This window comes from Miscanthus floridulus, chromosome 3 (assembly GCF_019320115.1).
Source record: "Miscanthus floridulus cultivar M001 chromosome 3, ASM1932011v1, whole genome shotgun sequence".
Lineage (NCBI taxonomy): Eukaryota > Viridiplantae > Streptophyta > Magnoliopsida > Poales > Poaceae > Miscanthus > Miscanthus floridulus.
The window spans coordinates 151,060,022-151,201,097 of record NC_089582.1 but is presented as its reverse complement, the minus strand read 5'-3'; the positions used below and the strand labels follow the sequence as shown (position 1 = coordinate 151,201,097).

The window sequence follows — 141,076 nt, the reverse complement described above, 5'->3', positions numbered from 1 at the left end:
ATTTACGATAATGTCAATATATATTTACTATAGTTGGGTTACTATAACACATGGAGATATTTACCATAACGTTATATTAAAACCACTTAGTAAGGAGTTACTATAATCTCGTAAAATAACATAGTAATTATCGTAACTCAAAGTGGCTACAGAATAAGTTATTTTGTAGCCAGCTATAGAGTAGTTGTTCTCTATAGCTGGCTACAAAATAACTTATTCTGTAGCCACTTTGAGTTACGATAATTACTATGTTATTTTACGAGATTATAGTAACTCCTTACTAAGTGGTTTACTACAACGTTATGGTAAATATCTCCGTGTGTTATAGTAACCCAACTATCGTAAATATGTATTGACATTATGGTAAATTAGTATATAAAATTATAGTAAATGGAAGTGGCTACAGAATAACTTATTTTGTAGCCGGCTACTGAATAGCCTCTCCCATATATATATATATATATATATATATATATATATATATATATATATATATATATATATATATATATATGTATGTATGTATGTATAGGGAGAGGCTATTCAGTAGCCGGCTATAAAATAAGTTATTCTGTAGCCACCTCCATTTACTATAATTTTATATACTAATTTACCATAATATAAATACATGTTTACGATAGTTGGGTTACTATAACACACGGGGATATTTACCATAACGTTGTAGTAAACCACTTAGTAAGGAGTTACTATAATCTCGTAAAATAACATAGTAATTATCGTAACTCAAAGTGGCTACAGAATAAGTTACGATAATTACTATGTTAGATGATGCTACGAATTGAAGCTACATATAAAAGAAAGTGCACTAGTTAGATGATGCTACGAATTGAAGCTACTGTACCCTTGGATCAGAGACAAATTCGAGATGGTATCGATGACGAAATTTGGATAGAGCTGCTCCTAGTAGTTAACAACTAACCAAATATATAGAATTTGACAATATATTTAGTCATCAAGTCCAGCTTTATTTGAAACTGAAACATATAAGGATTCATATGCAAGGCTGGCTAAAAAAAAACCACCGCTTGCCCTAGCTAGCTACAAAATGTGTCACTGATATTAGTGTCTTTTTTTGACATATATGTAACAGAAACCGTGGTTGAAACGGGGATGAACTTAGTAAAGCTAGCATAATGGCGAGCGATTAAGTAGGTTTCGGGGGGATCGGAATAGGTTAGGACAAAACGAGTACTGGTCACTACTAACTGCTGTTTTTTAATGAAATTAGCAACCATCAACAGCAATTTGAAAGATATGCACGCCACAGCAAATCACCTGATGTAGAGTAGAACTTATCGGATATGCACGCATATGTGTACAGATTACGACCGTACTTATTTACTCGATCGTATATGCCATCTACCACTACCCCTTTGAACATCTGCTTCAGGTAGGGGAGATAAGCAGGCCAGCCCCATTGAAACTTCTTGCACTCTGCAGGCCATCCCTGTAATGCACAGATTTAGTCACAATGAACTCAAAAATCCAAATTTGATAGAAGTTAGATAGTGCAAAAGTACCTCCAACTCATTTTTCCACCATTCCGGCGTTGCATCAATTGTTCCATTAGACTTACGGCCTAACCCTGTGTTCTTCATCAGTTTGTCCCCAAAACACCACGCTGACTTCAAATGATTGATTCGGTTCTTCAATTGTTTTCTACTATGCCTCAGATTAGTTATCTTTTCATATTGGCTTTTAATTATATTCAGACCTCTAGTTGTCATTGTTCCCTGATTCTAGTTTTCAACGTTCATTTGCTCAACGTACAGTTCACACAAAGTGGTAATGTTTTGATCAGACCAATTGGCCTCGTCAATTTTATTCTAAAAAAGATGAAAAGAGGACATGACATATCAAAATAGCTTTCATCAATAGTACAAAAACATGCAAAAACTTAAGCTCATCACATATCCATGCTACAGATAGCCAACCAACTAAATTATAAACTCATGATGCTATTCTACACACTAATATTGTGATACAGAAGCTTAAGCTCAATAGATCTAGAAACATAAGCACAAAAACATACAACATGTAGTTTTCATGGAACAGATAACTTAAGCACAAAATGGTAAAAGGTTCATCACAAATCCATGCTAAATAATCATCTGGAGATCACCAAAACACAATCAAAAATAGGATTTTTACAAAAAAAAAGGGTATAGGGTTTGGATCTTATCGACGCAAGGTCAATCTCATCGGATCCTTCATTTTCATCGTCATCCTCTCCGTCCATATCCACAGTGTCAGAGTTGTTGGCGGCAGATGTGGATGCACGGGACAACGTCTGCCTCATCCGGACCCCGTGGCCACCATCGCCCATTCCGAAATGTGGCAAACCTTGAGGAGCGGATGCTGTTGGCTGTTTACTGGATGCCGCTCCGGTAAAAAGAGCTCCGTGGTGGCTACCTCCTGGGCGCACAGCATGGCTACCTCCACGGCCAGTTCTGGAACGTGATCCGGTATGCACCGGCCGTGGAGGATGGAACTGGCCATGAGTGGATCTGCTGCTAGGGCCAAGGGGAGGGAGCCCAACGCTGGCCCGAAATGCTTTCGACGGCAGCTGCTCCTGGTTAGGGAAGATGTCGAGGTTGGGGAACTCGGACTAGGAGTTCAGATCCAGGCTCTCCATCTGCGTCCGTGGAGCAGAGAGGCTGGGGGAGGCGTAGGGAGAAGGAGCTTGGGAGTACACGCCGAACTCGTCGTTGCCGGGGATCTGAGGGTAGGGCTCAGATCTGGTGGCAGGGAGGTGGCAGGGAAGGAAGAAGACCTGGCGAAGTAATCCTTGTAGTTGTTCCCGTAACCGTCCATGGCGGATGCGGTGTGGGAAGGAGGGAGAGCCGTGGCGGCGGCGGCGAGCGGACCGACTGAGGACGGTGAGGGCTCGTGGGAGGAGGGGGAGCGGCGGCGCCGGGGTCCGCACGACTGGAGCGAGCGGCGGCGGGGATGAGAGAGAGGGCGAGGGAGCGAGTGGCGCTGAGGGTTTTGGGATGGATGGATGAGGGTGCTGGGAGCAATGATTGAGGGGCAAGGGATGTCAATTTGGACCCTTTAGTCCCAATTAGCAGCCCTCCAAGTGACTGCTCCAATTTAGTCCCTAGTGTTTGGTTCTAAGAGACTAATTAGGATTAAAATTTAGCCTTTAGTCCCTTCTCCCGTGGAAAAGAACAGGCCCCCTTATGTACCGACGGCTAACATACATTTTCTTGTGTGATGGAACCTATACAGTATATATCGATCCAGCCATCACTTTGGAGATGTCGACTCTCGTGTTATTATTTTCTGCCGATCGATACCCTTAATTATGCTAGCTAGCTTTGAATGGTAGGTGTGTTGTGTTGCCCATCAGCCCATGTATGCGTGCACATCAAATTTTTGTCTGTATGCGGACTTAAGCTTGCGGAGGATGTGGACACCTTTGCAAGTTTGCATTGTCAAGGTATTGCATGTATTGTCTGTCTCCAAATCGTTCATTCGTAAGCGTAAGGTGGTATAGTACTTGACTTACTGAGTGAGTGAGTACAAATAAATTAAATGTGCGTGTACGTAAGCTTCCTTCGCTGTTCACTATTAAAGAACAGCTATAGTGAGGAATTCAAAATGCATCAAATGGCCGGGTTGTACACGCACGCAGGGGCCAGCTGGGATGGATGGATGCATGGTCTCGCCTGGATGGCATATCCCATATGGCTGCTGCTGAATGATGAGAATGCAATGCATGCATGATTCCACTACTCCTAGCTAGCTAGGATCGGAGGAGGCGTCGCTATTTGCAGCAGCACGGCCGTCGTAGCATCGATGGATCTGCTGCCTACTAGCTAGCTAGCTAGCTAGCGGTGGGGGATAGGTGTGTGTGCGCGTGCTGCTGCTGTGTGCATGCATGGCATGGGCAAGGAAGGAAGCTTCGGGGCAGCTTCCTGGATCCCTCTGCCTCCTCTCCAATCGACAGCTGACGCGGGCGTCTGCAGAGGAGAGGAGGCACGCCATGGCCCATATGCACAACACCAGCACCACGATGCCAGGCCGGATGGCACTCCCCCGGGTGGGCCTGCGCACCAGCAGGCAGCAGGCAGCATGCGGCTACCCCATCACAACTCGATCCATCCATGACCCTATAGCCGATGACCAACACCCATGCATGATCCATCCACACCTCCTTGCCTTTGCTTTTGTTTTGCATCATCAGGGTTTCAGAGAGGGAACGACTACTACGCCCGGCAAGGCGCGGCAGACTGCATATGCTTGCACCACGTGGCGCGTATATCAGTATATATGGTCGCCGTGCCCGCCTTCCGATCCCACCAACGCCAAACAGGCTTATGCCAATACGTGATGCTAAGATCACCTGACCAGGGTTCCTAGCAAAATCGACATAGACTTTTCTGATCTAAGAGGTGTAACACTTCAAGATCTGTGGCGATTCGTTCTTCGGATATGAATCCTAAGAGCATGAGGCCACTAAACTAAAAGCGACCCCATGCATGGTATCAATGTTAGGTAGAGGCTAGGCTAGATCTGGCAGTGACCCTCTAGGTCGAGGATAGACCCGTCCTATCATTGTCAATTGTAGAAACCGGCAATGGTAGGCGAGCTCGATCATTGTTGATTGCCTGATGCTGGGTCCTTTTTTTGGAGAGTGGTTATTAAGTCTGGACTTAACTTGACGGTGATCCATGGAGCTATACGAATGAGTGTGAAAAAACATCCAAAATCTTAGGAATCCTACTAGTGCTACTGCATGCTTCTATGTATGAATGATGCAAAGAGAAGAAGTAGGAAGCAACATTTGGCTGATTTGATTTCTTGAGGAGGTGGACAAAGTATGTAGCTTTTGGCGGATTATATGTGTTGGGGAGAGGTTGACAAAGTATTGATTTGTACTATGCACCAAGCAAGCACAGTTTGATGGTGTGGAACTGTGGATGAGGCGTGCGTGCGTGTGAAGTGGTGTACTAGATAGGGCTAGTGGGTTACAATATATATATTTGTGGATAACACGTCAAGAAGCACCGTCAATTATACTATATCAATATTTCTTGCTTGGGTGGTTCCACTACTCACATGCAGTGGGATCTTAATGGAGAGTCGGCTGCCGCATGCCGTTATTACAGGCCAGGAATTCATCTGATAATATTCTGATCTGAAGAGTAATTATGAAGTTAACGTGGCAAACTGAGGATCATGCATGCGTGAGTTTGGGGGAAAAAAGAAACAGAAGGATGAATGGTGATGGATGAGCAGGCAGGTAGAGGTAGGTAGTAATAGCAAGACACGGCGGCCGTCCAGCTCCATTTGCATTGCCAAGTGTGAATCGGCGCGTCAGGGTCCAAACAGCTCCGTCCTGCTCCTGAGTCGGAACTCGGAACGCTACGCTTGCGGCGGGTTCCGGATTCCGGAGGGAGGTTCCGGCTGGGAACGGAAGCACAACCACCCAGCCGCGTGTCCGCGTCCGTTTGCGCGTCAGCGGCTACTCAGCAGGTCTGGGCTGGACGTGTCTATAAAAGGCAGGCGAGCCCCCTTGGGTTGGCCAGCCGCCCACGCACACGCACACGCAAGCAGATCGACCCAACCACCGTCGTCTGTCCTCGCGTAATTAAGGAGCTGGCGGCGTCTTCTACTTCTAAGCTGGAGAGAGCTGGAGCTGGACCAGTGCGCGGCGCCACCGCCGGAGAGGGCGACGAGATAGGCATCGACCCGCCGGAGACTCCGGAGCAGCGCAACAAGTTCCTGGTCCTCCGCCTGTACGAGGCGCTCAACGCCCGGGACCACGCCGCCGTGCAGTCGCTGCTCGCGCCCGACCTCGAGTGGTGGTTCCATGGCCCGCCCAAGCACCAGCACATGATGCGCCTCCTCACCGGCGGCAGCGGCAGCGGCAGCGGCTTCCGCTTCGTCCCGCGCTCCGTGGACGCGCTCGGCGCCTCCACCAGCAGCAGCACCGTCATCGCCGAGGGGCAGGAGGGGCGCTGCTACTGGGTGCACGCCTGGACCGTGGGCCCCGATGGGGTGATCACCCAGCTCCGCGAGTACTTCAACACCGACCTCACCGTCACCCGCCTCGCCGCCGTCGCCGCCTCCGCATCCGCCAAGTGCGTGTGGCAGAGCCGCCGCCCCGACAGCGCCACCAACTCGCTGCCGGGCCTCCTCCTCGCCCTCTGACTCTGATCACCATCATCGATCGATTCCCATCCATTGGAATTGGATTGGATTGGATTAATCAGATCAGATCACATCACCCAAGTCGTCGTCGTCGTCGTATATTATATTGGATTTTTGCTCGCGCCTTTTCTTTCACTATCGTCGTCGTCATTGAGTACTACTCTAGTCGGGTGTGTATCCTGTACGTACCGTATACCTACGTATTGTACGGTGGGACCCACCCCAATTCGTCGCCGCCGCTGATCCATGGCGGCGTCGCGCTCCTCCTCGTGTCCTGCTGCTCCTGCTTTATTATTCGGCTTGTACTACTGCAACCCACTAGTATTATTGTACTCCAATAAAACACTAGTATCATTATTATTGTGTTCCGTATATTGCCTGCTTAATTATTCATTCATCGTAAACCTTCTACGATCCTCCGTTTAATTTTACATATCTATAAATTATTATTATTGCTACTAGTTATTTTATTAATTGATTCTAAATAGGATCACAGACTATTAATATATAATCTGTTATTACTTGCTACTGCTAAAGTAGGAGTATACCCTAGTTTATTTTTATTTAATTGACTAGATGGGTGCTCGTGCGTTGCAACGGGTGCAACATAAATTAAATGAGATGTTTGTTAGCCAAGTCAAAATCAAGAATATATCAATTCAATTTTTCACGTGTATTATACTATGATAATGTCTAGAAACACATTTATTATCGTAATGAATTTGAAATAAAAGCTAGGCTTGGAGTTTTTGTTTGAAAGTTACGACAAACATCAGTTGCCTCAAAGGCTAAAAATTTATTGCTAGACATCAAATTGAATTTATGCATGTTCTGCCTTACCAAAATATGTATACTCGGACTTACAATATCCTAGCTCACATGAGGCATGGCAATAATTCATTTTTTGGGGGGAAAGTATTTGTTGTCAACCAGCAACACGAAGAACGACGAACGAGATTTGGATCACTATCATGATCATTGTGTGGTGATATTCCAATAAATTCCTTTCTCTTCCCATAATTCTCTTTCCGTTTTATTCTATTTTATTTACTTGCCTTACAGTGTCTCCATGCGGTGATTATTTACGTACCGGTGATTCTGTGAGTTTTATTTTATTTTATTTACTTGCCTTCCGGTGTCTCCATGCGGTGATTATTTACCTGCTGGATATGGATCGCATGAGATACGATGATTATTTGTCTAACGAATATGGATCGTATGAGTGTTTTGGCGTGCCGGATAGATGTTGATTCTAAATAGGATCACATCACATGGACGATGCGACATCACTGTTATATATGTCCAGCCATGTAATTAATAATCCTTGACCTATGTATCTCAAACTTTGACCGCATGCATCAATTCAATTGGATTTGAGCAAGGTACTAGTAGTATGTGCCTGCCTGCCTGCCTGGATTTGAGCTTAAAGAAAAGAAAGCGGAAAAGGTCGCATGACTCGTCAAATCCTTTAGTTATGATCGAATCAATGACAGGTCTGCTCTGCTTTTAGTAATTCAACAACAACTTGGCCTTATCAACAAAACAACAACGACTTGGCCTTTCAAGTTACCCGGCGGAAAGCAAGCTTAACCTCTGGCCAAAGTTCACGCCGCCACCATTTTTAATTAATTTTCATAAAGTTAATTAATCTCTAAAGTAAATTAAAAGGGGCGACCACAAAAGTTGACGGCGAGCAGGCGACATGAGGATTTTAGCCGCCCTTCTATATCTCACATCAATCAACATTCAAAACAAATACTTTCTCTATCTCTCAACAAATTAATTTGTAGAGTTATCTTAAGTCAAGCTTCTTATGTTTCCTTGAATTTATAAAAAAATATTTATTACATCAAATGAACATATTATAAAAACATATTTTATGATGTCTTTTTTTTTGAACACACGGGGAGTCCCCCGGATACTCTTAAGAAGAAAGGTGAGGCGCCGCGCGGGAGCCGGCGCTCGAACCACGGGCGGACCGCCTGAGCCCCTGCTCAGCTGACCAACCGAGCCCCCGCTCGGTTCTCATGATGCATTTAATGATATTGATTTTGTGTTCTAAGTCTTGGGGCTCTCTTCTTTTTATAAAATTCGATCAAATTAAAGTACTAATTTAAGATAATCTTATAAATTTATCTATCAAGCAAACTCCACTCCACACACAGTCCACATAGATAGTAGATGGGCTATGGGCGACTCTGACTCTCAGTACTGTCACGGCATCCATCCTTCTTCGCCTCTTGCACCCGTATAGGTATAAACCTTCGATCCATTTCATCACTAGAAGCCACAAATGTTTCCTTATCTAACTAGCGTCTGCATCTGATTTTTTTTTTGTGTGAACAGCATCTGAATTCTTCAACCAGGCGACTTGTATAAAAGCGTCTTTTTCTTTCTCTTTCTTATATTACTGCCATCATGTAACTTGGCCCTCCTCCCCATCCTTGTGCAGACGGCAGACCGTTACAAGTTACAACTAAAGCCTTATTTTGGACAAGAAGTTCTTTACTCGGATATTTGGGTGAAAGTCTAGTTCTCGAATTGAGTGTTGTTGGTGTGTCTTGTCTTTTCAATTTTTTTAAAAGGTCCTTGTATCAACTCGCGATCTTGACTTTAATAAAGTTTTCTTTATCGAAAAAACCCATGCCTACACAGTTAACAGGGATTATAGTCCCTCCGTTCCATTTTATCTGGCGCAAATTAGAATGACACGGTCTTCTATATTACACTTTGATCATTCATTTACTTTATATTATATTATTTATGCTTATAAATTTATAATTATTGGGTAGTATAATTTCTTACAAATCTAATCATATAGTTTGTATTATAATAGGTAAAAATTATTAGTCTAATTATTGATCAAAGTTTTTAAAGTTCGAATCTTGATATACGTATGCGCCAGATAAAATGTAACAGATGTAGTATTACTATTAGCAGCAGGTTACACAGAGTCTTGCGCGCGTGATATGGTGTTGGTGTCGCATAGCATAATCCATATCCATTATTCTATTTTCCATTTTCTATTTCCATCCATATCCTTCTCCAAAGCTAGTGATTAAGGCCTCGTTCACTTTGTAAAAAAAAATGAACCCGATGAATAATACAACTTTCGTTTTATTTGGTAAATGTTGTCCAAGCGTGGACCAACTAGACTCAAAAGATTCATCTCGTGATTTCCAACTAAACTATGTAATTAGTTATTTTTTTACCTATATTTAATACTCCATACAAATGGCTAAAAATTAATATAATGAAGAGAAAGTAAAAAAACTTAGAATTTAGATGGCATCTAAACAAGGCCTAAGCAAGCTATCTCTTTTATTCATTCGCCTACCAGAGGCGACCAACCGAGATAACAAAGTGCACGTCTCTGATACAAAGTACGAGTACTACTAATAATTAACAAGAGTGAGTACGGACTAACGAGTGCTCCATCTATTCCAAAAATATCTGTCGTTTTTGCTTAGAAACAACTTTAACAAAAATATATATTAAAAAAATTAATATTTATGATACATAATTGGTATCATTGAAAAGATCTTTGAATCTAGATTTTAATAAGTTTATTTAGAGATATAAATGTTGTACGTATTTTCTATAAATTAAGTAAAACTTGTGGCATGGAAATCAAAAGCGATAGATAATTTGGAACTGAGGAAGTAACGCTGAGTAGTGAGTGACTACTGACTACGCATCGGCATCTATGCTATACACAGTATATGCTGCCGAATAGGAATATCTATTTATGTCTCCTCGTCGACGTTCATACTCTCAAGACTGAACGAATTAAGAGCACCACCAGGACAGCGGCATGCATTAGGTTCGATCGGAATCAGTGTTGGGAAAACCACGCATGTGTATCAGTTAGAACTAGAGACAACAGAGATTCGTTGATATCTAACACTTTACTTATCTATTCTCTTTTAATTTATACAAAATAATAAAAAACTTAGGGCACATTTAGATCTTATGGGCTAACAACTGGTTGCAAACTTTAGACCTTTAGGATAAAAAAAAGGGCTAATAGGTGGGTTAAAGTTTAGCGAAAGCCCCCAGCTAATTGTTAGTTCATTGGTTCTTCAAACCCACCTAGCAAGGACTAAAAGTGCTATAGGTATCAAAAGAGCCATCTCTATCCTCTATTCTCTCTCTAGCCGGCTGAGAGAAAAAGGGTAGGAGAAAGGTTTTTTTTATAGGAGCTAATTTTTAGCCGATGATCTAAACAGGCATAGACTAATTTTTTTTGTTCCTACGTTTCTCCTATATAAAATGAATTGATACAATTCAAATTCCTATATAATTCATGCGAAATTCATACGTCCCAAAGGGCCTTTAGGTTTTTTTACATAAAGAGTTCACCATCATCACGGAACAAATGCAATTATTAAGCCAGCTCTATCAGCGTGTGCCCCAAAAGGCAATTCATTGGTAAGTATTTTGTCAAGACAATGACATTATATGGTACATAGAGAACTGTTCAACTGAAGTGACGCGATGAATGGATTCTGATGTAAGGATTGTAGGCATTGTGTGTCCCTTAACTTATTGCCGACAGATCACCAGGCAGAATGTAGATAGCAAGGAAGCCTCGAAGCTCTCGCCCGTGAGGGACTCTGTTGGAACAAGGACATCGGTGGGTTGTCTTATGTAGGCCAACAAGTCTAGGGTGTCGTCCTCTGTCGCTATATTAAGAGATCAACAACATGGAGATGGAGTTGAAAGAGATTAGGGCAAGAGAGAGGTAAACATTATATTGATTTTGATTCGATTGTGTTGATACATCAATCCGTCGTGATCCACTTATATTTATAAGAAGGGAGTGGTCTTATGGGTCAAACTTATAATCAAATCACGTCAAAATACAACTCAATCTCGAACTGGCTTGCCAAGACTGGTTGAGCATGTTTCTGCCAAGCGAAATCTTCCCGAGAGCATGGTTTCTTCATCCACACTCCAAATCGGGTGTGTGTGTGTGTGTGTCTATATATATATATATATATATATAGTTTTGACTATGTCGACGAGAGAAACACAATGGTGAAGTTCAATCTTCAATTTAGAGAAGTTTACGAAATCGGGTTAACGGGTTTGGAAAGTCGATTAAGTCTATTTTCTGCTAGATGGTTTTTTCAAAGTTGCATTTTCTTCATCCAAACTCGAAATTGAACTATCTTTATATGTTTTCCAGTTGTCTCGACAAGAGGAAGGCAATGGTGAAGTCTGTTCTGCATTTTGATAAATTACCAAAACCGGCTAATAAGCTAGTTCTGTTGTAGTTCCTGGGACAATTAATAATCAGCCCTTTTGATAATTTTGGTCAACAGTAACCCTCTTTAATTTGTGAAAGAGAACTTTTAGCACCAGGTAGTTCATAGGAGCATGCACGTACGTATCAGTTAGATGGAGTGCAGGGACGGTATGGTGTTGGTGGCGCATAGCATAGCATAATCCATCCATTCCATTTCCGCGCATCCTTCAGCCTGTTCGGGAGGCCGTAAACGATCGTGGATTATTTACTGCTGGCTGGTTTGATGTGAGAAAAAAATACTATTCTCGACTGAAAATTTACGATCGTTTACGAGCAAGTGAACAGGCGAGCAAGCTAAGCTAAGCTACCTCTTTTATTCGCCTCGCCTAGGCTAGCAACCGAGATACCATATAACACAGTGGACATCTCTGATATTTACCTAAACAAGCCCGCGGTGGTTTCCCGAAGGAACCACCGTCCACGTCGCCCACATTTTTACCGTCCGTGCGATTGCGGCCTCAACGGTCATGATGCCGTTAGTCAGCTCTGCTTTTTACTTTACCTCTTCGCTTCCGGCTTCTGACCATGGTTTTCGTAAGAATCCGTTAGCTTCGGCTGTCCTCGGTATCCATGGCGAAGCGCATCGGTTTCTCCCCGATCGGCTTTCTTGGCCTCGCATTTGGGCTGCCTTCGACCGGCAGGGTCAGTCCTCGTCCTACTCGCCCCGACCGCTTTCCTCGCTCTTGTCCTCCTGCTTCGTCCTCCACGCCGCGCTCCTCTGTTGCCGGCGTTCTCGTCGGACCTCTTCGTCTTCCTCTTTGTTCTTCCCGTCGCGTTTCCTGTCTGCGCCGCCGGAGGTCTTTGGCGTCGGTTTGCTTCGTTCCAAGAGTTCGCGTCGCACCTCCTGTCTGCACCGGCCTTCCTGCTCGCGTTCTTCCTCCGGTTGCGCCGCGCCTGGCGGATTCGGGGGGGGGGGAGGAGGGGGGGGGGGGAGGGGGAGACGCGGTAAGAGGGGTTCAAAAGGGGGGAAAGAGTCCTGTCTGCGCCGCCGGAGCGCTTCTTCTTCGCCTTCTTCTTCGTCTTCGTTCTTTCCAAGATTTCGCTTCGCGCCTCCTGTCTGCGCCGCAATTCCTGCTCGCGTTCTTACTCCGGTTGCGCTGTGTCTGGCGGATTCAGGGGGGTGGGGGGGCGAGCGAGGTTTTGGACCGGAGGGGGAAGTAGAGGGGAAGAGGGGTTGGAAAGGGGGGAAAGATGGACGCACTCAGGGACAACGCCGCTGTTTGATCCTACCTCGCCTGCTTCGCTGAACTTCAGAAATTTCCTGCGTAAGTTTTCGCCTCTGTCGCACTCGATGCATTCTGCCCTAATGCGGCCTCTGTATATCTGTTCGGCTAGGTTTGCTTAGACATACATCGGGTGATTTGGCTGGTTCTGATGCCTTCTTCTCAAAACTCTTTCACGCAGGTTCGCATCGGTGTTGTTCAGAGGTGTCGTTGGCCGAACATTGCTGCCGTTGTTGTTCCTGGTGGTCAATTGGATAGCGGCCTAGCTGAGAATCGATCTTATTGGACTGTCTTCGCGTCCAGGTATTACATGCTTTGTTCAGTATATATGTTTCGTTGTTTTCTCATTGTTTGTGCTAGGTTATTAAACTGAAATTCGGAAAAAAGATAAAAGTATAGAGTACGTGGTTCCTTTCAAACCAAAATAGAAGAACAAGTTTTTAATGGTTATGAGAGAAACAGAGTTATTAAACTGAAATTCGAAAAAAAAAGTATAGAGTAGGTGGTTCCTTTCAAACAAAAATAGAAGAACAAGTTTTTGATGGTTATCAGAGAAATAGAGGAAACAAGTTTCAGGTATAATTGTTTGGGACAAAAAAACAGACGAAAAAAAAAGGGATTTCAAAAAAAAAAAGATCTGGAGATAAACAGATCTGGAGAGATAGCAGAGAGAAAAATCTTAACAAAGAGAGAGGGAGAGGAGGTGTGGTCTTGAGCCAGGAGACTCCAATAGGTGTTACGCTTGGAAAGAGTCTGAAAAGTAGTATAGGCGGAAGAATACATGGAAAAGAATTGTAGCAGCGATACATATCAGACTGTATTTGTTCATAGATAGCTAGGGGACTCTAGCCCACAACTAGCTAAAAAAAGAGACATAAGCGAGTCTTAAAAAAGAAGATACTATCATTAGGCGTAGTAGTTAGACATAGGACAAAGACTAGAAAACGAATCGTGCTTTGATGCTAGGTTAGTATATATGTTTCGTTGTCCAGGTGTTACATGCTTTGTTCAGTATATATGCTTCGTTGTTTTCTCATTGTTTGTGCTAGATTATTAAACTGAAATTCGAAAAACAGATTACAGTATAGAGTACGTGGTTCCTTTCAAACAAAAAAAGAAGAAAAAGTCTTTTATGGTTATCAGAAAAATAGAGGAAACAAGTTCCAGCTATAATTGTTGGACAAAAAAGAACAGAAGGAAAAAAAAGGTAGTGCACAAAAAAAGTTACTAAAAAAATGAAAGAAAAGAAGACTAAGATGATATGAAATCGGAATATAGGAGCAGACGGAAATAAACAGATCTGGAGAGATAGCAGAGACAAGAATCTGAAAAAAGAGAGAGGGAGAGGAGGTGTGGTCTTCAACCACAAGAGTCCAATAGGTGTTACGCTTCGAAAGAGTCTGAAAAGTAGTACAGCCGGAAGAATACATGGAGAACAATTGTAGCAGCGATACATATCAGACTTTATTTGTTCATAAATAGCTAGGGGGATCTAAGCCACAGCTAGCTAAAAAAAAAGACATAAGCGAGTCTTAGAAAAGAAGCAGTACGATAGTAATGATATCATTAAGCATAGTAGTTAGAAATAGGAAAAACACTACAAAACGAAGCGTGCTTTGATGCGCCCTCCTTTTAGTGTCGTTCCAGTATAACCCCCAGTTGTTGCCGATGTGGTTAGAAAAAGGGAACATCTCGTATATGTATTCAAATTGTTTACACAATTCACAGTATAGCAAGGTAAGAGATAAGTAGGAATTGGTTAAACCATGCTTCAATTTATGTATAGCTAGATTGTGTACAGGCTTGTGTACACTGGCAGCTATCAAGCTTGTGTACAAGCTTGGGTACGCTGTCAGGTATCACATGTGGGCGCTCCACGTAAACTTTCTGTCAACAAATATAGTCACCTAATTTTTCACTTGTCAAAAAATGCTTTCTAGAGCATACAGTTTAGTGTCCTTCAAGATGTAACAGAGCCAATGTAGAGGCTATGAAACTGAGATAGAAAAAAAAGATACAACTATAGATTAGGTGGTTCCTTCGAGACACAAAAAAAGAACAAGTTTTGAATGGTTATGAGAGAAATAGAAGAAACAAGTTACAACTATAGTTTTTTCAGACCAAAATAAACCAAAAAAAGGGAGTTCAAAACAAACAGAGCTAAAAAAAAGATAAAAGAAAAGAGAAATAAGATGGTATGAAATCGGAATATAGGAGCAGACTGAAATAAACAGATTTGGAGAGAAAACAGAGAGAAGAATCTGGAAAATGAGAGAGGGAGAGGAGGTGACGTCTTGAACCAGGAGACTCCAATAGGTATTACACTTAGAGAGAGTCTGAAAAGTAGTATAGGCGGGAGAATACATGGACAACAATTATAGCAGCGATACATATCATAGTCTATTTGTTCATAAATAGCTAGGGGACTCTAATCCACAGCTACCTACAAAAAGAGACATAAGCGAGTCTTACAAAAGAAAAAATAGGATAGTAATGGTATCATTAGGCGTGGTAGTTAGAAATAGGAAAAACACTAGAAAACGAGGCGTGCTTTGATGCCTCGTCCTTTAAGTGTCGTTCCAGTATAACCCGTGGTTATTGCCAATGTGGTTAGAAAAAGGGAAAATCTCGTATATGCATTCAGATTCTTTAGACAATTGAAATTATAAGAAGGTAATAAATAAATAGGGATTGGTGGAACCATGCTTTAATTTATCTATAGCTACATTGTGTGCAAGCTTGTGTACGCTGTCAACTATCAAGCTTGTGTACAAGCTTGGGTAACCTGTCAGCTATCACATGTGAGCGCTCCACGTAGGCTTTCGTTCAAAAAATATAGTTAGCTCATTTTTCGCTTCTCAAAAACTGGTTTCTAGACAATACAATTTGATGTCATTCAAGCTGTAACAGACCCAATGTACATTTCCCACCTGATACAAATCAAGCATTAATTGATGTTAATTTGTCAAGAAACAGCCACCTGCAGGGCCTCAAAATTCTAAGTGACAGCTTTAATCTAAAACATCAGGATGTTGTACCAGTTACACTCGATGCCATCTACCCTAATGCGGCCTGTGTATATCTATTCTGCTAGATTTGCTTATAGATAGATCGGTTGATTTGCCTGGTTCTGATGCCTTCGTCTCTAAACTTTTTGACGCAGGTTCGCAGCATTGTTCGCTCAGGGACAACGCCGCTGTTTGCTCCTACCTCGCCTGCTTCGCTGAACTCGACTGATTGCGTGCGTACGTTCTCCACTCCCTGCCACTTGATGCCTTCTACCCTAATGCGGCTTCTGTATATTTGTTCTGCTAGGTTTGCTTATCGATAGATCGGTTTATTTACGTGGTTCTCATGGCTTCGTCGCAAAACTCTTTGACGCAGGTTTGCATCGTTGTTGTTCGGAGCTGTCATTGGCCGAACATTGCTGCCATTGTTGTTCCTGGTGCTCAATTGGATATCGACCTACCTGAGATACTCTGTGCTTGGACTATCTTCGCGTCCAGGTATTATATGCATTGTTCAGTATATATGTTTCTTTGTTTTCTCAGTGTTTGTGCTATGTTATGAAACTGATATTCCCTTGCTCTTCTGCCACCTTTGCAAAATCGTTCAAAGGACGCGTACGGTTGTTGGAACTGTCCGAAGATCCATTGTTGTTTTTCGTTTGCAAAAAAAAAATTGCAAAGTGATTTTTAAATTAACTTCTGTTTTTAAAAGGCCCTACATATTTGTACCTGGCAGACAGAGGCCGCAACCCAAAAAGTGTGCTCACATTTAGACTGCTACTTTCGCTCCGTGTGTTAGATATGTTTTTTATCAAATTGTCCTACGTAGCTATGTTGCAAGAGGTTGCTCACCGGTGCTGCCTACCTTATGTATCCTATATACATGAAATGGTACAGGATGGTAAAGATATGTACGGTATAGAGGTTGATTTGGCCCCCGGTATGGTCCAGGGACCCTCAACAACACTCTTTTTCTGGGCTGAGCCTGCTGTGGATCCTGCCGTGGCCTACGAAGTTGCGGCATTGCAGGCTCTTATAGTTCTACAGGGGATTTATGGATTTGTTCTTCTTGATTATAGTGTCCATGCCCTTCAATTATATAGGGATTTAGCTCGCCATCTATTCTGCATTGCAAATAGAGGAGCTCAGCTTGCTAGATTGATCGTGGCAGCGCCCAGTCACGATGTTAGACCATTGTCGGCTGTTGCAGCGTTCGCACAGCAGTTGTTAGATGAACTCAGCGTGCTGTCGCCAGATTGAGTGTCAGCATGTTTGTAGACTTACAATTTCTTGTCAGCCTTGATGTATTCTTTCCTGCTTTCATTGTACGCATCGCACCATTAAGTATAAGAAGTCTAAATAAAGTCACTTCAGTTACACCTCATTCAGCGCCGATCTGTTTATACATCCATATTGTACCTCTCATCTCCATGTAATTCGTTTGGATTCCTTCAGCACTGTATGCTCCGGTCCCAGTTTGACTCTTTATAAACTCGTTTGTAATCTTATCGTTCTTCTACCACTCTTACTGCGTCAACAAAAACTTAACATACATCTATATTTGTGCCTGTCCCTGAACTTCCCTGTTTCATATACTAATGTTTTGCCTTCTCCATTACTCATGTCAAACATATTCGCTACATTACGCTCTTATAAAACCATGAATAGCAGCAACAAAATGCACATCAATGAATGGCCTGTTTGTGTACTCTTTCCCTGGATTCTCCAGTGCATATTAACAAAATCATGCGTATCATACTAGGTATATTAGACTGTTATAGAATCAAGTATAGCCCACAAAAAAGCTGCATCAAGTCATGAATTATACCAATTCCCTGGTACTATCAGATTGTTTGTGCGCTCTTATTCTGGGTTAACCAATGTATGCTGCAGACCCATAATCACCGCATAACCTTTTTTTCAAATGCTTCTTCCAAAAAAAAAAGGGTTCATTGTTTTAGATTCATGGTAAGACGCACAGCCTTCATCGTCTATGGAATATCAAACTGGTATGCCTGCTCAGCAAACACGTATGTAGACTGTGCTCTATTTTTATTACATATCTACACTTTCAGTGACCGCTGCTATATTCAGTGGGATCACTATTTCCCTGAACTATGCTAGCTAACAGTGGCTACCTATATTACTCAGTGGATGCTTCGGTGGATATACGCGCCTCTGCTGCTGGCGCAGCGAGGTTCCGCCGATCAACACCACGTATGTACCCTACTGTGTATAGCCTCATGTGACGCAAGAATGTTGTATAAATCTTCGTCTTACCTATTCTGTCCTTTGACCAGGAAATAACTCGTCATCTCCTATTCAAAGTACTGATCCAGCACAGTGTAGGCAGAAGAGGAGAAAGCTCCTAAAGCAGCATCGCCGTGTTTGGGGAGGTACTGCAGCAGGGCCTACAGCAGATAGTAGTTTCGTGACTTCGCCCTACAATATGGTTCACTCCTATACCCTGTTTACAGGTGCAGCCTCAGCATATAGTGCTACCTTACAGTGTGCTCAGTTCGATAATGATTTCGTAGAGGCTCTTAAAGGTAATGACCGTACCTTTGTATGATGCGTCTATCTTTTCCATCATCACCAGCCCTACCTACGGATGCTGACCTCATCTATGTCTAATTCTCTATTACATATGCATAAACCAGTTTCTTATCCTAGAAGATCATACCATGGACCACCTGCCCAGTAGTGTTCTAGCTGCAAAGCCATTTTCTGGAACGCTGAAAGTGTTGGTAAAGACACACGCACCTCTTCTGGATCACCTATTTACAACAAGTGCTGTAAAGGAGGCCGAATTGTTATTCCTCCGTTCCTTCCTAGGCCTGAACCCTTAGCATCTTTGGCAAGATTTGATGGAGGATCGGTCTCTAACAAGTTTATGAAGAATATAAGACGCTACAATTGTCTTTTTGCATTCTCCTCTATGGGAGCCAAGATAGATCGAACTATGAATGATGGCAGGGGGCCTCCGGTGTTTAAAATCTGTGGACAGATTCATCACCGCATCGGTTCTTTGATACCTCCACATGGTCGCCCTCCAAAATTTATTCAGCTATATGTGTATGATACATCCGCCGAGGTTGAGAACAGAATTGCCTCATTAGAAAGTGAAGACACAATAGCATCAGATCTAGATCCTGCTATTGTACAATCTTTAGTTAATATGTTGGATGAACATAATTTGTTTGCAAAGCAGTTTAGAATGGCCAGGGACAGATTTGCAGGCGATGACACTGAAGACTTTGTCATTCGCATTGTTGGTCCAAAAAACGGAGATCCGCCTCAGTACAGTTTACCAGCTATAGATCAATTGGCCATGCTTGTGGTTGGTGATTTTAGCTGTGAAGAATTTGAGCGGGACATTATTGTGCAGAAACAGACAGGAGATCTAGATCAAATCTCTGCTTTGCATCCTGCTTTCATGGCGCTTCAGTATCCTCTATTGTTTCCATATGCTGAACGTGGTTGGCAGACCGGTGTTTTATACACTGGTGCCACTCAATCAGCAAAGAATGCTCATGTCAAGCTAACCATGCAAGATTACTATTGCTATATGTTCCACTATCGAAGAAATGAGCCCAATCCTTATTTATGTTATGGACCATTATCAACTCAGGCCAAGGTTGATGCCCGGGCCTGCGTCGATGAAAACAGACTCAGATATATAATGGATCACCAGGCTGATATCAGAATGGAAAGTATTCAAGGAATCTGTGATGCTATTAGCAGAGGTTCCGAACAAGGAAGTGAGGTTGGTAAAATGACCGTATTACCGGCATCATATACAGGTGGTAGACGTTATATGATACAAAATTATCATGATGGTATAGCTATCTGCCGAGAATACGGTCCCCCTGATTTCTTCGTTACATTTACATGTAATCCTAAATGGTTAGAGATTTCTGAGGCTATCTTTGAGCCTGGACAGACACCAGCTGATAGGAATGATATAATTGTCCGAGTGTTCAACATCAAGTTAGAAGAACTTCTGCATGATATTAGATGTGGTCAACCCTTTGGACCTTCCAGCGCAGGTATAATCGTCTACGGACAGAAAAACCATTCTTTCTATCTACATCCATTTGTCAACAAGCGCTTCCAGATCCTAAATATGCCCTATTCAAATGCAGTGCTCCACACTGTAGAATTCCAGAAACGCGGACTTCCACATGCGCACATAATCCTTTAGACTTCAAGAGATACATCTGATCCGACCTCTGCAATGATAGACAAATATGTATCTGCAGAAGTGCCCGATCCAAAAAATGATCCACTAGGCTATGCTCTTGTTGCAGAGCACATGACACATGGACCCTGCGGTCAAACCAATCCTAGATGTCCATGCATGAAGAACAATAAGTGTTCCAAGCATTTTCCAAAACCATACCAGCCTGCAACTACAGTTAGTTCTATTGGCTTTGCTGTGTACAGGCGACCTGAGAACAATCTCTTTGTTTCCAAAGGACGCCTCCAAATGGATAACAGATGGGTTGTTCCATACAACATGTTCCTCCTTAAAAAATATCAGGCACACATCAATGTTGAGTGGTGCAATAAAACTACATTCATCAAGTACCTCTTCAAATATGTAACCAAAGGAGCTGATTGTAGCAAGGCCTATCTACAACGAGTCAAGAGAGCCCAGCAGGCGCCGTATGATGATGAAACGAAGACTATAAATGAGATAAAAGAATATCTTGACTGTAGATATATCTGTGAGCAGGATGCATGTTGGAGAATGTTTGGCTATGATATTCATAGACACTATCCAGCAGTAGAAAGGATGCCTGTACATCTTCCAAACGAGAATTTCATAACTTTTAGTGCTAGAGCAAAGATGGATAGATTAGTGTCTACCGAGTTTTTAAAAAGAACAATGTTAACTCAGTGGTTTGTCTGTAACGAGTTTTTTCCTGAAGCTAGAGCATTGACCTATCCTGAGTTTCCTTCCAAATGGATATGGGATCAAAGAGATAGAAGGTGGACAAAGCGGAAACAGCAGCATGGTAAGATAGGCCGTCTTCACTATGTACACCCATCAGCTGGGGATCGCTACTATCTTCGCATGTTGCTGCTAACAGTTAAGGGTGCAACAAGCTATGACCATCTCAGATTCCACAACCGAACATATCATCGTACATTCAAAGAGGCGTGCATGTCGCGCGGCCTTCTTGGTGATGATCAGGAATGGTACAACGCTTTCGATGAAGCAGCAGCTTGGGCTACTTCGCCACAGCTTCGTAGCTTATTTGTCACAATGATACTTTTCTGCGAAGTTGGTGATGAAAACACTTTCTTCGAAAAAATCTGGCACCATCTAGCCGATGATATCATCTACCAATACAGAGATATGATTGGTGATCCTAATTATGTGTTAGCTGATTCAGTAGCTAGGGATTACCTTCTAGATGAGCTTTCCACTCTTTTTTCTCAGAGTGGCAGGAACATAGCTGAGTTCAGCTTACCTCCAAAGACACATGCTGACTATCCTGCTCAAAACAATCGCCTTGTCGAAGAAGAGCTATCGTATCCTGCTGATCCATTGATTGACATGAACAGTCCAGCTGCTCTCCTTAATGAAGATCAAAGAAATGCCTTCTATAAAATAGTCCGCAGAGTGCAACAGAATGAGCCGGGCTTTTTTTTTGTATCAGGATATGGGGGAACTGGTAAAACATATTTATGGAATCGAATAGTAAACTATCTCAGAGGCCAAAAAAAAATTGTTCTGACTGTGGCATCGTCCGGAGTAGCGGCGCTGCTCTTGCCAGGGGGACGGACTGCTCATTCAAGATTCAGAATACCTTGTGAAGTAGAGGATGATATGATCTGTGATGTTAGCAGGGGCACCATGCTTTCAGAGCTTATTGAACTTACAAGCCTTATTATTTGGGACGAAGCCCTTATGGCTAATAGAAAATGTTTTGAAGCATTAGACCGCACACTACGTGACATAGAAAGAGTAAAAAAACCTGAGGCTGCAAATATTCCGTTTGGTGGTAAGGTGGTCGTGCTGGGAGGGGACCTCAGGCAGATCTTACCTGTAGTTGAAGGAGGTACAAAACAAGATGTCATCAATGCTGCTATAATCACCTCACGCTTGTGGGCTCATGTAGAGGTGCTCAGCTTAAATCAGAACATGCGATTGGTGTCTTCGCCAAATGATGCTCGCCAACAGCAGGAGGTCGCCCTGTTCAACAGATGGATATTAGATATTGGCGAAGGTAAAACACCCTCCTTTTCAAAGGATGGAGAAGATGAAACAAGCTGGATTACAATACCTGAAGAATTGCTCATAGTGCCTGGTGAGGATAGACTTGCAGCCATTGTGCAGTCAGTATATCCTAACTTTGAAACCAGGTACAGAGACCCTTTGTACCTTTCTCAAAGGGCCATACTAGCTCCAACAAATGAACTCGCATATACAATAAATCAGTACATGGTTCCCTTAATTCACGGCAGAGAAAAAGAATACCTCAGTTCGGATACTATCGCCAAAGCCACTGCTCAACATGAAGCATATGATCTTCTATATCCTATTGAGTTCCTTAACTCAATTAATGGTAATAACTTCCCACAGCATCGAATTGTACTCAAACGAGGAGTTCCTATAATGCTGTTGCGTAATCTCAATCAAAGAGCAGGCCTTTGCAATGGTACAAGGCTGACTGTAACCTCTATAGGAGAATGGACAATTGAGGCCAAAATTATGAATGGCCGCCATGCAAATCAAACATTTGCGATTCCATGAATTACTCTGTCTCTCAAAAGTAACAAGTGGCCATTTGTTCTACAGCGACGCCAATATCCTATAAGAGTTTGCTATGCCATGACAATCAATAAAAGTCAGGGACAAACATTATCAACTGTTGGCATCTACCTCAAAAAACCAGTCTTCACACATGGTCAGCTCTATGTAGCTGTTTCGCGAGTAACGACAAAACAAGGTCTCAGAATCTACATAGAAGATGATGATGGCAATCCTTCCAGTGAGACAAGAAACATTGTATACAAGGAAGTTCTTCAGCATCTGCCTTAGCTACTAAATGCACAGTCATTCTATACTTACTTCGTACCTGAAATGGCCTTCATAGCTACATCTCATCAGTATCCCCACATTTGGTCCTACTAATATTTACCGGTATAGTCTTATGTAGTACACAGATGAGGCTATAGACCACTGTACACGTATGTATTTGCTTTGGAAAACCATGGCTATGTGCTTTGGCTTAATCAGCACTGACCATATGCATAGGTGTGCAGTAGCACCATGCAGTTGTACCTTTCTATGTAAACACCAGCGGAAAAAAAAAACTTTTGGTGCTCATGATTTGCATCCCTGGCTCTACATCCTGCACCACTGTGCCTCAGTGCATCTGGTTTCTCCTCAAACTATATGTACGCATAAATAGCTTTATAAATTGCTGCTCTTTGTGTGTCAGATCCATCATGCAGGAACCAGTCTTTCTAGACAAGCTAGAAAAAGGACGCCATTCACATGGCATTGTTGTTCGAGTCGTTAGGAAGTGGATTCACTACGAAAACAATGGACAGGGTCCACCTCAATACATTGGGATGGTTATGGCGGACGCAAAGGTACTGATACTGATTCTTTACAAAATAAAGCAATGCTATCTTTGTGTTCAACATACGAATCACATAATTACAATCAACAGAAACAGTTGCTCCTACACATTCACATGCAATCTAATCAGTTTAGTACCTACAATGACAGGGAAATGCCATATATGCTGAAATTTCAGATGACCTCATCGATGGCAAAGCATGTCTTTTCAATGTTGGCAAAGTTTATGTTGTTAAGAAATTCGTCGTCCAGAATGCCAAAAAAAGCTACAGACCAGTTGACAAGAACCTCATGATAGATATTACAGACTACACAACAGTTGAGCTTGTTCGGAATCCTCCACACTCAATTCCAGAGTACATTTATAGAATCACTCCATTACGAGCCATTAGACCAGCGCGGGTCGTATTCAACCTGACAGGTGACCTATTTGATCAATTTCCGTTTCTAGATAGATTTCTCTTAGACATGCTGTATAAATCTGCTAGCTAATAAGATTGCATCACTCTTTTTACCAGATGTCCTTGGATATCTCATTAGGTATGAAGCAGCTCACACATTTGTTCCTAAGAACATGGAAAAGGCTAAAACACTCAGAGAAATCTACATTAAGGATTTAAGGTATATATCGCCTACCGTACAATAACTTAAATAACACTGCTTCTATCCTGGTACCTGATAGTCGACTTTGATGCAGCGAAAATATTATGAAGATTACCCTATGGGGTGAGCATGCCACAAATTTTAGTATCGACAACATATACGATGCTGCAGCTGGTAATCTTATTGTTTGCCTTGTCGTTGGTTGTATACCGCGTGAAGATTTCAAAAACAATGGTACAGCCTTCTTGTCAAGATTGGTCTCAACATTTCTGAATATATTTACATATACATTGAACACTAGCATAGCTTTTGAATACATGAACTACAAACCATTTTTTTCTTTGCTGCTGCAGATCAAACATGCCTAACTGGAAGCTCAGCTTGCACTTACTATTTCAACCCTACCATTCCAGATGCCTGTGCTTATCACTCCAGGTATAGCCACATGGACATCAGCCCAAATACAAAAAAAATAAAAATGCCTGAGCGCTTGTACTAATATGCTTTCTATCATTAGGTTCAAAGATACACCAGTCTACATCGAACAGCCTGCACCAGAAGAAGAGGCAGTTCCACTTTCGGTCCAAGACATTCAGCTACCAGAAAGAACTATAGCTGACCTGAACCATATTGATCCCTTTGATGACATGGTAAGTCAACAACAAAAGCCTATAGACTCATCCTCCTAAAAAGCACCCTGTTACAGATCTTCCAGCCAAATTTGGTGCCTCTTTCAGCAATGCCATATGAGCTTTTTGGTTCAAGTCTGTAAAAAAGAGAGAAAATATTAGAGTATAAAAACTCCTGAATTACTTGCTGCCGTGCAGGAAAGAGGACCGTACAAAGTTGCAGTAACAATTGTGTCTATCACAAACACTACTAACTGGTGGTACATGTCTTGCAAGCCATGCAAAAAAAGAGCTGATCAGCAGCTAGATGGTACCTACAGATGCCCAAAGTGTGGAGGCACAACAACAGTTCCTAGGTAACTTTTCAGTTTTTTTTCCATTTTCAGTCCGTAAATGAACCGAATATTTTCCAACCTATCTACACCTTTCGTTATCTATAACTTCTACAGGTACCTATTATCATTTATTGCAAAAGATAACACAGATGAAGCACGCTTCTTTGCATATGATGATGAAGCAACCAAAATAATTCAAAAAGAGTGCCAGGCATTGGTAAACCCATTGCATATAAAAGAAGGATTGCCTCAGGCAATGAACAACATACTTAACAAGACATATGTGTTATCAGTTGATCTTACTGACGAATCGTGCAAAAGTATGAAAAAAAGGCAATACCAGGTCAAAGCAGTTTTAGACAGGCCACCGAAACGCCCTCAGCTGCAAGTCATGGCAACATCTCAGTATCACCCGCCTCACACAACAAGCCCAATACCAATCATTGAGAGTCCAGAACATTCAGCAGATCTATTTCTGATTGAGGCCGCTGAACAATCGGTAAGCAAATTTTACAGCTTCTTTAGCAAAACCATTCCAGCTGATCTACCTGTACTCCACTAACCAACTTTTTCGTCTTACAGACTCCAGCACATGATAGCGAGCTACAACATGATGCCTCCAAACATGATATCGACAGGTACATAGTAGTCCACCATTCTACACTTAAACTCTGCAGTACATAGAGACATGTATACTGGTTACAAGCAATATACATAATCAGTAAACAATCCCAATTTATGTAAGGTCACCAACAACACGGACAGGCGCTCGCAAGAAGCTCTTCAGCGACACTGATTCGGCCGAAGCTACAGACACACAGCAAGATCAGCGTGCCAAACAACCACGTCCATCCTCTTCAGAATCAAAATCAAAGAGGTATGCTTTAAAGAAATTTAACGTACCATCTTTTTATGTCCGAACATCTGTACGTACAGACTCTAAACATAGATACCGAGTATAGTGCTAACTGGTTCTTTCCCAGGCAAAACAAAAAAGAAGACGATGCAGATAGCCACTCGCTGGAGTAAGCCAACATCTACTTCTATGTACTATTTCTCATGTCTGTGACAAAGGAGATGATTGTCAACATATAACAAGCTTTTGCGTCCCAAAAAAAAAAGGCTGTTCAAAGATAGCAATCCTATATGTAAATTATCACAGTACAGTTCATCGAACTCTGTACTGCATGCATCGGCCTATGATGCATCAGCTTCTATGTACTATTTGCCGTTTCTGTAATCTAGACATAGCTATGGGAACCACGTACTATGGATGTATCAGCTCAAACTGTCGCTGTGAAATCTTGATGTTCCAGTTGTATATGAAACTATATTAGCCTTTTGTAAATCCTAGATAAGTTATGCTAAAATGTTATCAGACAACTGTCGCAGCTCTATTTTCTTACCAGTACCATGATCCACAGAATCAAAACCTCACAAATTTTCTACAAATATATCTATGTTACAGAAGAAACCACGGAAACCAGTAGGTACCGACAGTAAAAAACGGTGTCCACAAATAAATTCAAAAGCAATTCCTACGGGCGCGCGAATGCGCGCGCCACCATACTAGTGTAATAACAAGGCTAGAAGAGTGTATATATATAAGCTAGGCATCGGCATCTATGCTCTATATATACTGTATATATGCTGCCGAATAGGAATATTATTTGTCTCCGATCCGCAGCTTGCTGTTGTGCTGGTCCTAGCGGGGTTGTTCGGCTGTTAGGTTACACAGTAAATTTTGGATAATTTAATAGTATTATGCGAAAGAAAATAAGCTGAAATAATTCGAAACATGAACATATCTTTCCCGAATGCAATGCCATTATTCAGGGATGATGCTACAACTATATAATTAATGCTTTATTTATTACTGGGAAACAAAAGATGCAAGCATGATCAATGCGTACCTGCAGGTGATGCACGGACACGCGAACCACAGCATACAAGTCCATTTATCATCGAATTAAGAGCCTGTTTAGTTTCCCACGACTAAAATTTAGCTATTAAAATCAATGACTAAATTTTAATCACATCTGATTCGTTGTAGTAACTAAAAGTGACTAAAGATTATTAAGGCAATTCAATAAAGACCAAACTACCCCTAATAAATGCACAAATCAAGGTGGAGGCCAGCAATAATGAGGGGCAGTCCCTGTCCACCGGACACTTTAATCCACTTTAGCTACTCCTAAGGTACTAATATGATTAAACTATTTTAGTCATTTTTTAAGTTAGTTTGTTTGACAGTTTAGTAGCTAAAGTGACTAAAGTTTAGCAGAAAATCAAACAAGACCTAACTAATTATAAATAAATATCTCAGTTAGAAGTAATTAGCCACCTCTATCTCTAGTTACCATACCAAAGGGGCTGGCTAGCTAATCCCAGACTGTCCTTGTCTTTGACTAAATTGTTCAATTGAAGAAGCATCCTTGGCTACTATTTTGAATCATCATCAGACTGTCATCAGCCTGTTCGTTTCGACTGAAACGATCGTAGATTATTATTGCTGGCTGGTTTGATGTGAGAAAAAATATTATTCTGGCTTATAATTCATGATCGTTTACGACCAAACGAACGGGCTGTTTGCTTTTAACAGCGACAAGATGGGATGTAGCTAGAGGCAGCCATTTGAAGGATGAATGGATTCTGAGGTAGGGATTACATGCATGCATTGTCTGTTCCATATTGCCGACAAACTCAGCCATGTTTAGTTGGGTTTTTCGCTGTGCCTTTTGCCCTCAAAAGCTAAAAGCTCATCCAAAGAATCAAAACACCACATCTGCTTTAGGTTAAAAACAGCTTTTGCTATAGTACTGAAAGCAGTTTTCTCACTGTTACGAAAATACCGGTTCGTTCTTATCCTATGTTTCAGTTCGACGCGAAGAAAGGAGAAGTAGCGGCGTTCGGCGACGCGGTCCAGCTCCGCTGCCCCTAACCGGCCGGCGCGAGGTCCCAGGTCCGGCCGGCGAGGCCCCATGGCCGGTGCGAGCTCCTTCCCCTGCCCCTCCCTTGGCCGGCACAAGCTCCTTCCCCTCCCATGGCCGGCGCGAGCTCCTTCCCCTCCGGATCCGGCGGTCGCGGGCGCGGACGCTGTTGCGGCCCCATCTCCGGCGGGGTTTGCTCCCTGCTCCGGATCCGGTGAGCCCCACCGTGGAGTCGCGACCCGCTCCTCCTCGCTATGGCCGCTCGGCTGCGAGCGCGCCCCCCCATGTGACAGCGGAGTGCGGGCCATCCCCAGCGGCGAGCACGGCCCCACGCGAGCTTCCTCGACGAGTGCGGCCTTCCTCGGCGACCTTCCCTAGCGATTCCCCGGTGACCTTCCCCGGCGAGCGCGGCAAGCTACGGCCGGCGGCGCGACCTTCCTCGGCGAGCACAGCCATCCCGGCCGGCGATCCCCCACGTGCCCAACTCTGGTACAGGATCTGTCGAGAGAAAGACGATGGATCTGGTGAGGCTGACAGGTGGGGCCCGATCGTAAGTGAGACATGCGGCCTGTTCGCTGGTTGGTTTCTGGGTTGGTTTGGGCTGGCTGGTGCTGGTTTTATGTGAGAGGAAAACACTGTTGGTTGGCTGATTTGGGCTGGTTGAAACCAGCAAGCGAACATGGTGATGATGACAGCTGCTTCTTCCAAAAGCCGCAACTAATCGACCAAACGGGCTTTCAACCATCTGGCAGCAACTTTCTCATAGCAACTTTTATAAAAATCACAACTCACAGCAACTTTTGCAAAAGCCACCGTCTATCCAACACATGGCCTTAGATAGCACGATTGAAGGGAAGAGCAGTCAAGAAGGTACTGCTGCTGACCTGGGTCCATCCTCAGAATACGATGGATGGCTTGTGAAAATATCCTCCTCTTCTATGAGCGTTGTTGGCTTGAAATATTTCAGCAGTATTTTTCTACGAAAGAACAATATTTTTCTCTCACAACAAATCAGCATAAGTAAAATTTTAGCGAAACGAAAATAAGGAACTTAATTAATTATGGGATATCTCGCCCTAGCTTATCTAGCTCTCTAGTTGAATGGAAAGAGATGGTGCGTGTTGTGTTGTATGCACTCGATCGGGGTCCGCTCCGGTCCGATCAGCCTACTCACTACACATACAGTCTCATCAAACAAAACGATACGAGAGAATGAAATTAGTCAGCAGCAGCAGCAGCAGAATGCGCGTTACGTTGCTTGAGAGGACAGAGGAGGGTCAGAATAAGCAGCAGCATATTGACTCATGGGACACTGAATTTCGGTAACCCTTTGATCACGACAAGCATCTGAATCCTAAGCAGTACGTAAAGATAGATATGCTGCAGGTTGGTAGCTGTTTTTAATTTACTGGTGGGAATTGGGTTGGGTTGGTAATGCAGATAAATAGATAGATGTATAGAGTGAGTCCCTGAATATCTGATACTGTGAGAGAGATTTGGTTTGAATATGAATTGAAATCAACACTGATCGATTGTTTGATGTATGTATTAGCGGAAAGCGATTTGGTTTGCGTTGTCTGCGGCTGCGGCCACTCTCACAGTCAAAACATGAGGAAAACAAGAAACAGTTAGCTAGCCAAATGGGTGAGAGGTGCTTGGGATTTTTTGTCCATGACCATTATTATGAAAACAACTTCTTCCTTTTCCTTGTGTGGTTATGAATGGAGGAGTAGTCAGCTCAGTCCTGGTATATGTATCAACGACCACGCACATCAATTCTTGGCTTTTCTTGGGGAAGCCGAGGAAAGCGAGCCAAACGATGTCATAAGTCTTTTTCTTTTCTTTTCTTTTGGTCATCTCGTCTTTGCTGACATGCACACCCAATGCAGCGAAGCAGCAGCAGCAGCAGCAGAGCAAGCAGGCCTGCCACCGTGCCCGGCACAACTGCTTTTTGTAACCTGTTGCAGTTTCAGCAGGCACTCGTCCTTTTTGCGCGGGCCTTGGTTGGGCCACGCCACGGCCTCTCCAGCCTGGCCGCTGGCCCAACACCAACTGATTCTTGGTTCCACTGTATATGTTGATCGATGGGAATGCATATGCAATCCATCACAGCTGAACCGGTCAACGTTACTCGGTCGCTTGTTTGCTGGCGCGTTAACCAACAAATCATCCAGCTCCAACCCCCTCAACGAACCAGAATTGTCTCCTCCAAGTTGGTTCCTGCAGGGAACAATGACCTTAATTATGGCTCGTGCTTAGAGGCAGAAAGAGGGCGTCACAAAGATCGACTGGTACTTCGATCCCAAAGGCCTCATGCATCGTATTGTTCGTCACGTCGGGGTGCAGGATGCTTTAAACCCCACTTAAGCACAAGCACATTCAGTGTCTGCACAGTTAGGTTCGATGCGTGGCATTTGCTTTTCAGCTAGACGGCCACTTCGCCAACGGGAGGTGCCAACACCCTCCTGTGCGGGGTGCGGCTCACCTCCTGACTCTCTCACACGAGGTTGAGCGCTTAGCACCGGCGATGGGATCGGCAGGCAGACGCGAGACCAAAGTCGCCCGCCAACGTCCATGCAACCCGTGGCTCGGCCGAAGCATGGTATTTTGGCTCGGCACGAGCATGGCACGGCACCGTGGGTAGTGGGCTCGAACCGGCCTGGCACGATACATAGGGCCGTGTCTAGGCCTCTTCCTAGGCATGACGGGCCGCACAACACGACCCGTTAATCAATAGGCGACCTAGTAGACGTCCGCTATATCTAAGTCTCATATAAATAGAGTATATTCTAATCTCAATCTTCCATCCTCACTTCATATTCCAACTTCATAGCCGCCGCAAGTCTCGCATCTTTTTGTATTGAGTGGCGTCGCTCCCCCTCTAGGACCCCGGCTGCTTCTGGGCGCCGCTCTCCCCTCTCCGGGTCTCCCGGCCGCCATCGCAAGTCCCACATCTTTCGTATCGAGTGGCGTCGCTCCACCTCCAGGACTGGGCGCCGCTCTCCCCTCCCGGGGAGGCCTCTCCCCTCTCTTGATCTCTTCGCTGAAAGGTCCTAATGGTTAGATGGGGTGAATAACCTATTAAAAAATTCTACAACAACACTTAGCAAACTGGTTAGACAAATATGAGGCGAAGCGAGTGTTGCGCTAGCCTACTATAAATGCAAGCCATCTACCACAATTCTAGTTTCTATAGTCTCTATCCACACAATGGCTATGCCACTGCACTAAGTTAGTATGCTCTCAAATGCTAACTAAACAGCCACACTAACCAAACTAATAAGCTCTCACAACCAGCTACACTAAAGAGCTTGGCAACTAGTTTACGGTATAGTAAAATGAGAGTGAGTAAGATGGTTATACCGACGAGTCGAGGAATGAACCAATCAATCACAAGAATAAATATCAATGAAAACTAATCACCTCGAAATCAAATGATGACACAATGATTTTTTACCGAGGTTCACTTGCTTGTCGGCAAGCTAGTCCTCGTTGTGACGATTCACTCACTTAGAGGTTCATGCGCTAATTGACATCACACGCCAAACCCTCAATAGAATATCGCACAACCAACACAAGATGAGGATCACACAAGCTACGAGCAATTTACTAGAGTATCTTTTGGCTCTCTGCCGGGAAAAGATCAAGAACCCCTCACAATCACCACGATCAGAGCCGGAGACAATCACCAACTTTCGCTCGACGATCCTCGCTGCTCCAAGCCGTCTAGGTGACGGCAACCACCAAGAGAAACAAGTGAATCCCGCAGCGAAACACGAACACCAAGTGCCTCTAGATGCAAACACTTAAGCAATGCACTTGGATTCACTCCCAATCTCATAAAGATGATGAATCAATGATAGAGATAAGTGGAAGGGCTTTGACTAAGCTAACAAGGTTTCTATGTCAATGTAAATGGCCAAGAGATTGAGCTAGAGCCAACAATGGGGCTTAAATAGAGAGTCCACATGAATAGAGCCATTGGCTCTCTATTCCCTAAAAAGTCAGGGCGACCGGACACGCCGGTCAGATCGACCGGACGCACCCGGTCCAGTGTCCGGTCAACGGATGCACACCATGTGTCACCTCCATTAAACCTTAGTCGCTTGATCTCAACGGTCAAGTGATGACCGAACGTAACACAGTGCCAAGACCGGACGCACCTTTGCCGAGTCCGGTCGTTTCCAGAGAGGTTCCATTCATGATCGGGCGCGTCAGTTTGATCACAACCGGACGCAGTACCCCAACGTCCGGACACTTCCAGTAAGGTTCTAGTGGTGGAAATTCGCGGCCGGACGCGTCCGGTGATGCCCGACCAGACTCGCTGTAACAGAACCGACCAATTATACTATAGTTTGCAATTAGTTTTGTAACACAAAACCCATTTGTTTTAAATACATGCATGAATAGTAACCTGCTAAACCTTGCTCTGATGCCATTATGTAACATCCCGGTCCAGGGCTTAACAGGATTAATAGGATACTCATACCAATAAGTTGCAACTTCTTTTTCGGAAGCCCATCTCTAAAGAACTCTGAGGTTAAGCGTGCTTGGTCTAGAGCAATTTCAGGATGGGTGACCAACTGGGAAGTCCTTCCCGGGTGCGCATGAGTGAGGACAAAGTGCGCAGAAAAGACTTGTGTGGGCCTGTGAGGGCAGTCTATGTCCTAGAAAAGCGGCCAGATGTAAGCGGGCCCGGCCTCATAGAGGCGGGACGTTACACTCGCCCCGCGTCTGATCACTCATGGTCTTCTCTGTGCGCCGCCACATTAGCAGGACCGGACGCTGAACAGTGTTCAACCAGAGTCCGGTAACTTGTGTCCGATCTTAGGCCGAAAGTACCATCTTCTTTTATAATTGATCGGACGTTGCTCCCTAGAGTCCGGTCACCACGCGACCAGCGTTCGGTTACTGTTTGACAGTGCAAAACACCTCCTTCGACTCACCAACTTCTCCACCCTTGTTCAAGTGTGCCAACCACCAAGTGTACCACCTTGTGCACATGTGTTAGCATATTTTCTCAAATATTTTCAAGGGTGTTAGCTTTCCACTATATCCTAAATGCATATGCAATGAGTTAGAGCATCTAGTGGCACTTTAATAACCGTATTTCGATACAAGTTTCACCCCTCTTAATAGTACAGCTATCGATCCTAAATGTGATCACACTCTCTAGGTGTCTCGATCACTAAACCAAAAAGCTCCTATCAACTTCACCTTTGCCTTGAGCTTTTGTTTTTCTTTCTCTTTTTCCAAGTCCAAGCATTTGATCAATACCATGGCACCACCATCATCATGTCATGATCTTCATTTGCTTCACCACTTGGAGTAGTGCTACCTATCTCATAATCACTTTGATAAACTAGGTTAGCACTTAGGGGTTCATCAATTCACCAAAACCAAACTAGAGCTTTCACCCGCCAATGACTTCGGGAAGTCACTCTTCCCTCCCAGCCTCCATGCCGGTGGCTTCCTCGGAGGGGCTGCAGGAGGCAGTCCTGCTTCCTTCATTGTGCTCCTGTGAGCCGCCTCCTCTCCATCGCCTTCCTCGTCAAGGGGCACCGCTGAGCGCTCCCGGCCTCCCCGCCGACGACTTCTTCGTTTGGACGAGGTCCCGTTCCCTCATTTGAATGCCCGAAGCTGCCTCCTCCGGTCGTCCCCTGTCCTTACTTGGCTGCCAGTCCCGCTACCTGTTGCTAGTGTCCTTAGTCACAGGCTTCGGGCCGGGCCGGTCTACTGGTGATGTCATGCTTCTTGGCCCAGCCCGACCCGAAAATGGTCCGATGTGCCATGTTTGGGTCATTTTCCAGGCCCATAGCCCTGATCGGCACAGCCCGACAGCTTGGCATGCCATGCCTGGCCCCGCCATAATGAGCCATGCTTTTGCCGACCCCGTGTCATGCTGAGCCAGGTGGCCCGATTGGCCATCTATATGGACGACCAAGGGCATTCAACATCCGTAGCTGGTGCCACGTTAAATATGTTTGATTTCTTAAAAAGTGAGAACGAGAAATAAAAAAGATAGAGGGCGTACAAAATACGAACAACAAACTTCACCAATGTATCCCATAGAGTTTATGTATCCAAATCCAAATATATAATAATAATAAAACTTTAAGTTTGGGGTGCCGTGCCGTACGTATCTGCTAGAGTGCTAGTAGTACCTTCCTCGAGTTTTCAGCGGGTTCCTTATGGATCGCATGATGCATCATGCGTTTCTTTTTATCATATATATTGTGCTTGTGCGTGGCTAAATCGAGACCAGTACGTAGTACGTTCGTTCGTGGAGTGGAGTGGCATTGTTGGTAGCTACTGATGACAGCGACTCAACCGTCTGCTTCGTCTTGAGCTCTGCTGAGCTAAGCACAACATCGGATCGGATCATGGGAGGACAAATTCGAGGCGCGTGAAAGCTTCTTCTAATCATCATCATCAGGATATAGCTATGAGCTGTTTGTTTGTCGGTTCCATCTGCAGACCGAAACAAACAAACAAACAAACGGCCCTGCAAATGGCGGGCGGGCAGCTGTCCGATCCTGTTGAGACGACAGCGACATTGCGTGCATATATATGTTGCGTGTAGTACGAATGATTGTCTGTTGTTTCTATGATTCTGATTCTCTAAACAAGCAGATTCTATTCGATGATCAGCCTTCCAAATGCAATAACCAACAAGCAGGAAAGTTAAGGAAATACTAGTAATCAATCACAAATCAGAGAGGGAGGCTGGGCAGCAGGTCGATCGATCGGTCAATCCATCCATGCATCGATCATACCATCATACGTACTGTCGTTTGCCATTCTTCGGAACCGATCGAATTTCCGACCAACCAATCCAGCAGGATGAATGAAAATGAACTACATACATTACACATTAATTACAGTCCGGTGAGGTTCCTGGCGGTGGTGACGCCGCCGTCGACGACGAGGTCGTGGCCGGACACGTACCTGGAGTCGTCGCTGGCCAGGAAGAGCGCCGCCTCGGCGATGTCGCTGGCCCTCAGCGTGGTGCCCTGCAGCTTGAGGGTGGCCAGCCCGCGGACCACCTCCTCCATCCGCTCCAACTCCTCCTGCTCGTCAGCGGCTGCAGCTGCTTCCGATTCCGATCCCGCCGCCGCTCCTCCATCCTCCTGATCCTTGTCGTGCAGCTTGCCACGCCATGCGTGGAGCAGCATGCATGGGCGTGGCCACCCCGAACGGCGAGATGCAGTTGACGCGGATGCCGTGGCGTTCTTGGTGAGCCCCACCAGCGCGTGCTTGGACGCCGTGTACGCGTGGGGTCCCATCACGCCCATCACGCCCGCCACGCTGGCCACCGAGAACGTGCTTAGCACGTATTTCATAAAGGAGAGGCAATAGAGGTTTACAAAACGACTAGCACCGTTCGGCGAGTTGCCATGGTGCTACACGCGGCCGACAATACAGTACGCTACTATACGGCAACAGGAAAAGCGACTAGGGGGGAGCAGCGGTTAACTAACACACTGTTCGTTTGTGCTGATTCTTATGCTGAAGTGGTGTGAGGGGAAAACATGGTTCTGGTCCTGTTCGGCTTACCTTATATTCCGGCTTATTCGACTGTTGTAACAAAGCTTCGGTGGGTGGCGAAGGCCCTCGACAGTGAGATATCGCCAAGGCGTCTTCGACCATTTTAGGGCGGAGACCCGGCGCTGACTAAAGGAACTTTTCCGGCTATGCTCGAAGGGTGCTGAATCTCCTTTTCATCGCGGACTCCGCCAAGGCCAGGCACGCATGTCGCCGACCGCTCAGGCGGGCGTCTCCGGTAATACGGGCGGAGGCCGCCTTATCTCTAAACTAATCAGACGAACGATCTTGCCTAAGTGTGTGCAGGTACTCAAGCACAGGCGCTCGCGGTCCGCGCAAACGCGCCAGCATGGCCCCTGCGCGGCCGGACGGAGACCTACAGATGATGTCTCCACCCGGACCGGCGGAGACTCTCCAAGGCGACGGCGTGCCCCTGAAGGCGGAGGGCCAGCGGGGAGAACCATGGCCCCCGCGTGGCTGGGCGGAGACCCGCGGGTAATGTCTCTGACCATCCGGCGGAGACCCGCCAAGGCAGCGGCGCACCCCTGGAGATGAAGGCCAGCGCCGGGGACCTAGGCCTTTGGGCCGAAGACCGAGGTATGGTGGGCCGGCTGCTCATGGAAGCCCATCACTTGAAGACGGTATGGCAGGATTGCCCCGCGAACAAGAGGCTAGCGGTGGAATATTCCAGGAATGTACTGTAGCAGTTGAGGGGCATTGTAATAAATTCTGTTATGTAGTAGTTGAGTCATATAAATAGAGGACGCTTGTAACCGTGCAGGTGGGTTGGTGGATAAATTAATGAAACCATAGCTTTTTGTGCCTTTCCCTTTACTCACCACCCTTCCCCCTGTCACTCCCTTCCCGAGCCTCCGCCCTAGGGCGGTGTCCGACGGGCGGAGGCCTCGGTCTTCTTCACGTTGTTGAAACCGCCAGTTTCAACATTGGCGCCCATCATGGTTTGGCCAAGGCAAACCAACGTTGGCAGGGAAAAGAAAGACCACCACCAGAGCAGCAGTGACCACGGGTCAGCGAGGAAGGCCTAGGCACAACATTCGTAGCGCCTATGCAACCTCACCAGTGGAGGATGACACCAGAGCAGATGCCCAGGGCCAACCACCGGAAAACCAAGATCCAGAGATCCAAGATCCGGAGGCCCAATCAAACTCAGCCACAACACCCAAGCAAGAACTGCAACAGCTGCAAGCACAGTTGCAAAAAGCGCAACAAGAGAGGGACAGAATGGCAGTAGCATTCGTAGCTAATCAGCAAGCTATTCAAGCGTCAGCACAAGCAGCAGAAATAAGACAGCAGTTGGCAGTCCTACATGCTGAGATGCTAAGCATGCAGCACGCAGTACCGGCGACAACCTTCGCAATCCCAGCCTCCGCAGCAACACCAACCGCAACCATGCTTCAAGGTCCTACGCCAGTGATCAGCCAGTCGACGATGCCATCTCAGGTGATGCGGAGGCCTATCGATCCCAAGTTCCCACTATTTGAAGGCATACAACAGTCGCCATGGCCAACAGCGTACAAGCCAATCACACTACCAAGGTTCAACGGAAAGACTAACCCCCATCAGTTCATTATGAGTTATGAGGCAGCAGTAGCCTCCGCCGATGGAGACGACGCCGTCTTGGCAAAGTCATTTGTCATTGCAGCTGAAGGCAACGCGCTGGCTTGGTATACTATGCTCAAACCAAGTACAGTCTACTCTTGAGAGAACCTCCGGGACAAGATATTGGCAAACTTCAAGGGGCTAACAGCACAATCGCTGACTTCCACAGATCTGTTCTAGTGCAAGCAAATGCAGGGAGAGACACTACACGACTACTTCCGGAAATTCGTGCAACTAAAGGCAAAGGCACCAGACGTCCCAGGCGAGATCGCAATCGAAGCAGCGATCAAAGGCCTCCGAATCGGGCCGTTCGCAGCACACCTAGCAAGAGAGAAACCAACTTCCATACAGCAGTTGTATGACGAGTTCGAGAAGTACTGCAGATCAGACAACGACCTCCTCAAAAGGCTAGAGGAGCAAGGTCAAAACAGACAGCAAAACAGCAGCAAAAATTCCCAGAAAACATATACCAACCAGAATGTATCAAATTAGAAGCCAGGCCAGGGGAAAGTGCTCAGCATCGAGGGTCAACCTCACCCCGAGCAAGGGCAACAGGCAGCGCCAACACGACCGGAGACCCAGACAAGGAACCAAGGTCGGCAAGGTTACCAAGGCAAAAACTAGAACAGAAACCAAAGCTAGAAACAACGCAGGCCATATTGCGTTTTCACGGCGAAAATGCAGGGCACAGCACCAAAGATTGTCCGGAGACAAAAGAAACACAGGAAAGAATGAAGAACAAGCAGACTCCCCAACCTCCAACATAGCAGAGCGCAAGAGAGGTCAACACCACCTACACAGCTGGCCACCAGCAGTACTGCCCAATGTACCCAGCGCTAAATGCAACCCAAATACATCCCTCCACATTGGCCTCTGCCTATTACCCAAACTTCCTACCAGCATGGCGGTCATCACCTTCGCAGCAGCCTCCACCGGGTAACTATAGGTCGGAGGCAAGCCTGACCTACATAAACTCAAAATCTCCCCATATAACCTACCTCGAAACAAACCCACCGGAATAAAACCGAATAAGGTTCGAGCCTCCGCCGCCACAGCACCACATGCAGTAATTACCTCCGCCACCACCTCACAACCCACCCCCAACGCCAAAAAATGAGCCAAACCTAGAAAACCAAGTCAAGCCTCATGGAGCACTGCCAACAATAGGCATGATATTGCCAATCAGCGGAGAATCATCAATGGAGTTTCAAACTAAAAGCAGAAAAAGGATCATCTCCGCCTGGTAAATAATGTAGCAGTTCAAGGCCCGACGAAACACTCAGATTGGTCCAGAGTCCCAATCACCTTCATAGAAGAAGATCTCTAGCTAGAGAGCTACCCTCACGCAGATGCAATGGTGATCAAGACCAACATAGCAGCATGGGAGATAAGCAGAATACTGATCGACACTGACAGTTTAGCAGATATCATCTTCGCAAATACCTTCGACCAAATGAAGCCCAGCAGAAATCAACTTTAGCCCTTCGAATCCCCTTTAATAGGATTCGGAGGTAAGCAGATACAAGCATTAGGAAAAATCTCACTCCCAGTGTCATTCGGAACCCAAGCGAATGCCAGAACCGAGTACATAACCTTCGACGTCGTCGATCTGTATTACCCATACAATGCCATCTTGGGCAGAGGATTCACAACCAAATTCAACCTAGCCCTACATATGGCCTACCTGTGCATGAAAATACCAGCACTCCATGGTATTATCATAGTCCGAGGCAGCCAGAAAGAAGCAAGGAACATAGAGAAAGCTATCTACAGAGCCCAAAGAAACATTAATGCAGTCGAGTCGGCGAACAAAGAACTAGAGCCTCCGGACATGCCCAAAGGATAAATAGATATGGCAGGTCAAGAAGAGACAAAGCTGATCCCTCTAGAAAAAGAGTTACCAGACAGAAAAGTAACAATCAGCTCAAAATTGTGCAAGGCAAAAGAGGAAGAGCTCATGGTAACCCTAGTAAAAAACAAGGACATCTTCGCCTGGTCAGCCTCCGACCTCTAGGGAGTTAGCAGGGACATCATACAGAATTAACTGGATATCAATGAAAACATGAGACCAAGAAAGCAGAAACAGAGAAAAATGTCGGAGGACAGAATTCCTGGCAGCAAAGGCGGAGGTGCAAAGATTGCTAGATGCAAAAGTGATCAGGGAAGTCAAGTATTCAGAATGGCTTGCAAACGTAGTCTTGGTACCAAAGAAAAATGGCAAAATAAGAACGTGCATAGATTTCATAGATCTGAATAAAGCTTGCAAAAAAGACCCTTTCCCATTGCCAAGAATAGATGCCTCTGTCGACAAGGCAGCTAGATGCCAGAGGTTCTCTCTCCTCGACTGTTTCTCTGGGTATCACCAAATCTGGATGAAAAAAGAAGACGAAGACAAGACAAGTTTCACCACCCCATTCGGGACATACTGCTACACCAGAATGCCAGAGGGACTCAAGAATGCCGGAGCAACCTTTGCCAGAATGACAAAGGAGGTTTTGGGATCACAGCTAGATAGAAACATCATAGCCTATGTCGACAACATAGTGGTCATGAGCAAGAACAAGGATGATCATGTCTCCGATTTACAGGAGACCTTCGCCAACATCAGGACAGCTGGCCTCTGCCTCAACCCAGAGAAATGTATATTCGGAGTCACAAAAGGGAAGATGCTCGGTTATATCATAAGCAGTGAAGGAATCAAAGCGAACCCGGACAAAACCAGAACAATAATGGCAATGGCAGAGCCCAAAAACAAGAAAGAAGTACAAAAACTGACAGGAAGAATAGCAGCGCTCAACAGATTCATCTCAAAATCAGCAGAACGCAGCTTACCCTTCTTCCAAGCCCTAAGGGGTGGAGACAACTTTGAATGGGGGTCCAAGCAGTCGGAGGCATTTCATAACTTGAAAGAGTATCTAGCAAACTCACTGATGGTCTCCGTCCTAGAATCGGACAGCCACCTATTGCTGTATGTGGTGGCCTCCGACCATACAGTCATCGTAGTCTTAGTCCATGAGCTGGAAAAAGATTTAGGCAAAACTCAAAAACCAGTTTATTTCATCTCAGAAGCACTTGTCCGGAGCCAAGCTAAACTATACAGAGGTAGAAAAAGTCGCCTACGCAGTGCTGATGGCATCAAGAAAACTAAAGCATTACTTCCAAGCCCTACGAAATCTCAGTTCCAACATCGCTGCCACTAGCAAGACTTGCTCAGAAACAAAGAAGCCTCTGGCTAGAATAGACAAATAGGCTACAGAGCTATCATAGTTTGCTATCTCATATGTCCCCAGAACAGCAATCAAATCACAGGCATTAGCTGATTTTGTAGCAGATTGGACACCTCCAACAGAGCCCAAGGTACAACCAACAACTCAAGGCTGGATAAGCATTCACGGATGGAGCCTAGGGCCAAGCCGGAGCAGGAGCCTCCGCCAGTCCTAATGGCACCCTCCGGCGTCAGACTGAAATACGCTAGCAAGGCTAGAGTTCAAATCAACAAACAACATAGCAGAATATGAAGGCCTGATCTTAGCGCTGAGCAAAGCAAAGGCCCTAGGGGCAAAAACATTGACAATCAAAACAGATTCTCAAGTGGTCACTGGCCAAGTAGAGAAAGAATACACAGCAAGAGAGCCAGAACTAATCAAATACCTATCCGTTGTCAGAAATTTGGAGCGGAGATTCGAGGGTTTCACCCTAAGGCACATCCCAAGAGCAGAAAATGCAGAGGCAGATGAATTGGCAAAGGCTACGGCAAACAACCTGCCACTGCCACCAAACATTTTTTACCAGATCTTGAAGTCTCCGGCAACTGTGGAGACATCTAAGGCACTAAAACCCATACTGCACCTGCAAAATGAAGATTGGAGAAAGGTGATAACAGAATTCCTAGAAGGCAAAACCACCGAAGAAGATGAAGTAAAAGCAGCAAGAATACAGGCCAGGGCAAGAAATTACACAATCATAAATGACGTACTGTACAAGAAAGGAGTAGTCCAGCCTCTCCTCAAATGCATATTGCAGAGCGAAGGCATAGAGTTGCTTCAAGAAATACACTCAGGAATTTGTGGGTCGCACATTAGCTCTAGAGCTTTATCAGCAAAGGCAATAAGGCAAGGCTTTTATTGGCTAACACACATACAAGATGCAGAGCAGACAGTCAAAACATGCAAAACATGCCAAACATTCTCTCCAGGATAGTCAAAACCATCGTCGGAGACCCAGCTTATACCTCCGACATGGCCGCTGTAAAGATGGGGGATGGACCTGGTCGGCCCATTACCGCCATCCCAAGGAGGAAATAGATTCGTAGTAGTAGCAGTGAATATTTCACAAGATGGATAGAGGCAAAGCCGCTGGCGAAGATAACCTCAGAAACTATCAGAAAATTCTTTTGGCAGAACATCATTTGCAGATTTGGTGTACCTGAGGATCCTGACAGTAGACAACGGAAAACAATTCGATTCAGAGAACTTCAAACAATTCTGCAAAAGCATAGGGACAAAACTAGCCTTCACCTCGGTATACCACCCAGAGTCCAATGGCGCTGTGGAAAGAGTAAACAGAATAGTGTTTTCAGCAATATCAAAAACATTGCTGGGCCTTCGCAAAGGAAAATGGATAGATGAATTACCTAGAGTTATTTGGTCACACAATACATCCATCTCAAGAACAACAGGATTCACACCATTCAAACTGCTTTATGGAGAAGAGGCCATGATGCCAGAAGAAATAAAGCATGAAAGCCTTCGCACAACGAATCAGGTGATGTTGCAAGATGAAGAATATGCGAAAGAAACATTAGAAGCAACAAGACTGGAAGCAATCGAAAACATTACAAAATATCAGTCCCAAACCAAAAACTAGAGAGACTCCCAGGTGGTAAGGAAAGACATAAAACACGGAGACCTTGTGCTCAGAAGAAAACCCAGCGCACAACATGTCGGCAAGTTGCAACCGAAATGGGAAGGCCCATACACAGCAAAGGCAGTAGGCCGAACCTGGTTCTTTCCACTTGACTGACAACGAAGGTGTCACAACAACCCACACATGAATATCGATAGCCTTCGCAGATACTATATCTAGGCAATGTACAAAAGGGCAACCTCCGCAAAATATAAGCGGAGGCCCCTCCATGCATTTACCTTAGTTTTTTTACTTCAATCAAAACAAAATGTAAAAGAGCCTGCACTCTTTTCCTCACAGGGGAACTCCAAGCGGAGGTGAGGTTTTTAATGAGGCAGGCTCAATGTAAAAATCCTCTACAAGTATAAAGAGGTAATTCCCCAAAAGAATGCCCCAAAAACCCAAAACCGAAAGCGGCTAGCTCTGGCGCCGCAATATTCGGTAAACAAAAACTAAAGGTCCTTTCAAAGCGCAAGTCCATAGGCAAGGGCAATTTGAAACGACCTTTATGGCCAAATAGGCCTTCGACCGTGGCAAAGACCTAACCAAAGTTAGTCATCAAGGCAAAATTTTCTTTTGGCCAAAGAGGCCTCTAGACCCTTGACAAAGACCTGACCAAAGTCAGGCATCAAGGCAAAATTTTCTTTTGACCAAAGAGGCCTCTACCCTTGACAAAGACCTAACCAAAGTCAGGCATCAAGGCAAAATTTTCTTTTGGCCAAAGAGGCCTCCGACCCTTGATAAAGACCTGACCAAAGTCAGGCATCAAGGCAAAATTTTCTTTTGGGCAAAGAGGCCTCCGACCCTTGACAAAGACCTGACCAAAGCCAGGCATCAAGGCCAAAACTTTTGGCCAAATAGGCCTCCGATCCTTGAATAAGAACTCAACAAATTCAGGCGCAAAAGAAAAAAAAACCTCGGCTAAAACATGCCTCCGACCTTAACACAAAAAAAACCCATGCTTCAGGGGCAACAAATTTGTGGCGCCAGAACCAGGAAAAAGGCCTCCGCCATCCAAAACAGGAAAAACAATAAGTGCCTGACAAAACACTGCCACCAATGTGGAGCCTAGACCTCTTTACTTCAAAAAGATCCCAAGGGGAACAAATAATTCAGGAAAGATATAGGTCATTAAAGCCAAGATACGTTCCAACTAACAACATACAAAAATGTTAACACTCGAAAGCCACCACCCCACTATAAAAACAGATTCCCCCCCCATGCCCTCAAGAAACTCAGTCGGCATAAGGCGCAAGGACCTAAGGGGGGAGCAAGGCATAGCATAGGCAAAAGCCATAGCGATAGCCATGGAGGCAGGGGTCTCCTTAGATACCCAAGTCGGTCGTAGATATTGTATGAAAACTCGTAAAATCAGAGGCAACAGTAGACGGTCGGAGATAGTGGGAAGAGAGAGAGGGCCTACGGCACGGTGATGAACAGCAAAGGCCTACGGGAGCAGGGGGATATCATACAAAAACTCGTAACATCCCCTTAACGCCGGAGACCTAACCTGTCATCTCTAAAGATCAACCATGTCCCATGGGTGTGCGGCGGCGGAGACCCATGCCTCCAGACAGCTAAAACACCCAGCTAAAGAAATATCAAGAGTCTCCGCCGTCTGCACAAGCTGCGCCGAACCTCTAGTCGGATCAAACACCGATTCGGCAAGCCTCGCCAGGCGGACTTCAAGTATGCCTCCACCGGTCGAAAAACTGTGTAGATTTCTACCCTGGCCAGCAAGCAAGCACAGAGAATGAGAAAAAATGGGGCGAAGGTCCTGGCCACCACCTCTATATCGCGCTCGATCGCCCAAGCAAAGGACAACGGTGCGCGAGCTCAGGACTAGATGAGATATGTAAACTACCACGACAGGCTCAAGCCACCGCACAAACAATTAAGAAAGTAAACCTGTCTTGTATTCCATAGAGCGTCAAGAAATATTCTTATAGGACACCAACTTGAAATAAAATCCTAACTATTGTGGCGGAGGTCCACGCCAAGCAAGCATGCGAGTAAATCCAGCGCGCTCGTCGTCTATGTCTAACCTAACTGACTTAAATACGTCGCGCGCAATGCTGCGGGGAAAGGCCGAACGCCAATACTCCCAAAGCTCTCCGCTCACGTAAATACCATCGTTGTAGAGAGTCAAAGGAGCAACATCTTGCGCAGGCTCCCGATTCGGAACCTGCGCATGGTTAAAAGTTTCCACAAAACTATTCAGAACAGAATAAACTTTATTCACAAAAGTCTAGCTCGACTGCAAGATACACGCTAGAACAACTAAATGATACAAAGAGCCTAGACCTTCGGCGCATTAACCGCAGCAGAAGTCTCTGGAGCAGAGCTTGCACCAGCTGTGGGCGGGCACGGTGCCTGCGGCCTCCGACCACCGCCACCACCGATCGTAGATCCCGCAGGAGCACCACCAGCGGCGGAGGCACCAATCGTAGTCGCCGAGTGCAGAACCGATGGAGGCCTGCCCGCAAGACCCTTCTATGCATCCTACAACATAGGCTAGAATGTCAGGGGCAAAAACAACGAAAGCCTCCGCAGCAAAAAAAGCGGCTACAAGGACTATAAATACCTTCGCCCTCTTGTCCTCTGCCAGTTTCCGGGCAGCAGATCTCCTAAATGGAGCCCAAAAGTGCCCGATGAAATTTCTCAAGTTTTTTCGCAAACCAAGAGAGGTCTCACCGAGCTCCTTCGGACCAGGCAGCGCCCCCTCCGGAATACTTTCCGTATGCGTACACCCACCGCGTGCCAAAAGTTTAGCATAGTTCGTCACTCCAGCTAGCGCCCCGTAGTTCGTGCAACCGTTGATCAGACCAGGGAGCTTCGCAAGGTGATGTTTTAGCCAGGAGGCGAGGGCATACACGCTGTCTTCCTCCAGAGGAGAGGAGGTTTTGCCTCCAAGCTCGGCGATGGTGGCCCGGTAGTGACCAACGGTTGTAGCAAGGACACCTTTGACCGAGTCTAAATGCCTCGTCGTCAGAGAAAGCTGCTCCCTCACCGCTATTGCGGATTCCTTCTCGGAGGCAAGCTCTCGCCGAAGACCCTCGGCCAGCTCATTCGCCCTATGGGCCTGCTCGATGGACAAAACCTCTGCCTCCCGGGCCTTGGCGAGATCGGCCCTCAAGCCATCCTTTTCTCGCTCCTTCTCCGTCAGAGACAGGCGGAGAGCCATAAGAGAGTCCGACAGACTCCCTTTTTCACCTTCTAGGCGCTCGATTTCCACCTTGAGCGCTTCGATCATGGCATCATGGTCGGAGACCTTGTGGGTACAGCGCTCTTTCATAACAACACCCGTGTGATACCCCTATGACTAGAAAAAAAACCCAAAGCGATCAGCGATGGAATCAAGAACAAGTCTAGAAGCGAGCGTACATAAAAAATAATAAAAGAAGGAAAGGGGCAAAAACGCCGGAGACGCACTAGGCTCTGGTGTTCCAAGTGAACGCGGAGAAGCTGGAAGAAATCCATATCCCTCAGACGTTGTTTGAAGCGATCTGTTCAAAGAAGAACAAACAAACACGAAACGATGAGGTGAGAAAAGCAAATCTCACGTTAAACGCACCAACAGCCAAAGACCACCTTCGATGTCTCCAAGAACGGCAAGATAACACTCCTCCCAACCTGAGATAGAAGTGTCAGAGGAGCCTACGTAAAAAAACAACAACAACAGTAGCTTAGGTCAGAGGGCAGATCACAAATAGGCCAAATGATGATCAAAATAAAAACATTTCTACTTACTCGGACCCGGCGCCGTCAGCCCCAGTTGCCCCGGACCGAACCTAGCACCCGCAGCGGTTGCTCGCTCCTCCGGGGTGAGAAGTCTAGCCATGACATCACCTACAAAGCAGTAGATGCATAGTATTGGCACTTAGCACAATACACAAAGGAATGAACTGGGCGAAGACAATAAACACAAGGATGTGCACCAAATAAACTTACTCATAAAAAGCCTAGGCAGGGCAGCTTGCCATGCCCTCTGAGTAGAAGTCTCTGCCGTATCGTGTGGTGAAGGCCCAAAGGCCAGACTTCCTCAGCCAGCGGCCCGGCGGGCGGAGAACTCAAAGAAGGCCGAGCCGTCGGAGCCTCCTCAGCAAGAGCGGCCTCCAGCCGCTCGATGTTGGCCACAGGCACGGGCGAAGGCACGACAGTGGTAGGGGACGAAGGAACATGCCACGGGATGGCCTCCATGTCCTCTTTAGAGCTTGAGCACAGCCCACCAAGAACATCGGGCATAGGCTCGACGGCGCTATCTTCCGGCTATTCGTCGACGCTCATAGCACCGTGCGAGGAGCGCGCTAGGGCAACGCCGGTCTCCGGACGCCCAGCACCGCTCACAGCTCCGCTCGTCGGGCACACCAGAGCTACGGGAGAGACGTGATCCCCTCCGCTCGCAACTCAATCGTCCACTGACAAAGCGGAGGAGCTCTCAACGTCTTCGCTACCGGCGGAGGCAGCACCCACACTGCCAGCAGAAGACAAGGCTGGTGCGATCAACGGAGCTCCGCTCTTCATCTTCTTTTTCGTAGGCACCTGAGAGCTGACGGCACCCTTCCTCTTCTTAGACTCGGCCTCTGCCATAACATTCTTTGCGTAGGCCTTCTTCTTCTTCTCAATCGAGGCTAGGACCTCAGCAGGAACCTCGCGCTCCCGGTAGACGATCCCGACCTCCTCAAAAACTCGATTGAGCCACGGCATGGTGCCTGCCATGGTCATCCGAGACGTGTACTCACGCTCAGAAATCTTGCCAACCAACCCTATGGCGGCCTCCTCAACTTCAGAGATGAAACCGTCCTTCGTCACCCCCTCCCCCAAGGACCGACCGAAGCGGGGGAACGGAATCCCGGCCTCCGGCCCAAAAATGGGAACCTTGACCTGTTCCAGCCGAAAGGCTAGGTTGTTTTTGCCCAAGGGCTAGTAGTTGGAGGCCATGATCTCCTCCACCAGATCGCGGCCACCAGAGTAGCGGCACACGGCCGCAAAAGCCTGATCACAAGCCTTCCTCGTCAGAGACACCTCCTCCGGTGGATCCATGCACGTGTGTGGAGCCATCTCCTCCATCCGAGAAGTCAATGGATACTCCAAGATCTCCTCGCCATCCTCAGTTGTGCTACAGACCCCGTAGGTCTTCACGTAGAACCATTGCTTGAACCAGCCACGGTCCCACTTGCCCTTCTGGCAAAAAGAGATCTCCAGGCGGTCCACGCCTTGGTTCCTCTTAGACATGAAAGTGCAACTACCGCACTGGTAGGTCACCTCCACCTCCTTGCCATCTCGCACCTCCTTCTTCTTCTTCGGCTGCTTTTGCAGTTCATAGTACATGCAAAAGGTGTCCACATCTGGCTCGACACCATAAGAGACGCATGCCCAACAGAATTTGCTAAGCATCAAGAAAATAGTGGGAGTCAGATGATGGAGCTAGACATTGAAGGTCTCCAGCACCTGGCGAAGGAAGGAAATGTAAGGAAGGCAGAGGCCGCACGTGAAGAAGTCCTGAAAGACCACCGCATATCCTTCCTCCAGTTCCAGAATAGTCTGACCCGCGCAGAGGGATTTTTACCCTAGAAGAAGGAAAACATGACTCCTTCAACATCTCCGCGATTGCCTCCTCAGTAATAGAGGAGGGGCCAAAGTCCCAAGACTTTATCGCCATGTCTCCGGAGTCCGCGGTAGTCAGGTCTCCGATAGACGCGGAGACACTCCCCAAATCCTCCTCCACTAGTGTTTCAAACTCCAACGCGGAGGCAGAGGCAAGCATGCACTCCTCAAAGCACGCACCCCAGCCGATAGCCCTAACACCGAGAAGATGGCGGTAAGGTCTGGAGAAGGCGAGCCGGCGAGTTTGGGCAGAGGCAAAAAGGAAAGCCACTGCGACAGCAACCTAAGCGCAAGACGCAAGCAGAGAGACGGAACACGCGAGGGCAGCGAAAGGCGAAAGAGAAGAGAACAGAGAGCAATTTCTCGAATGCAGTGAAAGCGAATGAGCGATGAGGGGGGGACCCCGCCACCAATAGCACCCTTATATAGGCAGCGAGCAGGCGGTCCAGCTCCCGCCACACAACGGTCACCTCCGGAAGAATCGCCCGCCGCATAACGGTCGCCTCCGAAAAAGTCACAAGATGCACAACGGCTATATTTGCAGCCAAACGGCTACTTTGACAAGACCAACGGCCACGCCAACGGCCGCACTAGAGCGGGCCAGGGGGGAACCGGCGGAGATCGGTCGGAGACGCGACTATGCGCAGTCTCTACCCCCGCGGACGTCCTTGCTTAGGGCGCTTTGAGCTCACGGCGCGCTCAGGCGGACTTCGGCTCCCGCCACACAACGGTCACCTCTGAAAAAGTCACAGGGAATGCAACGGACACTGACACGGTAGAAGCGGCTGCAACGTAGGGCAACGGCTACTCTCAACGAGACCAACGGCTACGCTAGAGCGGGCCAGGGGGGAAGTAGCGGGGCCTCGCTCGAAGACACCGAATACGGCCTTCGCCCCCGTAGACGCCTTCGGCCAAGGCATTTTGAGCTCACGGCACGCTTTGGCGAACCATGGTCTCAAAAGGGGTGAACTGTTGTAACATGGCTTCGGCGGGTGGCGAAGGCCCCCGACAGCGAGATGTCGCCAAGGCGTCTTCGACCGTTTTAGGGCGGAGACCCGGCGCTGACTAAAGGAACTTTCCCGGCTATGCTCGAAGGGTGCTGAATCTCCTTTTCATCGTGGACTCCACCAAGGCTAGGCACGTATGCCGCTGACCGCTCAGGCGGGCGTCTTCGGTAATACGAGCGAAGGCCGCCTTATCTCTAAACTAATCAGACGAACGATCTTGCCTAAGTGTGTGCAGGTACTCAAGCGCAGGCGCTCGCGGTCCGCGCAAACGCGCCAGCATGGCCCCTGCGCGGCCGGGCGGAGACCTAGAGATGATGTCTTCGCTCGGACCGGTGGAGACTCTCCAAGGCGACGGCGCGCCCCTGAAGGCGGAGGGCCAGCGGGGAGAACCATGGCCCCCGCGCGGCTGGGCGGAGACCCGCGGGTAATGTCTCTGACCGTCTGGCGGAGACCCGCTGAGGCAGCAGTGCGCCCCTGGAGATGAAGGCCAGCGCCGGGGACCCAGGCCTTTGGGCCGAAGACCGAGGTATGGTGGGCCGGCTGCTCATGGAAGCCCATCACTTGAAGACGGTATGGCAGGATTGCCCCGCGAACAAGAGGCTAGCGGTGGAATATTCCAGGAATGTACTGTAGCAGTTGAGGGGCATTGTAATAAATTCTGTTATGTAGTAGTTGAGTCATATAAATAGGGGACGCTTGTAACCGTGCAGGTGGGTTGGTGGATAAATTAATGAAACCATAGCTTTTCGTGCCTTTCCCTTTACTCACCACCCTTCCCCCTGTCACTCCCTTCCCGAGCCTCCACCCTAGGGCGGCGTCTGACGGGCGGAGGCCTCAGTCTCCTTCACGTTGTTGAAACCGCCAGTTTCAACATCGGCTTCTTTTTTCAGCCGGAACAGTGTTTTTCTCTCCTAACAATTCAGTCGAAACAGTGTTTTTCAGCCAATTTTAGCCAAGCGAACGGAGCCCTCTATGGCTGAAAAATAGTGCTGAATAAGCTCAAGCGAACAGGGAACATGGCTCCGAAGCCCGTTCCCATTGAGACGCTGGCCTTCCTTTTGAACTAATAACACGTGGAAGACTCTTTAGTACATTATTAGTCCCGGTTGGTAACTTGGAACTGGGACTAATGCTGACATTAGTCTCGGACCCAGCTCTAGCAGGGACTAATGTGTGCTAAACCAAAGGTCTGTCCTCTACTAGTGATCATGATATGAATTATATGAAGCAAAACTTTGTATTAAAATTGTAGGGTTCAACAAAATCTTATACTTTTGGTAAGTGAAAAACAAGTGACTTGTGACACGCGCCCGTAGTATCTGAATTTTAAAAATTATTTTTGCTATTATTATTTGGATCCTATGCTCTCCCTACGGTGCCTGTAAAACGTCCGTAGGAGTGACTGAGTAAATGGCGGCGTTGCATCGACTTACGGGGGACACGACTCCAATATTTTTTCTAGCCCCATTTGGCTGGTAGAATTTTGGCTGAAACTGGCTGAAAAATATTGTTCTAGTTGAATTGTTGTGAGAGAAAAATATTGTTTCGACTAAAAAGAGCCAAACAAGTCGAATATGGGATAAGCCGAACGGGGCCTCTGTGCCATATAGCTGCAGCTTTTCTGTAAGGTTGTTTGGGCACGTTAGGAATTCTCACGTGTCATATATACTCCTAGTACATACGTATGTGACAACTTGTAGTACTGTTGCTCCCTTTATGCCTATGTAGTAGCCTTTCTACCTCTGTTCCTGAGATACGTGCCCAACGTGCGTGGTCAATTTATAAAGATTTATGTTCGCTGCACCCAAATTAAAATCAATAAATTTATTGCAAGAAAAATCGCCCAACATCAGGATATACAAATACAATGCATGCTTCTGTTGGCATTTTGTACTCCACATCGATTTGGACATGGACACCATCTCCAAAACATTACTTGTATGTTTGGTTTAGGTACCTTTTGTTACAAAAATATAGCGAGAAAGTATTTCTTTATTTTGAAACTATACATACATTTTAAGATAATTGTATTCATATGGCTAATCAATTTCAGGTACCCAAACTCAACACATAATAAGGAAATATCATTATCACTTCTCAACAATGAATCATATACAAAAAAATACTACTAATATTTATAATGCATAATAAGTATCATTAGATATAAACAATGAATCATATGTTCTTAATAGACCTATTTAGACATATAAATGTTTATATTATTTTGTATGAATCTAGTTAAATATAAGAAAAAATGTTAATATTATTATCAAATAAATGCCTGTTTCACCACTTTGTTCAACTCACCCTCGTCAACAGTGCAGCTAATATTAGATGGTAGTACCAAAATAAAGAAGATACGCATGGGTCCATGATGAGATGAGATTGTACCTCAATATTATACTCTAAAAATAACCTTGATGCGACACCTAATCTCTCGGTTCCCTTTTAAGGCCCTGTTTAGTTCCACTTCATTTTGCCAAATTTTTCAAGATTCTCCGTCACATCAAATTTTTGGACGCATGCATGAAGCATTAAATATAAATAAAAAATAAAACTAATTACACAGTTTAGACGAAATCCACGAGACGAATCTTTTAAGTCTAATTAGACTATGATTGGATACTAATTGCCAAATAACAACGAAAAGCGCTACAGTTGCATTTTGCCAAAAATTTTGCATCTAAACTGGGCCTAAGTGTCGCTATGGTATTCATGTTATAGAAGATATTGACAATATTTGTATCTCCAAATAAGTTTATTATAAAAATAGATTCAACGATCTATATCTAATGATATTAATTGTGTATAGTAAATATTAATATATTGTATATATTTGATCAAATTTGAATATGTTTGATTTCTCCGAAATGAAATCGACAGTTCAAAAGGGACATAGGAGCAGTGAGTAGCTGCTAGTACCACGTTAAGAAGCACACTACACAAAAGGTAGCGGAGCTGGATCGCATTATTTGTCACCTAATAACCTTGGTAATAATGTTGTGTACACAATATGCATGCTCCTTAAAGAAATGGAGGCGCGCGGTGCCAGAGGCTGGTCGTCTAATTCACCAGCTGATCATACTGTTTGATGCATGCACACGAACGCATCGATCAGCTAGCCCGATCGTCCACGACAGTATGTACGTATGTACGTGATCTGCAGCACCAGATCTTTGGCTTAATTTGCTGCCTGAGTGCCTTTCTGTAGGACACAATGTACGATCTAATAATCTAATAAGGTGTGCACCAGTATTGTTGTTATTATATTTATTGCATTGGCACCAATATATAATTAAAGCCAATTTTCATATCATAAGTATTAAAAAGGTTATATATATAGGCGTATCATATCATTAGTAGGCAGATTTGAACCATCATATCAGTAGTTAGATGGAGATTATGTATGCTATAGAGATCATGCATTATCGTCCCTGTAATCTGTAGCAGGTATATGTGCAGCTCCAACGTCGCACATCGATCGATCGGCCCATAGATGTACAGTTAGCTGTCACGCACTGACCGACGTCCTTAATTATAGGGAACTATTCATGTTTGGACAGACTACGAATCTTCCTTGATTCCTTCTTCTTTCCAGTATCTTTGCCGCATTTTTATTAGATGGAAAAAAGAGAGAACAAAATTTATAGGATTACAATTCGAGCCGTGCTCGCTACTTTAACCCGTAGGTCAGTCACTGTACTCTGTACACCACTGGACAACATAAAAGAGAACCCCCCCCCCCCCCCCCCCCCCCCCCTGAAAAAACGAGGAAGAGAAAGAAAAATAGGAGCCGCTGTCTACTACTGCTGTGGCTGGTTGGTCTGCTCATAGGATCAGCTTGTCGCCGACTGGTATTGTTCCTCTTGCTCTTTGCATAAGAAGGCCACTTCCTTGGGTCGTAGACTCTTGTTCTGAAGTTGTTTCTTTCTTTCCATATATTCCACCAGAAATAGATCATGACACCATCGAACGTTTTCCTCTGGCTTTTAATTTGTCAATCTTAGCCCGGCATCTACGCCAATAATTGTGCAGAGATCCGTTGATTCCGACGCTGTCAATTACTGTCAAGCCAAGCCATTGTTTAAGGAAGGCCCAAGCTTGTTTTGTGAAGTCACAGTCCTTGCACAGATGCGTGGGGGTTTCAAGGTCATTACTGCAGAGCTTGCCGTTTTATCAAATTGTTAGCCGTTAGCATCTTCTTATGTAGCAACGTCCATGCAAAAAACCTGCATTTGGCCTCAGCCTTTGCTCTCCATACTGGCATACTTGCTGAAGGTCCCTTGGAACTAGATTCGGTAAGCACTTTTTGTTGTATATTCCCCATCTGTTGTCTATCGCCGAACTATACTATCCTCCCTACTTTCATCTAGCTGTATCTGTTGTACAACATTCCATAGCAAGACATACTCCTGTAATTCAGTCGGCGAGAGCACATGGCTAATATGCTCTATCCATTTATTGTCCTGCAAGGCTTTCTGGACCGTGACATTTTTTCTTTTAGCTTTTTTGAATAGCGTCGGGGCCATGCTTTCGAGAGTTTGCCCTTGTGCCCAGGATGACGACCAGAACTTGGCGAATTTTCCATCTCCGGTCGTTACTACTGTGGATGCTGCAAAAAGTTTCGGTCTCGACTGTCACAAGGCAGTTCAAGTTTGTTCCATGCTCTTTCCCTTTGTTGCCATTAGAACCAAAGCCAATGTAATCTTAATGCACGTGCGAAACGTTCAAGGTCTAAGATCCCCAAACCCCCTTTTATCTTGGGGAGACAGGTCGTTGGCCAATTGATGATGGAGTGCCCCCCGTACACTTTGTCTGGCATTTCTCCCCTCCGGAGAAAACTCCTTCATAACCGATCAATCCTTTTAATCAACCATTTTTGTTCCAGGAAAATGGTCATATGGTGGATCGATTGAGCTGACAGCACTGTTTTGACAAGGGTTTCCCTCCCTGCTGCAGACAGTAGCCTGCCCTTCCACCCTGGTAGTCTAGCTCCAATCTTGTCTATTAATGGTTAAACTTCTACTTTGCCTCTATACTTATTTTTAGACACGGATCTTTAAAGGTATTGTACCTAAAAGTAATATTTTTGGGGCTCGTTGTATATCTTTGTACAGCCTGCAAAAATTTTGGACGCAAACTAAGTCCCTGTTCGCTTGAACTTATCAGCCGTACCTTTTCAACGAAATAACCGTGTTTTTTTCTCACAACAAATTAGCATCAACATCAGCATCAGCCGTTTTTCCTGCTAGCCGAACAGGGCCTAAAATTCAAAGCTGCATATATACACCCTAAAAAGTAATGTCATACCCACTCACTCCCCTCCTACTAAAAAGCAATGCCGCTTAAACTCTCTTATCTAGATATAAATTATATCTAGAAATGTGTTACAAGTTGAAATATAGAGGGGCTTAATCTGTTTTTTATTTAGGTCGGTTATATCAGCTGAGTATTACCTTGCTGGAAGATACGTAATTAATAATAAATAAACGTGCAAAAGGCGTCGCTTACGTACGGGATGAGCCAGTATTTTTCTCTCACACCAAACTAGCCAGCATTAAATAATCCACGATCGTTTACGACGAAACGAACAGGCTACATCATATCAGGAATTTATTATATAGATAGAGTATATGATTCGTATCCGTCAGCAATATCTGGCACGTATACATCAAGCCGATTCTTCGATGATCATGTGGTATACACTACAATGTACTCCGTACAGTGCTAGCTTCTAGCTAGCTAGTAGCTACATCCAAACGTCTCAAGTTGGGACGATTTGTAGAAACATTGCATATATACCATCAATCAATATATATATACATATAACAAATGTGAATGCTATTGGGAGAGACCCTAGAAAAGAACCAGCAAGGACCTCATAAATTCCATCGCTCAAACCTTTGGGTTGCGTTTGGTTGGTGGATGGAGATTGCATTATATATTTTGGCTGCATTACTGCATAGATGCAGGCTGCGTGGAACCGTATTTCAGAAAAAAAAAAAGATGTTTGGTTATGAGCAGATGCAAAAAAAAGTATTTGGTTGCCGGATATAGGGTCTACCAAATCTGAGAGACGGACACGTGGGACCACATGGCGCAGACTGCATCCATCAGGCCAGGATGCTAAGGAGATGAGGGCTACCAAACGGTCTTCTATTGGAGATTATACGCATTAGAGGATGCAGGCGGGTAGCCGATCGATATGCGGGCAACCAAACACGTCCTTGGTCAATTGAGATTGTCATATTTATTATTGATTGATTGATTGATTGAAGGGGAGACAGAGGCAGCATGTCATTGGATGCATTTCCCTCACCGTAAGGTGCCAAAAAACCTGAGGTGAGGAAAAGCAACCAAGTAGATATAAGAAAGAAAAAACAACACTAGATGGGCTTAGCCTGCTTGCCCAAGAAATTCAGCACGGCCCAGAGACCAAAACCATGCATGTAGAAAACAATGAGACCACGAGTCCAAAGGGCCAAGGCCTAAGAGGGGATAAATTGAAACACAGGGGTTTTCTTGATCTACACTAGCAAAATTATACACTAACTAGCTTTATGTGTACTCTTGATCTACACTAGCATACTCATAATTAACTAGTGTTATCTACTTACACAGCCCATAAAAAGTTTGGTAACCTAGAGATAATCCTATAAAGTAGTCTTTTCTGATCTAGAAAATAAAAATGCCACACAAGACAAACACAAGTGTAGAAGCATAAATGTGGTAAGTAAAGAGAAAGTCAAGAGGGCAAACTCACGGAGATGAGGCAAGTATTTTTCCCATTGTATTAGTTGCCAAAATTCAACACTTACTCCATACTGGAGCTCCAACGAGGTACACTCACCATCACCAAAACTTCCCTAGTCATGGTGTTAAGCTCTTTAAAAAGGTTTGTGCAAAACCAAGCCAAATGTCACAAGCCACAGAGGCTCTCGCCAACGTCACTCGACTCTTCTGGTCACCTTAGGGTCGTCCCACTGGAGCTTTCCACCAAGGAGGGGGTTCTTCTCGTTCCTTGTGCACCAAATTGCCACCACTCCTTACCAAGCTTGGAGGATTGACATTGCCAAAAGGCCATCACGGAATCAATTGATTTGTCTCACTAAGACAAAAGGGCACACACACTCAATCTCTCAAGATCTCAAGCTACAAGGCCTACACCGCACAAGGATGAACACTAAGCTCTATCCCACCCCCGGCTTGGATGTGATCGATATGTGCTTGAGTGGTGGACGGAGTTATCCAATTCTTGCAATAGCTTCAGCAATCTCTACCAACCATGAAATGGATAACAAATTGGATATATATAGCCTCCCAAAAGCTCCTGTTGATGCAAAAGTGGATCTGCAAACACAAAGGGCTAATACCCGAATCGGTATCCAAGGCGTGCCAGTCGATTTGACCTGTTAATCGACAAGGATGAAGATACGAGCACTTTGGTCCTGACAACAGCGATACGCCCGGAAGTCACGGCCAAGAGGTACTCACGCGGAACTCGAGGATCGCCGAAGGTCGCACTGAAGCGATGCAGCTCGCCGAATCAATGAGAACTCGTAAAGAGAAAATAATGCAAATTGACGAAGTCGCCGAAAAGTAAGTAGATGCAAATAGGAGTAAAAATTGGTTTTGATATTGATTGATATCTATTTACATTGCCCCTCACTCCATATTTATACCCTGATCTAAAGAGACACAACCAAACACAACTAGGACACCAAGCCCATATCTAAGGAAACACGTGACTCTTACATGAATCATACTCTAACAAATATAGAAAAGGAAATCAACTCCTATCTATTTCCCTGTCCGCCTTAATTACGATGGAAATCTCACTGTCCTTCTTCCCATCGGCATACCCCCTGTTTCATCGGCAATAGTCTTCAAGTCTTCCCTCATCAGCATACTCCTTGTTTCATCGGCAGCAGTCCTCAAATCTCCCTTCATCGGCATACTCCCTGTTTCATCGGCAGTAGTCTTCAAGCCTCCCTTCATCGGCATCACCAGCTATCGGCAACCATCTTTACAAGCTGGCTTTCATCGGCTATCAAAGTATACAGTAACTTTCCCCTTGCCGATTAGTCCACTCCGAACATTTTAACACGTGCAAAAAACGGTGTCAACACATGCCCCCCAATTTCGGAGTATAAAACCATTAATGCTCCGAAATTTACTCCAGATTACCGTAACTTATTCTCCAAGCCAAAACCTGATCTGTTATCAAATCCAATCAAATCTAATCCTGATTCACGCACTTCAGTAAATATCGCACAATCGCCAACCACTCTTGCCTTGATTATGGTTAAGATACTGAAACAATAACCCATCGGCAAGATCTTAACATGATAATGCTGTCATTTTCAGAATTAAAATATCCTGTACCGATATCTCTTCCAAGTCATGATTACTTGCCATCAACCCATCTGTACAATCCCCTGATCATCGTGCAAACAGTTACCATATCCATCTGAACCACTTCGACCTACATGCGCGCGGCATAGAGATAAGTCCGAAATACCCCTACTCCAAGCGGCTTATAAATAGATTCCTCCGGAACACTTGTCTTCTACCCTCAGACTCCATTCTTTGACATTTTCTCTCTCCGGCGGCGACTCCGACGAACCACTGCACGACCTCAACCAACAAGAACCCTTCTCCAGCGTTACCTCAAGTCTCCAGCTCGTGCCCTCATCTTCCTCAAGATAATGGCAATTAACTTCGACGTCCCCGCGGTTCGCTTCACTTCCATTACCTTTTACTTTGATTCCCCTAGTTTTTGCAAGTCTATACAGTTGGTGATTTTTCCTTTCTTTTGTTCTCCGGATCCTTTAAACTTTAGGAACTGCGCAACAAACTAGTTATTCCAACCGATCAGCCGCATGTCCAATGCCTAGGACCAATGGGCAACCCAGATCCAACCGATCTGATTAATGCAGAAGTTAACAGAATCCCCTTTAGAGCCCAAAATTTCTCTCTGAATTTATGGAAAGACACATTCCGATCTTGGCCCAAAACCACCAAAGGGTGGAAAGATTGGTACTTGAGGGTTAATAGATCGATGCAAGTATACTGGGCAGAACGGAAATTAGACCAATGCATTAGGTTATCTATTGCCGATATGCAGAAGAATGAATCGATGATGATTGCAGCTGCTTACTTCTGGTCAGACACAACAAACACTTTTATGTTTGGACATGGCCCAGCTACTCCTACACTTGCCGATGTCCACATGCTCACTGGCTTGGATATTTCAACTGCCGATGAAGGCTCCATTTATGGTAGAAAATCTGAATATAGGGTGAATACCCGCAACATCGGCGGTTGGACGGGATACATTCAAGAATACCAGAAGACTGGGACACTTAACCAGAGGGAACATGCCACATTCTTGAATATGTGGTTAGAAAAATTTATTTTCTGTGGTCGATCAGTAGGACCAACCAACGCCTTCCTCCCCGCAGCTGAACTTTTGGCTAATGGCGTAAGGTTTCCTCTTGGCCGATACCTTCTGAGCTCCACTTATCATCTTCTTCATCAAGTGTCTCAGAAACTTCTGCTTGGCGAACCCATCGGCAACCTAGGAGGCCCGTGGTGGTTTATCAACATGTGGCTGAATGCCCATATGCACAAACGTTTGCAATGGGACTTTTTTGCCCAACAATTCCCACGAGAAATTGCTGAAGACCATGTGCTTGGGGATGATGAATCGGCAACACGCTCACCCCTCAATTTTGGTGAAGCCATAATTGTCCTTCCCGGAACAGAGGCCAATGAAGACCAGATCGGTAGATTCTTCCAAAACTTCTACAATGGTCTTTCTCGTGATCATAGGGCCTGGGTACCTTACATTGACGAGGACAACAGATTTCCCCTTCTTTTCAACTTTGCCGATGACACCCTGAATCAGGATAAGGAACTCATGATGGCCATCATTACTCCCAGGGCAATTCCAGTAATACATTTGGTAGCGGGAAAAAACACCAACATTTCATATGAATTTTACAACCCATCGGCAGTATCCCGTCAATTGGCTTTTGGGCAACTGCCAATCAAACTTTGCTTTGCCGATGTGATCAAACCCAGGGAAACAATCACCTGTGGAACAGATTGGAACAAGGTGGTACAACTCTCCCCCGATGCCGATATCACAGATGTTGATATATCCACCTGGTACGCCAGTATCCTTCATCACCGAGTCATACAAGCAATGGTGGCGAGAGTGGAAGGAACAACTGTTTGCAACTTCTGCTCACACATATCGGCACATGATCGACCCTGAATATGCCATCCCTGACGACGCAGTAAGTTTCTTTGAACTCCTTTTTGCTTTTTCCCTACATATATCAGTAACTGACTCTCTCATGACAGGTTAACAACCCAGCACCATCGGTGAGCAAAAGTGGGAAACCCTTCGATCTTCAGCCTGTTTCCCCGATATCACCGATCGGCTACAACGCCCCCACCTTAACTGCTTTGACCCACCAGAAAATCCGTACCAAGACCATCACCTCTAAGTCCAAATTGGCTACAGCTAGGGCCACTCCATCGGCTGCTGCTACAACCTTGGTCAAGGCATTCAAGGTAACAACCTTGTTTATTTCTACTTATACCGATTACAAGCTGTATTAACATTAATCACCAGGGGGTAAGAGCTGCCACTGGATCGTCATCGGCAATTCCTCCGATATCAAGCACCACTTCTTTTGACAAACCTTCAGAGGTATTCTCTTGACTTCTCATTTTATCCGTTAAATATCATACCTTACACTTGTTTTGCAGCAACAATTGGGTACATCGGCAAGCGTACCAGACGTCCAAGCTTCAGCAACCAACAAGTGCCGATGCCCCCCAGCCAATCGTTGCCGATGCCCAAGCAAAGCGCAAAGCTTTAACAGATGCCGAGGCACAGCCAAAACGACAAAGGTCCATGCCGATCCCTACATCTGCCCCAATGTCATCGGTCATCATACCTCAAGAGCCAACCACTGATGAAGTCACAGAAGGACATCCCATCGGCAAGCTCAGCCGATCCCTCACACGACACACTCCAGGTTGTTTCTTCTAGTCAAGCACAGGAAATTGCCTTGAAACAGGTAAACTGATTAACCTAGCTGATTTACAACATTCATACTTATCCTTAACCGACCTCCTTTTCTTTTTCTCAGGAACAAGACTCCCCAAACAGCCTATTCTCCTTCGCTATTGACATCTCTGACGATGATGGAGAGGAAACAAGTTCTTCCCTTGTACTGGGAACAATATCGGCAGAAACTAAGTCCAGGTTGGAAGATCTCCTGAACTTGCTACAGCAGGATACCGCCCAACTGGTAGATGACTCGGACCCCGCAAAGGCAATTTTCAAAACAATCCAGTGGCCAGGTCCCTGCCGATGTTGAAGAAGTACTCTTCCCAGCAGCCCATTTAGAGAGTCGCCAACTACAATATCAACGGGCTGCCCAACGTATTGCCGATAGAGCAGCTCAGGCTCAACTCAAGGAAGAGATGCTACAACTGAAACAAATTGCCGATGAGAAGCACAAGGGCATCGGCAACTTGCAGACTTCGGGTGCTGAACTTAAGCAGAAAATCTTGGATTTATCAGCAAGGAAGATGGCTCTATTGGCTGAATTGAAGGAAATCGAGGCAGCTTTAACTCATGCTCAACAAGAAGAAAGCCAGCTACCCAATGCCATCAAAACCCTTCAGCAAGAAAGAGATATCCAGGCTCGCAAAGCTTTGGCCATGAAGAAAAAACTCAAGCCCGTGGAGGGTACTGCCGATGACGATATCAAAGAAATGGAGGAAGCCGAGCAAATTCGCCTGCGTGCGATATTAGCTATCCAATCCTTGTTGAACTTGTAATCTTGTTTATTGTATCGGCACTTTACGAGACATTGACATCCTTGCGTAATTCCAGCCGATAGGACTGTTATCGGCACTTATACTTTTATGCATCCATCCAGATACTAGGGTAATATTTCTTTAAATATTTTCCATTTAATGCTCTAGGAAACACAACCCCTTCGAGGGTTTCTAGAATATATGCGTTACCAGGAACAGACTGATTTATCCGATATGGACCTTCCCAATTAGGAGACCACTTTCCAAACTTTGAACTTTTGGTCCCAATCGGTAAAACCAATTTCCAGACCAGATCTCCATCGGCAAACTCCTTTATCTTCACCTTCTTGTCATACCATCTGGCTACTCTTTTCTTATTTTCTTCGATGCTAACTAAAGCCCTTAACCGATGACCCGCCACATCTTCCAACTCATCCTTCATAAGAGTATTATAATCATCGGCTGTCAGCTGATCTTGAGAACATATTCGCCTAGAGCCAACTTTAATTTCCCAAGGCAATACTGCATCGTGTCCATATACTAACTGATAAGGCGTTACTTTGGTTGCACCATGACATGACATCCGATATGACCACAAGGCTTCATTTAATACTGTATGCCACCTCCTAGGATTTTCTTCAATTTTGCGCTTAATGAGTTTGATGATCCCTTTGTTAGAAGCCTCAGCTTGACCATTAGCTTGAGCATAATATGGAGAAGAATTTAAAACTTTAATTCCCATACCTACAGCAAACTCATCAAATTCTCCTGACGTAAACATAGTGCCCTGATCGGTAGTGATAGTCTGAGGAATACCAAATCGGTAAACAATATGCTCTTTCACAAAATCAATCATATTAACCGATGTCACCTTTTTCAAAGGAATTGCCTCAACCCATTTTGTGAAATAATCGGTAGCAACCAGAATAAATTTATGTCCCTTACTCGATGGCGGATAAATCTGACCAATGAGATCAATAGCCCATCCCCGGAACGGCCACGGTTTGATTATAGGGTTCATAGCCGATGCAGGCGCTCTTTGAATATTACCAAACTTTTGACATCCCTGACATCCTTTAAAATATTTAAAACAATCTTCAAGAATAGTCGGCCAATAGTATCCATTCCTTCTGATCATCCACTTCATCTTGAAAGCCGATTGATGCGCACCACACACTCCTTCATGAATTTCACCCATCAAAGTTTTCGATTCATCACTACCAACACATCTGAGTAAAACTCCATCTATAGTTCGATAATATAATTCATCATCGAGGAGCACATACTTGGTAGCTTGGAACCTTATACGTCTTTCAACCTTTTTATATGGATCCTTTAAATAATCGACAATCTCCTTTCTCCAGTCATCGGTATTAACTGCCGATGTTAGCACTTCCTGAATAAGTTGATACCCTGAAGCATGCTGAGCTAGTCGATTAGCTTCCTCATTATGCAATCGAGGGATATGTTCAAGACGAAAATCCCTAAATCCTTTCAACAATTGCACACATTTTTCATAATACGAAATCAAAGCTTCACTTCGGCATTCATAAAGTCCAGCCAATTGATTTATAACTAGCATAGAATCACCAAAGATTTCAACAGCATCGGCACGTATCTCCTTCAGTAATTCTAACCCTTTTACCAAGGCTTGGTATTCAGCCTGATTATTCGTCGACGTAGCAACAATCGGCAATGAAAACTCATACTTCCTTCCTTGAGGTGAAATTAACACAATGCCGATACCTGCTCCTTCACCACATGTGGACCCATCGAAGAAAAGTGTCCAGGGAGCAACTTCCAAAGAGTCCACTGAATCATAATGCTGAGTGACCAAATCAGCCATCACTTGCCCTTTAACTGCCTTAGTTGATTCGTAACGTAGTTCAAATTCTGATAATGCTAAAATCCACTTGCCGATTCTACCACTTAATATCGGCATCGACAGCATATACTTGACTACATCGTCTTTGCATACGACCGTACATTCGGCAGATAACAAATAATGCCTTAATTTGACACACGAAAAGTATAAACATAGACATAATTTTTCGATGGCCGAATACCTCGTCTCAGCATCCACTAGTCTTCTGCTCAAATAATAAATAACACGTTCTTTCCCTTCAAATTCTTGAATAAGAGCTGAACCGATAACTGTATCATCAGTTGATAAATATAACCTGAAAGGCTTCCCGTGTTGAGGTGGAACTAGCACTGGAGGATTTGTTAAATATTTCTTAATTTCATCGAGGGCTAACTGCTGCTCAGCTCCCCATACAAATTCCTGATCGGCTTTCAATTTAAGTAATGGACTGAAAGCCTTGATCTTACCCGACAGATTAGATATGAATCTTCTAATGAAATTAATCTTACCGATCAACGATTGTAATTCAGTCTTATTGGCAGGAGCAACCACCTTGCTAATTGCATCAATAGACTTCCTACTGATTTCGATGCCCCGCTGATGCACCATAAAACCCAAGAATTGACCTGCCGATACACCAAATGCACATTTATTAGGATTCATCCTCAATCCATGCTTCCTTGTGCACTCCAATATCTTTCGCAGATCGGCTAGATGTTTTGTGATATCTCCAGACTTAATCACCACATCATCAATGTAGATCTCCACTAATGTGCCGATGTATTCATGAAAAATAAAGTTCATAGCTCTCTGATAAGTAGCACCGGCATTTTTCAAGCCAAACGTCATGACTACCCATTCAAACAACCCTACATGACCTGGACATCTGAAAGCAGTCTTGGGAATATCTTCTTCAGCCATGAATATTTGATTGTAGCCTGCATTACCATCCATAAAGCTGATAATCTGATGTCCGGCTGCAGCATCAATCAATAAATCAGCAATCGGCATTGGATAGCCATCCATCGGTGTGGCATTGTTGAGATTCCTGAAATCAATACAAACACGAAGTTTTCCATTTTTCTTATAAACAGGAACCACATTAGAGATCCACTCTGCATATCGACACTGCCGAATAAACTTTGCCTCAATTAATTTAGTTATTTCGGCCTTAATATCAGGAAGTATATTAGGGTTGCATCGGCGCGCTGGCTGCTGATGTGGCCGAAATCCAGATTTGATAGGTAACCGATGTTCAACTACCGATCGGTCTAATCCAGGCATCTCAGTATAATCCCAAGCAAAACAATCTTTATACTCCTTTAACACATCAATTATTTGCTGCTTACACTTGGAATCTAACTTAGCACTAATAAAAGTAGGTCTTGGCCTATCGCCATTACCGATATCTACTTCTACTAAATCATCTGCCGATGTGAACCCTTGACCTAATTTTCCATCATCGGCAAACCTATCCATTAAAATTCTTCTTCAGAACCGACTGCTTGGATCGGTGGAATTTCATAATCAGCAACTCTAAGGAACTCTTTTTCCCAAACTTCTCCTGATATGCATTTAGTTCGCTCATAAGTATCTGATTCTGCCGATGCGATGATATAAGAAGAATCACCAGGGACAACCTCAATCTTATCCCCAATCCACTGTACGAGGCATTGATGCATTGTAGAAGGAACACAACAATTAGCATGAATCCAATCCCTCCCTAGAAGCAGATTATATGCACCCTTGCCGTTAATAACAAAGAACGTCGTCGGTAAGGTTTTGCTGCCGATGGTCAATTCAACGCATACTGCCCCTTTAGCCGGCGACACATTGCCTTCAAAATCTTTCAGCATCATATCGGTTTTGGTCAAGTCTTGATCTCCCTTACCAAGTTTCCGATACATCACATAAGGCATAATATTAATCGCAGCCCCTCCATCAATAAGTACCTTAGACACAGGCTGCCCATCAACTCTGCCCTTCACAAACAAAGCCTTAAGATGCTGTCTCTCGTCATCGGTAGGTTTCTCAAAAACAGCCATCATTGGATCTAGTGTCAACTGAGCTACTTGATCAGAGAGAACAACTTCTTCCTCATTATCAGATAGTGCCAAAAATTCCATCGGCAACATGAATACCATATTAACATCTGCCGATGGACCCTTATTTTTGTGTTTTACCTGCCACTGCTGATGACCGGACTTCTCATTGGAGGAATTTTCCTCTTGGTATAAATCCTCCTGACGCTCACGTTGCATCCTCCTTCTCTGTGTCTTTGTTAGACCCTCCGGGCACCATCGAGGAAACTTGGTTTTCCAAACCGGCTGATAACAGGTCCTAGTCGATTCCACACGGCGTATATTAGGGTCCCTGTAGAATATTTCCTCATCGGGAACTCTTGCATTTGCCATTTCCTCAAGCTCCTCTTGATTCCTCGGAAAACATCCAGCGCGTTTACCAAGCCTTTCATGTACACTAAGTCTGCCCCCCAGCCGATCATGTACTGATGTTCTGCTTCTAATCGGCTCATTGATAAATAAACCCCGATTGCCAGGTTGAAATCTTCTTTCTGACCGATTGACCCCATAATAACCATTGCACTCAGGGCAATTTTCAACAGTTGGCAATTTAATACCTTCTTCCCAGCAATGGATAAAAAACGGGCACCTCCAATGATCTTTATGCCGATGCCATTCTTCCCGACGTTTTTCTTCTTGCTGTTGTCGATATCGATCATTACGCTGACGCCAACCCTCCTGCTGCCTTCGATGAGTAATCACAATGCCAGGTCGAGGAGGTTTTTTGGAACTACTGCTTTCTCCCAGCAATCCCTTACTTCTTGCATCATCGGTAGTTATCCGATGTTGGGGATCCACTGATGCGTTTTTCTCAGCAGCCTCGGACGTCAATACCTTGGTCTTCCCTTTGGCCTCCAACGTATTTGCTGGAAAGGGGTGTTGATCAATTTTCATCGGCCTTTGGGCATTAGAAGTACCAAACTTAATTCTCCCAGATTCAATAGCCGATTGTAACTGTTGCCTGAACACCTTGCACTCATTTGTACTGTGTGAAGTTGCATTGTGCCATTTGCAGTACAAGATCTTCTTCAACTCTTCTGCTGATGGGATCACAGTGATTAGGTGACAGCTTAATTTGGCCCTCTTGAAGCAGAAGATCAAATATTTTGTCAGCCTTGGTGATATCAAAGGTAAACTTTTCTGGCTCTTTTTGACCAAAGGGACAAGATATCGGCTTTTTATTCTTAACCCACTCAGCTAAGCCGATAACTGGTTCTTCATCAGAATCAGAATCTCCTACTTCTTCAACAAATGATACCTTTTTACTCCAATTCTTTTTAGGTTCAAAAACCCTAGTATCTTGATCGGAGATCCTTTGCACAAGATGACTGAGGCTTTCAAATTCCTGAGAAGCATATCTGTCTTTAAGATGTGGCAATAACCCTTGGAAAGCCAGATCGGCAAGCTGCCGATCATCCAGCACCAGACTGTAGCACTTATTTTTTACATCTCGTAATCTTTGCACAAAGCTCTCTACCGATTCATCATTGCGCTGTCTCAATCTTACTAAATCGGTAAGCTTCTTCTCATGGATTCCAGCAAAGAAATACTTATGAAATTGTTTTTCTAGATCAGCCCAGGTAATAATAGAATTTGGTGGTAATGAAATGAACCACGTAAACGCCGATCCAGACAAAGATGATGAAAATAATCGAACTCTTAATTCATCTCTGCTAGCTGCCTCTCCACATTGAATAATGAAGCGATTGACGTGTTCCATTGTTGATGTATCATCCTGCCCTGAAGAATTTAGTGAAATCTGGTACCTTGTACCGATTTGGGAGAGGAATTAAATCATATGCAGGAGGATATGGAGTCCGATAAGAATAAGTATTGACCTTGGGCTTTATCCCAAACTGATCCTTCATAATTTCTGCTATCCTATCGGCCCAAAAAGCATCAGCTTCCTGCTGACGAACTGGCTGAATTTCTACAGGAGGTACCTGCTGATATCCTTCCACATATCTTTGTGGCCCACGATCTCCAGCAATCGGCATATTTGCCGTTACTTGTGGTCCATTAACCTATTGGAAAGGATTCATCGGCTGAGCTGCCGATGCTTGATTCTGAACACCAGCTTGCATATAACCTTGTTGAATCCCTGCAATCTGTTGATTTTGCTGAACTGTGTGTTGAACAGGTAACTGTCCTGACCAACCATTATTAGAACCCATCGGTACAAAACTCACCGATGGCTGGATAATTTGCTGACATTATTGGATAATTATAACCAGCTTGAGGCATAAACTGAACCCCAGTTTGACTCATAACAGGGGCTTTCTGCTGTATCGGCAGTAAGCTTGCCGATGGATTTGAACTGGGCGTTTGAACCAAAGGCATTTGGAAACCCCCTGTAGTTGGTTGCACAGTAGTTGTTGTGGCATATTGAGGCACTTGGGCCATCGGCGAAACAGCCGATGGTATAGGAGCTTTACCTACTGCGTCAAACACTTGAGGTAATCCAGGATTGAAAGTAGATGACTCCGGAGGACATACCATATCCCCACCAATTAGTAGGAATCTGGCTATTCTGAGACACAGGGCCTGACATAGCTGATGCCGATAGATCCGTACTAAGCTGAATTCGTCCTCCTGGTAGTACCGGATCTGATCGTATCGGTGTAGATTGAATATTAGGTAAGCCTGCCGATACTGGAGAAGAAGTAACTTCTGTACCCACAACGGACCGAGGGAGCCGATGGAGTATTGACAGATGCCGGCTCTGGTTGGTGATAGGCAGGCCCAACATAATGCGGTGACGCTTGTCCTTCTTTGAGAGTTCGAACCACAGCATTATGAACAGTATTGGACAACACATTGGAATGATTAATCAAAGCATGATTTACTGCAGAATTAACCATCTCTTGAAGTTTACCAGGATTGGAGTCAAAGGTAACCTGCCGAGGCAACGGCAAATCTTGCTTCTGGATGACTTGTCCACTCTTGTTCAGGCTAAACGATTTCAAACAAAGCTGCCTGTATTCTTCTACGGCCTTTTCCATAGCCTGCCTCTGTTCTTCCTTAAGATCTTCTTCTGATACCGCGATAATATTCCCCGCATCGATCTCGGAATTGAACATATTGATCGGATTGATTGGTCTCACCAGGACATGCCAAAAGATGTGTTGATGCAAAAGTGGATCTGCAAACACAAAGGGCTAATACTCGAATCGGTATCCAAGGCGTGCCAGTCGATTTGACCTGTTAATCGACAAGGATGAAGATACGAGCACTTTGGTCCTGACAACAGCGATACGCCCGGAAGTCACGGCCAAGAGGTACTCACGCGGAACTCGAGGATCGCCGAAGGTCGCACTGAAGCGATGCAGCTCGCCGAATCAATGAGAACTCGTAAAGAGAAAATAATGCAAATTGACGAAGTCGTCGAAAAGTAAGTAGATGCAAATAGAAGTAAAAATTGGTTTTGATATTGATTGATATCTATTTACATTGCCCCTCACTCCATATTTATACCCTGATCTAAAGAGACACAACCAAACACAACTAGGACACCAAGCCCATATCTAAGGAAACACGTGACTCTTACATGAATCATACTCTAACAAATATAGAAAAGGAAATCAACTCCTATCTATTTCCCTGTCCGCCTTAATTACGATGGAAATCTCACTGTCCTTCTTCCCATCGGCATACCCCCTGTTTCATCGGCAATAGTCTTCAAGTCTTCCCTCATCAGCATACTCCTTGTTTCATCGGCAGCAGTCCTCAAATCTCCCTTTATCGGCATACTCCCTGTTTCATCGGCAGTAGTCTTCAAGCCTCCCTTCATCGGCATCACCAGCTATCGGCAACCATCTTTACAAGTTGGCTTTCATCGGCTATCAAAGTATACAGTAACTTTCTCCTTGCCGATTAGTCCACTCCAAACATTTTAACACGTGCAAAAAAACGGTGTCAACAGCTCCTAACCACCGGGCTTGATTTCTGCATTTGCGGCGAACACTGGATGATCCGTTGGCCCCTAAAACCTTCCACCGGATCATCCGACCATTGCCCGCTTAATTTACCGCGACCACTCCTTCAGTGACATTAGGACTCGCAAATTATTAAGATGCACTGCATGATATGTGAATATTTGGATCGAGTACGTACTAGCTTATTGTTTTTTTTTTTGAGAGAGAGAGAACAGGAGAGGCCCAAGGGCCTCTACAGAAATTTTATTAAAAAGCAACCGAGAAGGTTACAGGTAAAAAAAAATAGAACAACGAGCTTACAAACATGGAGAAGAAAAGAGAGAAGGGAGGGTTCAGGAAACGAAAAAAGAAAATCAAAGTACTGAAATAGCAGTTGAGCTAACAATTATGTAATCGTTGCTTTGAAGAATGTATACAGATGGTAGATTCGGAGAGCGCGTAGTAGACGCGCGTGCATGTTTTGGTTGGGCTGCCTATTCTGTTTCGATCTGACCGTACTACGTACGTGGTTGTTGGTACGCAGAGGCAGGCTGGCAAAGTCATGTACACGATCGAGCAATATTTGTACGTCTAGCTGTAGGTACAGTCATGTGATCTATCTAGTGAGTCATGCAAAATATATTTTGTCATCATGTAATGATTTCTTTCTTTCATTGAAAACGAAACATCAGGAAAGGATCCAACCTAACAATTATGCATTGCCAGATTTATGGTTTTGATTAATTTCCCACGCCAAATCAAAGGTAAAATTCTAGGCTTGTTATATGTCAGGTGTATGGATCTTTTGGAAGTTTCAGCCAACAATTTTATGCAATTCAAATATACAATTAAAGAAGAGAGATTATTTTTTCTATAGTCAAAACAATAACAAAATTGCATGTTGTCTGAACAATAAAGAAAAAAAATCAAGCACCTGAGATAATAGAAGAAGTGAAAAAAATAAGAATAATGCTACATATTCTGATATATATAGTAAGCAGTAAAGCACCGTCTATCGGAAAGAAAGAAATTAAGCAAAGTTAAGCAGCAGAAGGGAAGTAGTACGTGAAGGGTACGAGTACAATAATTGGGTTGTACGTATCTACATGTCCGTAGTAAGTTGCCAGAACCATACGCAACACACACACATGAATGTACGTGCCGGACACCTCGTCTTCCTCTTTCTCGTCATCTTCCTCTCTTCCGAGCAGGTGGAGCTAGCTGCTGGAGGCCGGCTGGGCACAAGACAAGAAGGTAGCAGCAGTGCAGCCGGAGCGAGCAAATCAGCAGAGAGCAGCAGCGGCAATGGGTCTGTCGTCAAGGTGCGGATGCCGGTGCGAATGCGTCACCACCACCACCACCCACGGCGACGTCGTCCGTAACCGCAACAACGATGTTGCCCCCGACGCCGTCCTGGAGGGCCTCGCCGTGGCCGGCCTCGTGGCCATCCTCCGCCAGCTCGGAGACCTCGCAGAGTGCGTTGGATCGGAGTCCCTAGTACTAGAAGTTATCTCCAGTAATATAATCGAACCGCCTGCACACGCCGGCCGGTTTATAAACATACTGAGAATGCATGACGTGCATGCTGCTGCAGGCTTGCCGCGGAGGTGTTCGACGACATGCAAGACCAAGTGATGGCCGCGTCGGCGCGAGGGCGACGGCTCGCCGTGAGAGCCAAGCTGCTGCTGGAGGCCGACCTCGACCTGCCTCCGCCGAAGTCGACACACAACTCTGCGGCTGCTCTCAACTTCACCACCTCCAGCTCCGGTACGCGCGCATTTAATTTCACGCACCACTGACGACACCGAGCGGCGAGCGCTCACGGCGTATGCACTGCGGTGGTGCAGGCCGTCTCGGCTGCCGCGCGCATGTCAGAGGAGGAGTCGGCGGAGGCACGCCGCCGATGCCGCGTCTCGTCGTCCAACGTATCAGGCGCTGTCGCGGGCCTCCCAGGCTGTCACTCCTTGACAAGTATGCATCCATGGATAGGATACGATGATGCTCGTCACTCTCGCTCACTCCTGTGCTGGTGCTGCCTGCTACTCCTCATCCATCTTGGTGTTGCATTGCAGGTTTGATGCTGCTGGCGAGGGAGCGTGCCTCAAGAGGTACACCGATCCCTCCTTCTTCTTCAGGGCCCATTCTGCCAGGCTTGAGCAAGGCACGCTGAGAGTCAGAGCAAACCGCGGACCATATCTGAAATCCATGTCCATGGTACTCAAATCAAATCCAATCCTAGTTCTCACTCAATTGTTCACCTTGAGTTCGATTTAATATAGCAAAATTTTTTTGGTTTCTGGCAGGAAACCAGACCCAAGATTCAGATTGCACTCAACTCTGAACCTCCCGAGTCAGCCCACACTGTCACTGACTGCAAGTAACACTTCTCTCTCTCTCTGTCAAAGCCAGCCCTTCCTTGCTTCCTTCCTTCCTTCCACAGTTACTGTAGTGTGCTTCTCTTCCTGCTTCTTATACATTTGTTAACCACTGCACTGTTGCGCGCGGCTTGGCTTCTCAGATCAGAAATAGAAACAGAAACAGAAACAGATGCATCCGAAGCGCCGTCTCCTGGCTTCCTCTCCATGCTCCGACAGCTGAAGAAGCAGCATCGGCAGGCAGCAGGTGCCGGGTCCCTCTTCCGAATGCAGCAAGCAGTTGACAGGGTCCAGTCTTCACCTCAGCTCAACACGGAAAAGAAGCTGCAAGGCGGCGGCACAGCGCAGCCCAGCCCCAGTGAGCTCGAGAGGACGAGCTCTTTCGAGGCATGGCTCGCTCCAGATGCTCGCCGCTTGACTACTGCTACCCATCATCACGAGCACGACGAAATCATCACACAGGAACCACCCCATCCCCATGGTGCTAGTGCTACTACCTGTAGTGGATCCGTCAGTGATGTTGTTACCACATCAATTGGTGCCCTTAGCAGCAGTACCATGCTGAAGGCGAAGCAGAATTCAGAAGATGCAGAAATACCCTGCAGCAAAAGTTCGAGTAAGAGGTCGAGGAGCAGCGTTGAGATGATCGCCTCAAGAGTCAGCAGCTTGCCGAGGAAGCTCTTCATGAACATCAAGCATCACAACGACTGCTCGCGCTCTGATCCTGCAGGTACTAGCCTCCGGATGAGCCAAGCCCAAGCCACAGGCATTGGGGATTGCAGCCCCGAACTTGAAGCCGTCCCCACCCCAAGAGAGGCTTTTCTGCCTATACTGGTTCATTCTGATCCAGTATATTCGAGTATACATAGCCTTCTGCCAGAAAATGACAAGTGCTCCTATCTGCAGCACCATGAAAGCCTATCTTGTAATGCGTCGGTAGATGCAGAGAGACATCACCAACAGGAAGACCCTTCCGCAGATAAATGCAGTAACAGTAACAGCAGCACTCCTGAAACCATTGGAGATCCTACATGTACAACACCTGACTCCAAGAACCTGCTGTTGCCAGGAAGTCTTGTTCTGAAGCGAGCTGGTGCTTTGCCTGAGAATCCTTGTTCTGAAGATGCCAAAGCAGATACAACACCGCCACTTCCGCCTATTCCACCGATGCAGTGGCTGTCGGAAAGAGGCCATACAGGGACTCGAGCCCCATCTCCTAAACACAGAGCGCTTTGGAAAAAATCACTGGAGGTTACTGAAATGATTCAGGCAATAAGACAGGCGCATAGCCATAGCATCCAGAGTTCACCGGTGGACACGGAAGAAACGCTGGATTCTAATGAGCATACTAGTGCCAATGCCTCTCATAGAGATGAAATGAAATGTTCTGAAGAAACGAGGCATCCACATCTATTCCGAGTCCGAGAAGATGCTGTGCAGGCTTCAGAAGGCATTGTTCTCAAGGCTGGAGAGTTCCCTGTGCCTGCAATACTTTCAGACGAGGCCTGGTCTGAGATAGACGTACGGACGCAGGCACAAGCAGACACATGTTTCCAACAACAAGGCAGACAGCAATTTGGTAGTGGACATTCTGATCATGGTTCAACAGAGAAGCGAAGCGAAGAGCACGAGGCTTCAGATAGCAGCAGCAATCTGCAGAACGAGAGTGTATTCTTCTCTGCGGTACAAGAGCTAGCGAAGATGTCCCCTCCTCCTTCAGTGCCAAGGCCCAAATATTCACTGCTTGATGCTGGATCTCACGGCAGGATCATGGTATGCTTTCTTCCTAGAGTATTTTTATTTTCCATGTTGCACCTTGACATGAACATTCACATTCTGGAATAATAACAGTGACCCGACTAACGAAAAGTGAATGCGTACTACATGAAGCTCATAACAAAGATTCCTGTCATTTGCATTGCAGCTACGAAACGGTCCAAGCCTGATCCATCCTTCAAGAAACATTTTGGACAGCAGGAGTGTACTGATAAAGCAGATAAAAGACATTGCAATGGCCGGCAATCCTGTCAGTACCACGTACATTCTCATTTCCTGCATGAAACTCGACGTCACATGGTTTTGGTTGTCCTGACAAAGTTGTAATTATATATACTGCCTGGTGGCTGCAGTCTTTTAAACTGAAACCAGTTTCTGGAGCGAGCTCTCCTCAGTCTCCTGTGACCGGGAGTCCTGCCAACTCTAAGGTGGCAACCATTCTACAGAGAGCAGATGACATTCGTCAGGTAACTAAATAATGATTCTTTCAACAACATGTCCTGGTTGATTGAACAAGACGATCATTTCTTTTTCTTTTTTGAAGAATAACAAGACGACCTTGTGATCAACCAGTAAACTGTACATGGCTCTAGTAATCTGATTGGCACTTGTAAATGAAGCAGGCTCACGCAGATAGCAACGATGTTGACAGTGAGGAAAGCTGGAGCGATAACAGTGAATGAATGATTCATTGTTTCCCTTGGCGATGCATAGTAACCTTGGCCCCTGGGTGATGGAGCTGGAGAAGCCCTGCACCTGCATATTTACAAATATGGACTACATATTTTTATTTATTCCGCCATAAGATCATCTACGAACATCCAAGTTGAGATGGCCGCCAGATTAAGGTTCTGGTCCGAAAGGGCGTGGGTTCAAATCCCACTCTAAAAAAATTATTTTGTAACTTTTTCCCTGTTTTAAGAAGTTCTCCTGTTTTTTTACCTTTCCCCTGTTTTTATTTTGTAACTTTTTCCCTGTTTTTAGTAGTTCTCCTATTTTTTTTTTACCTTTTCCCCTGTTTTTCTTCTTCCTGATTAAAACTACTGTTGTTCTTGCAATTGTTTGTAGAAAATTGTTTTAAGCAGTTCATTTTTTTACCTTTCTTTTTCCATGTTTTAAGCAGTTCTCCTTTTTTTTTTACCTTTTCCCCTGTTTTTCTTCTTCCTGTTTTAAGCTACTGTTGTTCTTGCAATTGTTTGTAGAAAATTGTTTTAAGCAGTTCATTTTTTTACCTTTCCCCCTCCTGTTTTAAGATACTGTTGTTCTTTGTAATTGTTTGTAGAAAATTGTTGAGGTTGTTGTACTTGTAATTGTTTGTAGAAAATTGTTGAGGCTTACGGTTATACATTTCAACCACAGGATCAAATCTTCTTTTCGTAATTTAAGCTACTCTTGTTCTTGTGTATTGTCTTTTTTCTGGTCTTAATCTACTCTTGTTATTGTATTGTTTGCAGATGTAGAAAATTATTGAGACAGAGATTTCAACACACAGGATTTTTTTTTATTTTTCCTGTTTTAAGCTACTCTTGTTCTTATATTGTTTAGGCAAACATATACATACATGTGACATGTTACTTTTTAAAAATATTTTATATTAGATCACTTGTCACTAACATTTATTTTAGGCGGTTTCATCCATTCTGTACTGTTTCTTTGAAACAAGTGACTGTTGTCGAGCACGTTCCATTATTCACTCATATCGTTTTCGTGCTCGAGGTTAAATGATCCCAAACCTTTCAAATTATATCTTATTTGAGACTTGTGTTTGAGTGAGGCTACAAGTTTTGTACGCCTTGCCTGCTCAAAAGGGACGGCAATTAATGTTCAAACCAGGCGTGGTGACGAAGCTGAAAACCTTTAAATAGGCTACTTTCGGCTCATAAATTGAGACAGCTCTTGGATGAAAAATCATCAGATCTGCGAATGCAAATTGTGAAGCGTTTTCAAGCACATGGCTGAGCTCAGAACGTCCCTCTTGTGCATCACAATTCAGTCACATATTTTTGGTCATGCCCAGAGCCTCTGGCAGCCGTGACAACACCACACCAGCGTCTGTGTCTCATTCCCACTTGGGACAAAAACGAAGTAACTATCAGTATACGCTGGTTACAAACCTTTCTCAGTCAACATAGAGAATAACAGCTAATTCTTCGAGTGACATGCGTTAGATACATCAGCAAAAAAGAATAGGAAGAAACTGCTACCATCAGGGCATATATATAAAAAAACAATCAATCTGTGGAAAATTGCTTTCACCGAGGGCAACGTTCTTGCACATTGCTCATTGAGCAGCTGATTCAGTGAAGGAAGAGTAAGAACAAATGATGAACTGCTCTATATGAGAGCTTTGATGCCAGCTTGTTGCATCTCACGCAGCCGCCAGACTGGGTAATAGGATTCTTCTTCTGGCACCTCATCACTGTCCATGAGTTGCATAGCCCACGAATAGAAGACGGTTTGGATGGTATCCTGGCACATTCCAATCACACAAAAAAGAACTGTTACTTAAATCAAATGTCGACTACAAGTCTACCGGCCAACTGAGGCAAGACAATACGAGCATGCCACCATTCCTCAGCACTCTATAAACTCAACTATTTAAGAGGTGCATGAAGTCTGGCGCACCTTTGACACTAATATATATCATGGACATCAGCTTGTGCTATTCATATAAACCAACCTCACATCTAACAATGGCATTAGCTATGATATAGTAAACTTTACCAACATAAGACTAAATTCTGCAGCACCCCACTCAGGTTCAAAGACAACTGCCCTTTTCAAAACAACCAAGGAAACATTTCACCTTGAAAATTCTACCTAAACATTATTTGCCCAGACTCAAGTGGAGTGTTCGTGAAACTGCTTGGTTCTACACAAGTTACAAAATAACGCATAAATTCATTCATCTGGGTATATTGTCTCAAGTATCATGTCAGGATGAGAGGGATCATGTTATGAAACAAAATCAGTCACCGAGATCATGATTGAGCTATCTTGTAATGAGTCGACCATACACGCCAAACATAAAGATAGGAAAGTTTTGGTTTACAATATCCCAAAAAATAAAGCCTACCTGTCCTCCTTCTGTGACTTGTCCTTCTCGATCTCGAACACAGTATATCTGCTGCGTTTGGAACTGAAATATATATTGGAAACAAGCATACACTGTAAGTAGATTAAACTAAAAAAGGGCAAACTTAAATTGGCATACCACTAATTCACTTACGCGTAAGATAATTATGGGTGAAGATCCAAACATTTTTGTTTCCAATACATCAGCTTCTGAAATGTGCAGGATCTGTAAAGGCAATGGAATATAAGAAAATTTCTTGGTCTCTTTTTTTTTTTAAAAAAGGCAGCAGAATCTTATGTTCTTCCCACCTTAAGAGCAACAAGCTACAGTCAATAATGAAGAAAAAAACAACAGAACATAGCAATCAATTGTGACTGAGTTTGAATTTCAATACTAGATTCAAATAAGCTATGGAAATGGACTGTCCAAGACATCGTTGAACCATGACCTACTTTGTGATCAAAAAATATTCCCTGTGATGCATAAGCTTCTCTCTCTCCTTTGCAGCGCTCAATCACTTCCTTGGTGCAATATTTTTTTAGAGTCTCCACATCACCCTGAAAGCATAATATGTAACTGTGAAATGACCAAAATTCTGAAAGTGTATATGAGTGGGCTGATTTATCATGTAAATTAGACAGAATCTCAATCAATCTCTTTGAACTTCACATTATAAACTTATCTGGAACTCCCCAGTGTCATAATAAGTGCAACAAATTTAATCTTTCACCAAAAAATATATAAAAAAGTAATATAGAACCAGCCCATCTCATTAGGACAGTCAGCAATCACACTAGTTCAAACAAGGTAAGAATTTCTTGTTAGTATAAGACATGGATTACCTTTGAATATGCAGTTAGAACTGGCTTGATCGTTTCTTGGACATCAGCAACAAAATCAGAAAGAGAAAAGGACCTGTGCAAAAAAAAGGTGATATATAATTCAATTCCGTCCTGAGTCTCTCAAAGTTAAGTTGCACACGCCTTACGGGTCTCGTTGCCGAATTTCCCTGAATGTCACCGCAGCTGAGGTTTCTTCAAGCAAAGATTCATTCAAGCTAGAAGGAATGAACAAAGAAAAATCAGCGTCGCGTCAGAAACAAAAAATATTGCATATGATGAAATAGAGAGGGGATACAACTGATTCATACATTCAAGAAAGAGATTATTGCATTGATTACTTTTTATCCCTATTTGTGCTACTAATGAAGCGCAATCACCAATGGATTTGCAGCCATGAATGCACCAGTCAGCTGCATTACTTGGTGCTTTCAAGACCTAAATGTAATGTGCTAAATGCCAACAGAAATCAATAGTATAGCATAGTTCAGATGGAATCAATCAAATTCCATAACCAGATAAAACAAAGAATGATGGGGCACATAGTACTCTTGAATTTTCTGAACCACTGGATTGTCACTTGTCTCCCATCTTTCCCTGACATCTTCAGCTACCTGCATTTGCATACACAAAACATGGATATCACTGAAAGAGAAAACTAGGTTTGACCAAATAAATTTGTACAGCATTGTGATGGTACCTCTTGTCCCTTGGTTACAACAGGCTTGGTGTATTCATCCACTCTTTTATAGACGGGATGGCCTCGGATCTTAGAGAGAAAAAAAAGGATTTCAGATAGGAAACCAATATGAGAAAGATAGAAGCAAAGTTGAACAATCTCCTCAAAGATACCTTATTCTTAAATGCTTCCCATTTTTCACCCAATACTGTCCTTTTTGTTGGTGTAAGAACTAAATCGGTTCTTGTACTCTTTTCTACTTTAGCAGAAGCATGCCTAGCTTGATGTTTTTTCTTTCTGCTAGAGCTAGAGCTTAATTCATCCTTGACGATTTCATATCCCTGCTTAGCTAAGGTTGAAACTTTTGTGTCCTTCAACTTTGCAAATGCGCCAGATACCACTGGTGAAGCAGATGAGATTGTTGACTTCAATTTAGTGAACAATGTATGGCTGTTTGTGGCATCTTCAGACATGCCATCTGAATGCGAGGATGTCCCAGTTTTCTCATGTTTTGAAGCTTCAGGCGAACCATCCCTGCAACTTGTACTCTCTTCTTTTCCGACTCCAAAACTTTCCTTTACCTGTAAACAATTCATCAAGGCAAAGAATACATATTTACGAAATCACGGTCCGTACTGTATCAGAGTGATATTTATTTATCCTTACCTCTTCTTTAGTAGCAAACATTTTTTCTTTGATATTTGCAGTAACCTACAAGTGGGAAAAGAATGCCCTCATAAATCTATGAGCATAAAAAACAAACAAATCAATAGGGTACAGTTATCAAAGTCAAACAATCATCCTTGACCACTGTCAATGGCTTACTGTCGGGGACCAATACTAGGGTACCCGAAGAGGAGGAGCTAATGACCATCAACATTGACTCGCCCGAGCAGTCAAGGACGCAAGCTCCGCTTCGCCCGGCCTCTGGGAGAGGGCACCGCTTTGCCCAACCTTTGGGTCTGCGCTTCGCCTCGCCCGACCTTTGGGTTTGCGCTCCGCCTCGTCCGACACCGAGGCCGCGGGCTCCGCCTCACCCGACCCTTGGGTCTGCGCTCCGCCTCGCCCGACCCCGAAGCCACAGGCTCCGCCTCGCCCAACCCTTGGGTCAGCGCTGGGTTCACGCTCCGCCTCGCCCGACCCCGAGGCCGCGGGCTCCGCCTCGTCCGACGGAGACCCATACCGCCGCCAACCACTCCAAGTCCATGCGTATGGGCCTGAGTCAAAGCTCTGACACCAGGGAAGAGACCGGCACGCCCGATGTAACCCGTGGCCTCGACAGGTCATACCGGAGGATTCACATCAAGAACTGCCTAACCCCCGTACAAACACTGACAAACGCGTCAGTTCATCACGACGTTCGCCAGGACGGAGTGGAGCGCCATGACCGGCATATGACGCCTGCGCATGGCGCCAGTGACGGACAGGATCGCGACGCGAAGCTATCCTTGTTGACATCTACAGGGTCGGCGGAACCCGCATGAAGGAGAAGAAGGACCCGGCGATCCAGAAGGACTTCTTCTCTCTCATTCTCCTCTCTTTCTCTGTTGTAACCCGTGCTTTCCCTTGGCCTATAAAAGGGAAAGCAGGGCCTCCCATTACAGGCATCTGACCATCGCAACACAACACATCGATTCAGGCTAGATCCGATCGAACCATCACGAACCCATCGAACCCCGAACACACGGCTGAGTAGCAACCGAGCTCTCTCAGCACCCGTTCACTCCTTTCACCAGAGACTTGGGACATGTCCCTCTCTCGCCTGTTTGTAACCCCTACTACGAACTTTCAGTGCTAGTAACACGAGCAGCAGCAACAAACTGGACGTAGGGACGTTCTGCCCGAACCAGTATAAATCTCGTGTCCTCTTAGCACACCATCCGAGGCAGACGCGCAATATTAGAAATTTACTTGTTGGTGGCAACTCGAAACACCGACACTTACCTTTTTAGATGTCTCCTCAGCTTCACTCCAAACATCATCAACACTCTTGTATATTGTCTCAGTCGTTTTCTTAGTTCTGCAAAAATCATATTGTTGCAGAATATCATAACTTACTACTATGTGTAGATGATTCAAACCTGAAAGTAGTGCAATAATTTTGCAACTTACCTTACTTTGAGATCTTCCTTCACCACACCAAGTTTCTCGCCGAACTCCTTCATGGATTTCTGGAATTCAGGATTACTGCAATAAAAATAAAAATTATGATAAATAAATAAAGTGAACAGATACTGATCGCCATAATTGTACATGAAAGGTGATTCAGCAGTATGTAATCATTATTTCTTAAGATTTCATCATGATGGAGACCTTAAAAGTAACACATACCTCTTGGCCTCACCCTTTAGTTGCTTAGAAAACTCATTGAAAACACTTAGGTTCCTGTTATTCAGATGTCTATATCCATTCGTTGGTTGCACATTTGGCCCTGTAGCCTACAGCACATACCAGCAATGGATGGCAATTAGTAAAACGCATGCAGCTGTGTAATAAATGAAAAAAGGATGAAAATAAGGCATAGAGAAAAAACAACTTCACAGGCATTCTGCATTGGTTTGGTTACATACTGAACAAAGAAGAAGACACAGAGAACTTCGTTTTTCAAGTGGATCAAATCAATAAACTGTCTAACTAACCTATGATGAAGCCGTACAGTTTGTGCTACTGCAAACAAGCAAATTGTAGCTTAACAAAAGGTGTACAAGCAAGTTTAAACTGCCGTTCATCCCTTGTTTGTGCCGTCATCAAGAAATTCCATGAAATGATTCAATTTCACACAAATCTTCAAATCCAATTAATCATTAAAAACAAAACATGTGTAGCAGACAAATGGCGCCTTCAATGTTCAAACTGCAACAGTGAACATAATTTTTCCCATGAAAGTGACTTCATCGTTTACCTCCCTGAAAGTAACCCATACTGGTGGGTGGTGGCTACTATTCAACAGGATGCAAATGCTCATAAGCTATTTCAGATGATATCGGAGCAAATGCCCATATGCTATTGTTCAGGAGGGGAAAAAGTCGCATTGTAGTCCACAAATATCTTACTACTCGAAATATTAATACTACGATTACCAAATTGCTAAAAGAGAACATACTCCACTCACCAATCGCAGCGCGGCTTCGGACGAGGGCCGCCGGAGAGCCCGGAGCAGTGCTGTGGTCGCCATCCCTAGCATGGGCGGACACATGTAGAGCCGACAGATTTTGCAAAAAGTTGGAAGTTTGTAGGCATCAAATAGCCAAATAACTTAGGGTTTGGGTGCTCGGTTTCGCACGGCAGGAAGGGGAGAGAAGGGATCGGAATACCTGGTGGTGGGTGCTCGTCGCCGGCGAAGACCTCGGTGCCTGGCGTAGGGGGCGGTGGCGGCGGCGGCGGTAGCCCACCCAGTCGTCGCAGAGAGAGACAGCACACGCGGACGCGGGTGAAGGTGAACAGAGCGGTAGCCCAGTCCGGGGTTGTTCGGCCCAGCCAGAGCGCAATCCCCACGGGCCTTCGCATGGGCCATTCTATTTCAAAGTTTTTTTTCCTTTGCAGTTTATTATTTTTCTTTCCCCTAAAAAAAGGTTATTATTTTTCTTATTTCTTTCTTTCTTTCCGTCTCTCTATTTTATTTTCTATTGTTCCTGATTTTACATTTATCCTGTCTATGGGACAGTGCCAATGGTTAGTTTCCAATCTTCCGCAGGAGTAACTGCGAGCACCCTCTTTGCGCGTGGATGGCAATCCTACCGCATGTGTTCGATAGAATGAAAGAAAAACACGACTAAATAAGCCAGTTTAACTCAGCTACAGTATTTTAGTATCGATGGGGTTGTGGAGATAAACGTAGTAAAAAAGCTTAAAAAACAGTCGTTTAGCAGCTAGTTTCAAACTGCTTTGACCATAAGTAACTTATAAGTTTTCCTTGTATCCTAATGTGTGGGTGTATGTGTAAAATCTCACCCGTGGAATGCAGATACAGTTATAAGATTTTACCCGCTGCATATGGATATGTCTTTTCACTCTTTAGTACCTAGGGCATGACAGTCGTGGAATGCAAAATGATTTCATCTAGCCTATTGATAATCTATGTCATACCTAGGGATGACAGTCGACAAAGTAAGGTGGTGCGGGTGGAGTAAATAACCGTCCAACAAATTGGCTAACGGATACAATTTCATATCCGCACGTGTACTCACAGGGTAACATTTTGTATCTGTATCCGCACCCGTGTTTATTCTTATTTTTCTAATTGTTCACATATGATCCATGGCATGTTACATGCTATATTTCTGTGTTTGACAGGGTACACATTAAATGTATTAATGTTCAAGGGTGTATTTTAGTTTTTCGAGAAGTATCCTTATGATTTTCTTCTTCTTTTTTATTTCACAACCAACTACAGGTGGAAGCTTTTTTTTAAATAGAGATGCGAAAACATGCCAATTTCCTCTATCATTTATATAAGTTCCGCCTTCCAGATTACACTAGTCACCAGGCCTCACCATCTGATTGTGTAACCACTGATAACTGATTCATGGTGCCACATTTGCAGTGAAATCCCATCAACTTGATGCCACTTTTGCAGTGAAATCCCATCTATTTAAATCAAACTGACGGGCATCTCCAGCATTTTCATCTATGCAAACGTGCTCAATTCACCATGCGATCAAGAAGACAGCACGTCACACGGACGCGAAACAAACGGAACACATAATGCTTGTTTCTTGTGAGGATACTGGTAGCCGATGCATATTTCTAGCACAACGTTCCAGCATTCACCGAAAGGGAAATTTTACTTAGAAACAATCAAAGCATAATACACGTTCTCCAACCACTTAGCTCAGTGTGCAACAAGTATTGTGGCAACCAAACCAACATATCTCCCATTATGAAGAGAGGCGCTACTACAATAGGATAACTTGTTCTGACAAGGCAAGCACGAGGCTCCAATTCGCTACATCTACATGTAGAGACCATCCGGAACACCTTCCTTCTTCTTGTACATCACCTTCTCCTTTGCCTTCTTGAAATCTGTATGGGTCACCTGGGTACCCAAAACAAAACATCAGCAATGTCAAATGGAACCATGAAGTACTATATGTTCAGATCATACATAATTACATGTACAAGCACATCGGGTAATACACACACTGAAATCTAGTGATCCAGGTGAAGGAAGCCAAACAGCAGTTCCTATTGATAAACTAGGAAGTACTTAACAAAAATCGATCAGTTAAAAGAGTCGCACAGATTATGTGTTCAGATATGGGGCAAGTGATAACAAACCGAGTTACCAATTAGAAACAATGTAACAGATTGTCAGGAAGAGAAAAGAACCGTATATGCTCATGCATAAATCTATGGGCAAAAAAGCTGCCCTGACGCACACAACAAAACTTGATCCAGTGGAAGAACATGCCATGCATGTACTCTAGGAAAAAGCAATGCAACAATTTCCATTCCACAAAACAACACTTCTCCAATTGTTCAGCTCACATGGTTAGACACAAGGGTATTGGCATTTCCACGTACAACAGATCAAAGTGTTATATTTGAAGTACACAACATAATGACAATTTTTTCTATGCAAATGGATATGGAGCATCAACCCTATGCTCACCTTCACAGGGGTACACACTACACAGTTCTGGAAAACCTCTACAAAAGCTAAGAAATGTTCCATTGAATGGATAATTGCAAACAGAGGTTTCCTACAATCAGCCCCTTTGCATGTGCTGAAAAGTGCATTCATCTCATAGGCTTCTTAAAATGATATCCACACAACTGACCAACTTGAGAAAATAATCTGACGAGTACGAGAATCATATTCCTGGTGATCAGCTGGAATCGGTGGATTACATCTATTTTGCAATGTAGCACAAATCATGTCTCCTATACACTATACAGTGAGGCGAAGACAGACTTGACGGATATGCTGACGGCAAGGACAAACAAGTGATGAATGATATACAAGCTCATGCAGTGATTCTGTGGCCTTTGTTGCCTTCCCTCTATCAGTTTTTTGCAGTTATTATTAGTTTTATTTTGGTCTATAACGTCTTTTCTTGTTGAAACCGGATACATTAACTTTCTTATATGCAACTAGATTTTGAAACTCCAGTTTGTCTAAAACAAAGATGACATTGTGCAACATGCAGCAGATAACTACATCTTCAGCAAGACAACAGCAAGAGAACTGCCCAGTTAGCATACAGAATGGTTCAAGTTAAATACACCCAAATATAATTCCTATTCGATAGCAAATAAGAGGTTGAGTTATTTGAATACTTGTATTCACCCAGAAAAGTTTTATATCAATTGAAGAAGGGATAAGTGTTCAGGTTCACCTTCATTCTACGCTCTCTTAAGGCGAGCAATCCAGCCTCTGTGCAGATGGCCTTAATATCAGCGCCCGAAAACTCATCTTTGGTCATAACAAACTCTTCCAAGTTCACATCGTCAGCTAATGTCATTTTTGCCGTGTGAATCTGCACAGTTTACAACCTTTATAAGGACAAAAGGTATTAAGAACATTGATAATGTAAATATTACTATTTACAGATGTTACAGTACTTGGAAGATGCGTCGTCTAGTTTTAATATCTGGGAGAGGAAATTCAATCTTCCGGTCTATACGGCCTGGCCGAAGCAAAGCAGGATCAAGACTTTCAATACGGTTTGTTGCTAGAATAACTTTAACATCTCCACGTGAGTCAAAACCATCTAGCTGATTCAGCAGCTCCAACATAGTTCTTTGAATTTCACGCTCTCCTCCTGAATGAGCATCATACCTCTTTGTTCCAACTGCGTCAATCTCATCAATAAAGACTATTGAGGGAGAAAGATCATCAGCCACCCTAAACAATTCTCTGACTAGCTTGGGACCATCCCCAAGGTACTTTTGAATAAGTTCACTACCGACAACACGCAAGAAAGTTGCAGATGTTGAGTTAGCGACAGCCTGCAGAGACAGTTTCAAGTAATCACTACCCAAGTACATGCTATTTGAAAACTGGAGTAGAAAAAGAATGCATAATATGGAAAAACATAGACAAAGGCAGATATCATTGAGGATCGACGCCTGCCCCTACAATACTAAGCAATATAATATATATATATTGTATGCTTGCAAGCCTGAGCACTGACCTTGGCGAGTAGAGTTTTTCCTGTTCCAGGTTCTCCATATAATATGACTCCCTTGGGGGGCCTGATCCCAATGTCTTCATACAGCTCAGGATGAGTCAAGGGAAGCTCAACTGCCTCTTTAATTTCTTGAATCTGAGCATCTAGTCCACCAATGTCAGCATAAGATTCCAAAGGAGCTTTCTCAACTTTCATCACAGATACCATAGGATCAACTTCATCTTGCAATATACCAACCACAGAGAGAACCTGAAGTAAACATTTGAGTGAGAAAACAAGCTGACTTACTATATCCTACCAGTTGTAAACGATCCACTAATGCATGCACAAATGATGATTACTGGGCACAACTGAGTATGTAGGGAAAGCGCCTAGTCACAGTCAGAGATGTATACGAAGGACACTAAAATGAATACAAGTATAATAATTATTGAACATGAAAAGCAATATGGCCTTCTGTAGAGCAGTCAGACATCACGCACAATATCAATCCTAAGATAAAATCATTAGAGTAACTGATATAGCCGTGTTACAAGAGCAAGTGGACAACCACCACACTAAAACGACTACAAGGAACATAACAGATCGTGTACTGAGACATGAATCTGAACAATCACGATATCCTAGTTAACCCTTAGTTTGTCATAATCCATGATTGGAAAAAATGACCTCCAAGTCACCTTTGGCAATCAACACAGTACAAACACTAATCCTCCACAGGGCCCTAGTATGCTGATAAATCTAACTTTCGTGGTTTTGCCAAGCTTATGTGAATGAAAACCTAATAATTAATTCAACAAATCCCCAGCATAACAACAAAGCACAGAGATTACCGGATACCCTTAATCAGTAGGGTCTACAAATCCAACGACTCCCAGTGACCAGCTAGCACTAGATCGGAGGGAGATATTTAAATCGAGGATGCTAGATCCGCACCGGCCAAGTAGGGTAGGGTAGTAGCGCGGGTCCCTAGAAAGTAGAAACAAACCTTGTTGTGCATGAGGATGGAGCATCCCGGCTCGAGCTGGTCCTTGTCGACGAAGGATAGGATGCCGACGTAGTACTCCGGTCCGACTGAGGAGGAGACGATGGCGTGGCTCTCGTCGATGATCTCCTCGAGGGATCCGACGCTCATGGGGGTGCCGCGGAGGTCGTCGACCTTGGATCGGTCCTCCTCGGCCTTGTCCTCCTGGGGCCGGAGGCGCTCCTGCGCGGCGACGAACTCCTCCTCCATGAGGAGATAGTCCTTGACCCGCTCGAGCTTGAGGAGGCGGAGTCGGCACTTGGAGAGCGGCGCGACGTTGGGGAGGCGCGCGGCCGCCTCGGCGCCCTTCTGCTTGCGCTGCTTGCGGCCGACGCGGGAGGGTGCGGCCGGCGGCTCGAACTTCTTATCCTTCTTATCGCCGCCGTCCCCCGGCTTGCGGTCGCCGGCGCCGCCCTGCTTGCCCATCCCTCCTGGAGTGCCCTGCCCCATGGTCGCGCTTGGCCGCCGACGAGGTGCTTGCTTTGGATTTGGGTTTGGGGGAACAACCCTGGGGGAGCGATGTGTGCTTGGATGCGATGCGAGGTTGCGCTCCGCCTCCTTTTCCTCCGACTTCAACTTCCCCAGCAAGATGAAGGGACTGGGCAAGCTAGGGGCGAGGGGCGGTCCCAGTCTGGGCTGCATGGCCCGTGATATTGATGGGCCTAGGTTTCTCGCTGCCCATTTTCATAGGCCAGCCTACTGGATCAGGCCTTTTGGCACATTGCCTGACGCATGGGCTTCAGGGGCGAGGGGCGGTCCCAGTTGGGCTGCATGGCCCGTGATATTGATGGGCCTAGGTTTCTCGCATGCCCATTTTCATAGGCCAGCCTACTGGATCAGGCCTTTTGGCACATTGCCTGACGCATGGGCTTCAGTGCGCCCCCCCCCCCCCCCCCCCCCCACGCCCTCAAAAAAAAAAAAAAAAGACGCCTTGCACCTGTTTTTATGTTTTTCATCATCGGTCAATTTTTTTTGGGCTGACTTCTTGTTGTGTGGCCTGTTTCGTTGTTCAGCTTCATTCAGAAACATTTTCTTTGAATTACTCGCCTGAGTTGACTAGGTTGAGACATGGTTGAAAGTACTGTGGCTGAAAGTATTGTTGACTGATTTGTTGTGAGAGAAAAATATTGTTCGTTGACTGAAAAAGTACGGCTTATAAGCCAAGCGAACAGCGCATGGGACTCTAGAGGGCTGCTGCCAACACCCCTCATCTTTGGGTCTGCTTGAGACAATTCTTTCAGTGAGAAAACTTATGTTTAAAATGGGTAATGAACGAAAGTTCAAGAAACCATGGTCACTGGCTGAGTTTCTGAAGGTCTTTTTGTTCCATCATGCCGTGTTGGTTTATGTTTTTTTTATCATATGCTGGTAAGCTGGTTTACGGTTGGTTGATGATCGAGACGATGGTTGAAGAAGCTAGTTTCAGGCTTGCAGGGCTCATACTTTCAATTTACTAGTACTGTTTTAGGCAGTTTTAGTTTAATACGACTAAGCATGTGTAGGCGAGCCGCTGACGTGTAGGGTTTAATTTGCCTTCATCATATTTCAGACTCCTATGCACATAATCTAGTATTGCTTGAGATCTTGGTGTTAGTTGTAATTCTTTATTAATTTCCTCTGTCCTGCTCTTTTCACCCCTTGCACATAGTTGCTGTTCCCCCAAAGAGAAAATGATGGAATAATTCACACGCGTGTCAATTTAAATGTTGGCAAGGAAATGTCAATGTAAACTATCTCATATATAGGTTGTGCCGCTTCATTATTTTTTCAATTCAGTTTCAGGTTCAGGATTGTTATCAGTTCAGTTTTTAGTTAACTCTAGTTTTGTTTTAGTTTATTTTTCAGTTATAATTCCAGGTTTCTAGTTCCTAGACTTTAGTTTCATGTTCATGTTAGTTATTAGTTCAGTTTTAGTTCATTTTTTATCTTTATGTCATCTTAATTATATGTTCAGTATAAGTTTTAATTGCACATAATAAAACCTATGAAGGGCGGGCCTGGTGCAAGCGGTAGAGTCTTACCGTCAGTGATAGGAAGGTCCCTGGGTTCGAGTTACGGTCTTCTCGCATTGCACAGGCGAGAGTAAGGTTTGCCACTAACACCCTTCCCCAGACCTCGCATAGAGCGGGAGCTCTATGCACTAGGTACGCCCTTTTTTATAATAAAACCCATGTCAATAAAACTGAAAATAATTATATTTATTTTTAGTAAAATAAGAATTATTTTACTAATTATTTTCAGTAATGAAATTTCAGTTTTTGTACATTCAGTTTCAGTCGTAGTATGTATGTTTAGTGCTTTCAGTTTTAAAATTTCAGTTTTTTAGTCTGTGTGAAGTTCAGACTTGGTTTCTCTGTGATACCTGTGTCGCTCCTATGTTCAGTAGTCTGGCAGGTCATAGTAGCATGTCGTTGTGTTTCCTTAGTTGGACTAGCTGTTTGGTTTCTTCTTGAGCTTGGAATTTATTTCAGCATCACATCAGTTTAGTGCTTTCATTATAATCACGATGAGTTAAATTGTAGTAGAATAGAATCTGTTTTCATTTGAAGTTCAGGTTCAGTTCAGCTTAGTAGGATCTATTTTAGTTGTAGTTTTGTTTAAGTTCATGTTAAGTTTTTTAAACCTATTTTCAGTTTTATTCATTTCAAGTCCAATACAATCTGCTGGTAAAATAATTCTTACTTTCAGTTTTATTCATTTCAAGTAATAGAATCTTCGGGTAAAATAGTTCATGTTTAAGTCCAGTAGAATCTATTTTCAGTATAAGTTCAGGTTCTGTTTAGTAGAATCTAGGTTCAATCTAGTCCGGTTTCAGTGAACTGCAATAGAGTTTGGCTGTTAAGTATTTCAGTCTTATTGTGTTCAGTGGGTTGGCATAAGTTTTAATTGTTTTTTCCTTGGTGTCTTGTGTTTGTAAACCAGCGAGGTGCATGTTTTCTGTGTTCAGCTTTCAGTTTAGGTCACCAATGTGTCTTGGGTCTTCTGTGGTGGATCTGTTATAAGCTAAGCTAGGGAGCTTGAGTGCTTTCTTAGTTGGATTAATTGTTTAAGCTGCTAATGTGGATGTGTACAATTAATTAGCGGATGGTGATGATGTTTGTGATGTTGATTTGAGGGTTGCATTCTGCTCTACTATGCTTCCTATGGTGAAGACGTTTTTTTATTTTGTAATAAGTGTGGACTGATGCTCTTCTTTGAAGAGGGCTGAAGCCAAAACCTTAATTCCATTATCTCAAAAAATGGTGCAATTTGAATTCACTGGAAACTAAAGTTCAGACCTGCTGTTTGTACGAATCTGCAAATGAGTTGTACACGAAGTCTTTAGACTTGTCAATGAAGGTGGGTTCTTTTCTCCTTTTATGTTCTGCATTATTTTTCCATGTCCTAAATCCTGAATGATGGTCAACTATTGAGCATCCATGCTACAGAGGCTAAATTAAGCTTATTTTCTTATTAATACTGGAGTGCTGTTTCAGCTTGTCAGTATTAGTTTTTATATTTTGTTACAACTTGCAATGCTAAAAATAGACTTGGACACCTTTCAGCCATCAATCTTTTACAGTATGTTCAATCATTTTGATTTAGGTGGTTAGCGATAATGCATGTGTATATCATTCTAGTGACATTTGCTTTCGATTATCTCAGGCTCCTGAGCTGCATTTGGAGATCCAAAGGATGGGGGCCAGTGCTTCTTGGCCAAGTGAAAATTTGTCAAGAGACCGTTGGCAGCTGATCGATGAATTTGGAAGACATTCCAACACAACTGCTGCTTCGTTTCTTTGGAATACTCGTCTTCATCCGTAGTAATACAGCACATCTTGACCACGGCTTCCTTGGGCGTGATAGGATGAATGAAAGAAACAAAGTAAGTAAATGCTGGGTGAAGAACAAGCCAATAGTGTCAATGGCATGGACGCTCAGCTAGCTTTCAAAGACCAAGCAACAACACCCCTGCATGCAGAATTGAAGAAAACAAACCAAAGTGCATGGTGCCGCCTCCTGGCATGCGTAGGATTGGATCTCTTGAAGACTAATTAACTGTGAGATGGACGGATCTTTCCTGGAGAATGAGATCAAAACCTGGAAACTAGCTTGTTGGTGTTTTGTGATCACGGGTTGTTCAGCTGGTTTCAGCTCACTACTTTATACGTTCTAACTTCTGATCAGTTGACTGACACTTTTTAGTTGGCTTCTTTTTTAAAAAAAAAAGAAATTGTCTTTCGCCGATCAGAAAAATCATTTGTATTCTTTGTTTTTTTTTCGTACTGATTGGTTCCTTGCGCATGTGTCCTCTTTTGAGTGGTTGAAAAAAATGACCGAAACACAAACAGAATCAGTCGAATCGAATCTCGAGTATTCACTTTTGGTTGCCTGTGCACGTGTCCTGTCCTGGTTGAAAAAAAATCGGCTGTAACACAAACTGAAATCAGTCGATTGACGTGTAGTCACTTCCTTTTTTTAGAGAGAAAACTTGTTGTGTGATATTGGAAAAAAAAAAGGTGATATTGAGTCTTTCATGTTGTGAACGTTATTGTTGATACCATTTGGAATTGTGGTTGTTTAGAGCATCTTTAAAAGTCTTTCTAAAATCTACTCTCTAAGTCATTATTTGGGGAACTTTTGAATAAAAATCGTTTTCTATATATTTTTTCAGTTAGGAGTGTATTTTTCTATAAAATTTGCCTCTCTAAATCGCTATATATGTTTTTTTTAGTTGGAGAACCATTTGCATATAATTCATCAATTGGAGTGTTTTTTTTTACTAAAATCTCTATTCCTAGTAATTAGAATCGGAAGGATATATGGAGTTGCTCTTATAGCAGGACACTGCAATGGTTGTGATACTGTATTTTTCAGATTTGAGGAGAGGCGAGAAGAGGGAAATGTCTTTTATGCTATATTGTCTTGGTGGTGTGCAATGCAAATACTGCACTTGTTTGATGTGTCACGGCGAAATCTTCCTTTTTTGTCTTTATAAAAGCAAAAAAAAAAAAGCTTGCTTCTTGGTTGTGTGTTGCTATCGCACAAAGAATTTGATGAGCAGAAAAGGGGCACAAAAAGGTATACTGCATTTGTTTGGAGAAATGCTATATCTATCGTCGGCCAGATCATGATGCATCATATGTTGAGTGTAAGCATGGATGGATGACACCAATTAGCGACCAAAACGTACTTAGCACTATCATCACGCATCTGGAACAATCCTGTCCACTCACTGGTATACTGAGGGTGACGCAAGCACGCGCTACGTGTGCCACTCCTAATATTGTACTGCAAGTTAATCTTTCTAGAGAAGAAAAAAAAAAGAGGCTGGAGTAAACAGCGCGTGCTCTTTAATTAATTTGGGTATGCTAGTATGGTTGCGCGGCGGCGGCGGAGAGGGTGAATACGGAGAGCATGGCGGACAAGGCGAGCGCAGCAAAGGCGATGAAACCCAGGCTGATGGCGGCCGTCATGGCGTCCGTGAAGACGTTGAGGACGGCGGATCTCATGCGGAGGGTGATGGGGAGAGCCGCCGCCGACGCCGTGATGAGCAGATACGCCACCACCTGATCGCCGGCGAAATCCGCGAGGCCTCCACCCGATCTCCCGCCGTAGCCGGCGGCGCGCATCCGTCGGAAGCCCCGAAGCGCCTGCGCGGCGGAGTAGACGCAGGCGAGCACGGAGGCCCCCAGGAGGCACCGGTACTCCGGGTAGCGCGCGAACTCCATCCAGTCGCCGTGGCGGCAGGACGCGACGAGCGCGACGGCCACGAACGACATGACCGACGCGGCCGAGCGCAGCAGCAGCAGGAGCCCGTCCAGTGCCCGCGCTCCCGTCCGCCGCCTGCTGGTGCCGGTCGTCGTAGTCGTGGCGCGCCGCCGAGGCCCTGCTGGTGGCCGTGGCCGCCGCGCCTCCGTGTCGTCCGTTGTAGGAATCGTACGCCGCCGCCTTGCTTGTGGACGACGTAGTCCGGGCGGCGGCGGGGGAGGCTTGGTGACGTACGCGCCGGGGCTGCTGGTGGTGCTTTTGGGTGTGGTGGTCATCGCCATGTCCATGCGCATGCCTTAGCGGGCAAGCAAATACAGAGGGCCGACCGGGTGGGCGGATGATCGGCCGGAGCGAGGATGGGCACCTACTTTTATGCATGGCCGTAGCTACTGGAGTAGTCTAGTGGTGATCGATCGAGAATCCATAGGGGCACAGCGTCATTCGCCACCTGCACTAAGATTCTTATTAAAACTCTAGATGTACAAATAAAATAGGACAAAGAGAGTATACTTGGAGTGAATCGTGTTTTGCTTTTGTTGATCGATGTGCATGCTTTGATCGCTTTATTCGCCTTTTTCTATGGTACTTTTCTTTTGTTCCGTTGATCAAATCCATCGGCTAGGTTTAAATTTAGCAGCTCGGCTTGCGTCGCGTGTTAAGCAACCGACCGCCAACTCATGCCTGTAGAGGGTCCTCCTTTTGTTCTTCCGTGTTAATCATGAGAGCAGCAATCGGCGTTACGTGTCAAATTTAGCTTCGATAACAGATGTAACTTTGTTTCTTCACTCTTTTTCCGCTTGCTTACCCGGCATGCATGTTAAAGTAGCTCTGCCTTTGAGGGCGTGCTTGCTTGAGTGCCCAGCTGCCCAGGCACAGGCAGCGACCCTGAACTCAGGCAGTCCAAATCTGACGCCTGCGGAGCTTCTTCTACCAGGCAAAATTGACTGGAGGTCAACGAAACAACTACGTCCTACTACTATTTAAATTGGGAGGTCTAAAATCAAGGCTACTTTTAGTCCTAATTAATCAGCCTCCTCGGCTGCACTACTTGCAGCGCTGCTGCTCCAGAGTAGTACGTACGTACAATACAGTGGCAAAAAGTGTATATAGGAAACAACAGACAGCTGCAGCTATAGCCTTCCAAAAAAAAAAAAATGCAGACGAGCCCTACCAATAACTAGCCATGTATATAGATGGCAATTTTACATCAGCACTATGGACTGTTTTTAAATTACTAACTATCACTTATACTTCGGTGATTTTACATCAGCAATCCTCAATGATGTTGAAGAGATGATCACAATTTTTCCCTCCGTTAGGTTGGTCCACACACACGAAGATCAACAAACTTCGCCACTCATCTTTGTGCGCATCATGCCTCGCCTTGTTTATAGTCCTTTGTTTGGTCCTCCTAGCTTCTGCTGCAATGTCTGCGGTTTGATTGTAATAACTCTATTTTAGTTAATGAAGCATTGATTCACAAAAAAAAAAAACGTTGTAACTACAGTTACACCTTTTTCTCTTGTACATTTACACTGGAACCATGTTCTATTTCTTATTCTTCCTCGCATCCTTCCAACTGTGGATCGGCGGATCGATATGCGCGCATATATTTCCGCGTGATGGAGTCGGTGTTCCCAAGTGCGAAAAGTTTAGGAGTTTTTATTTTTGAATTTGGAAAGATTAGGAGTTAAGATGGAAAGTCGTTGGAGAGGATTTTTTTTAATCTTGCCAAAAATTAAGATTGAGAGTGGATTCAAACTCTTGATGATGCTCTTGCTCCGCCGCCGTATGGTTGAAGAATTTTTTTAGGAGAGTTTAGGACGGCTTTAGTGATGGGTCCGGTTTACGGCAGTTTGGGACGTGGAGCAACGGTCGGGTCGGCACGGGACACGGTTTCTTCTCCTTCTCCGAATCTCCAAGGCGGGGCCGGGCGCTCCATACGAGGGAGTGGCACAGCCGTAATAAGGGGGTGTTTGGTTCTTTAGGCGCTCCTAAAATTTATGTCACATCGAATGTTTAGAGGCTAATAAGGAGTATTAAATATAAATTAATTATAAAACTAATTACATAGATGGAGGCTAATTTCTGAGGCGAATTTTTTAAGCCTAATTAATCTATCATTAGCACATGTTTACTGTAGCACCACATTGTCAAATCATGGACTAATTAGGCTTAAAAGATTCGTCTCGCAAATTAGTTGCAAGTTATGCAATTAGTTTCGTAATTAGTCTATATTTAATACTCTATGTATATGTCCAAACATTCGATGTGACAGAAATTTCAGGAGGTGAGGAAGAAACCAAACAGCCCCTAATACAGACGCAATCCCAGGGCCGAAACGAGCGCTGTCAGCCAGCCAGGCCCGCCGCAAAAAGCGCGTTGCCCCCCTCCGCGCCGAATTCCCATCTCCTTCTCCCTCCTCCTCCAGGCAAAGGCAGGGAAGGCAAGGCAAAGGAAGGGGTTCCGATCCGATCCCATGGCGATGGCACCGCCGCCGCAGGAGCCAATCCACCGCCGCTAACGTAACCCAAACGACCCGACCCGACCCGACCCATGGAAGGAGTAGGAACGTCCGATTACCCCCCCTCCTCCATCCTACCTTCCTCCGCTCCACCCTCCCCCTCCTCGCCTCCCTCGTCGGCGCCAACCACACCTCCGCCCGCTTCTGCTCCCGCTAGCACCAGCACCGGACCCCTTCCCTTCCCTCCACTTCTCTACTCCCTCACCACGGGCCGGGGGGGCACCATGGACCCCTCCTCCCCTGCCGCGGCGGTGCTCCCTCCTCCTCCGCCTGCTCATCCTCGCCGTCGCCTGCCCTCGCGCTCCGCCTCCTCTACGGCACCTTCCTCGCCGTCTCCACCGGACCCGCCGGCTGGCCGCTCTACCGGCCCGCCGCCACCACCGCCACAACAGCCACGAGGACCCACGTCGTCAAGGCCGACGTCCCGTCGCCGGAGGCCTGGCGCACCCGCCGCTGGCGCAGGGCGGTCGAATACCACGCCGCCGTCATCGCGCCGCACCTCGCCGCCGGGGCCCTCTCGCCGGCATCCCGCGCCGTCTGCCTCGGCGGCGCTCAGGAGGCGCTCGCGATGCGGGAGCTCGGCGTCGCCAAAGCAGTCGCCGTCGCCAGGAAGCGCGCGCCCCCGCTCGTCGTCGCGGGGGACGACCGCCGCCTGCCGTTCGACGCGTCGTCCGTTGACTTCGTCTTCGCGGGGCGCGCCCTCGACGCCGCCAAGCTCCCGGCCGCCCTCGCCGCCGAGGCAGCGCGGATCCTGAAGACCGAGGGCCATCTCGTCGTCCTCACGTCCAGCGCCGCCGACGCCTACAGCCTCCGCTCGATACAGGCGCTCCTCCCGTCGCTCCGCCTCGTCCGATCTCGCGAGATCGACGCCACCCAGGACGGCGACTCCTCCACACTCCGGGAACTTGTCTTCCAGAAGAATCCTCATGCCACGGGCACGGGCACGGGCACTTCATCAGTGAACAACTGCTCGGTTGGGGATCACAAGCTCCAGCTCCTCGCGCACGCCGAGCCACTCATCCAGGAAGAGCCACTCAAACCGTGGCTCACGCTCAAGAGAAACATCAAGAACATCAAGTACCTCCCGGCCCTGGCTGATATCAGCTTCAAGCGCCGGTACGTGTATGTCGACGTTGGCGCGCGCAGCTACGGCTCCAGTATCGGCAGCTGGTTCCGCAAGCAGTACCCTAAGCAGAACCACACCTTCCAGGTGTTCGCCATCGAAGCTGACCCGGCGTTCCACTCTGAGTACGCGGCAAAGAAGGGTGTCACGTTGCTTCCTTATGCAGCCTGGGTCAAGAATGAGACACTCAGATTCGAGATCAATGGTGATCCTGGAAAGGAGGACGAGGCCAAGGCCAATGGCCGTGGCATGGGGCGCATCCGCCCTGCCACCGGGAAGAAGATGTCCGGCGAGGTCAGGAGTGTCCCTGCGTTTGACTTTGCCGAGTGGTTGAAGCAGACCGTGACGGAGCAGGACTATGTGGTGATGAAGATGGACGTGGAGGGGACCGAGTTCGATTTGATCCCAAGGCTGTTCGACACGGGCGCAATCTGCTTGGTCGACGAGCTTTTCCTGGAGTGCCATTACAATCGGTGGCAGAAGTGCTGCCCTGGTGAGCGGTCGCCCAAGTATGAGAACACCTACGAGGAGTGCCTGGACCTTTTCAGCTCGCTGCGGGAGAGCGGCGTTCTTGTGCATCAGTGGTGGTAAAGGCTTGATTGGTAATCTCTTCTCTGGTATAGACGTTTGGAAATATCGCAGCACAGATAGAGTTCAAAGACAGATGACAAAAGGTTTTGACTAAGTAATTTATTTCCACACTGTATTCATTTTTCCTTGTAAACATGGGCAGTTGAGGAATCGAATTGTTTTACGCTGTTAGGATGTGTAGTTAATTAAAAAGGATTAAAGGAGTAGGTAAGGTGAAGTGAAGGGAAGAGAAATGTACTTAGGGGTAGTTGCATTCCCAGTAAAAATCACTGTGCCTTGCAATTTGCCCCTGTTGAGCAAACAATTGGAATGAATTATCAGTGAATTTATTGACACACAATGATTCAAAGGATCAGTGTGAGCTGTTGACACTTTGATTCCTGCAGTTCGACATGCTACTCTCTATGTGTTGTGTTGACGAGTTTGCTAGCAAATACACTGACATTGTTTAGGAAAAGACAATTTCTTGCTGACTAGTGCATAGTAGTATTTTCAGATGTTAAGGGCACCATAGTTTTTCCTGATAAAGTGTAGAAGGCTTGTAAAGTCAAAGCAAATGATACAGAGTTTGTGTGCACTGGAGACTGGGGCATTGTTCGGCAGGACTGAAAAATACTGTTCCGGCTGATTGTTGCAAGAGGAAAATACTGTTCTGGTATGACGTGAACAGTGATTTCGTGAGGTGGCTGGCCGGCCAGCCGGCCGGCAACCAGCCAGCCGAACAGCTTCTGGAGCATTGTGCAAACCCATGGTCTATGTAGATGTTTTTGCACAAGGTGGAAATGCTTTATTCATATCCATGTGGCCGTGGTTGTATTAAGATGTGTATTTAGTTTGTTGCTGGATCTTAGCACTTTCGTTTGTATTTGGTAATTAGTGTCTAATTATGGACTAATTAGGTTCGAAAGTTTCGTCTCACGATTTCTTATCTAATTGTGCAATTAGTTTTGTTTTTCGTCTACATTTAGTACTCCATGCATGTGCCGCAAGATTCGATGTGACACTTTGGGGTGAAAATTTTTGGAATCTAAATAGGCCTAAAAATTGTGTTTTGTCAGTAAGGAACCTTGTGCTGTTATCTGTTAGGCTTTCTGTAAAAAGCATGGCAAGAGACGGCAGTTTTTTCTCGCACCCTGTTTCTGCCACAAAACAAAACTAATTACAAAGATTAAGACTAATTTAGAAATTGTATGCCCAGCCCAACGGAGGCGTGTACTGGAACTGGAATGTCTGGCCTTTTCTGTCGTTCCTTTGGATGCCCTGCCCGCACGGCCTGCCTTGCCAAAAACGATGATGATTTTTTTTTTTTTTTGGATAAGAAAAGAAAAACGATGATGATTGATGAATACGCTTCCGACTTGGACAGGACTTCCTCCAGGAACAGGAAGAGGATTATGCTTCGCTTTGGCCATGAATGGTGAATGCCTTGCCTTGCCCTTGAGGTTATGCATGGTGGCAGACAGCATCCACCAAGCTCCAAGCACTTTTTCTTTTGGGGTTTCACTGCTCGCTGGGGCCCGCGATGATAAAAAAAAGGAAAGACGATGGAGTTAAGGCGATGCCATTTGTTGGCTGGACACCTGGAGGAAGGAAAGACTGCACTTCCTCGCTTCCTTCCTTCCTTCCTTCCGCCCCCAACCCGGTCCACCTTCTTCACTGTTCAACGACCTGGTATACTCCGCCGGCCGCCGCACTGCCACTGCGCATCCACACCTACAGTGCAATCGATTCTCTTCCTTCAAAACTCCCTTCTGCTGGTAACTGGTAAGGTAGCTCTGCTTTTCTTGGATGGGTTGGTTATCTTCATCTCTCTCAGAAGTCAGAACTGGGGCTGGGGTTTTCTTTAGTCGTTGCCGCCGTGAGTCACCGGTAACCAAAGCCGAATCTTTGTTCCATTTCTGTTCAGTTAGCAGAGCATTGGTTTAGAGCAATAACCATTAACAAGCTGCGGAAAAAAAAACTTCTGTCGATAGAAATACCTACGAGTCAAAGCTGGACTACTTTTCTAGCTACAGTCCCTTTTCTACTTCTGTTCTGTCCAATGAGCAGAGCATGCATTCTTTCTGTAAGGCAGATACATGGATACAACAATCCTTGTGCGATTTCTTTTCGCCACAGTTTTCTACTGAACCACGCTCTTGATTTTTACCATACTCTAATAATAATAATGCCTAACCTTGAACTAGGATATCTTGTGCTTTCAGAGTCTAAATAAGGCAGACTAAGTCTGTACCCAACAAAGATCCTCTCGCATAACTCTAACAGTACATTTGCTTATGGGCTGTTAGTGCGTCTCACTCACGGTGTCAGTGTTACCCAGATCTTATCTCTAAAAAAAGAAAGGAGTTTGTTTCAACACATGTGTACTACCATCAGTAAACAAGATGCATTCCCTGGGGACATGCTTCGCTACTGTCTAAGCATTCCATTTTGGTAGTGAACTTTTGTCTATGTTCTATTTAGCAGGCACTTGAGTTTGTGATCATGTGCTTCAAGTAATATTGCTGACAACATGGTCAAGGGATCTACAGGCCACCACAACAACCCCATCAGTTCAGTCCGTAAGTATTAGTTTCAGCAGCTGCATTTCTTGTGCCAGCGATTGTTACAGGACAAAAACTTAGAATCTATCCGTTGCTTGCAGCGTTCGAGGCGTTTCATAACGGATCATGGCATGGAGTGAATTCTGTAAGGATACGGGATGGTGCTTTGCTTGTAAAATTTGTCTCCTCTGGATCCACAGTCCAGCATGATATTGATGGGTCCTATCTGCGCATACGTTCTAGAAAGGCAACTTGCTCTGATTGCTCACATGTTCTCAAGCCAGGCGCTGATGTCTGTGTCTGGCAAGCGACTTACAGAGGAGAAACAAAAGATTCTGTATGCCACTTGACTACTTTATTTCAAGTCCACTTCCTTACATCTTCCAAAACTTTGCTATCCTTACTTCAATCGGCCTGTTCGTTGGTTGGTTTCTGGGCTGATAAGCCCTGCTGGTGCTGGTTTGTTGTGAGAGGAAAACACTGTTGGCTGAAACCAACAAGCGAACAGACTGAATATGGAGAACGAATCTACCATTTTTGGTGTATCCATGTCATTTGATAGTATCATCTCACATCCGCTCTGTTCTCTTATACGCGCAGGTACCATTGTGCCGTGATGCAAGGCTCATCAAAATCAAGAGAAATCATCAATTGGATCGGTGCCTCTGCTTGTTTGCCGTTATTTTCTATAAAGACCAGTGCCCGGGCAGCAAAGAAAAAGTGATATCTGGTACAATAGCTGACGTAGTGACGATAGACGATATTTGCATCTTGCAAAATCTCCTATCTGAGGAGCTCCAGGACGGAAGCGTGCAATGGAATTCTGCAGTGGACTGCTTCCACCATAATAGAAGCAAGCTGCTAAATGCTAGATTCTCCCTAGAAGTCGCATACCTGATAGTTTTGTCTAGCCTGAGGGGAATGGAATTCAACATCAAGCTGGTCAACGGCAATATCATTTATCAGATCATCAAAGGAGACCAAGCACGGTATAGTATTGATTCCATGAGCATACCTCCAGGTTTTGGGAAGAACATGGACATAATATCATTCAAACCACGTGATGAGGCTTTTCGCCCAATTATCAGAACAGTTCCAATCACTCAGGTTAAAGAAGACAATCTCACAGAAGATGGGTGTATCGCTGTGAAGGGCGAATCTGATAGTGCACAAGATGTTGAAGTTTTGTATGCGCATGTGGACATAAGACGCTCAAAGCGTATGAAAACTCAACCAGACCGCTTTACTAGTTATGATACGCCTAATTTCAATCGGACCTACAACAAGAAAGAAGCAGATGGACCATCTACTAAGAATGAAAATTCAGAGAGCGACTTGAGTTGTGATTCATCAGAGCAGAGAGAATCAAGTGATGAAGAGGTCTTAGGAAATCCTGGGGTGAACAAAAAAGTTTCTGGGTCTTTCGTGGTCAAGGAAGACCCAAGGTCTATGAAAGGACAACAGAAGTACCCAGTGAAAAGAAATCAGTGCTTTTTTCCTATAAAAGAAAAGCAAATCTCCATGGAAACAAAGAAGAACACAACAGATCAAGGGTGTTCAGATTCTCACATTCCACATACGCCTGCAAAGAATATAGAGAAGTGCAATCGTCCGACATTTCGACTAAAGTCATTTGCTTCGTCTCAAAGCCTAGATGGCAATAGAGAACCAGCATTCTGCCAAAAGAGGGGTAGGAAAAGAAAGAAACACATGTGCCAAAGAGAGTACAAACGAATGATAGACCAATGCATTGGAAATATCCAGTGTGAAGTGGAGAGGGATTCTGACTTTAAGGTTGATGCCCAGATATTGAATGGCTGTGGACATGCTTACCAAGAAGAGGATTTTACATGGCCGTCTTCCGCTGATAGTCAAGAGGAGAAGGATGAGCTTGAAGAGTTGTGGAAAGAAATGGACTATGCACTGGCCACAGTAGCAATTCATGAGCAAAAGCAGGTGAGTGAAGCATGATTTTTCTTTTGTAGTTGCTGTGGAGGGAGCTTAACTTTGGGAACACGCAAACAGTTGCTTTCCTCTTTTTTCTATGAACATACTTGTTCTACCTAGCATTATTTAAGATACAAACATATTTGTTTTTGTTGTCATAGTTAATAAAATGTTTGGACTTCCAGATGACAGATTCAGAAGCCAGTCATGAGAGCAATACTGATTTAGGAAAAAGAGGAGAACACTGTCATCATGACTGCATGCTGGACGAACAGCTTGGTCTGACCTGCAGGCTGTGCAATGTTGTATGCACTGAGGCAAAGGATATCTTTCCACCGATGGTAGCTTTAAACAGCAATCAAATTAGCAATTTTTTCCATAATTTTACTTGGGACCCCATTATTGACTGTATGCATATTTCATTTTTGCGCAGTTCACTGGTAAGGACCACGAGAGGCCTGAATGGAGCCATTTTGGTCAGGATGATCATGTACTTGACCTTTCTTTTTTTGAGATTTGTGCTCCAGAATCCTCCAAAATTAAGGAATCTGGGAATGTGTGGGCTTCAATCACTGATCTTGAACCAAAGCTACTTGCTCATCAAAGAAAAGCCTTCGAATTTATATGGAAAAACTTGGCAGGATCATTACAGTTTGAAGAAATGGATGATTCAACAAGTAAAGGTGGTTGTGTGGTTGCACATACTCCAGGAGCGGGTAAAACTCTGTTGCTGATTTCATTTCTTGTCAGTTACTTGAAAGGTCACCCAAGAAGCCGACCATTGGTCCTTACTCCAAAAGCTGCAATCCATACATGGAGGAGAGAGTTTCAGAAATGGGGCATTTTGCTTCCGTTACATGTGCTTCACCACTCTAATAGAACAAGCAAACTGATGGGAGGTCTCAGTTCGAAACTGCAGGCGGTTTTAAAGAATTTTCACCGACCATCGTGGAAAACAATGCGCATCATGGATTGTCTGGACAAATTATGCAAGTGGCATGAGGAACCAAGCATTCTTCTCATGACGTATTCTTCTTTCTTATCGCTTGCGAAAGAAGACTCAAAACTGCATCACCAGGCTTTCATAACGAAAGTTTTGATGAACAACCCTGGGCTATTGATTCTTGATGAAGGGCACAACCCAAGAAGCAACAAATCAAAGGTGAGAAAGCTGCTGATGAAGGTGAAGACTGAATTCAGAATACTCTTGTCTGGTACAGTCTTTCAGAACAACTTTGAAGAGTATTTCAACACCTTATCTTTGGCCAGACCTCGTTTTGTCAACGATGTTATGACCGCGCTAGTTCCAGAATCAGAAAAGAAAACACGGAACAGAACTGGCAAACATCAAGAAGCACTGGCAAGGCGTATTTTTGTGGAAAGAGTGGGGCAGAAGATCGAGTCTAGCAGCAAACATGACAGAATGGATGGCATCTCCTTGTTAAATGATCTTACTCATGGATTCATTGATTCATTTGAAGGGACAAAACTGAACATTCTTCCAGGTATACGTGTGTATACCCTTTTCATGAAACCCACTGACGTCCAGGAAGAGGTCCTGGCGAAACTGCCAATGCCCTTGTCAGGCAATGTGCGTTACTGTCTCGAGATTGAGCTGCTCATCACAATTGCTTCTATCCATCCTTGGCTTATAAACACAACCAGGTGTGCTAGCACTTACTTCACGCCAGCAGAAGTAGCTAGAGTTGAGAAGTACAAGTGGAACTTTGCTGTTGGTTGCAAGGCAAAGTTTGTGATTGATCTTTTGCACAAGTCCTCATTCAGAGGGGAGAGGGTTCTGATATTTTGCCACAATGTGGCCCCAATAACCTTTCTTGTCAAGCTGATAGAGATAGTCTTTGGATGGCGTCTTGGGCAGGAAATCCTGGTGCTGCAAGGAGATCAAGAACTGCCTGTGCGGTCAGATGTCATGGATAAATTCAACAGTGACAGAGAAGGGAAGAGGAAGGTGCTGATTGCTTCGACAACAGCCTGTGCCGAGGGTATCAGTTTGACCGGTGCATCAAGATTGGTGATGCTGGATTCGGAGTGGAACCATTCGAAGACCAGGCAGGCAATCGCAAGGGCATTCCGACCTGGCCAGGAGAGAATGGTGTTTGTCTACCTTCTTGTGGCGTCTGGGACATGGGAGGAAGATAAATACAACAGTAACAGGAGGAAAGCTTGGATCGCGAAAATGGTCTTCTTTGGGCGTTATTTCGATGACCCATTGCAAAACCGTGTGACTGAAATCGATGATGAGGTTCTGAAGGAGCTTGCTGATGAAGATGAGACCAATACTTTCCATATGATAGTGAAGCAGGACTGAAAAAGAAATGGTAGAATATTATTCAGAATGTCTGTTCCTCTGTCCTGGAGTACATGGTTACTAGTATGTGTCCTATATTATCGTCCCTCCCATGCTTTGCATTTGCTATGCTATGGAAAGACCACCTTTGTAATTGTAGTCTGGTGGTTTTAGCTGGGAAAAAAATATAGGGATCTCTTTCGTTAAGACTTTGAAAAATCTTGAGATCTCCTCATGCTTTTGTACTGTATTAGTCCTAACAAAGATGTACTTGCCTGCTACTAGACTTGCATTATTACTACTTGATTATCAGCTATCTATGTCTTGATTTCTAGATTATTTTCTCATACTCCGCCCTGTTCGCTTGAACCTATTCAGAACTGTTTTTCAGTCATGGAACATTGTTTTTCTCTCACAACATTTTAGCATAAACATCAGAATAAGTCAAACTTCAGCATAAGCGAACAGGCTGTTGTTGTCTTAATTTTCTTCATCTTCAGGAAATTAAAACCAATACGCAAGATGCTATGTAAAACACGTACTGTACCTGCCCTATGGAATGTCCAAATCACCATGGATAAAATAAGACAAAAATGAAATGAAATGTGCAGACACTAGACAGATCACCATGAGTATGAATAAACAAAAACAAGAAGAAAATTGTTTTTTTATCGGTACAACTGGAGGCACACAATCCACGTACTCCACAACGCACGCGCACGCGTGTGCATCTGTACACATGCAAATAAGAGATTGGGAGACTCTCTAGCCTCCGGTGCGCATATGCAAAAAAGATATTGACAGACACTCTAGCCTCCAGTGCATCGGAAACACTCAGTACCACTGAACCACTCGACCAAAGGCCCTTTTGCAAGAAGAAAATTGTTGGAATGTCCAAACACTAATCAGAATCACCGTGACTGACTGAAATAAAATAAAAAAATGCACAAGCCAGGAATCGAACCTGGGTCTGTACCGTGGCAGGGCACTAGATGATCTCTGTTGTTACATGCTTTGCTTCTATAGGTCATGTACTTCTCTACAAAACTAAGACTCTGTTTGGATCAATTTCATATTCTTAAAAAACAATTTTTGCCTCTAGTTTCTAGAATCTGGATTCTAATAAAAAACTGGCGGGGTGTTTGGACCCCCAGTTTTTAAGAATCTGACTTCATTTATTGCTCTATGTTTCACAAGAAACTAGCAAAAGCTGGGTATCAACAGCTTCCTGGTTCTTAAGAATCTAGCAAAACTAGCAGAAAAACTAATCTATTTATATCCCACCTAGTTTCCAAAAGTCAAATTCTTCAAAACTGACAAGAACTGGAGAGGATCCAATAGGATCCAATAAGTTTGGAGAAGGCTTATGAATTTGACGACTATTGTCACAACCACCAGCCTCCAATCTCTTTTATCAAAGCCGAAGTCTGTGGCCTTTTCGGTAGTGTCTTCTGTGATTTTGGACCTGAGTTTAGTGTCATTGATGTTGATGGTGAAGATCCACATACTGGTATAATTGCATCCATCAGCAATGACAGTCCTGCAATGGTATCCTGTGTTGATGATGAGAGGCTTGAGTTTCAGGATGGTGATCTTGTTGTTTTCTCTGAGGTCCAAGGCATGGCAGAATTGAATGATGGAAAACCAAGGAAGGTAAAAAATGCTAGGCCGTTTTCATTTAGCATTGAGGAGGACACAAGTAGCTATGATGTTTATACAAAAGGTGGTATCGTTACACAAGTAAAGGAACCAAAGGTTCTACGCTTCAAGGCACTAAGAGATGCAATGAGAGATCCTGGCGATTTCCTTCTGAGCGACTTTTCAAAGTTTGAACGATCACCTGTGCTTCATCTAGCCTTTCAAGCTCTGGATAAATTTAAGAAGGAACATGGACGCTATCCTACCACTGGCTGTGAGCAGGATGCTCAAACTTTCCTGAAGTTTGCTGCCGATATTAATGAAGCTTCTGTTGGTCCTAAGCTGGAAAACAATGATGAAAAGTTGCTCCGTCATTTTGCAAGTGGTTCTCGAGCTGTTTTGAACCCAATGGCCGCAATGTTTGGTGGTATTGTTGGTCAAGAAGTTGTGAAGGCATGTTCAGGGAAATTCCATCCGCTTTACCAGGTTTGGGTTTTGAATAATGTACCTTCTTTGTTTATATTGCCATCCCTTATCCTTGTCTGATGAATCTCCACCTTATGCAGTTCTTCTACTTTGATTCTGTTGAATCTCTCCCTACATATCAGTTGGATCCCCAAGGTTTGAAGCCTTCAAATAGCCGCTATGATGCTCAGATCTCTGTATTTGGTTCCAAGCTTCAGAAGAAGATGCTAGATGCAAATATTTTCATTGTGGGTTCTGGCGCTCTTGGATGTGAGTTCTTGAAGAACCTTGCCTTAATGGGTGTCTCTTGCAGCTCCAAGGGAAAGCTAACTATAACAGATGACGATGTCATTGAGAAAAGCAATCTGAGTCGCCAATTTCTGTTCCGTGACTGGAACACTGGGCAACCAAAGTCTACTGTAGCTGCAGCGCCGCCATTGCCATCAACCCCAGCCTCCAAATTGACGCTCTTCAGAACCCTGCCTCTCCTGATACCGAAAATGTGTTCCATGACACATTCTGGGATGGACTGGATATTGTCATCAATGCCCTTGATAATGTTAATGCTAGGATGTATATGGACATGAGGTGCCTGTAGTTTCAGAAGCCACTACTGGAGTCAGGGACATTGGGCGCAAAGTGCAATACACAAATGGTCATTCCTCACCTTACTGAAAATTATGGAGCTTCAAGAGACCCACCTGAGAAGTAGGCACCCATGTGCACAGTCCATTCTTTTCCACACAATATTGATCATTGCTTGACATGGGCCCGTTCAGAGTTCGAGGGTTTGCTAGAGAAAACACCAAATGAAGTAAATTCTTTTCTGTCTAATCCTGCTCAATATGCTGCTGCCATGAGGAAGGCAGGTGATGCCCAAGCAAGGGAATTACTTGAATGCGTCTCTGAATGTCTTGACAAGGAGCGATGCAATACTTTGAGGACAGCATAACTTGGGCCCGATTGAGGTATGTTCATGCTTTCTATTGTCACATTTCTTCAATTCTTCTGTATATGATATATGTTACTATTTTCTTCACTTCTGTGGGATTCCACATCTTCCTCTTACCCACCTTATGATAAATGAAGTATCAGTTTTATGACATTGTACTGCTAATTTAACCAACATCTGTTCAAGTTGATTCCCTTTGTAGCTGGGGACTTTAAATTTAAGAAGTGTTGTACTTTGACCAGACAAATTTAATTTCTTTATCTTGGACATGCATCTGTGTTCCTTCAGTTTTTGTGCAAGATTAACCGATTTCATTTTGTTTCATGTCAGATTTGAGGATTATTTCTCAAACCGCGTGAAGCAGCTTACATTCACTTTTCCTGAAGATGCTGCTACTAGCACAGGCACTCCTTTCTGGTCCACCCCAAAGCGCTTTCCCCGCCCTCTACAATTTTCAGCCACTGATTCATCTCACATCAACTTCATCATGGCTGCTTCAATACTGAGAGCAGAGTCATTTGGGATTGCTATACCTGACTGGGCAAAGAACACAAGTAAGCTGGCTGATGCGGTCAATAAGGTTGCAGTTCCTAAATTTGAGCCAAAGAAATGGATGAATATTGTGACAGATGAGAAGGCTACTAACCTTTCTAGTGCCTCAGTTGATGATGTTGCTGTTATTAATGATCTTTTGACCAAGTTGGAAGAATATGCCAAGGGCTTGCCTCCAGGATTCCAAATGAAACCTATCCAATTTGAGAAGGTTAGTATTCCAACTACATATTCATTCAAATCTAAGGTTTAAGAAGTTCTTTGAGATGGTTCCCCAACTATTAATATGTTTCCTATGGTAATTTCTGTTGGTCTTTTGTAATAATAAATATAAATATTTCTTTCGTCTCAGTCCAAGACTCCCAGGAGATGCTACGGGCTTATGCTGGGAATCTGGTCGTTTCTGTTAGTCTTTTATAATAATAAATATAGATATTTCTTTCGTCTCAGTCCAAGATTCACATGAGATGCACGGCTTATGCTGGGAATTCTGGTTCCTGAAAGTTCAAGTGATATCTACCTAATATTTCTTCCCATTGATCAGCACCATAAGTATTTAGGTCTTTATAATGATAAATTTGGTCCTTCTGTGTATAGTCAGTTTTCTTTCTGATGTTAATATCTACTTAATACTTCTTCTCTATTCATAATGAACAAGCAATACATCAAGTTCCATTTATCAGCACCATAAGTAGTTAGTACAATCTCACTGCTTATTTTTTTTAGAACAGGACCCATTGTTGCAAATCATGATTTCATTTGTCTCATTGGTGGTTGGCTGTCCTGTAGTATGACATGCTCGCTTTACTTCCTTTATGACACATTAGGATTTTGTTTCTTCCAATCAGATGGATATTTAAACACGAATGTTGCAAACTATCGCATGAAATAGCTGGTCTGACATTCACTTTGCTCTTCCAGGATGATGACACTAATTTTCACATGGATTTAATAGCTGGGCTTGCAAACATGCGCGCAAGGAACTACAGCATTCCTGAGGTTGACAAGTTGAAGGCTAAGTTCATCGCTGGAAGGATCATCCCGGCCATCGCAACTTCGACAGCCATGGCCACAGGTCTCGTGTGCCTGGAGCTATACAAGGTCATTGCTGGGGAGCACCCCAATCGAGGACTACTGCAACACATTTGCCAACCTAGCTCTACCGCTGTTCTCAATGGCTGAACCAGTTCCGGCGAAGGTTATAAAGCATCAAGATCTGAGCTGGACCATATGGGACCGCTGGACTGTCAAGGGCAACTTGACTATCGCTGAACTCCTGCAGTGGTTCAGTGACAAGGGCCTCAGTGCTTACAGCATGTCCTGCGGCACTTCTCTGCTGTACAACAGCATGTTCGCGAGGCACAAGGAGAGGCTGCAGAAGAAGGTTGTTGATGTCACCAGGGAGGTGGCAAAGGTGGAGGTTCCTGAATACCGGAAGCACATAGATGTCGTGGTAGCATGCGAGGATGATGATGGGAATGACATTGACATTCCTCTCGTCTCGGTTTACTTCCGCTAGTCTGCATCTGAGACCAGGCTATAGGAAGATTACTGCATTCAAAAACTCGTCTCTAGCCTGCTCTAGTGGTGTCGTAAACACAGCCTAGATACTAATCACCGTCACAGGTGTAGAATAGTTGGTTGCCACAATGGCGATGGTAGCTCGGCTCTATCCTGGTATCTGATTAAGTTACTCTATTTAGCATCCGTTTTATGATGTGCTGCTCATCTAATTTGGTTGGTGTGATTATTAAGGTACACACACTGGATTATTTACTGCTGGCTGGTTTGGTGTGAGAGAAAAATACTATTTCCGGCTAGAAATTTACGATCGTTTACAAACAGGCTTGAATTTGTTTTGTTTCTTTTGTCTGCTTTATTACTATTTGTCGATTCGATTTAAAAAACTGTGGCTGATGCTGACGTTTGCAACTGGGAAATTGTTAGTGTGTCTGATACTGGCATAACACTGTGTTGTTGTGTGGAGATAGTCAGGATAACGCAAAGGTTGTTTCTTTCTTTTTCTTGTTGTTTTATATAAAAAAAACTAAGGTGGTTCTGTTGCTACATGCTTGGCTGGAAGCCAGGAAATGGAAACGCTGCTCCTTTCATTTACAGTAAGCAGGTTGGTACTGCCTTTCAAAAAAAAAAGAAAAAAAAACAGGGCTCTTGCGTTTGTACCCTTGTTTTGTATCGAAATTGTGATTTTGCCCTTATTTTTTTGACTTTGTGAATTTACCCCTACTGTGCCGTTCACGAAGCACCAGTTTGCCCCTGCTTCCGTCATCCACCCCTAACGGTGTTAAACTTTGTACAAAAGGACATGAATGCCCATGCGATTTTGTCCCCTGTTTGTTATGCCTAATTGTGATTTTACCCTGATTTGGAATTAGACTTTTTTATTATATGCTGACAATTGATTAAATTTGGTCAAACATATTTGACACAACTTGCAATTATTTGAACTCAGATTTAATATTGATAAATATTCAAAATTTTGGGACCAAAACGTTCATAATGATGACAGATGTAACGAGCCGTGTGCACGAGCCGGCAGGTCGGCCCCAGTGGTGGCTCCTCGATCTCTGCCCTTGAACCAAACTAGTAGAGTTATATACCAAGAACAAATTTGATTAGGGTCGACTAAAATTTTTACATGCAAAATTCAGAGAAATTTGGAAAAGAACAGAGCTACTCCAATCAAACACAAGGCTCTGCTGAACTCGTTAGCTGGCTGCTCTGCTGGCTACTCCAATCAAACAGCGGCGCCGGCGGGAACTGCACAGCGGGCGGGGACGGAGCTCCGTGGGTGGCCGGGGATCCAAGGGAAACTGTAAACCACCAACTTGAACAGCTCCTTCTTTCATGGACACGGTAAAGGTGTTGCCACTCCCTTTTTTGCTGCAAGTGCAATTCAAAGCTGAGTCAGAACTGGAAACCAAAATGCACTTACGCACAATAATTTGTACAGCCTACAAGGATGATACAAGTTGCAGCACACATTGTCTAAGTTCTTCCTGAGTGCAAATTGCTTGAACTACAAATGATGAGATGAATAGGACAAGTCACATCACAACCCACAACAGTTCATATGACAGTTACAGTCATAGAAAGTTAAATTTACTCTGTTGGAAGGGCAGGACCAGTAAATTTCCATGAGCAGGGACAAACTAATAGATGAATAATCAGGGAGCCAAACTCAATATTTCGGAATTTAATGGCTACATTTTCTATACACATATATATCAGCACTACAATTTTATCAGAAAAGTAAACCATTCTTACCAGACAATGCTATTTCCACAGACCAAAGCAATGCAAGCATTCCAACCTACATGACATGAGAGATTATTGAGGTATTCATGGCTATTAAGATTACAGGATTATATGGTAAATGTTGACAGCAATTTCATAGCACTAGAAATGAGCAAGGAGTAAGAACTCATGAAAGGTAGATTAAAAGGCATCCTATGGGTGCAGCTAAATACCAGGTTACACCATTAACTGTCAACTGCTAAACTTTTCATCTAAAAACTTCCTGCACCAAGAGTTGTTAAAACTTTTTTTTGGCTAAACATTCCCTAAACGAGGAGTCCTAAAATTCAAAGTAAAGAGAGAGCTGATATCATCATCAAGCAGCACATATGCTTTATATCTAGGACCAGGAGTTAGGAAGAAAAGATGATATGAAGCCACCCAAGACCAATGCAAAAGGCTCTGACAACTGGGACTCTACCTTCTGCAACCGATCAGAAAGCTAACACTCTAAAACCTTGTTTTCTAAGGGATCTGTTACTTATTATGCTCCTTTACTGTGATAATTGTAATTTCAGTAAGTAATAACGCAACATTTCAGGGAATTGGGAAAACTGAAGTTCGTACAAAACAGAAAACTGGAAATCTGGAATGATGTGTTATTGTACAGAACTAAAGTAGTGATAAGGAAATAATTTAACATGAATGATTGTGTTGCAGATTAGCAGCTCTAATAGCAAAAGAAAAGTGCAAAATCTTGGCTGATCTCAATTTCAGCGTGTCCGATACAATACACAAACCTACAAAGCTAGACCATCAGAATTTTATTCAAATATATTTTCCAGCATTTACAAGGCCCTTTCTGGCTCCTAAACAGTCATAGATAATCTGAATCAGTTGCAAGCTGCAACCAGAATGATCAAATATTCAAATCTGCAGTTCCACTGCAGATGATGTAGCTTCCTTTTTTTTATAATAATGATGTAGTTTTCAATGGCATGAAAAAAGATATAACTAAAGGAAGAAAGGTCTTACGTTCAGATGGTATAATGGATCCATTTAGTTGGCGACTTAGCCCCACAGCATAATCACACATGTCGATGATTTCCTACAAAAAAGAGGACAAATCAATGCAGTACCAACTGACCTATTCAATAGTGCTGCACATATGAGAATGACATGTTTTAGGCAAAGTTGCAGTTCTAACAGATATGGAAACAGTAACGAAACCTCATAGATGATAATGTAGTATATATAAATTAACATCCTAAAACAGAAACGCAAAGATGAGCTGTGAAGTGTGAACTCAGTGATGGTACTTTTCGTGAGCACAATAAATGGTGTGCAGATTGTAGACAATGCACTAGAAGCAATCAAGCAAGTATGATCCTACCTGAACCTCACCGATCCCTTCAGGAAGAATTTTCCCCATCTCAAGTGACACAAGCGTGCCAAGGTGATGGAGCTTTGCTCGCAGGGCATCACCGATTTGCCTAACAATCTCTCCCCGCTTTGGAGCAGGAATCTGGACACATTGGCAATGACATTATGATTTATGAGCACATTGATAGGAGTAAGATTTTGGAATCAAATCACTTGATGGACGGAAAAGTTTTTAGCAATGCTACCCAGTCCCAGCAATGAACTTGTGGTGTCGTGTACCTTGTTGACATAACGAAAAACATATAGATTCCAAAATCTGATAAACCCAAACAAGCATGGAGTCTGAAATTGCAGTATAAATTCTAGTTCACAGATGCAGACCGTACACTAGAGATCCGTGTTCCTGGATCAAATCGAGAACCCATATCACCTGGAATGATCCAAATCATGGAACGGAAGTAGAAGAAAGGCCCTGGATTTGATTTCCGTACGTACCTTGGAGGTTGTGTAGCTATTTACCGACCAATGCAGCTGAATCCCCGGCAGACTGCGAGCCAGGCGGCGAAGAGGATTGTGAGGAGGAGGAGATCCGCGAGGATGACCATCCAGAGCTGCCGCCTCCACGTCCAGGCGGGTCCGGCCCGGCCCCGGTGCGAGGCTCGGTCCCTCTTGGGCGTGGTCCGCGCGGCGAGGTCAGCGTCCCTCCGCGCGGCCTCCTCCTCCGCGTGTGCCTCGGCGGCGAAGACCTCGTCCGCCTCGCGCGCGTCGTCGCCCGGCGGGAGCGGCAGGCGCAGCGCGAGGCGCGGCATCTCGTCCCGCATCCGGGCCTCGGGGAGGCATCGCAGGCGGCGGAGGAAGAGCAGGAGCTGCGACGCCGGGAGGTGGGGCGCCCGCGAGATGGCGGCGAGCGCGAGCGGCGGGGACAGGAGCAGCGCGTGCGCGCGCCCGGCGGCGGTGTGCGTGAGGTGGCGATGGTGCGGGAAGGAGGGAGGATGAGCCACGCCGGGGGAGGGGAAGGAGGGAGGAGGAGCTGCGCCGCCGCCGGCAGCTGCGCCTCTGCCAGGCCGCGAAACCATGTGCGGGCCGCGACTTCTCGTCGGAACGGGTCGAGCGAACGGATGAGAAAGGAGAAAGCGACTGAGGGGTATAATTGTCTTTTGATATAGGCGTCTTTTCTTTTTCTTTTTTTTATCATTTAATCGAAGCATTTTAGACGGTGTTACAAAATAGGGGTAGACGGGAGCTTCAGTTTGAAAAAAGCGAGGGTAAAATCATAAAGTTAAAAAAAGAGGGAGCAAAATCACAATTGAAGTATTGGACAAGGGCAAGAACGCAATTCTCCCCAAAAAAACTGCCTTTCAAAAACTAAGCTGGTTGGTAGATTTGTATAACTAGTACATGCTTGGCTGGAAGGCAGGAAATGGAAACGCTGCTCCTCTCGTTTAGGCCTTGCTCAGTTCCACTTCAAAAATTTACGCCCTATCTCCTTAAATATTTAAACATATACATGGAGTATTAAATATAGACTAAAAAATAACTAATTATACAGTTTGTGACTAATTTATGAGACGAATCTTTTAAACCTAATCAGTCCATGATTTGACAATATGGTGCTACCGTAACACATGTGCTAATGATGGATTAATTAGGCTTAATAAATTTGTCTCGTAATTTACCGACGAATTCTGTAATTTATTTTTTTATTAGTATCCGAATACCATATGCGACACCCCATATGATATCCGATGTGACACCTCCAAACTTTACACCCTGAATTTTAAGACCTTACAATATAAGTAGGTTGGTATGAGTGCAGGCAATCATTACCCAACCAACATGATGTTCCTGGATGATGGATTTGAGCCATGTTCGGCTGCTCATATAAAGCCGACTTATCAGTAATGGTATAATGTTTTTCTCTCTCAACAAATCTATCGGGTATCGATATTAGGGATACCCAAAGCAAGGAAGTTAGCGTCCACACTGACTTCTCCGGATGGCTCGAGATGTATTAAAAGGTCCCGCCTGACCTTTTGGGTGCGGGCTCCGTCTCGCCCGACCCTAAGGATACGGTTTTCGTCTCACCCGACCCCAAGGCCGTGGGCTCCGTCTCGTCCAACCCCTTGGGTGCGGGCTCCGTCTCGCCCGACCCTAAGGACGCGGTTTTCGTCTCGCCCGACCTCAAAAACCGCGGGCTTCACCTTGTCCGACGAAGACTTATACCGCCACCAACCACTCTAGTTCCAAGCGTATGGGTCTGGGTCAAAACTCTGATGTCAGGGAAGAGATTGGCACGCATCGATGTAACTCGTGGCTATGACAGGCCATACCTGGGGATTCACATCAAAAACAGTGTTGGACATGCCGGTGCTGTTCTGTCTAATCCTCGTACGGATGCTGACAGGCACGTCAGTTCACCACGACGTCTGCGCAGGACGGAGTGGAACGCCATGACCGACAGATGACGCCGCGCATGACGCCAGTGACGAACAGGGCCGCGACATGGAGCCGTCCCTGTTGACATCCACATGATTAGCGGTTGACATCCACATGATTAGCGGGACCCGCACGAATGAGAAGAAGGACCCGGCAACCATGGAAGCCTTCTTCTCTCTCTTGTTCTTCTACTTTTTCTTCTCGGTAACCCACGCTTTCCCTTCGTCAATAAAAAAGGAAGCAGGGCGCCTCATGGAAGGGGGTGAAAAACACGAAGTTGGAACACAAGAGTACGACACGAGCACATGGCTGAGCAGCAAGCGAGCTCTCAGCACCCATTCACTCCTTCTACCAGAGACTTGGGATCCTCTCCATCTCTCGCATGTTTGTAACACCTACTATAAACCAAGTGCCGGTAACACGAGCAGCAGCGAACTGAACGTAGGGACGTTCCACCCGAACCAGTATAAACCCTTGTGTCCTCCGAGCACACCATCCGGGCCAGACGCGCAAATACAAATTTACTCGTCGGTGGTCCGAAAACACCGACAAAATCAACCGTACAAATCAGCACAAACAACTTATAGACCGGCCGAACACGACATGTGCGGTAGAATCTTCACTTGTAACTTACTGTATCTCAGACTGACTCCAACAAAGCTACCCAAACCCAAATATAAGTCTCGCACAGTGCTTTGCCTATCACATTACCGCCTCCAACGGATCACCCATTCATACGACTCATTTTGGATACCGGCGCAAAGGAAACGCAAAAACGCGTCCCCTCTCTCCTCGCTACGCAAAAGCCGCCCGCTCGCCCAGCCGCGCCTCCCCTTCCTCCCATCGCTCGGTAGCGCGCAGGCGGCGGGTCGGATCTCGGCCGCGTGCTCGCCCCGGATGGCCGCGCGCCGGAGTTGGGGGCGGAGCACGCCCGCCCGCCCGCGCCCGTAGCCTGGAGCGCCGCTCGCCCGCCCGGCCGCACCCGGAGCCTGGAGCATCGCCTCACCCCGCGTCTGGAGCGCCGCCCCGCTCTTGCACCCGCCCGCCAGAGCCCGGCCATTGTGCCCGCCTGCCGGAGACTCCTCTTCTTCCTTCCCGCGTCGAGCGCCGCCACTGCCCCCACTGTCCGCCATGGAAGGCACCTGGCGGCCGGCGCGAGTGGTGGAGAAGAGCTCGATTTGGGGACGGGAAAGCTCAATTCGGAGGCGGGGAAGCTCGATTCGGGCGCCGGGAGGCTCGATTTGGGCTCATGCGAGCTGGAGAAGAAGGCCGGCGGAGGTCAGCGTGCTCGTGAAGGCCAGCGTGCTCTACTTTTGCATACGCTGTTGGAGGAGACCGGTTCTGGGTGCCGGACTCTAGCTACTGTGCGTGACCTAAATCGATGAATGGGTCTCGGTTTGGGTACTCGTCGTTGGAGACAGTCTCACTGCACTGGTGCTGCAGCGTCTACTAGATACTTAGCGCTACTTGTACGAGGACGACCACTCCGATCCCGACCTGCTCTCCTAAGAAAAAACTATCGCTAGAAATGAAGCAACTGGTGCTTTCCTGGTTGGATAAAAAATCGTCCCGTCGCACGTCTTCCATATAGTTTATTTATAGTTTTGTTACTGCAACTTGCACGTTCAAGCGTAGTATTCATCAACTCAAGCGTAGTATTCATCAACTTGGGATTCTACTTTTACCATTCCTTATCCTAATCCAAAACTTTTCAGTCCCAAAATAATTATATATCATCCCGCCTTTTAAGAAGCTTAGCTAACTTTAAGAAAATAATATCAATATTTACATCTCTAAATAAGTTCATGCTTGATATACTGATGATACTTATTACGCACCGCAATTATCAATACATTTTGTTATATATATTTATCAAATTTAAAAAAGTTTAACACCTTTAAATGTGTAGTTATTTTAGGATGAAGATAGTACTCCATCAATTACTCCAGATATTGCTTACAACCGCCTTTCTCTAGCAGTGAATTTTTGCCGGGTTTTACAGATATATACCTGCACCAAGACTTTGGTGGAGTCTGCAAATGACTAGCTATAATAATTAGTAAAAAAGGGCACAGATTTAGTGAAATTTCAATTTGGAAGACTAGTCGATTGAGACATCGCTCATTTATTAGTTCCACCCTAGAAATTTTTAGTTAACTTCGGGTGGGTCCATTACATTGCATTACCGACATACTCCGTACTACTACTTAGGCTATCTTCAACAACAACATCTAAAATACAATACCCATTTGTTTTTTGGGTAGCGCTACAGGCAAAAGGTTCAATACATATTCAGTATCTTCTCTAACAACAAGATCCAAAAGAGAATCCTTTCTGTAAATGAGTTTCCAGGAGATAGGATATCTATATTTGGGTTGTGCCTCTCAGGCAACCTAAAATAGGTCTCCTGTATAGATACTCTGTTTGGGTTGTGCCTCTCAGGCAACCTAAAATAGGTCTCCCGTATAGATATTCTGTTAGATGTTGATTTTGGATCTCTTACTACTCATTTTGAGTTTAGATGTCCACGTTGATTTTTGTTGGAGACAGGTAAGACGCAATGGTTGAATGGAGAATACGGTTGCTAGTCATGGTCAACGGTTGAGGCGTCTAGCGTTCTAAATTTATTGCTCCGCCATATCGCCTTCGTTTCATTTCATGAAGCAAAACAGCAATGATCTTCTTTTGGGTCTTAATTACTACTCTTTCCGTGTGAAAAAGAATGTAACTACGAAATTTGTAGAAGTCAAAGTAGCTTAACTTTGATCAAATTTATAGTGAAGAATATTAACATTTATATCTTCAACTAGGCTTACTCGAAAATATATTTTATAATTAATTGAATAGTATTTATTTTGTATAAAAGTATTAGTATTTTTTATATAACTTTGATCAAGCTTTAGATCTTTTGCTTTCTTGAAAAACGAGAATTACGTCCTTCTCTAAACAGGGGAGTACACCGTCCAGCATGTACCATCCCCGAATTTGTGCATCATATTATTTATCATTAACTAAACAATCTTACTAGTACCTTTTATTAAGCCCATCATTTTGTGTCACACTACATAAGAATTAGAAGAAGATAGGACAAAGGGCCTCGGTGCAAATATCTTCCTTTGGGCCACCAGATCCACACAGCACACGCAAAGAAGGAAATGATCAAGAAAATGAATGTAAGAAAGAACAAGAGAGAAAATACTACTAGAAACAAAGAAAAATGCGATAGCTGCCAAGCTGCGCGGTCGCTTTCTTCTTCCTTCGTTTGGCCGCGTCCAAGCTGCTGCCTTTTGTTCCCTTCCCTGTCCTCAAAAAATAAAAATAAAAAATTGCTGCCTTTTCACGTTTTTGTTTTTCCCCTTTACTCAAGTTATTTCTATACCTAAATTCTCCTATGAAACTAGAACCAGTTGGTAAAATTACTGGACTATCGATCCAGATCCTCATATAGCGAACTGAAAGGGTGAGAAATGCCTATCTATGTGCTTTTGTCCCTAGTTTTACAAATTAATGTTTAAGTTGCAATTTAATTGATACTAAAATAATTGTAACATAATACAAAAATGTCATTAATGTTTCTTTTTTAGGGTGTGTTTAGTTGGGTGAAAGTTGGAATTTAGGCTACTGTAACACTTTCATTTTTATTTGGTAAATAGTGTTCAATCATGGACTAATTAGGCTCAAAACGTTCGTCTCGTAATTTTCAACCAAACTGTGTAATTAGTTTTTTTTTTCATTTACATTTAATGCTCCATACACGTATCGCAAGATTTGATGTGATGGACACTGTAGCACTTTTTTAGAATTTGGGGTCCCAACTAAACATGCGCTTAATATAGGAAACCATTGAAAGGTTCAAACTTTCGAATGTTTAGATTTAGATCTAACTTTATGAATATTTCATTCGCTGATAAGTTTTTGTAATTGATAATCTCTCTGTTTGAAAGATGCAACTATAGCATTGCACCAAAAAAACTAGTTTTAATCTAATCAAATTTGTGAAAAAATATTACTTATGACACCAAGTAAGTGTCAATGAAATTCATCTTGAAATATTTCTCATGATATATTTATTTGGTATCACAAACATTTATACTTTAAACTCGGTCAAATTTTGGATATTTTGACTAAGGATAAATCTAAACTATAGTTATTATATGATGAAAGTTATAGTTAGGTAACTTTTGTTCTATATATTATTTATATAGAATTACTGTTGAAAGAGATGGATCAGGAGCGCCTAATGATGATCAAGGACAACGTTATGGAGTGGATGACGACTTTCAAGCCTAGTGTAGTTACCGCTTCAGACATTTATGAGATTTATTAGTGCTGTAACAGGTCTAATGTTTTGTGGTTTACTTCCATAGTCCCTAAAAAAGAGTAGCTATGGGAATCGTATTGGTCAAACTTTCTCAACTTTGACTAAATTTATAGAAAATACGTGCAACATTTATATCTCCAAACAAATTTATTATGAAAGTATATTCGATGATCTATCTAATGATACTAATTATATACCATAAATATTAATATTTTATTAAATATATTTGATCAAAGTTAAAAGTTGTTAATTTTTTAGAAAGTAAGAATGACTCTTTTCTAGGGACAGAGGGAGTACATTTCAAACTGGTAACCCAAGTTATGTACCAGTGACGTTGCTTTCTTAAAAAAAGAGGTAATTCTTTTTTTTTTAAATGGGACCCTAACTTTTTAAAACAAATTAGAAGGGTTTTTATACTAGCTAAAAACGAAACACAAAATAGAAATGACATTTAGGCCTTGTTTATTTCCCCTTTTAAACTTTAGTCTCTATCACATCGACATACATAGAGTATTAAATATAGACTAATTACGAAACTAAATACACAGATTGAGACTAATTTGCGAGATGAATTTTTTAAGCCTCATTAGTTCATGATTTGACAATGTAGTGCTAATCATATGTTAATGACGGATTAATCAGACTTAGTAAATTCGTCTCGCGGATTACTGAGGACTTGCGTAATTTGCTGATGTGACACCCCTATGTGACAATCGATATGACATCCCTAAACTTTACCACCTCGATTTAAGCACCCCTTATTTTCTTTTCAAGAAAATACGTTTGTGTGTGTAAGTATATATCTTACTGGTAAAAAGCTAAATTATGCCTACTCGGTTTGAGGTCCGTCCATGAGGGCATTCTCGCTAGCTTTTGTGGTAGCAAGAACAAAATTAAGGAGGCGGGCTAGGCTAGCATTCACGCGTTTGACTTCCTACCGGTCAGTCAGATCGCCGCAGATCTCTCATCATTCGCCACCAAAGCAATTTGCTTTGCTTCCCCTTTCCCATGCCATTGCCCTGTCCCCTCCTCTTCTTGCTCCTCCCTTGCCTGTCGCCGTTGCCAGATGGAGCCGCCTTTGCTGCTCAGGATTCTCCTGCCGCTGGCTTCTCTTTCTTGGCTGCTGCTGCTGCTGCTCGCCCGCGGTAGTGCAGGTCGGTGCCGTCAGATTTTGGTTTCCCCTTTGTTACTAGCCTGCTTTGTTTTGTTCTACTGATGCTGACTGTCCTCCTGGATTGGATTGGTTTGGGCTGTGCAGCGACTGGAGTTCTAGGAGGAATCGGTGCCGACGAGGACGAGTGGAGCAGGCAGCCTGCTGCTGCTGCTCATCTCATTCTTGGGTGAGTGAGTGGTTGGTGACGATTGCTTTTCTTTTTGTTCTTCTTGTTCTTCGCAGAAACAATATGCTTTCTATTTCTAGCAGCTTGGACATTCAGAATTTGATTTGGACAACTAGTAGACATGGAATTGAAAGAGTATATATGCATGTTTACCTGCTGATTGTTGCGATAGCTACAGCGTATTGGCATGAACTATTTGGATGCTACTGCGCTAGAGCTTAAGAGCTGATTAAATGCCAGATTATCAATCGACGGGTTGGGTTGGTGAGGCACACATGAGGGGTATACTTTGATTTCCTTGCTAGTTGCTAATCGAAGAAGCATCATAACAGTAGTATCAGCAAATTTGCTACTTTCTCGAGAATTTGCCTACAAAGCAGTGTGAATTCATCATGTGCTGGAGTTTGGCACACCGTTTATATGGTGATATAGAGTATCATCTATTGCGTACAATAGATTAGACTAGCATTGGCAATATACGGTTATGAAGTTACATCTCTGCGGGGTTTTTTTGACTCCATTTCACCAAATGCTGTTTTGCATTCTTCTCTTGACTTTTGTTTTCAAGCAATTATTTTGTACCAGAAACTCCAGAAATGTGCAAGCTAGAAGATTGCTGCAGAGTGGTAAAAACGAGCATACCCAACCACCTAGACACGCTCCTCCTCCTAATCAGAAGAAGCCAAAGACAATTGAACGCCCGCACAGACCAAAACATCATCAACATAAAATGCATGCTCCATCACCCTCACCTTTTAGTTCTGCGCCTAAAGCCTTGCCATCACCATCTACTTCTGCACCTGCAATATCTTCTTCAGGATCTCATCATCCATTGGCAGCCCCTCCCCGACCGCTTAGCCCTTCACCTTCCATCTCTCCACCACATAAACATTCCTCAAGAATGTATAGTTTGGTCTCTGCAGGGAGTGCAGTCTTTGTTGTCATGGCTGCAGCTTCTGTCATGTACTGTCGAGTTAAGAAGGTGGGCACTGTGAGGCCATGGGCCACAGGGTTAAGCGGGCAACTGCAACGAGCATTTGTAACAGGTAGTTTCTTTCTGTTTTTTGTGCATTCCTTATGCTTTTCTATTTCAGTTTGAACTTTGAACTTACAGCATGGCACGATACTCTCATGTTCCAGGTGTACCTGCATTGAAACGATCCGAGCTGGAAGCAGCCTGTGAGGACTTTAGCAACATAGTTGGTTCTACGCCTAGCTGCATGCTGTACAAGGGGACATTATCGAGTGGAGTTGAAATAGCAGTTGTGTCAAGCTCAGTAACATCCGTGAAGGATTGGTCAAAAGAATGTGAATCCCACTACAGGAAGAAGGTAGCATGCTACTTACCTCATCTATTCTGTGGTTATAAAAAAGACGGGAGTGTATTTTTGCAGAATCCACACTTATGACTGAATCTCCATTGCTTGATCAGATCACAAGTTTATCCAAAGTTAGCCACAAGAATTTCATGAATCTACTTGGCTATTGCGAGGAAGATACCCCTTTTACCAGAGCAATGGTTTTTGAATATGCTCCAAACGGAACGCTTTTTGAGCATCTCCATGGTAAGTGACTTCCAGAAACATCAAAACTTTGTCCACAGCAGTGCGTTCATTAGCCATAAACTAGGCAATATGATTTCAGTTATCTGGATCTCGTATTGGTTTTCTAACTCGTACTTAATGAAGCACATGCTAATGCACGCTTTCGAAAAAAAAGATCTCGTATTGGTTGAAAATATGTCACGTACTCCAGTACACCTGACAACATGTTCGATTGCATAGCAGTTAGAGAAGCTGATAACCTGGACTGGGCGACACGGCTGAGGATATCGATGGGGATAGCTTACTGCCTGGAGCACATGCTGCACCAGCTGAATCCACCTGTTGCGCCAAGGAACTTTGACTCAAGCACTATATACCTCACTGATGACTTTGCTGCAAAGGTCTCAGACCTTGATTTCTGGAGCGACACAGCCACCAAGGGATCCGATTCCAGTTCAACCACAGACGATGAGTTCTCCTCAGTTTCAGACATAGATGTCATGGTGCATCAGTATGGCATGCTATTGCTGGAGATACTAACCGGAAAAGTTGCCAACTCCGAAGAGGAAGACGGGGTTTCACTGGAACAGTTGGCATCTCGCTACTTCGATGGCAACATGCCCCTTGCGGAGCTGATTGACCCGAGCCTCGGTTCGTTCCCTCAAGAAGCCGCGCACGCAATGTGCGAGGTCGCAAGGTCTTGTGTGGACCCAGACCTGAAGAAGAGACCAAGGATGGTACAGGTGGCTGCTAGGATGGAGGAGATCACCGCGCTGGGACCTGAGGGAGCGACTCCAAAGGTGTCGCCGCTGTGGTGGGCAGAGCTAGAGATCATGTCCTCTGAAGCTAGCTGATGAATGGTGAAACAAACCACCGTCTGTATGCAGCGATTCATTCTCAGTCTCCTCCCGCTGCGATTGGAAAAATCCTTTGGATTGTATTGTGTTGTGGTTGCGGAGCCTGAAGAGTTATTAAATTACTTGTGGTTTCTTCTTTTGCGTTTTTCTTGGTAGCATTGTGTATGTGTATATATCGTCATCATCAATCATCATCATCACCAGCGCTTCAGCAAACTAACAGTAAAAGTGAGAAAGCAGCAAAAAGGGGGGAAAAGTCTGTCTTCCAATATACTGTGTATGTGTACATATGCTACTACTGGATGGAACATACATATATGCACTAGTATGTTATATACTAGTCCATCATGCGCGCCCTTGCGCGCGCCGGTGATTAAACGGAAAATCAAACGGCGCAGCTAAGCATAGTAAGTACCGGTAAATGCAGCGCAGAGGTACCAAGTGTACTTATATTACATGGATGGATGCCATTAAGACAGCAATGTTTCGAGGTGGAAGCATAGCGTAGTGTTCTGAAGACACTACAGCAGTGTATGCTTTATATCCGGAGACAGTTTATAGCCTGCCATATAGTTTGCCACAGTGCAGGTAGTAGCAGGTAGGAGGCCTAGTTCCATAACATTAGATAGTCGGATCCTAGACTATACAAGAAGCCTGACGATGAACTCCCAAAGCGAACAGATTATGCATACAAAAAACAGCCTTGTGTCGCAATATAGCAACGTAGGCAGCAAAGGTTCGAACTACCCTTGTAAACACCAATGTACATAGTGTTGAAGACAAGCTCGGTTGTAGGCATTGCGGCGGCCATGCAAAAGACGATGCACCAATGGCATTATTTTTTTCATATCTTCTGGGTGTGCAAATATGAACAATATATTGTAACATAGGTAATTCATGGAAAGAACCCAGCATAAAGTGAGATAGTTCAGAAAATGAAAGCGCTAAAGTAATCAGTAATCCAGTTACGAAATGTCAAGGCATGACCAGTGTCACAGTAAGACTGACACAAGAAAGAGCTCCAAATGTTTTGCTTGAATTTCACAAAACTTTTCAAGGTATGAACACTAATTCCCAGAGATACTATATGTCAACCATCCCTCGGAGGGTCAGACCAAACCATTTCCTGGATTATATAAACCACTTACCATTCAAGTTATTTTGCGCAGCTACTGTTAAACAGTGGGCAAGTTTAGAAATAAACTTAAAAGTGCAACAAAGCACAGAGGTACCATATGTCAAGCATCCCTCAGACCAAACCATCTGTTTTATGGTATTATATCAACCACTTACCATTCAAGCTATTTTGCACGGGTATTGTTAAGCACTCGGCAAATTTAGATATAAACTTAAAAGCGCAACAGAAACCTGGATGAGTTAGCAAACTCTATATACACAATTTGTGATATGAGACACATACTCAGCAACACCACATGAAGCAGGGGTATGAACAGGTTCAGGTTCCACTGAGAGCTGCACAGTTAAGGGAATCAGCAGATATCACAGTGTCTGTAAACGATAATTCTAGATTTGAACAGAAAGCTGATGGAGCAAAAGTAATTAGGGCAACCTGCCACAAAGGAAATAATGTACAAAGGCTGTAAAGACACTAACCAACAATGATGTACCTAATACAATGCTACGCATCACCTGTGAGTATTCGAGAAACCAAAATAACAAACAATGATGTCAAAGTAGAGCGCAACAACGATAAGGCATAGGCAATGATATCCATTAGACACACAACAGAGATGTATATAGAAGCACAGCACAAGAAGAAGAAATAACGCACAGAACACAAAGCATCAGGTCACCTTGGATATTTGGTAAGACTAGAGCAGCACAAGGACGAAGGAGCAGGATGGAAGCCGCACAATGCACCTGTAACACATGAACCAATATGAAGAGACCTGAAAATCCAAGGATACCGCAGAAATAAACATCACACATGTACGTATAGACCCGTGCGTACAACATACAACGAAAATAAGGGTGACAACCGGCTGACACATACCGTAAGCTCATAGAAAATAACTGGGCAAGCAGCTAACAGCACGAAGCGAATCAGGAAAGCATGTAAGCAGAATGTAAGCACCCCGACGACCGCCGTACAGTGGAATGAAGAATGCTGAGCCTCTAAATTTTTCGTAAGAAGCACAGAAACGTAGGGACATTTTTCGTAAGAAGCACACAAACGTAAGGACACAGTAAACATGGCATCTGAACCCGCAAACAAAGGCAACTAAATTACCGACAGTAAGAGGAAGTTAAGGTCCATCCATAGCGCATCTGCCAGAAGCAGGTACGTAGTAGATCCGGAGCGGCGACGTAACAGCAGGCAAGAAACCTGGAAACAAAGTCAAGTATTAGTACACACAGCAGAGGGGAAATCAGCTCCGACAACAAAAGGCATCGAAACAGGAACCAAGAAATGGAGCACAGAGAAGGGGAAAAGGGTTGTGGACAGCACACCGGCATGAAGCGCAGGCCCCCAACCATACCAAAAGAGCAAAGGAGGAGAAGACAATAAACACGGCGGGAAGCAGGGTAAAGGAAGCAGGAGCAACCAGGGCCATGGCGTAGGCATGAGGAACAGGGCAAGGGGAGTGCACTGTAGCACGGAAACCGTAGGGGAAAGAAATACGCGGACAACACAGCCAAGAAACACGGCGACGCGGCACGTGCGGCCGAATCGGCGAAGACGTCCAGGGCGGAGGCGGCAAGAACAGGGCAGGGGCCCCCACCGTAGCATGGAAACCCTAGGCGGGAACAATCGATGAAGACGGCGTCCAAGAACGAGGGCAAGGAAGCACAGAGGTCGTAGATCGGCCACGGCCACAGGAGCACCGGGCAGGACGAACACGTCCCAGCAAAGCGCAAAGGCAAGGAAGAGAGAAGGGGAGGAGGAAAGGAAGGCACATGTGGAACAAACGGGGACGACAGAAACCAAATCGGAACGCAAAATGAAGGAGGAGAAAAGGAGCGTGAGCAAACCCAGCTAAATGGAGGAGCACGGGACCCACAGAGGCGTCAACGATGGCGACGGCGGAGAGCACGAAGCGGGCGAGGATAACACAAACGCGGAAAGGGAGACAGAGACGGGAAGGGAACAAGGTGGTGGGGCAGTGGGACGGGAACTAGAAACCACGAAGGCAGGCGAACGGGAGTGGCCACGGGTGCATAGTACCTAGGACGGGGCTCAGCCGTGAAAACGAAGATCAACGGCGGGCGGAATTTCGGGGGACGTGGATGGCCTGGTTGACAGCCGAAGTCTCCCGGTGATAATAAGAGATATTATACAAGAAGAAGATGGTGCTTGGTGCGGGGCAGGAGCTAGCTAGCAGATAGTAGTGAAGCCATGCCAGGGTGATGCTGGGCTGCCAATTAATAAAATAATAAAATGAAGCCATATATGAGCACGACCTCGCCCCCAGAATAAACGACGACATGGCGAGGACGGTTCTGTTCATCCTCTCACCTTCACATAGACGATGCTGTTGGAACCGCTTGACTCAGTAGGTTTATATTTCCTTCTTTTTAAATAACAGAATTACAGGGTTATAGTTTTTCGCTAGAGCAAACCAGCGAAATGTTGTCTTCTACAACTACAATTACATACAAAAAATGAATTGTCTTTTAAAAAGTCCATGCGTTGTTCATCCTTCTTCAACTATCGAAAATTCGAAATCGTGCAAAATAACCTCATATGGATATTCAAAAGTATTTTCCCCATTCATGTTGTGCGATGGCATGGCAACCAGTCAATGAATAAAAAAAAAAGCCAACCGTCCATTATTCATTGTCCTCGTGTGGGTACAGTTTGCATAGAAATTTTTTTTCCCGTGGAGGAGAGTAATAATATAAGAAATCAGATTTAATTAGCTCCCTGATTGATTCGGTTGACTTGCTCCCCAAACCAAAATCCCAATTTACTAAAACTAAAACACAAATGGAGGAGTCGGTCGTCCCTTAGCTTCTCCGATCCATCCTATATATATCCAAATCTATCCATGCATGCATCCGTCTCCGTCTCCGTCTCCATCTCCATCTCGTTCGGATCGAGCGAGGTGACCCCTTCCTCCGATCCGATCCATCCATCAGCTACTCTCCGATCCATCGCTTTCGATCGTTTCCATGGACACCAGCGGCATCGGGTCCGTGGACGGGCACAGGCCCGCGGCGAACGGCGCGGTGGCCTGCCCTGCATCCGGTGTTCCGGGCTGCATCATGTCGTCGGCGTCCACCGGCGGGGTGCCTCCTCCTAGGGACGCGACGCTGGGCCGGCACATTGCGCGAAGGCTGGTGCAGGTGGGCGTGAGCGACGTGTTCGCCGTGCCGGGGGACTTCAACCTGACGCTGCTGGACCACCTGATCGCGGAGCCCGGCCTCCGTGTCGTCGGCTGCTGCAACGAGCTCAACGCCGGGTACGCCGCCGACGGGTACGCGCGCGCGCGGGGCGTGGGCGCCTGCGCCGTCACCTTCACCGTGGGCGGGCTCAGCGTGCTCAACGCCATCGCCGGCGCCTACAGCGAGAACCTGCCCGTGGTGTGCGTGGTGGGCGGGCCCAACTCCAACGACTACGGCACCAACCGCATCCTGCACCACACCATCGGCCTCCCGGACTTCTCGCAGGAGCTCCGGTGCTTCCAGCCCGTCACCTGCCACCAGGCCGTCGTCAACAACCTGGAGGACGCGCACGAGCAGATCGACAGGGCCGTCTCCACGGCGCTCAGGGAGAGCAAGCCCGTGTACATCAGCGTCAGCTGCAACCTGCCGGGGCTGCCACACCCGACGTTCGCGACAGACCCAGTGCCATACTTGCTGGCGCCAAGGTCATTGCATTTTGCATTGATTAATTAATTAATGGTCTTTGTTAGTTGAGAAAATGAATGAATGAAATCATCATTGCATAATTTGCATGTGCTGCTGCATTAAAGGCCGAGCAACCTGATGGGTCTCGAGGCCGCCGTGGAGGCCACCGTGGCGTTCCTCGACAAGGCCGTCAAGCCGGTGATGGTGGCCGGCCCCAAGATCCGCGTGGCCAAGGCCGGCGACGCCTTCGTGAAGCTGGCGGAGGCCAGCGGGTACGCCGTGGCGGCCATGCCGTCGGCCAAGGGCCTGGTGCCGGAGACGCTGCCCCGGTTCCTGGGCACCTACTGGGGCGCCGTGAGCACGGCCTTCTGCGCCGAGATCGTCGAGTCCGCCGACGCCTACCTCTTCGCGGGCCCCATCTTCAACGACTACAGCTCCGTGGGCTACTCGTTCCTGCTCAAGAAGGACAAGGCGGTGGTGGTGCAGCCGGACCGCGTCACCGTCGGCAACGGCCCCACCTTCGGCTGCGTCATGATGAAGGACTTCCTGTCGGCGCTGGCCAAGCGCGTGCGCGCCAACACCACCGCCTACGACAACTACCGGAGGATCTTCGTCCCCGACGGGCAGCCGCCCGAGTGCGAGCCCGGCGAGCCCCTCCGCGTCAACGTCCTCTTCAAGCACATCCAGAGGATGCTCACCGGCGACAGCGCCGTCATCGCGGAGACGGGAGACTCGTGGTTCAACTGCCAGAAGCTCAGGCTGCCAGACGGATGCGGGTACGTACGTCGTCGTCTTCCCATTATGCATGCATCATGCATCCGATACATATATAATCGTGCAGCTTGGCGCTCCATGCTGGCAACCATGGCAGGTACGAGTTCCAGATGCAGTACGGCTCCATCGGCTGGTCCGTGGGCGCGCTGCTCGGGTATGCCCAGGGCGCCCCGGACAAGCGCATCATCGCCTGCATCGGCGACGGCAGCTTCCAGGTGACGGCGCAGGACGTGTCGACGATGCTCCGGTGCGAGCAGCGGAGCATCATCTTCCTCATCAACAACGGCGGCTACACCATCGAGGTGGAGATCCACGACGGGCCCTACAACGTCATCAAGAACTGGGACTACACGGGCCTGGTCGACGCCATCCACAATGGCCAGGGGAAGTGCTGGACCGCCAGGGTGGCCACCGAGGAGGAGCTCACGGCGGCCATCGCCACGGCCACCGCCGACGACAACAAGGACTGCCTCTGCTTCATCGAGGTGGTGGCGCACAAGGACGACACCAGCAAGGAGCTCCTGGAATGGGGATCCAGGGTCTCCGCTGCAAACTCGAGGCCACCCAACCCGCAGTAGAAACAGGCCGGCCGACATCATGTCAACTCCAAGCTATCGACTCATCATGCGTGCATGTCTCTTCTTCCTCCTAGATTGAAACTCTCATAATAAAGTCGATCGCGTTCTTTCATCATGCATGCATACTCCTAAGCCAAATATTGACATTGCACTTGATGTGTACTCTATAAACGAAACCCAAATCCTGTTTGGCGATCGTTGGTGCCGAGCGAACGTGAGCCTCACCGCGCCAACACAAACCTGACTGCAAATCTTCTCTTTTTTTATCGTTTTGGTGTTCTATCCGGTTGAAACGTGTCGTCCGCGTATTACAGTTTTTTTTTTCCTTTTTCCTTTTTTTTTCTTTTTAAATGCAAAAGTTTGTCCGAAATAAATTATGTATGTAATAAAAAGTTATTAGATGACAAGAACTTATGTGTATAAGTTTGTTACTCGTAAAATTATTATACAAAAATTGCTCTAGAAATTTATGTTGAGGAATTGTTATGATAAAATGTCTACTGATAATTATAAATAAAAATTAGCTTGTGAAAATAATGTAAAAAAATGTCATGATAAGTTGTCTATAAAATTACTAAAACTATATAAAAAATTTTATGATAAAACAATATGATGTTAATTTTGTTCTGCAAAATGTTATACTCAAAAGTTTTATGTATAATTTTGTAATTTTTCTAAGAACTTACGGTGATAAGTTTTGTTCCGCAAAATATTATACATAAAAGTTACTACCTTCGTTTTCGTTTACTTGTCACCGAATTTTTACTGTAGCAATTTTGACCATACGTTTTTTTCTGCAAAAGATTTTTAGATACATTAAGTTTTCACATATATGATTCTTTATTGAACATACTTCATTAGTGTTATATACATTGAAGTATCTAAGATTTTTTTTAAAGAAAAAACAGATGATCAAATTTACTATAGTAAAAAATTGCTGATAAGTAAACACAAACGGAGGGAAGTATCAGAATTACTTCTTCACAGTTGCTGAAAACATCAGTCACCCAGATTAGCTCAGCCCAACCACAGCAGACACTCACCTGGCCTAGCACAGACTAGCCCAACTCTCTTGTTCCCTTCATTCCTTCCGATCCCGACCCAATGGCAAGACTGCAGACCCAAGCGTAGCCAGTCCAAACCTCCCTTCCCTTGGACTCGCCGCGTCGCACAACTCGCACCCATCCCATCCACCGCCGCCGCCATGGCGGACGAGATCGACACGAGACCGTCCGCCACGGGCTCTCGGGGCCGCCCTGTGCACACGGGCTCTCGGGGCCGCCCTGTGCACACTACGGTGGATGACGACGGGGAGGAGGGCAAGATTGCAGCCGCCGCCCCCATGCCGGCCCTCCCCACCACGCACCCGCTCCAGCACTCATGGACCTTGTGGTTCGACAACCCACAGGGCGAGAACAAGCAGGACGCATGGGGGAGCTCCATCCGACGCATCCACAGGTTGAAGACGATTGCTGCTCCATTGGATTAGGATCCAACGGCTCTCACCATCGCCTGACGGATATGCGGTGGTCAGGCGACTGTGCTTAAGACACACCCAAAAGTTTTGTGCATAACTTTACAACTTTCTAAAAAAAATATGGTCATAAGTTTTGTTGGCAAAAAGTTACATGCATAAAAGTTACGAATACAACTTTGTAACTTTCCAAAAAAAAAGAAGTTGCGATTTTTTTTTCAAAAATAGAAGTCACAGGCCTAGGATTAATATAACTGTGTAACTTTCTAAAAAAAAAGAAGTGCCGAAAATATTCCTTTTCAAAAAGGAAAAGAAGAAGAAAAGCAGGGTGGTCGTGAGATTGATCGCTATATCATGTCCTAGTGGTCCTTTGCTGATTAGCTGACCTGCGAACAAAATATTGTTGGCAGAAAAAAGGGAAAACGAAATATTGTTGGCAAGGAAAAAAAAAACGAAATAATGTTGGCAAGGAAAAACGAAATATTTTTGGCAGAGAAAAAAAGAAAAAAACGAAATACTTTATATACTTCTCCTAAACAAAATAATATTAGCAGCAAAAAAAATAAATATTGTTCGCAGTGTAAAACCAAGATATCGTCGGCAGAAAAAGGGAAAAAAACAAAGGCTACCGTGTGGCTGCTGGGATTCAAGCCCAAGTCTGTCCGGCCACAATGTGGAATTCTAACCACTAAACTATTGCCATTTTGTTGAGTCTTATTTGTAGGAGGAATCATGTATGCACGCAAATCATGCATTACTAGGTAGGTAGGCGCGCTTCGCTACGCCTGTATGCTTCTATTTGCTTGAGCATCTTGTGTAGGGCTACATTGACGTGTGGGCATGCCGTAGTTTTTTTATTGTCTTCTAAAACATTAAGATGGAGGTACTCCTAACAAACAGAAATTGCCAGGCACATGGTGTAAGGAACAAAACATAGTTATGTTAATCCATTTCGCGTATAAGGAGCAGCAGGCATACTAACTGAGAAATTCGGATGCATGACATAACATATACAATTAGTGGCAAGTTTAGCCAGGTAGCACACTGAGGGACAGAATGCTCCATCAATGAATATACAGTAAGTAGTCTAAACCAACTGGATGGTAAGAAGCAGATGGTCTAAGTCTTTGGTAAAGCTGATTGGAAGTGGACGTCAGCATCATTGGCCTTGATAGGACTCCTAAAAGCTATATCTGTATGAATACTCCATTAATGTACATATACAATAAGTGTTCTGAATACTCCATAGAATCGCTAGGTGCTATCTGCATGTTATATCTGTATGAATACTTCATTAACGTACATATACAGTAAGTGTTCTGCATCAGCTGGATGCGAGAAACGGGTGGTCCAAGTCAATGGTAAAGCTTATCAGGAGTGGACAGTAGCATCATTAAAGCCGACCTAGCTAAAGCTGATCAGGAGTGGCCATGGTAATTTGTTTGATGGCAAATGAGCAGAAATATTCAAGAAAAAAATTAAGTAGAGTTTTGTCATGCCTAGTTATGTTTGGGAGAAACTGTATAAATGGGCTTTTTCCGGGTGAGATTCACCATGGCCATGTAATCCCTGCAAGGATTGGCATGCAAATGTGAATCCGTGATTAAAAAGGATGACATTTTGAATGTAGCCACTATCAGTTTAATTCAAGAATATGTAATGCCAATAGAAAGGGGCTATGAGAATATTTGATAGCCACAATCAGTTTAATTCAAGAGTATGTAATGCCTATAGGAAGCTATGAGAGACGATAGAGGCTATAAAATGAGCACATATGGTGCAAGTAGTAGTGATCAGTATGGATCCCCAAAGAAACAATTATAGCAAGAAAATTGAGAATCAATATATTAGAAAGTAGGATGGTCTGGTTTGTTTAGAGATAGGTTGCATGAAGAACATGTACGTAAAGTCACAAAAAATAAAAACAGATGACAATGTCTGAGTATAAAGCAAAGTGGGTAATTATAGCACAACTTTTTTAAGTTTCAAATGTAAAGTTGTCATGCAAAGTAGAAGGTGATAGTGGAGGGCAATTCTCTTTATGGCTGAGCTACTTGAACAGTCCGGTGGAAATGAGACATATATAGTAAAGTATAATCATCTTCTTCGTTGTGCAATATGCTTAGTGTATGCCTATTATGTTAGCTCTACAGATGACAAATTTGGGAATAACACGGTAGCAACAGGGGGCATGGGTTCAGTGGCATACCAGAGGCTTAGGTAGCCCTGAGCTGGTGATCATTGTATTGAAAAGAAACCGAAGCTTGACTCTGAACTGGAGGCAACATTCAGAAATCTGACACTGTATTCATATTTAAAGCTGTTCTCAAAGATTTGGGCTGTACAGAGTACAAAAAAAAATTCAGACCAGGTTATCATTTAGTACCATATATTGCAAAAGTAAAAAAAAAACTTTTTAACACACTGTATGCATGCCTTGGCATATATACTTTAGCATTTGGACCTGTAAAGGTGCATGGATCATGTTAATTTTGTTTTCAGTATTTTATAAGCAACTGTGCATGTATGCAGATAAGCTGACCCAGAACATTCTATAATGGAAAAGGATCATTCGCAACAAAAGCAATTAAGGTCTAAGTAATATAATATCGCTAGAGGCTAAATAAATTAACTGCAGAATTTTGCTGCAGGAAATTTTCAGTAAGGCTGCATCGTTTTCTTTTAAGATTTTCTTGAACAAAGTTTCCTTGTCAACATTAACATGGAATCTATTAAGGGAATGAAGGCAAAATTAACAGCTTGGAGCTTCAAATTGTACGGACAAAAAAGGAGGCATGAACATTATGTAGCATTGTAGCGTGATAAGTAAATAGAACAGCTCAAGCTGAAAGCAGGTGCAAATAAGCAATACTACATTCATTAGAACATTAGCAATCCTTAACATTCCATAATGCCTTATTAGGCTTCTGTATTGATACATCAGAACATATTTTTCATCTATATATTAAAGAACAAATTAGCAACAGCAGCAGCTCCCAAACTAATGTGATAGCCTGAAAAATCAAAGATGTACCGAACAAAGTAATAAGGAAACAGCGAGGAAAATATAAGGGGACTAATTTTACAAAAAGGGACGATAATAGCTGCGATTAATATAGAAGACACACAATTTATGGGCAGAATATATATTCGGAGTCCTACAATTACAAAGGTTTCAGACAATTATTTGCATATATGAATCGCATCTGATTAGAAACCACTATCCCTATGGTAATACAAAGTGGTCAGACTTCTCTAAATTATAGTTTATGATATTAATCAGTTGATCTTTCTAGGGTCAAGAATACTAATTTCACTGAAGCCAACAACTAAATTGGATACGAAGCTGAATAGGTAAAGAATAGAAGAATGGAGTGAGCAGGATACACATGCAGGAATCTTCCCCTTTACTACTTGAATTGCTATAACTGTCAACATACATGAATCAGGGAAGAGCAGGATGCACTTGACAGATAAAAACATATTTAAGTGGGTTTTCCTCTATAGAGATAAAATTTTATTATGTCATCATCACCAAGCAATACAAATCTTGGGTATGTATTGGTATCAACAGCGAGACATCGAAGAGAACATACTTACATGAGCAGTGACAAATTTGTATTAGCACTAACCTATTTAGAGCAAGAGAAAAATTAATTGAATGGCAGTGCGATAAACATACATCGATGATAGTCTGTCTACAAAATACGTACACATGAATGAAGTTGTTTGAAACTTGAATTCGAATCATGTAACCCCAATTTTAGTAAACCACCATAAACTGAACTAATAGAACAAAATAAAGTGTAGCACTTACCTGTGAGGGAACCATCAAACCTTGTAATTGCCTTTTCCTAAATGACATATGCATTGTCTTTTCCTAAATTCACATGGAGCGAAACAATTGAACTTTGTGTGCCATTAGAAGGAAAGGCGGTGATAGTGCATACTGCATACCCCTCATGTGTATCAGAAATAATGCCTTCGAAGCATCAGATCATCAGCCAGTAAATTCATCTGAGCAAGAAAGGTCCCTGCACCAGTGATATGGCACATTGCGTATGACCTGCACACATCACGATCAGAGACTCTAAGATCTGGGAACACATGTGACTTATATGAAAATAATGTGGACTGCATTTTGAACAATTGGTCATCAAGAATATTATGTGTAGTACGTACCCTTTAATATTTCACATTGGATAGCCCAACACTGAACTAACTAACGTTAAAAATCTAAAAATAGAGGCAGTGCATATAACAAAGATCGGCACACACCAGACATGAACAGTTCAGGCAATAGGAAAATAACCACGGCAAACTAAATTTACCCTTTAAAAACCAAATGTGGAAGTGAAGCTGTACCTGGAAATTCACAAAGGTCATGTTTGTTAGCCAATAAAAAATACTAAGCTCTGAAATTTTATAAAAGAGGGAGAACAAAGAAATTTAGCAGAGCTATATTTTGTGCAGGTACACTGAACCTTAACTTTGACATTGCCAACACGCCTATGCAGATTAATGATCATAAATTGCAATTGATCGGACTCAAGAGGTAACTTTGTAGGCACTTGTTAACATTAGCTTCTCTAAGATCTAGCTCAATGAGAAACTAAATATCTATGTCCATGTTTTAATGGCCTTGTTGTATCAAACGTTTTGACCTGAACCCAAAAAAAATATGGGATGGGGCGCAGAGGGAATTTTTAAGCCTACAATATACACAATCAAACGCAAACACTGTAGCAATCTATGTTTCATGAGGAAACTGGAACTTGGAAGCAAGTGTGAGCTAATTTTGCCCTTAGGGAGCAACACCTTTTTTTTTTTGGCTTTTGTGACCTCATCTTATAGTAAACATAAGCAAGCAATTCTACAACAGAAGTACATATTACCATATGAGTAATCCATGATCTTTTCATTTTAGAAAAACAAAACATGGAGACTACACATAAAAAGAAGCATACTCCTATTCCCATCATGGCAGGCCAGTTGCAGTGAACAACCGTATGAACAACCGTAAATTGAAGCATATAATGGGAAAAAGCAAGAGTAGGATAGCAAACCAAACACGGGTGTTGGGGGCCTGAGATGAGCGCATCCTATCTATGAGGAAGGAATCGCCAATTGGCGTGGGGATGTATACTGAGTAGACGAACAGCTGAATATCAGCCGTCCAAACCCTACGATAGGAAACCAAGTCAATTTGAGGGAATCAAAGAGGCAGAGCAAAATTAGAAAATAAACAGAGGAAACTGGAGCACCTGGGCGAGACCGCTGTCCGCCATTCTTGCTCCCCTCGTGGCACCTGGGCGTCGTAGCAATCTATGTTTCATGAGGAAACTGGAACTTGGAAGCAAGTGTGAGCTAATTTTGCCCTTAGGGAGCAACACCTTTTTTTTTGGCTTTTGTGACCTCATCTTATAGTAAACATAAGCAAGCAATTCTACAACAGAAGTACATATTACCATCTGAGTAATCCATGATCTTTTCATTTTAGAAAAACAAAACATGGAGACTACACATAAAAAGAAGCACACTCCTATTTGCATCATGGCAGGCCAGAACAACTGTAAATTGAAGCATATAATGGGAAAAAAGCAAGAGTAGGATAGCAAATCAAGCACGGGTGTTGGGGGCCTGAGATGAGCGCATCCTATCTGTGAGGAAGGAATCGTCAAAGTCCAAACCCTACGATAGGAAACCAAGTCAATTTGAGGGAATCAAAGAGGCAGAGCAAAATTAGAAAATAAACAGAGGAAACTGGAGCACCTGGGCGAGACCGTTGTCCGCCATTCTTGCTCCCCTCGTGGCACCTGGGCGTCGTCCACAGTTGGAACCTGATAGCGGCGGAGATGAAGATATGGGCGGACGGTAGACAGCGCCTCTGCCCCGGGTCTTCCCGCGCCCCAAGCGTCGTCGTTATCGCCGGCTCTCCGTCGCAGATCGGCTCGCGCAGCCGCCGCCAGGGATGTTCACGGTATCCGCGTGCGGCGCAGCTGGAGGAGAGGAAGAGGTAAAGAATCCCCGCGCGTAGCCGGCGGCAAGGCTGGGCGCCACATCTGCGCGCGCCGCGGTCGAGGGAGAGGAGGGCGAAAGGGGCGAGGAAGCGAGGCAGAGAAGGCGAGTTGCGTCGCTGGACGGTTTTCGTTTTTTGTTTTTTTAGGCCGGTTAATGGGGAGAGGCCAAAGCGATGGATGGACACGCACGAGCAACGTGGCTGCATACGATTGGTAAACAGTAACCCGAGCGCTCTCAGCGCGCGGATTCTAGGAGCTTTATGGAGTTTCATATATGTGAGGAACACTATGGCACACATGTTGGGAGTTGGGACTATGTGGAAACAGATCATACATTACATGAGAGAAACACTATAGCACACATGTTCGCACGGTATACAAGCAAATCATACATTACATGAGAGCAGTGGCGGAGCTTGATGGCAAAACAAGGGGACATCAACACTAATTTCTTACTTAATATGCAAATTTATTAATTTTTATAACTAGTTTAACCACTACCCAAGGGAGTTTTCAATCAGCAAGGAGCCATAGCCCTCTTTGGCCTATCCGCTAGTACGTGAGAGGAACGCTATAACATTCATATTGCCATTGTGGTGCAAGCAAATTATACATTGCATTAGACTAAAACTATAGCACGCATATTACCATTGTGGTGTAAGCCCATCTTTTTTTATGCTAAAATTTCGTGTGCCATAAATGTAGCACAAACTTAGAGAGATAAATCTTTATCGGATCAAATTTATTTACCTATACCTAATATTAAAGTATGATTTTTTTCCTTTATCACTCGGGACCCATCACCCCTCACTCGCACCTCTATTCTTCTATCACTTACTTTGACCCCCGTACGTTGCTACGGGATAACTAACATTTTATACTAAAAACACACTCGCACGATAAGATAACAATACTGTAAAAATTAAACACCAACGTTAAAGTGACATTTAATCCAAAAAGCAAAGTTTATGAATTTAACACAATCACGGAGTGCGCGACGTCGCAGGCTCACAAACTCTACTTTATAGACCTTTCCGTGATGCGGCTAAGATAATGTTTTATATTGGCAGGAAGAAATCTCCGATATCCATTTCTTTCGTGCTCACAAACTAATGACCCTAGTGCAACAATGGAAAATACAAAGGAGCTATCCTCGTGAATGTGCAGAACCAACGCCAATACGATCATGCCATCCCACGACCACTGGTATGGTGTTGTTTAGCACTATTGTTCACTATTATCGCTAACTTGTTTTGTTGGTTTTATTCAAGTAATTTATGTTTGTAATTATGCATGTGCTAATTCGGTTGATCCCACATTGGCACATGAGAAAAGTGGAGAAAATCGACAAAACTCATGGTTTTGAGAACATACACGTGCAATAGTTATGAATGGTTACAAAACAAAATATTATGAACAAAACACTGAAAGTGTTATTTTTATAACAATAATATAACACATGTTCAATTTTCATTATGCCATCACACAAGTGTATATACAACATCTTCGTGTAGAGTCTGATAAACCAATTAAAAATACCTAGGAACAACAACAAATATGACATTAGTGAGATATTATTTGTACAATATAAATTGAATGGAAAAAATGTATTGTATGCGTTAGTAATGTTTTGTTACCTCGCCTATGACGTTAGAACCTCCTTAAATACAATATTTTTCGTGAAAGTTCCATCCGCTATTGCGGTCTTCTTCTCCTTATCTTTTTTATTTGACGCATTCTTATTTTTTTTCCTCAGCATTCTTTTTAGCATTTTTCTTCTCTATCTTTTTGGCCTCCTCCTCTTGTGCCTCCGCATCAGGCGGGAGGGCAAGGATCTTAATATTGGTTCTTGATGTGGCTCTAGACATCAAAACGTACAACTGACCATGAGAGAACACCGGTGTGGATAGGTACACACCCATGTTCGGGATAGTTTGGCCCTGTGACTTGTTGACCGTCATGTCAAAGCTCAGCCTAATAGGAAACTGCTTCCTCTTAAACTAGAATGGGAACATCTCGTCATCCAACGGGAATAGCGGTATTCGAGTAAAGAATACCCGCTTCCCAGCATGCTGCCCCACCACAATTTCAGCGTCGATTGTATTTCTTCGAAACCCCCGCACCACCAGCCTTGTACCGTTGCATAGCCCATTGGCAGGGTCAATATTCCTAAGCAATATGATAGGACACCTGAGCTTGAGCTTCAAGACGTGGGGAGGCAGCCCATTGGGGATCAAACTGTTAAGGAACTCTGATGGATAGTAGTTATGTGATCATCTACCACGGAGTCAAATCTGTGATACACCGTCTCGCCGCCCTAGAATATATCAATCATTTTCATATTGATCATGTCCACCCAATCATTACGTGTAGATAAAATTGCTCTGGTGGTGATGTAGTCTTTGTCCGACATGTTTACATTTAGATCTGGAAAGATGATGTCGATCAATGTATGAAGATCTTTCTCGGCATCTCTAGAGTATGGGACACATATCTCATCTGGAATACGTACATTGCCATCTCCGTTAACCTCTTCCGTTCCACCACCAATGCGCAATAGATAATCTGCAAACCATGGGTCACTCTGAGCCCTCATGTTGCGGACAAGCTTTAGGTGGCGCATGGATTCCCAAAGATACGACCTTCGTAGAGAAGCACCGACTATTTGAGCTCTGGATCCTTTCCGCACAACAGGGAGGACCTGTCTGAAATCCCCACCAAGGACAACAGTCTTTCCACCAAACAGTAGGTTTGACCGGCCCATTATATCCCGTAGGCTGTTGTCTAGTGCTTCCACATTTTGCCTCTTTGTCATAGATGCCTCGTCCCAAATTATGAGAGCTGCTTGCTGCAGCAACTTGGCAGTACCACTCTGTTTTGTGAAGCTATAGCAACCGCCCTCTTGAAGAGTGAGGGGTATCTTGAAATGCGAGTGGGCCATCCTCCCACCTGGCATTATGGTTGCTGCGACTCTAGATGTAGCTGTAGCCACGGCAAGCTTGTCCTGGCTGCGTAGTTTTGTGAGAAGTGCCATATACAAAAATATCTTTCCCGTCCCGCTAGGTCCATCCACAAAGAACAACCCGTCTTGTTTGCTACAGACAGCGACCATTATCTCATCATAGGCAGACCTTTGCTCGGCGTTGAGTGAGTCGCACAATAGCACATCTTCAGGATTCTACCCGACGCTAGCTTTCGTCCTCCCCCACAGACTGCAGCATGTTTCTAATGTCTATCAAAACTATTTGTTGCACCAAATCCGAGGATGGCTGATTTGCGGCTGTAGTCCTCTGACATTGCATCGTAGTGTTTTTCCACAATCCCATCACATCATGTGGCTCACAGAATACCAATATTGTTGCAAATAGCCTCCATAGAGAGGAAGACATCTGGAATAAAGTAGCTTCAGTTAGACATTCATCCAGTGTATTGTCTTCTTCGATTAGACCCCTCTATCGACGAAATATGGTCGGCAGTATGTCAATGAGAGATGTTTTTTAGAGGGGTCCCTTGCCCGCCTTATATAGTCCGGGGGACAGGGTTACAGATCTGGAAACTAATCCTAGCCAGTTACAATTGCCATAGGTGGCCGAATAAGGATTCCTATTCTAACTGACCAGGATCTTGCTTGATCTCCAAATCTACCTTGAATCCTTGCACGAGATTCTGAACAGGTTGGCTGGGCCGCGCGTCGTCTTCTAGTGGGCTGAACCCCCTGATCCGGGCCGACCCAAGCCTAGCCGCAAGGGTATAGGGGTTAATACCCCCACAGCTAGTCCCTGAGCACCATGTATTATGCTGCGACACGCCATTCGATCTCCTTCGACTAATGCGATCCGTCTTCATGTCATCTCCAACTAATTGAAATATTGACCAATCGAATGTGCCAGCATTCTGGTCAGAACAGAGAGCAGTAGACCACGATTATAGCCGAAGATTCTGGTTGTCCGAAGAATGCATGGTGCTCTAAAGAAAAAAGAAAAAGATTTCTTTCCTTATCAAGTGTGCCCACTTGTATTTCTAAAAAGAAATGTAAGTGACCCTTGGACAATAGTAATTCTGGCAATCAATCAAAGCGTAGGGGTCGATAAAATAAGCACATTCACCGCAATGTGAAGTGTGCCCACTTAGTCCCTGAGCCTGGTAGTAAGTGACATAGGCACATGGTGCCAGGGTCTAAAAAGAATTTCCACTGAAGTTAATAATCCAATCGTCGTATAAGCAATACGAGATGCACTGGCAAGTGCATCGTACCGATGTAGTCCCCGAGCTTGCTGGAAGGCGAAGTATAAGCCTTGTAGCAAGGTCTAAATAAATGCCTCTCGACTGTATGTGAGTACAAATCACATGTAGCCAAGGAGAGCGGTCTCCGAGCAGTGGTCGAAACAGTCTCCGAGCACGGTAGTGATTTGAAAAATCCTATAGCGCGGTAGTGGTCGGGACAGTCCCCGAGCACGGTAGTGGTCTGGGCAGTCCCCGAGCACGATAGTGGTCTGGATAGTCCCTAAGCACGAGAGGTGCAGCGAAGAACCAAATGCCACTTGTACTATTATTTGGTGTATTTATTTATCTTCTTACTCTATCAAGTCCATTTTGACATGTCTGGTCAAAAAAGTAGACAGGTATAGCACGTCATACTGTCTTCTTGTCCTTTCAAGCAAACAGTCACTTGGCACCTGTAAAGAGGTGCGTCAGTGTGGGCCCTCTCACACTAGTAACGAAGAGGCGCATTCACTGATAACGAAGAGGTGCATATATTGGCATAGATCTCGAGGTTGTGAAAACAACCGTCTGCGGCGTGTGCGCACGTCTCCCAAGAATTTTGGGTAGACGAAACGGCGGAACTCTTGGTTAAATATAGTATAGAATTGGTAAGTTACTTTTTACCAAACCCCATTACCATTCGCCGCCGCAGCCTTCTTCTTCCTCTTGCCAACCCTAATACCTCTGAAATCATCACCAATCAATCCTCCACCGTATCCTCTTTCATCAGCAAGGCCAGATTCATAGCAAAAAGTGACGTCTAGAAGAAAGCAGGAGTCATGGCGAAGGAGTGGTGGAAGTTGAGAAGCAACGAGAAGACCATCGAAGACCTTGTCGTCATGGGAGTACTCCACAACAAGGAACTCGTAGGATGGCGTGCGCCGGAGGGCGAGGGGTACCCTGATCCACAACTAGGTGAGATTGTGGTTTTCAAAGACTTCTTCAAGTGGGGTTTTGGGGTTCCAGTGCACCCTTTCCTTTAGAGGCTCTGTCTGTACTACGAGATTGGGATTTGCAATCTGCATCCCAACTTGATTCTCCTTATCTCCACCTTCATTCATCTTTGCGAAGCATATGGCGGCTTCCAGCCCCATTTTGACTTCTTTCGCCATCTTTTTCTGTCTGCGGAAGAAAGGAAGCGGTGGCTCGAAGATAGCTAGAGGTGTGTACCTCAACCTCTAGGACGGGATGAAGGCCCAGTACCTACACTGCCCTTGGAACACATCGCTTGACGACTGGTACAAGAAATGGTTCTACATCCACGAAGAGCCGAACACGATCACACTGTGCGACGTGGGGTTCATTCCAAAGAAGAGGACAAGCTGGTCAGAGAAGCCCGAGCACCTAGAACAGATTTTGGAAATACTTGGGATGATACCATGGAAGAAACTGGACGGTCCGAGCATGGTCGGGAACTTCATCAGCTAATGGATCTAGCCCTGCCAGAGGAGGGTACATCCTGGCTATGAGTACCAAGGTAGCGCAGACCCGATGAGGACGAGGCAGGAGGCGCTTGACAAGATCGAAGTCAGGGCCAGAATTGGAGAGCTATTTAACTTAGCTGATCCAAATTATGTCAGATTGAGCGACATCGAGCACGCTTTCAAGCTCGCCTGACCTCCCTCAAATGTAACTCATCTTGCCTTGTACCCATAGTCTTATATTGTAATAGGAACTTACCATGTTATCTCCTTTTTGTTTGCCAGATTAATGGTTGGGATAGAGCAACAATGTTTGTGTCGTCAACCCCTGGTGTAGATTGGCCACAAGTTGCTGACCCAATGGCCTAGACCAGTGCCGAGATCGAAGACGTCGACTGGGCCGTGCTCAGAGTTGGAGAGGAGGCAGCGGCCAAAGCTGCTGGTAAGCGGCCGGTGGCCAGCAAGCGTCGTTAGGCGATCTTTACTCTATCAGATGATGACATAGAGGAGGGAGAGGATGTAGACATCTTCTGACTCGTCCCTTGAAAGAGGAGGAGGCAACTAGAGTCGACAGAGCAAGGTGGCTCCTCCATGCCGGTGGGACCCACATCGCCGACCACTACAGCGTGAAGGACAACCGGCGGAGGGGTCGAGCACCAAGCCCCAACATCTATGCTGGATGTAGAGAGAGACCAAGCGTCACCCGCACAGCATGTGGAGCAAGCACGGCCAAAGAGACATGCCTTTGCCACATCATTCTGCGCTTCTAACATGTAAGTATTTATAACTTTGTTGTAAGCTTGCAATTTGTTTTGATTATGGTTGCCCTCTAAACTTATCTTGGATATACTAGGTCGGTGTCCACCGAAAATCCGAATCAACTAGCCAGGAGCGGCGTGGCTCTGCCAGCAATTGTAGAGAAAACCATAGCAGAGGGTCCACCAAAGCCTCAGACCACAAGTGGTCAGACAACAGTCCCCGAGTAGGGGGTCGAGGGAAGAGCTGAGCCAAGCACAAGTGCTCCGAGCACTAACCCTGCTAAGGGCAACACCTCAGCACCAAGGGTAATGGAATAGACCGAGCAGCAGCAGCCGGA

At 44.7% G+C, this 141,076-nt stretch overlaps 10 protein-coding genes, 2 long non-coding RNA genes and 4 pseudogenes across 21 annotated transcripts; 9 read left to right on the top strand and 7 right to left on the bottom strand.

The window, feature by feature from the left end:
* Positions 1-5,543: 5,543 nt before the first annotated feature.
* On the top strand, positions 5,544-6,552 carry LOC136547554 (senescence associated gene 20-like). The gene has a single exon (XM_066539495.1). It carries the CDS (start codon positions 5,863-5,865, stop codon positions 6,178-6,180), a length of 318 nt encoding a protein of 105 aa, XP_066395592.1. The 5' UTR covers positions 5,544-5,862; the 3' UTR covers positions 6,181-6,552.
* A 12,132-nt stretch (positions 6,553-18,684) lies between these two features.
* On the top strand, positions 18,685-24,014 carry LOC136544710 (uncharacterized). Its single transcript, XM_066536775.1, has 6 exons — positions 18,685-19,771; positions 20,657-22,097; positions 23,180-23,333; positions 23,473-23,743; positions 23,841-23,943; positions 24,005-24,014. The coding sequence occupies exons 1-6, from the start codon at positions 18,685-18,687 to the stop codon at positions 24,012-24,014; spliced, it is 3,066 nt and encodes a 1,021-aa protein (XP_066392872.1).
* A 460-nt stretch (positions 24,015-24,474) lies between these two features.
* Positions 24,475-25,216, top strand: LOC136547553 (uncharacterized). The gene is made up of 3 exons (XR_010781588.1): positions 24,475-24,575; positions 24,753-24,910; positions 25,004-25,216. It is a non-coding gene; the product is annotated as an uncharacterized lncRNA (long non-coding RNA).
* A 9,481-nt stretch (positions 25,217-34,697) lies between these two features.
* Positions 34,698-35,105, bottom strand: LOC136547552 (sex determination protein tasselseed-2-like; annotated as a pseudogene).
* Positions 35,106-69,322: 34,217 nt separating this feature from the next.
* On the top strand, positions 69,323-73,902 carry LOC136542844 (protein SCAR2-like). 3 transcript variants are annotated; one of them, XR_010780787.1, is made up of 10 exons: positions 69,323-69,681; positions 69,801-69,973; positions 70,054-70,177; positions 70,279-70,420; positions 70,510-70,583; positions 70,725-72,354; positions 72,506-72,607; positions 72,711-72,824; positions 72,978-73,205; positions 73,812-73,902. XR_010780787.1 is itself a non-coding variant. In XM_066535477.1 (9 exons), the coding sequence occupies exons 1-9, from the start codon at positions 69,512-69,514 to the stop codon at positions 73,038-73,040; spliced, it is 2,592 nt and encodes an 863-aa protein (XP_066391574.1). In that variant the 5' UTR covers positions 69,323-69,511; the 3' UTR covers positions 73,041-73,803. The 3 variants fall into 3 exon arrangements, 2 of the variants coding, with proteins under 2 accessions (XP_066391574.1, XP_066391575.1); XM_066535477.1 differs by lacking the exon at positions 73,812-73,902 and having other exon boundaries at positions 72,978-73,803; XM_066535478.1 differs by lacking the exon at positions 73,812-73,902 and having other exon boundaries at positions 69,325-69,681; positions 72,981-73,803.
* A 407-nt stretch (positions 73,903-74,309) lies between these two features.
* LOC136542846 (mitochondrial import inner membrane translocase subunit TIM44-2-like) lies at positions 74,310-80,473 on the bottom strand. Its single transcript, XM_066535479.1, has 15 exons — positions 80,266-80,473; positions 80,064-80,128; positions 79,283-79,389; positions 79,064-79,138; positions 78,896-78,971; positions 77,618-77,662; positions 77,125-77,532; positions 76,973-77,041; positions 76,822-76,886; positions 76,422-76,490; positions 76,276-76,348; positions 75,886-75,990; positions 75,587-75,658; positions 75,434-75,496; positions 74,310-74,826 (listed from the first exon to the last, which is right to left on the bottom strand). The coding sequence occupies exons 1-15, from the start codon at positions 80,456-80,458 to the stop codon at positions 74,692-74,694; spliced, it is 1,620 nt and encodes a 539-aa protein (XP_066391576.1). The 5' UTR covers positions 80,459-80,473; the 3' UTR covers positions 74,310-74,691.
* Positions 80,474-81,716: 1,243 nt separating this feature from the next.
* On the bottom strand, positions 81,717-85,684 carry LOC136542843 (26S proteasome regulatory subunit 4 homolog). The gene is made up of 5 exons (XM_066535476.1): positions 85,073-85,684; positions 84,088-84,333; positions 83,516-83,902; positions 83,290-83,430; positions 81,717-81,986 (listed from the first exon to the last, which is right to left on the bottom strand). The coding sequence occupies exons 1-5, from the start codon at positions 85,556-85,558 to the stop codon at positions 81,903-81,905; spliced, it is 1,344 nt and encodes a 447-aa protein (XP_066391573.1). The 5' UTR covers positions 85,559-85,684; the 3' UTR covers positions 81,717-81,902.
* Positions 85,685-90,158: 4,474 nt separating this feature from the next.
* On the bottom strand, positions 90,159-91,429 carry LOC136547550 (CASP-like protein 4B1; annotated as a pseudogene).
* Positions 91,430-93,607: 2,178 nt separating this feature from the next.
* LOC136547549 (uncharacterized) lies at positions 93,608-95,624 on the top strand (annotated as a pseudogene).
* Positions 95,625-96,236: 612 nt separating this feature from the next.
* Positions 96,237-102,205, top strand: LOC136547548 (SNF2 domain-containing protein CLASSY 1-like). 3 transcript variants are annotated; one of them, XM_066539492.1, is made up of 6 exons: positions 96,237-96,861; positions 97,564-97,658; positions 97,742-97,977; positions 98,241-99,596; positions 99,773-99,928; positions 100,021-102,205. In XM_066539492.1, exons 2-6 carry the CDS (start codon positions 97,610-97,612, stop codon positions 101,914-101,916), a joined length of 3,693 nt encoding a protein of 1,230 aa, XP_066395589.1. In that variant the 5' UTR covers positions 96,237-96,861; positions 97,564-97,609; the 3' UTR covers positions 101,917-102,205. The 3 variants fall into 3 exon arrangements, with proteins under 3 accessions (XP_066395589.1, XP_066395590.1, XP_066395591.1); XM_066539493.1 differs by having other exon boundaries at positions 96,237-96,866; XM_066539494.1 differs by having other exon boundaries at positions 96,237-96,866; positions 97,561-97,658.
* A 1,047-nt stretch (positions 102,206-103,252) lies between these two features.
* LOC136547547 (ubiquitin-activating enzyme E1 3-like) lies at positions 103,253-107,264 on the top strand (annotated as a pseudogene).
* A 633-nt stretch (positions 107,265-107,897) lies between these two features.
* On the bottom strand, positions 107,898-111,300 carry LOC136542842 (phytolongin Phyl2.2-like). 4 transcript variants are annotated; one of them, XM_066535474.1, is made up of 4 exons: positions 110,636-111,300; positions 110,420-110,543; positions 110,151-110,282; positions 107,898-109,865 (listed from the first exon to the last, which is right to left on the bottom strand). In XM_066535474.1, the coding sequence occupies exon 1, from the start codon at positions 111,214-111,216 to the stop codon at positions 110,656-110,658; it is 561 nt and encodes a 186-aa protein (XP_066391571.1). In that variant the 5' UTR covers positions 111,217-111,300; the 3' UTR covers positions 107,898-109,865; positions 110,151-110,282; positions 110,420-110,543; positions 110,636-110,655. The 4 variants fall into 4 exon arrangements, with proteins under 4 accessions (XP_066391571.1, XP_066391570.1, XP_066391572.1 ...); XM_066535473.1 differs by having other exon boundaries at positions 110,151-110,543; XM_066535475.1 differs by lacking the exon at positions 110,420-110,543.
* Positions 111,301-117,775: 6,475 nt separating this feature from the next.
* LOC136547546 (protein MALE DISCOVERER 2-like) lies at positions 117,776-120,967 on the top strand. Of its 3 annotated transcripts, none has more exons than XM_066539488.1 (6): positions 117,776-118,051; positions 118,156-118,237; positions 118,823-119,283; positions 119,378-119,568; positions 119,670-119,802; positions 120,022-120,967. In XM_066539488.1, the coding sequence occupies exons 1-6, from the start codon at positions 117,964-117,966 to the stop codon at positions 120,633-120,635; spliced, it is 1,569 nt and encodes a 522-aa protein (XP_066395585.1). In that variant the 5' UTR covers positions 117,776-117,963; the 3' UTR covers positions 120,636-120,967. The 3 variants fall into 3 exon arrangements, with proteins under 3 accessions (XP_066395585.1, XP_066395587.1, XP_066395588.1); XM_066539490.1 differs by having other exon boundaries at positions 117,780-118,051; positions 120,025-120,965; XM_066539491.1 differs by having other exon boundaries at positions 118,036-118,051; positions 118,806-119,283.
* A 3,690-nt stretch (positions 120,968-124,657) lies between these two features.
* LOC136547545 (pyruvate decarboxylase 2-like) lies at positions 124,658-126,995 on the top strand. The gene is made up of 3 exons (XM_066539487.1): positions 124,658-125,470; positions 125,576-126,226; positions 126,322-126,995. Exons 1-3 carry the CDS (start codon positions 124,773-124,775, stop codon positions 126,800-126,802), a joined length of 1,830 nt encoding a protein of 609 aa, XP_066395584.1. The 5' UTR covers positions 124,658-124,772; the 3' UTR covers positions 126,803-126,995.
* Positions 126,996-129,258: 2,263 nt separating this feature from the next.
* LOC136547544 (uncharacterized) lies at positions 129,259-132,436 on the bottom strand. The gene is made up of 2 exons (XR_010781587.1): positions 132,234-132,436; positions 129,259-129,456 (listed from the first exon to the last, which is right to left on the bottom strand). It is a non-coding gene; the product is annotated as an uncharacterized lncRNA (long non-coding RNA).
* A 4,177-nt stretch (positions 132,437-136,613) lies between these two features.
* LOC136544709 (uncharacterized) lies at positions 136,614-137,237 on the bottom strand. The gene has a single exon (XM_066536774.1). It carries the CDS (start codon positions 137,235-137,237, stop codon positions 136,614-136,616), a length of 624 nt encoding a protein of 207 aa, XP_066392871.1.
* Between the last annotated feature and the right edge of the window lie 3,839 nt (positions 137,238-141,076).

Excerpts from the sequence above, each read along its gene's own strand:
- LOC136542846 (XM_066535479.1), bottom strand. The coding sequence starts at position 80,458 with ATGCGAAGGCCCGTGGGGATTGCGCTCTGGCTGGGCCGAACAACCCCG. Across the intron at positions 77,042-77,124 it reads GGGAAGCATTTAAGAATAAG|ATCCGAGGCCATCCCGTCTA; the intron begins GTATCTTTGAGG and ends TTTCTCTCTAAG. Across the intron at positions 76,887-76,972 it reads TTGTAACCAAGGGACAAGAG|GTAGCTGAAGATGTCAGGGA; the intron begins GTACCATCACAA and ends ATGCAAATGCAG.
- LOC136542843 (XM_066535476.1), bottom strand. The coding sequence starts at position 85,558 with ATGGGGCAGGGCACTCCAGGAGGGATGGGCAAGCAGGGCGGCGCCGGC. Across the intron at positions 83,431-83,515 it reads CTAGACGACGCATCTTCCAA|ATTCACACGGCAAAAATGAC; the intron begins GTACTGTAACAT and ends TAAACTGTGCAG. Across the intron at positions 81,987-83,289 it reads TAAGAGAGCGTAGAATGAAG|GTGACCCATACAGATTTCAA; the intron begins GTGAACCTGAAC and ends TTGGGTACCCAG.
- LOC136547548 (XM_066539492.1), top strand. The coding sequence starts at position 97,610 with ATGGTCAAGGGATCTACAGGCCACCACAACAACCCCATCAGTTCAGTC. Across the intron at positions 97,659-97,741 it reads CAACCCCATCAGTTCAGTCC|CGTTCGAGGCGTTTCATAAC; the intron begins GTAAGTATTAGT and ends CGTTGCTTGCAG. Across the intron at positions 99,929-100,020 it reads AGGATATCTTTCCACCGATG|TTCACTGGTAAGGACCACGA; the intron begins GTAGCTTTAAAC and ends ATTTTTGCGCAG.
- LOC136542844 (XM_066535477.1), top strand. The coding sequence starts at position 69,512 with ATGGGTCTGTCGTCAAGGTGCGGATGCCGGTGCGAATGCGTCACCACC. Across the intron at positions 70,584-70,724 it reads CACACTGTCACTGACTGCAA|ATCAGAAATAGAAACAGAAA; the intron begins GTAACACTTCTC and ends TTGGCTTCTCAG. Across the intron at positions 72,608-72,710 it reads TTGCAATGGCCGGCAATCCT|TCTTTTAAACTGAAACCAGT; the intron begins GTCAGTACCACG and ends TGGTGGCTGCAG.
- LOC136547546 (XM_066539488.1), top strand. The coding sequence starts at position 117,964 with ATGGAGCCGCCTTTGCTGCTCAGGATTCTCCTGCCGCTGGCTTCTCTT. Across the intron at positions 118,238-118,822 it reads GCTGCTCATCTCATTCTTGG|AAACTCCAGAAATGTGCAAG; the intron begins GTGAGTGAGTGG and ends ATTTTGTACCAG. Across the intron at positions 119,803-120,021 it reads GCTTTTTGAGCATCTCCATG|CAGTTAGAGAAGCTGATAAC; the intron begins GTAAGTGACTTC and ends TCGATTGCATAG.
- LOC136547554 (XM_066539495.1), top strand. The coding sequence starts at position 5,863 with ATGATGCGCCTCCTCACCGGCGGCAGCGGCAGCGGCAGCGGCTTCCGC.
- LOC136547545 (XM_066539487.1), top strand. The coding sequence starts at position 124,773 with ATGGACACCAGCGGCATCGGGTCCGTGGACGGGCACAGGCCCGCGGCG. Across the intron at positions 125,471-125,575 it reads CCATACTTGCTGGCGCCAAG|GCCGAGCAACCTGATGGGTC; the intron begins GTCATTGCATTT and ends GCTGCATTAAAG. Across the intron at positions 126,227-126,321 it reads AGGCTGCCAGACGGATGCGG|GTACGAGTTCCAGATGCAGT; the intron begins GTACGTACGTCG and ends CAACCATGGCAG.
- LOC136544710 (XM_066536775.1), top strand. The coding sequence starts at position 18,685 with ATGAATGATGGCAGGGGGCCTCCGGTGTTTAAAATCTGTGGACAGATT. Across the intron at positions 22,098-23,179 it reads TATCCTAACTTTGAAACCAG|ATCCATCATGCAGGAACCAG; the intron begins GTACAGAGACCC and ends TTTGTGTGTCAG. Across the intron at positions 23,334-23,472 it reads TGGTTATGGCGGACGCAAAG|GGAAATGCCATATATGCTGA; the intron begins GTACTGATACTG and ends CTACAATGACAG.
- LOC136544709 (XM_066536774.1), bottom strand. The coding sequence starts at position 137,237 with ATGGCCCACTCGCATTTCAAGATACCCCTCACTCTTCAAGAGGGCGGT.
- LOC136542842 (XM_066535473.1), bottom strand. The coding sequence starts at position 111,216 with ATGGTTTCGCGGCCTGGCAGAGGCGCAGCTGCCGGCGGCGGCGCAGCT.